The 113,424-nt window shown below is 46.6% G+C and overlaps 1 protein-coding gene across 1 annotated transcript; it reads right to left on the bottom strand.

The window, feature by feature from the left end:
- Nucleotides 1–19,028: 19,028 nt before the first annotated feature.
- On the bottom strand, nucleotides 19,029–90,025 carry ONECUT3 (one cut homeobox 3). Its single transcript, XM_067554252.1, has 2 exons — nucleotides 89,008–90,025; nucleotides 19,029–19,321 (listed from the first exon to the last, which is right to left on the bottom strand). Exons 1-2 carry the CDS (start codon nucleotides 90,023–90,025, stop codon nucleotides 19,029–19,031), a joined length of 1,311 nt encoding a protein of 436 aa, XP_067410353.1.
- Between the last annotated feature and the right edge of the window lie 23,399 nt (nucleotides 90,026–113,424).

The raw sequence follows: 113,424 nt of genomic DNA, 5'->3' as shown, positions 1-113,424 counted from the left end.
GCCTGTGGCTTTGCAGCAGGAGGGTACGGATCTCGTCTCTGCTACAGCTGTGAGTGTTCCAGCAGCCGGTGAGTGCAGCAGAATAAGGTGTGGGGGTGACCCCAGGCTTGTTATGGTACATTCAATGCCCCGAATTAATAAAATACCCCAGTAGAATGAGAACTTTGTGTCTGGCTATTTAATACCATCTGGGTCCTCTCAATGGGCTCTGTGGGGAAAGGGCCACTGCCATGCTGGGGTGTAGTAAAGCCCTGCTCAGTCAGGGAGAAGAAAATACCTAGAGAAGCCAGATGACGGAGCCCAAGACATGCCCGTGGTACACAAGAAGCCTGGCCTGCCTGCACACAGGGGTTGGAAGATGCAGAAAGAAATGGCGGAGGCAGAGGGTGAAGCCAGGTGCAGCTTCTTGCAGGTTTATGACTCCCCTCTCCCCTGTTTGCAGCCCACCCCCATATGCCCCTTGTCACTGAGCGTGGTACCAGGCTATAGCCGGGAGGGGTATTTTCTCCCGACCAATAGGAGGATCTGAACATTTCCTAGTTCTGCGCCTGGCTCAAGGCCCTGATCTGGCACAAGGCCTGTCCGGGTGACATAGAGACGTCACATGGGGTAGATCCTTTTGCAGAACCGGGGCTGGAGCTGACATGTCCCCCTGCTGACGCGTGAAGCAGCTGAGCCTCCGTCGTGCTCCTCTGCCGCTGCGTCAGCACCTCCGGGCTGATGGATGGGCAAAGTCCCCGAAACTGGGCTGCTCTTCAGCCTGGTTAACCTTCGGAACTCCCCACCGCTGGCTCTCAAGAGCCGATCAGGCCAGGGGAGAACAGGGATTAAGTACAAGAACCCTCCTACAGGGCACTAACTGCTGGGCGAGGACGAAACTTCCCACAATGGCTGGTTAGTCCATGATTTGTCCTCTAGGGTTGCTTTAGGCCGTCCTCTGGAGCCCTCTTGGTCTTGAATTATTCGGGCCTCTGATCATCTCCCACAGGCCTGATCCCGCACTACTGGCGGTCCGTGGGAGGGGGCGCTGAGTTGCGAGGCGCTAGGCCCCCGTTAGCACCATTGGCAGCGAAGGCGGCAGTTGTGCTCCTCATGGGGCCGGGCATGTTCCAGCAACACAGCTGCAGTCACTTCGCCTGACCTCCCAGAAAGAGGGAGTTGGCGCGTGGGTGGGAGATTCCCAGAACCTTCCATCGGGAGAGGGGGGACCTCCTCCGCCCCATCCCTCATGGGACGCAGCGAGTCATCGGTTTTAAGGCCAGAAGGGAGCATTCGCTCAATCTAGTCTTGCCCCCGGCACACCGGCCATGACGTTGCACCCCGCCCGGCATGCCGGCGGGAGCACGGTCACTGGGATGTGGCAGCCGGGCTGCATCTGAAGCCACTAAGAGCTGGCGAATTCACCACGTCCCTTGGGAGTTGGTTCCAAGGGTTGATCTAAACTGGGGCCATGTTTTCTGGTGGGACTGGCCTGTTTGAGCGCCCAGCCCTTAGCTCTCGTTCTGCCGTTCGGTTTAATGATCTGTGATGCTGCTGCTGCGCACAGAGGGCCCAGCCCAGGATCAGGGCCCGACGGTGGCGGGCGTTATATGACAGCATGGACTGAAAAGACTCCCCCTGCCCCAGGGAGCTGGTAACTGATGTCTGAGATGAGAGAAGCCCAAGGTGACAGCGAGAGAGTCCTGCTCAGCGTGATAAGCCGAGTCATCGCTTCCCAGCTGTCCGAGCCATCGCTGGCTGCCCGGCAGTGTTTGAGGGAGGGGCTGGAGGAGGACAGGGCAGTGGCCCAGTGGAGATCGACATGGATTCTTTCTGCGCACACGGGGCGGCATGGGAGAAAACTCGCTGGTAATCTGACAGCTCGGCGGAGGCGGCCTAGGCTCAGTTCTGATTTCTAGAGTGATCTTGGGCCACACTGGGCCTCAGACCCTCACTGGTGGCCTGGCAGTTGTGGGGATAAATATATTAGTGCTGGTGGTGGCAGCCAGGGCAGGATGGGGCCGTGGAGCCTAGGCTGGGAAGCGTTTCGCTGACTGCCTTGGCTCTTGTTTTCTGCTTCGATTGGAAGCTCTTTGGGGCAGGGCTTGTCTTCGCAGTCTGTGTTTGCTCAGCACCAGCCCACTGGGCTCCCGACTCACGGCGGGGCTGGCTCCTGGCCGTTGTGCTAATAACTGTTTGTGTTTGAGGTGGAGGGGGAAAGGAGGGGGCTGAGGCAGGCGCAGACTCAGAGAGGGAGGTGATCTTGGCCGCAGCGCCAGGTGTGGCTTTGCAGAGCTGATCTGGAAACCGTGTGAGAAAACCCTCCCATGGCAGCTGACTTGTACTCCAGATACCCTGTACTCACAGTCCCTATCCCGATAGGGCCGTTTCCGGGCTGGTGGGGGGCAGGGGGAAGGCTGACGAGGCAGTGGATGCTCCCCAAAATTAAAAACAGTTGAAGGGGATAAAATAAATCTGGTTTGGTTTGAGTGTTCGGAGCCAAACCAAAGTTCCTGGTTCAAATAACCCCACACGCTGAGTTCTTCTCAACTCAGAGCCTGTGCATAGTTGCTAGGCCAGTCCATGACTGAGGGGTCCAGGCTAGCGTTTAGGAGGATGCAGCACAGTTTGACCCTGGAAAGCCCAGATTATGGTACTGACACTGGGAGCTAAGAAGCACCACAGAGTCTGTCTGTGTCCAACAGCCACAAAGAAAATCCCCTTGAGCTGGAAGGGTCATGAGCAGGGATTGAACCCGCAACCGCTGACTCAGCCTCTAGCGCCTGAGCTAAAAGCCCTGTTGGAATATGCATGGTGGCAAATGCCTAAATCTCTTTACCTGCGCTAACCACTAGAGGGTGCAATGAGCCATCCTGGGTTAATCCAGATTACATCCCCATTGCAGCTGTGTCCTGGCTCTCTATTAATAAGAGGGTGGATAGGGGCAAAGGTTAAAACCTGCAGCTTCTAATTTGAGGGGAAGGGTGAACTGGGCCTGAGAGCTGGGCTGCAGTGGAGTTGTGTGTGTCTTGGTGGGACGGGGGGTAAAAAATCAAGGGAAATTTGGTCCCTTGTCATTAAAGAAAGCAAAACACGCCTGGGTTGGGGCTTAAACTGGGACTCTCATGGTTACTTTTACTGCTTCTGCCGAGCCAATCAGAAGGTCATGGGATCGCACAGGGTGCAGCGGAGGCTCAGACATTTCTGTGCCCAACGACAACTTCCGGAGCTGCAAGAGGAACCCGTAAAATATAAGACAGAGCTTTGGAAGGGAGATAAACCCAGATGCTTCAGGGCATCCGCCGCCCTCTAGCTATTGCAGGGCCAGGAGGAACTTTCTCTAGGGAGAAAGTTATCCCATTTCTGCCTCTGCAGGGTGTCTTCCTGCGAAGCAGCTGGCGTTGACTGCTCTTGGGGATAGGCTACTGGACTAGATGAGTTCTGCTGGCCCATAGTGATTTTTTTAATTGTGGGACAAAGTCTCCCAAACGGAAGGGACTGGAAATAAAGAACCTAGGATGGGACGAGGGAGGCTGAAAAGCTCAAGATTTGCCTTCTCTAAAGAGCTCTAAGGAATCCTGCAATGCCAGGCTTCACCATGACTAGCAAGACATCAATTGGTTTACGGGTGACAAAGGCAAATTTGGGTCCATAATAGTAGAGGAGCACTTACTAGAAGAGTGTGTGTGTGTGTGTATTTTAACTGCTGCAGCTTTAAGCATCCCCCCGGGCTACGCTTCTGTTAGATCTCCCAAACGAAGCTGTGTTGGTCCTGAATGGCGTTCGAATGGGAGATCTACCAGCGAGCCTGCTAGGTGGCACTGAGTCAGTAGTGCGCTGGAGCAGAGAGGAAGGTGCCATCTTTTTTGTGTCCTCACTTGTACTAAACACCCTCCTGCAGGATATGCAACCCAAACGGCATAGCTCATGGGTTCTGGGTTTGCAGTGGAAATATAGAGCCAGGACCACATTGGCAAGATATTTAAGACCCAGGTCCTCGTTGAAATCAATGAGAATTAGGTGCCTAACCTACTTAAGTACTTTTGAAAATCCCTCGAGGCACCTAAATATCTTTGAAAATCCAGCCCCAAATCAAGGCATAAATGGCCCCCTTTGCTCCTCTTGTGGTTCATGTGCATGGGCAACTGAAAAAGAAACTGACTAGAATGAAAAGTGAAACTGACTCACCACCCAAGAGAAATGAATAATCTTGATGTTTTTCACTGCAGGTGGAAGGCCATTTTGAGATATGGCCATACCTGTGCAGCAAAAAATACTTGGATTATTCATTCTCCTTGGGTCATGAAAGCAGCTGAGTCAGTTTCACTTTTCATTCTAGTCAGTTTCTCTTTCAGTTGCCCATTCCCACAAACCAAGACCTTCCCATTAGCACAGTACAGCCCCTCAGAAGGCCAGGACAGCAAGGACAAAACCAGATCATCCCCATCCCAACCATTTGAGGAAAAAAATGGGGGTCTCTGTTAGCACTCCAGAGCCTGGGATACACAGTTGAGTGGTTCTGACTCCATCCAGGGGAGAGGGTAGCGGTGACACATTCACACTAGGCAGCTCCTTGGAAACAAGGAAACCATCAAAAACTCTGGCATTTAACAAGGTTACAGCAGCTAAGGATCTGGCCCATGATTTTCGAGCCTCCTTTTTAAACAAGAGGAAAATGAAATCACACACAAGACCCCACGGCACCCTCCAAAGGGAGACCAAAACCGTGCCATTGTCTGACACACGTGCTCCAGGGTGAATGACTAGAAAATAATTTATTGAAGAAACAGAAAGCGGCAGAAACTTACAACACAGTCGTGAACAGTAGAAGATGAACAAATAAAGATTTTTTTTCCCCCTCTTTTAAAATCTGTCAACAGGATGGAGTTAAGAATACCCGGTAGCCTCCCCCTGCAGGCCTCACTGAAGGAGCCAGGCCTCCCCCCCCCCCCAACTCCAGATTACACAGCACAGTTTGGATAAAGTGCCTAACAAATACCAGGCTTTATTTTTTTAGCCTTTGTAAATAGCATAAACAAACATAACTGCAAGACGCAGAGGCGTACCAACTGCATTTCGCTGTAGTACAGACCGTATCCCAAGATTGCCAGTGACAAAGCAGCAAAATAAATTGATTCAATTAAATGAAAAAGCCATTTAAAAATTAAAGAGATGCAATTCCCCCCCCTAGCCCCGAAAAAGTTCATGCAGTACCAGGGGGAGCATTACCTATTGCTATAGAAAAAGGCATGATTGTTTTTCGAGATGTCTGAACTAGTTCCATTTTGGTTGTTCTCAGGAGGATTTCTGGCTGACTTGGTCTTTTTTTTTATTTTGAAATTTCAGGAAAAAAAGGAACTGGATTTTTAAATTTTTATTTTTATTTTTTTTAATAAAAAAAACCCCAAAGAAAGAAAGACAGCTGTAAGAGGAATTGGATTCCACACAGCGCCGTGTGTATCCAGAACTGACCCTGGCTCGCAGTACCTTCTTGGGTTGACTGTGTCCTCTGAGACAAGGGAACATTTCAAGGCCAGAAGGGATAAGTGATCATTTAATCTGACCTGCACAGGGCAGGCCAGAGACCCTCACCCAGTGATTTCTGTGTCAAGCCCAATGCAATGAAATGGGTGATTAGGCAGGTAAGAAAACAGGACCTGAGTTGCTTGTCGCTCACTTCTACAACTAGAATTTGCACTGGTGTAAAAAAAAAAAAACCAATTGGGTTAACCAGTGTAAACCCCTGCGTGGACAAACATTCTGGTTTGACTTCTGCTAGTTGGGGCTATAACTTCCCTGAAACAAATGAAACTGGTATAAGCCAGGTATCAGTCAGTTTAAGGGGGTTCACATAGTGGTTTGCACCCATTTCACTAAACCAATTTAAAATCACTGGTGCAGTTTTGCGTGCAGCTGAGACGTTACCTTAGTGTAAATCATGATTGGGGGGGGTGCGGATCCAAAGCCCGTTAAAGTCAATGGGAATGTGTCCATTGACGTCAATGAGCGTTACATCCGGCCTGCACTGAACTCCATGGAGTCACGAAGGTTTTAAACCTGGGGGAGGGAATCAGGCCTGTAACTACTAAACATTTTGCGTTGCTTTCCTGAGATGCAGTTGGGAGTTCGATCCTGCCAGCCTTCCCCAGGAAAAACTCCCTGTGGCTTTGCTGGGCGGACTGGCTGACTTAGGGGCACCAGGAACCTGGGCTTGATGACTGGAAGTTTCTTGCTAGCTGGAAACGGACAGAGAGGGAGCTATCACCCCACTAGACCCTGTACAGAAAAGACATTCAGGCCTCCTCTGCTATAGCCCCGCCCTATGGCTCTATAGGCCAGGGTGGTCACTCAAGGCACACATCTCTGGATGCGTATTGGCATTCAAGCCACATGGGTGGGGCAGCCTGGGGTGTTCTCCTGGGCTGCTAGGTTTTCTAAGCAGGTCTCAGCAAAAGAAGCACCATCTATAGGCTGGCTGGGAAATGACACTAGGAACTGCCTTCCTATAGCACCTTCCATAGGAGGCGCTCAAAGGCCCAGCTCCTTGACGTTATTCAGGCTCCTATTGTCCACTGATTTCAGTGGACGTTAGGAACCGAAATCCCTCTCTGGCTGTGAGCCAAAGTGCTTCAGAAACACTGATGAATTAAGCCTCACATCCTCACGGTAGGGCAGAGGAAATGATCACTATCCCTATTTTGTAGGTGGGGGAAACTGAGGCACAGCGTGGTGCAGTGATGTGCCTGAGAATGAATGTCCAAAAAAGAGCCCACCCTGCCCCTCACCCAGCAGGTTGCAGTTCTCCTTGCTTTTGCTGAGTCTGAAGTGACCATGACGCCTGGATTTCATTTCCTACCTGCGGTCCCTGCTCCACACCCTCTAGCGCTGTTTGAGACGTGCTGCTCTGGAAGTTGCCCAGAGTCTAGTTCTCAGGGTAGCTGCCTTTCCAATGGGGCGCCAGCCCAATGCCGGCACTAGTTGGTCCCCCCCAAGCCCTACCGAGAGCAAACAGCTACGTGGGACAGGGTGTCGGCCAAACCTCTCACAACAACCACCAACCAAAAGCAAGAGCCTCAGAGCTTTGGAGTTGTGTCCCCGTCAGCGACACGTGTGCCTGGCCCAGGAACAACAAACAAAGCAACAGACACACGGGATGGGGAACTTTTTCGTTTGGCTCGCAGGTAAGATTCAAACTTGTTCAGCAAGTGCCAGGACCCCAGCGCTGCTGGAGGCGAGAGTTTGACTCTCTGCTGGAACCAGGGATCTCCAGAAGTTTCTTGGCCTCCTTTCCCCATGCTCTGGAAAGGCTCGGCTCTGCTCTCTGTGGGCCGGATGCTCAGCTGACACCTCTCACCTGGGTCCCAGTTCAGCAATGTACTTAAGCATGTGCTTAACCTTCAGCATGTGCTTAAGCCCCAGTGACTGGACTGGGACACAAATGCTTTGCGGACTCAGGCTCTTGGGTGCCAGGTGTGGCCACGCTTTTTGGTCCCGAGGCAGCAAGATGCTTAAGCATGTGCTTAACTTTAAGCACATTAGTCATGTGCTTAAAGTTAGGCACGCACTCAAGTACCTTGCTGACTCTCCCCAGCGTTACAGCGGGGACAGAAGCAAAAAAAAAAACCTAAGAAAAATGGAATTTTTTTTTTCTTTACCATTTTTTAAATGAACAATTTTGAAAGTTTTTTTTAAAAAAATTGACCGTCTTTTCAAACTGCTTCAGTGCACATTTTTAATGGTGTAAAAAATGACATTTCTTCCTCGTCCCCCCCCACAAAGTTTTTAACAAAACCCCATTTTTCTACTAAAAACATTCTCACTGTGACTGGAAAAAGCTGGACCAAATCGAAGCAGGCTGGAAACGCTTGCATAGGCACCTAATCTTCGGCAGATTGGGACAAACGTGCAATTTTGGAAGCTGTCTGGAAGCAAAGGTGATAATGGATCAAAAGCAAGCGCCACTAAATTTCAGCTGTGGAAATAGTATAATAGACAGCAGAAACTGAATTAAAGAGTTGTTCAGAGCAGGTAAAATCCTGGACTCCCCCCTCCCCCCCATGGCAATCAGTGGTTTGAATTTCAGTGGGGCCAGGATTTCACCTGTTGAATCACTCATTCCACCTAGCCTCCAATGGTATGCCCACCGCGATTGGTCTAGCAAGTTACGCAAGCTGTTTGCTCTCCGAGGGTCTGGCTGGAGAGCACAGATCCAATGTTGCTAACACTTGGCTGTTCCCTCCCATTTTTCAGTCCCTAGATCACAAAGCACTTTACCCAGGTGGGTTGGTATCATTAGCCCCATTTTATAGTGCCTAGCTGGGCGGTGGAGCAGGGACATGACTTGCCCACAGGTCCATGAGGTGAGCTGGGAATAGAACCCAAGTCTCCTGGCTCCTAATCCAGTGCCAGGTTTAGAAATCATTAGCCCCCCTTGCTGCTCTGCACCCTCCGCGTGTCAGCCCAGATACAAAGAGTTTGGCAGGACAGCTAGAGTTTGATCAGCGAGAAGCCATGTGCTAGCCAGCAGCGAAATTCCACCTTGAGGAGTGATAAAATGCTAGTCACCGGCCACTGCACGGCCCAGGGTCCAGCGCTTGCCTGTGCGCCCTACAGTACGAAAATGTTCTTCAGGGACACCCCTGGTTGAGAGAATTGTCTTTAGGACACAGCTAGGATTGTCGTTACCTGTACGTAAAAATCTTTGGTATCATGACAGGTTGTTCCTCAAGCCATTTTGTTGACTGTTTGGGCAGCAGGCAACGCCACGGGGCACCCGGGGGGGGAGATCAGCAGGGCAATGGTGCCGGGTTCGGGATATCGTCTGTGACTCAGCCTGGGCAAATAGGCCAAGAGCCACGCTTGCTTCCCCCCCTCCCTCAGGCAAAGACATGAACACTTGCTGCCTTTCTCTGGGAGCGAGGTGGAGGCCAGCTTGGCGGCCGTGCTCAGTGTTAGCCCGCCCCTGTGCCCACCTGAGCCCATGGCATTGACTTGGATGGGAGCAGAAGTAAGGCACCGCTGCTGAGCACCTCTGACAAAAATCCCCCCTTTCATCCCTCGCGCGGGTTGTTGGGGGCCACTGGCTTGGTGCTGTGCTTGTGGAAACCAGCCGAGCTCTCGGATGCAGGACCCTTAGCCCCATGGAAGCAATGTGCGCTTGGACTAGAATGCCAATGGGCCCATTTGAGCCAATGCCAGGAAAACTTCCTTGCTCCGGGAAGGATGGATGGGCCACGAGCATCACAGCCACCCTGCACAGAAGATCCCTGCCCTACTTCAGCCCAACAGCTGGTATCCCAGGCTCAGAGACTTGTCTGTGCTGCAGGAAAGGGCTACCCGTGGGAGGAATCATGGACTGAAGGGGTAAGTGCGATCTTCTGGGGGAAAGTCCCGGGACGGGAGAAGGTGCTGGTTCAGGGGAGGAACCTGGCGGTTGCTGGGCGTGTTAGGGGCTGAAAGGCGAAAAGTGGGGGTGGGGGAAGGGAGGGCATGCTGGTGATTCCATTTATTTACAAGATGAAGGTGGTGGGGCTGCTGGAAGAAAAATATTTTGAGTGCCCTCCCCCTTAGAGGGCCCAGGACCTGGGTGGGCCAGGCCACGCTCGTGCTGCAATCCATTACTGAGCATTAGTGCGAGCTCTCTGGCTGGGGCTAGGCAAATCACCAGCCAGGCAAAGCCAGAAGGCTCAGACGCTGGATCCTCCCGGCTGCGTCAGCTTTGCTGGAGCTTTGCTTTACCGGCTGCAGTTGTTAAAAGAAGCCCCGGTGGAAGGAATTCAGCCACCCCAGTTAACCCCGGGTGGGCCTGTGAACTGCCTCCTGCTGCCATGTGCTAGAACGACACAGAGCGAGCTGTCTGGCCCAGCCATGGGGCCGGGGAGGGAGAAGTACTCTGGGGATAGCAAATCACTCGCCTGCTGGAAGTGCTGCTAACAAGCAAGGAAACAAGGGTCCCCTAAAGTGAGGCCAAGGTGCCAGGAAGAGGAGGAGCAGTGGTAGGAATCACGAGGGGCTGCAAAGAGAAGGCAAACCCTTTCCCCTTTTGCCCCGAGATTGGTTTGCCACTCGTCCTCCTGGTCCATAGGCCCAGACCATGTAGGTGCCGAGGGAAAGTTCTGATCTCATTTACACTGGCGTAAATCCGGACTGGAGCAACCCCCGCTGCAGCAAATGGAGAGTTACTCTAGCGAGTGGGGCTGCTGGGGGGAAAAATTATGGCACTGAAAAGAACAGAGCGCAAGGACGAGACTCCGCTGGCAGGCCCAGCGCTGCTCCACAGGTGTGGCTGGTCTGTGGGCTGCCCAGTCCTGGAGCAATGGCCAGAGGTTGTCGCTAGCAGTCGGGACTGCAGAGTCTGCGTGATCCACGGGCCCTTGCGCGGCACAGGAGGCGAGGCAAGGCAGCAGGGTGCAGGAGAGCGAGGGTGGTGCAGATGCTGTCTCATACTGCCTATAGGGGCACTGTTACGGGCTGTCTGCAAAGACGCCCCAGTCTGGGTGGAAACCGGACATTGCCGGCCTGGGTGGAATGTGGGGAAGCTGAGATCTTGCGCAGATGAGCGCAGAGAGCCCGTCTTCAGGGGCAGGACGGAGGTGAGGGTGAAGAGGGGCTGGCAGCGGGCATGGAATAGTCATTTAAGGCATCGGCTCTCGTAGCGTTCGAGACACAGAAAGAGGTAGTTTATGCTCTTCCCCTCCCCAGGTGTGGCTATTTCCTCATCTTTTAATGCTCCCCGGCTATTTCTACCCGTCTTTGGACACATGGGGATGGGCCGGCAGCAAGGCTGAGAACAGACCACGAGGGGGAGGACAGGCAAAGCGGGCTGCACTGCGCACTTTGGGGAGACTGAACTGGTTATATTTTGCCCCATGGACTAGGAAGTGAGCTCGCCCCAAGCCTTTTAAAACGTTCCCCTGGCCAGTGTGACTATGCAAGCTAACCATTGTCCACTGCAGTGGGGGGGGGCTCACTCCCCTGCCAAGTATTTTCAGACCCGATCCAGCAAGTATGTGTTCAGCTGTAACTTCGATGCAACCACCCACAGGCTTAAAGTCAAGCACATGCTCGAGCTGCTGTGCTGAGCAGGAAAAGAAATGTTTGAATGGGCTTAAAAAAAATCAGCTAAACCAGTTTAGAACATTTTCCGCCCCCTGCCTCCGGCCCCGGGTGTGATAACCCAAACTGAACAGCCCTGACTCACTAGTGCAAGGGAACACAACTGAAATGAACTAGAACCTGACCAGGGAGTTAAGTATTACCTGGTTCTTGTGCGGGCACAGGTGTGAATTTCATCCTGAGGGAAGGGCAAAAATGAGCAATCAGTTGAAATAGTGAAAATTGAATTAGATTTTAACAAAACAAAAAAACCCCTAACAACCCAGCTTTCACTTTTATAATCCCTGGTGTGTGTGAGTAATGAAGAGACGGATATTTAAAAATAGCTGTATGCATGCCCCAGTGTAACAGGCATGGTATAAGAACCTCAACAGACTGCAGCTGGGTAGAGAGGGAGAAGGGCCTATTGGTTAGGGTGTGAAACTACAGCCAAGCAGACCCCAGGTTCAGGTCTTTGCTGTGCCACTCTTCCTCTGTGACTCTGGGCAAGTCTCTGTGTCTTAGGTCCCCATCTGCCCTACCTCACAGGATAGTGTGAAGATAAATGCAGTAAAGACTGCGAGGCGCTCTGAGACTGTGGTAAGCGGGGCCACAGACATGCTGATTTTGTCTAAATAGAATAAAATTGACTCCTGAGTCCATCCCCGGAGCATGGAAGTGGAACTGTGCATTGCAGCCCATCAACATTCTTTCCAAGCCAGCTGAATCGGTGAGAGCTTCTTTTTCCAAAGCTGCCAAGGGGATTTGGAATTAATGGGATCTGAGCATCCAAATCACTTAGGTGGCTTTGAAACATCTCAGCCCAATTGGCTTCCTGGCCTGGTTAGACCCTAGCACCGGTGGCTAAAAGAAAGGGGATGCAGTTGCTGGTGTGCTCCTTGATTTGGTTCCCAGGCTGGGCTGTTTCTCTTGTCTCAGTGAGCGCAGGGCCCTTGCGACTCAAGCTCCAGGAGTCATTGTGACTGATTGTCTCTCTCTCTCTCTTCTGCACAAAGACACTTGTGATTTGGTACTAAGTGAACAAACAGATCTGGTTAAATCAAAACAAGGTGAATCAAGATTACAAGGAAACAACTTGGACAATGTGGGGTTTTTTCACATTTTTTTTTTTTTGTGGAGGGGCGGGAAGATCAGATGGTTGGACTGCTATGATGGTCACTCATGGCTGCTATCGTCCTTGTGCCCCAGACGCTCTTACCCTGTTTGCTGGACACTAGGATCTGCCATGTGATTCCATCCAAACCCCATCCTCCATCAGTATTTTTTTATCCTACCCCCTTACTGTGGGGGGAGGAGCTGCTTCTAAATTCCCGGTGTTGTTACAACACAATTATATACAAAGGAAAGGAAGAGAAGAAGCAAACTAAAGAAACAATTGTCTCCCATGAGTGCATGACTTTGAAAAACATGATCCATGCAGAGAAGTCCTAGTCAAATGAAACCTGGTGGACAAAACGCACATTGTACCCACCCTCCCTCCTCCCCCGAATAATTATTACATTACTTCAAGAAAGAGTATATTTTTCATGCATAAATCAAATTTTCATCTTGTGTTTTTTTTTTGTCTTTTTTTCTTCTTAAATTACATTTGAACACATAACACATATAATAAATACTCTCGTAAGACATGACTCAGAGAAAAGTAACACATCCCAATGCAAAGGTATCATCGTCATCATTATTATTTTTTCTTTTTTTTAAAAGGACTTGTTTAAATATGAAATCTGTAAACTCCACGGGTCCTTTTTTTTAAAATCTCTCTCTCGCTCTCTCTCGCTCTCTCTCGCTCTTTTTATCGTGAAACTAACCAGCTTTCATTTCCTTAACATTCAATATGTCTTCCATTGAACGCGTCAAAGAAATAAGAACATGCCGTCTTCTGCAAAATTATAATTTAACAGTATAAAGCTTCAAGTCACAAATTCCAAAAACTAGCTAAGTAATTTTTTTATCACATAAACTATACATTAAATATTTTGAGGTATTTCAGAGAACATTGTCAAAGGCTTGTAAGGTCTGTGTTGGGCCTAAAAAGGGCTTTCCCATGTATGGAAAATGTCTTTGGTATCAAAAGCCATGTGGGTATTGGGCAGAAGGCAGGTGGGAGCAGTAGCTGGGATGGGTACGGCCTGGGGGGGGATTTTGTGGGTGAGGGGGTTGGGCAAAGATGGGCCCAGCTGTACCGCACTGACCAAAGGGTGTTAGAAGGACCACATTTAAAAGTCATCTTCTAGATTCCTACTTAGGTTTTGATCCTAGTTTGGTCCCATGCAGATTGTAACCATTTCCTCCTGGTACCATGTCTGAACTCAGTTTAACACTCTGGTTCGGGGGGGGCAGCTGTTCAGGACAGCATTTAAGCACGTGATTGACTTTGACTTGCAGTCAGTGGGATTTGAGTGCCTGCTGAAGCACTCTCCTGAACAGAAGCCTAGGATTCCACTATATTGGGGTGGGAGTCTTGGAATCATAGACCCGTGACATCAAAACTATGTGTGCAACTGAGCCGAGCCGTTAAATGTGCGAGGGCACGGCCAGCTTCGTCGCAAGTGACCTGGGATATCATGAGAGTTTGTGCTGCAGATCTTTGATATCACTACTGGGCGAATAACACATTATTTTTCACTCACAGGTCAAAGCAGAGTGAGAGGTGGGAAATGGTCCTCAGAGGCCAGTGAAACTAATAGAAACAGGTCTCCAGTGGTATTTACACAATGCAAAGTGTAGGTGAAAGGGGATAATTTAATCATGTGACCACCCCAGACTGGCTTTCCAGGGAATATTGAACTGGTGCAAATGCTCATTGTTCGCCCTGGTGGATGCGCACTCTGAGGCCGATTCTATTCTCAGGCACACCAATGGCACCAGTGGCGTTACGCCTGATTTCCATTGGTGTGCATGGGAACAGTCACGCTCCACATGCCTTTATGCCCCATCCACATTGGTAAGGAATGCCTCATATGACATCTAAGAGCCAGCTTCTGATTTCTCTGACACTGGTGTAAACCCACTGAAGTGAGTGCAGTTACTCTGGAGTTATGCGGGTGTCATTAGCTGACTCCTAGATTTTTAGCCCACAAGGGACCGTTATCTAGTTGAACGTCTTGCATAACACATCAGGGTCTGGCCCTATCATCTCCCTCGAAAAGCATGAGCTACCCAAATGACTGAGACCTCTTTGAAAAGCTGGGCTGTGATTTTTTTTTTGGTCTGGGGCCCCTGTCACTTGCAGAGGCCCGTAGTAAGGCCAGCCTAGGGAATTACTGCTGTGGCTCTTTTATGAAGCTAAGAAATATCAGGATAAAAGTCTCCTCGCTCCAGGTCTTGCTTGTATATTGGGCTCACCCTTTTGTATGCATAGCGCTTCCACTGAGGTCACAAGTGGGCATGATCCACTCAGGGTGGTTCTCTGTCCCCCTCTAGTTGGGGGCAGAGCCTCAACTAGGGATTGATGAACTGCGTCTTTTTGCTCAGGCAGGAGAAGATCGTGTGTTTAGACCTGCAGATCTTAGGTTGGATCTCTGCTGATGCCAACCAGCCCAGGTGCCTGGCATTATATGAGGAACGAGGGCAGGATGGCGAGGGGTGGAAACCATTGCCCAACCACCTCGCAGCAGTGGGATCACTCTCAAACGCCCCCCTCTCTCCCCGCCTACTCCTCCCAGATTTGGTACTGTCTTGCTTCGATTGTAAACAGGTCCTATCAGAAAAGTAGCTACATGGAATGGAGGATACCCTGGCTGGGACCTCCTGACCCAAATGTCCACGAACTTGGGTTGTGTGTTCCACATAGCATCCGCTGGGGTGCTAAATGGAGACTCCCAGTGACAACACGGGCTGCATCTGAGCAGAGAATTTTGCCCCCCTTCCTTTCTTTCCACCTTTAGCCTTGGTATTTGGAAACCTCACCCTGCCAGATTCTGTAGAGGCTACTGTTCAGATTCTGACCATGCTACAAAAAGCAGGGAAGAGGCAAAATTTGGCCCGAGGAATGCCCCACCCTGTCTTCCGAAGAAGGAGGAGGAAGAGAATTTTTAACAGTGAAACACGCTTTCATCTCCTTGGCATCTGCATGGTCCCAGGAGCCAATTCAGGCTGCTACAGAACCTCCAACAAACCCAGCTTTCATTTCATCCCGTGCTATAAGGCCTGCGTGAGGGCTGGTGGTCATGGCTTGGGATAAATTAGGGGGAATTGATGGTGGAGGGGTAGGGAAATGGTATGGATTGGGCAAGCGGTCTCCATGATCCTTTTAACAGAGCTGGATTTTGGGGTTGGTAAGAGGAGGAGATTTCTGCACACGAAGAGCAGAAAGAGAAGGGGGGGGGGGTATTTTTCTGTCCCAACACCCAAAGGCTGCAAGAATTGCCAGAATCCATCTGCTTAGAGAGCTGAGGTAATAGTGAGTCTCTAGGACAAAAGCAAAGAAGCAAAAAAATGGCCACACACCTTTGGTACAAGAAAAAGGCACTCGTCTACCATGCTACCATACTGTTCTCTCTCACTTTCTCGCTAGGGTCTGGAAAGGGCTTCAAGGGAGGGGTCAGAAAAGGAGCAAGAGGCTGGGGTGGGGATGGAGGGAAAGGGGGGAAAGGTTTTACTTATATACCTGTCACAAAGGTAGCAGGGAAAGTGGCATTTCCAGCACAGACCAGACAAGGGGAACAAAATCTTTGGTATCAGACGTGATTTTCAAATCACAAAAATTGAAAACTCAAGTGAGGTAGCCTTTTTTCTTGGGTTCTCACTAGAAATGTCTTTGCATCCTTGGGGCCTGTGGAACTTTACTCTATTTTTTTTTTTCACTTCCCAAACCAAGGCCCCTTCTTGGCTTCTCAGCCCTTGAATACTACTAGATCGGGTTCAGGAATCCATCACCATCACCACTTCACGACAAGACAAGAAGAAACAACATTAGGGGAGTCTCAGTAGCAGGGGGGAGGGAACGTTGTTGGCTTTTCCATTAGTTTTTACTTTTTGTTGGCAAAACGCAATGTGGCGCCTGCCATTTTCCATCCGTCCCTCCCTCTCTTGCGCTTTCTCACTCTTTCTAGTATTAAATTGTTATGTGTTATTTTGTCATAACCATATTGATCCAATTCTCTCCCCCCCCCTTTTGATTTGTCCCAACCTCACCTTTCCCAATGATTGCTTTGGTGTGACTGTCACAAGGAGTCCCGATAACCTATGGGAATGATTTGTACGTCTATTTCTTTCTTTCTTTCTTTCCTTAAATTCTTTTTTTTTCTTTCTTTCTATATTTTTGGTGTATATTTCTATATCTGTATTGACAGCTAGATATTTTCCCCTTCTTTAGTTTTTTTCAACAAAGTGCCTCACTGTTGCACAACAGATCATTTGTCAAAGTAAAGTGAATAGAAGAAACCATAGCGCTAGATCAAAGATGGTACTATTTTACCCGCATCAATTCAATATTGTCCCTTTTAAAAAAAATTTTCCCAAGCGTGGCGAGCGGCCTCCCTTTTCTCCCCACCCCCCCTTTCTGGTCCCCTCCAACACCTCCTCTGCTCTCCAACCAGGCACTGGAGTTTTGTAAGGAGGTCTAGGGGAGGCTGGGTAGTTGGTTGATAGCTGATCTTAATCATCTTGCCTTGTGATTGGTTTGTATATGGCACGAGTCACCATGGAGAGCTCAGAGGAAACAATAATTTTGAAGATAGTACCATCTCTCTAGGATTTTGCTTTTAAGGCAGGTTGTTAATTGGCACAAAAAAAAAATCTGTCGTCTTTCATAAGTTGCCGGGTTTTTTTAGTTGCGCTTTTTTGTTTGTTTGTTTTAATTCCTGTTGTTTTTTTTTCCTTTTACAATTTCCCCCATATATATATATGTATATATATATATATATATATATATACACACAAACACATATGAAACATATATATATATATATATACACACACACACATATATATATTGCAAACGGATCCATATTTTTTTGGTTTTCCACCATGCACCAATGTCAATTTCCTTAAGATTTTGGTTTTCCTTCTTTGCTAACAGAGACAAGGAAAGGGGCGAGGGCGCAGGGGTGACAGTGTGTGTGTTGGGGGTGGGGCGGAGAGACACAAAGCAGTCAAAACAGGGCTTTGTTTGGGTTTGCTTTTAAACCAAAATTGAAACTGAAATAAAGTGAAGATCATTGCTGAGCCAGACTGGCCTCACCGATCCAGTTCCCAGGAAAGGTCAGATCCTTCAGTTGATGTCTTTCCTCTTGGGTTTTTCAAACAATTATTTTTATACCCGATTTATGTAGCTAAAATGTGCTTCTTGACCTGCTTGAACTCTAGGTGACACAGTGCAATTCAACTTAGCACCCTCCTGTGCTGGTGCCCATCTCCCAGAAGCAAGCTGAGCAGGGGAGGGACGTTAGCATCTCCATGGTTTTCCTTGGGCTTGGAATTTCTTTGGAAGGAATCCTAGAAGAAAAGGATCTTCTCTTGGGTTATTGGGTTTTTTTTTTTTTTTTTGGATCTCTTTTGTGCACTTGGCGTCAAGACTGGTGGCCACAACGGATGCTCTTGGACGCTCCTCAGAAGATCAAGTAAACCCTCCCCGTGTAGGGTCTATTGTCTGCGAAGTACAGGAGGAAGGGACGAATGGGGGCTGATCTCTTTCCCACAGCCTGCAGGTCTCATCCTGACGTACCCGGCCCCCCCAGAGGGAGCTACTGTTCGGGCTGCATGCAATAAGCGCCATCCTGTTATCACCACCCCAGGGCTTTGCTCTCCACTCACGCCTCCCGTCTCAGGGACTTGAAAGCACTTTACACAAGCATTCAGCCTTAAGCCTCTCGCCCCAAGGAAGCATTTGCAAACCAGGGGTTGGAGTCAAACAGAGGTATTAGTGACTCTCCCAAGAGCCATACAGCAAGGCAGTGGGAGAGTTGGGATTAGAACCCAGGAGTCCTACTGCCCGTTTGCCATGCTCTCACTGCTAGGTAACACTGCCTCTCTCCCCTTGTGAGCAATAACACTTTCAAGGGAGCAGAGCACCTACCCTCTCCCCAGCCTTGGGTGCTCTGTTGCCTCTGAAGTGTACATCTCAGCGCATCATCTCTCAGGTTGCCATGGCACCTGCCACCTGGTGTCTAAGGGCCAGATTTTTAAACCTATATAGGTGCCGAAAGCTGCAGGGAGGTGTCCAGTGGGATTTTTGGAAGTGCCTCGGTTCCTAACTCCCATTGATATCAGTCTCCGAGATCAATGGGAGTCAGGCACTTCAGCGCTCCAGGCCTTTGACAGACTGGGTCTAAATGCCTCCCATCCCCCCATGCTCAGATGCTGGAGATGTGGAGAGTTCAGGGCTGAAACTCATCCCTCGGGCCTCAAACCTTGTATCTTACAAGGGGAAAGGCCAGTACTGTGCAATTGAAAGACGAGCCCGGTGAACACGGCAGAGCGTGGGGGGGGGAGTGAGCATGGCGGGGGTGAGGGTGGTGGGTGGCACAGTCTCCTCCACTGCAAAAATCAGGAGTGGCTGGGGCGGCTCCGTCCTCAATGGCTGGAAACGAGGGAGGAATCTGAGGCCTGGAGTCCCGTGCGACGAGCACTGCAGATATAACGCTCCCTCACCCCCGTCCCCCACATGGCCTGGGAGTTGCCCACTCCACTGGGGGAGTTTCTTCAGAGCCCTGAAAGGAAGGAAACCGCCCTGTTCCAAATGGTTCCCCTTTGAAGCGAGTGTCGTCCGGGGCTTGTTTGTGGCAGCGAGACACGGGACTAAGCTGAGGTCCAGAGGACAAGTCGCAGCATCTCCGCACGATGAGTTTGGTGGGTTGGTTTCCCTGCAGCACCCACGAGCACTCAACTGGAAGGCCAGGGTTGGCGTGGCTCATCGTGGGATTCGGGGGGGGGGGGTGGCTTTGTCATGAGGAGGGAGTGGCTGTGGGGTGGGGAGGGACAGAAAAGGGGTATCATGCTTTGGAGAAAGTGCTTGTAGAAGACGAGGGAACCCCGGGGTTGGCACCCGCATCCTCCTGCCAGCGGTTCATGCACCGCCGGCGGGCGTTCATGAAGAAGTTGCTGACGGTGTTGAGCTCCAGGCCCAGCTGCTGCGAGATGGTCATCTGCATCTCCTTGGAGGGGCGCTTGTTCTCCTTGAAGATCGCGATCAGGGTGCGGCGCTGCAGGTCCGTGAAGACCAGCCGCTGCTTCTTGGGCTGGAGGTTCCTGTCTTTCTGCTGCTCCTGTTCTTTGCGTTTGCAGGCTAGACGTTCAAAAGAAAGAACATGGCCATTAATCGGTGCAGGCCCATGGCACCCAGCACTCCTCTCTCACAGCCTGGCCCTCTCTTACTCCTTCCTCCCTTCACTCCGTGAGCCCACTCACTCTCTGCCCATCCCTCTCGGCCACCTCTCCATCTCTCCTTCTCTTGAGAGGGGACCAAAGGTGCCACCTGCCTGAGACATGCCATGCAAGCGACCACTTGGAAGCCCTTGGAGACTTGCAAGTCATGGACCATCCCAATATCTCCTTGCGGTACCAGGGCTGGAGTAGGAGGAAACTCATGGCTTGATTTTGCCCCCCTCGCCCTCTGGCAATTTGGGACCTGCTAATTCCTAAATCGTGAGTGGTGCTAATACTGAGAAGTATCCATTTAACTCCTGCCTAGCTCACAGCCCTATAGGGCAGGTTCCCATACACTCTATTAGAAACCTTCTGTTGGTCTCCATTGGTTTCTGCTGGTCTTTGTTGACCAACAACCCTATAAGCTAACGGATCCACAGACCCACGGCTCTGTCCCTAAGCCCAGATGCCAACTTGAAATAGCAGGAAACAGCTGAAATTTTCCAAGCGGACTTTCCGTGATGGCTGCTCATGTTTCCTGGCTGGCACCAATGGTTCTCAGCAAAATGAGGCAACAATCCTTCAACTCTCAGCGTGGTTTGTGAAGGTGGTTTGCCTCATTTCACTTCTGTCTGTGAAACAGACTGTGCAACGGTCCAGGAAATCTAGGCTTCTCCAACTGCCTTTGCTGCTGTAGTCTCGCTCTCTCCTGCTGGATTCAATCCCATTCTGAGCACGCCATCGATACATTTCTGCCCAACAGAACCAAGTTCTGTAGTTAAAAGTCCTCCCCCTGTCTCAGCACTGAGCAATAGGTCACCACAGGATGTGCTTTCCCCTGTGGGGGACACACGGAAGTTGTGTGCAGGGGAGGAGTGATTGTGAGCTCTTTGGGACAGGGGTTTTTGTGTTTGTGCAGCACGTGGCACAGTGGGGTTCTGGTTCACGACTATAATAATTAAATAATCTCAATAATATGGGAAGCCCCATTAAACTTTCTGCACTCTGTGCGGGGGCTGAGGAAATAACTAACTATATGGATTTTATTTTGCACAAATGCCCAAATTTTGCTCTTTGGGGAAAGCTTTTGCTATGATTTCTTTTAAGGGGGAAAAAACAAAAACTTGTGGAGGCAAAATGTGTGGTTTTGGCTTGACATTTTTCTGCAATATATGTTAACATTGGTTGGGATTTTCATAAGTGCCTATGTCATTTAGGACCCTAACAGTATGTCAATGCTTACAATGCTACAGCGGCACAGCTAGGGTGCTTCTGTGTAGACACTCATTACAGCGACAGGAGGGGTTCTCCCACCTCCCTGAGAGGCAGTAGTGAGGTCAACAGAGGGCAGGTGGCATAACTTAAAACACTGCATCGCCCACAGGGATTAAGTCAGCAAAGCTACGACCCTCGGGGGGTGTGGCCTTTTCATGCCCGTCACAGACGTAGCCATGCTGATGTCCATTTACAGTGCAGACCGGCCCTAAATCCCAATTTCTAAAATAGCCCTTAGGATGGGACTCACAAGGGGGTGTGTCTAAAGTGTGTCTACACTACAAACAAACCCTGTGGCGGTGAGTTTCAGAGCCCGGGGCCACAGACTGAGGCTGGGGAAACTCGTGCTACGGGGCTAAAAATAGTAGTGAAGATGCTCCTACTTGGACTGGAGCTCAGGCGCTGAGATCCATCCTCTTCGCCAGGTTTCAGAGCTTGAGCGGGAACGTCTACACGGCTATTTTCTGTGCTGTAGCATGAGCCTCCCGAGACCGAGTCTGTAGACCCAGGCTCTGAGCCTCACTGCTGCGGGTCTTGTTTTGCAGTGTAGACGTACCGAGACTCAGCTGCGGTGTCCAACGTTTAGGGGCCCTGTTGCCGGGTGGAATCCACAGACCTGAGTCAGGCACCTGGGCTCCAAGGCAGGGGCAAAGTGAGGAGCCTAAAAAAGGCATTCACAGAAGCCTGGGCGCTGAGTGGGGAACCACCTAAGCCAGCTTGTGGGAAATGCCGAGGAGAGGGCTGGGGCTCAAAGGATTAGGAGCCTGAGCGGGAGGGCGGGCATCTGTCTCCAGGCGGGATCCACGACTTGTGTAAGATGCAAGTTAACGGAGCTATGACCAATTACTGGGGCTGCAGATCTGGCCCCAGGTGCCTATCACATAGCGAGCTTTTCCTCTGTAGCTGTGCTGGGCTCTTTGTGGATCAGCTCTGTGAGAGCAACATCACACACGCTCAAAGACAGTCCAATACCTTCTCATCTGGAAGATCTCCCTGGTGGGATATTTGTCCTCAGCTAATGGACGCTTTCTCTTAGGCAAGCAGACCACAGATACCATCAGCCCCTGAGGATTACATGTGGTTCCACTTGCAAGGGTCTGAGCTGGAGTGGCTGGGTGAGGTTCTGGGGCCTGCAATATGCCGGAGGTCAGGCTAGATGATCCTGATGGTCCCGTCTGACCTTAAAAATCTATGAGTCTATGAGCTCAAAAACTCTATAGGAGCCGGACTGTCTCAGAGGACAGCAGGGCCCCTGGGAATGCAATGCCTGTAGTGTCCTATTGCTCTTGAGAAATGGAAACCCCTTAAAAACCAAAAAAAATAAGGAGGAACAGGATACGAGTTAGACTGGTGCATTTCATTGGGTTTCACAGCTATGACATCCCATCCCCTACAGCCAATCACGAAGATCCATTTTGTGTCCAGGATTCCAAAGCTGTTTCAAACTCGTTCATCATGGGTCTTGCAAGTCTGGTACTTTCACCTCTTTGCTCTGCCCACCTGCCATTTAACACTCCTAAATAGTTTCCTCGACTTTCGCCAGTGATTCACAATGAGGGGCACAATTCATCTTCATTTCCACTGACACAAGGTAAAGGTGAAAGCATTCCTTGCCTGTTGTTTAATAGTTTTATAGGGTTAGTTCATGAGAGCTATAATGTCGGTAGAATAGCACTTTCTGAGGACACTGGGAATTTGTCCCAATATTTTGGCTAGGATCGTATGTCAGGGAACTCTATTAGAGTTCATCTACACCTGAATTTCTAGTCATATTTTCACATGTGCTAACTAACATGATTGTAAACTCTAGTGTGACCATGACACACATTGATTGTAATGCTGGCAGCGTATGCCAAGGCCCCTGGGCCTCACTGATCAATGCCTAGCTGGAAATCAGTCTGTCTCGCCTGTGTGTTAGCATTGTGTATTGGAGTTATCTAGTGTTTAGACTTTATGAAAGACTTGTAAGTTGCTGCATGCATTAATCTCGTGTATAACCTCTATAACCCATGCTATAAGGTAATACTTAATTGCTTGTTCTGTAACTGTAAAATATTTGTTCTGAAGTTATGTGACTCACCAAACAGGGAAAAAAACTTCACCCAATGCTGGATGTGTACATAAGGTGTTATCTCCTGCCGAACAGGAAGGTTTATTGGAGCCAAATGGGCCATTGTGGAACAGAAACTTTGTTGATTGCTTCCCACAGAGCCCTGAAGAGAGTACATGCCCAAGCCCTTGTCTCATTACAATGCTTGAACATGGGGGGGAAGGGAATAAAAATGCCTGTTAAGGAGAACTTATTATTCCTTTTCTGCTTGGACTCTGGGGGGCGGGGATTTCTAAGCACATGCATTTCTAAGCTGTTTCACCTGGATTGGCCCTAAAGGATATACAAAATCTGCATATTATAGACGTTGCTATTACCTTTTGAAACCTGACTGTAACACATTTGTGTGTGTTTGCTTACCGCCTTTAACTTTGTAAATAACTCATTTCTTTTTCCTTGTTAATAAATCCTTAGTTAGTTGACTATTGGATTGGATACAAGTGTTGTCTTTGGTGTAAGATCTAAGGTGAAAATGGACCTGGGGTAATGGAGTGGTCCTTTGGGACTGGGAACACCTGATTATTTTGAGATCTTTCGTGTAACGTGACCATCTATCACAGAGTTGAGCTTGCCTGGGTGGCAAGATAGATCAGAGTGCCCAAGGGCACTGTCTGTGACTCCATGTTAAGGAGTCTACGCTTGTTACTTGGTTGGTAAAATCGAAGTATAGAACTCACAGCCAGTTTGGGGTTTGTGCCCTGCTTCTCAACAATCTGCCCTGAGGCTGATAATCTCGCTCATGAGCCACTCCAGATAACCTGATGGGGATAATGATAAAGTGCTTTGAGATCTATGGGAGAAAAGATTTGAATAAGAGCTAAGTGCCATTCTTAGCTATGTCAAGGTTACAAACTACCTGTGCCTTGTCAACAATGCGATAGCTATCTCAATGTAAAACCCCTCCTTTTTTTTGCAGTGACTTAGGACCACATTTCAATGAAAGTCAATGGGATTTAGGTTCCTAAGTCACTTAGATGCTTTTGAAAATTTTACTGTGCATATCAGGCATACATCGTTAGAGCTCGCCAGCCTACAGTTTGGGCACGTAGCTCATTGTGAGAGCAAAACGAATAGATTTGAATGCCGGAAGGAACCACTGTGATCATCTAGTCTAATCTCTTGCATAGCACAGGCCAGCGAATGTCACCCAGTAATTCCTGCATTGAGGTCAATAGCTTGTGACTGAGCCAGAGACTATCTTAAAAAATATATCCAGTCTTGATTTAAAGACTGCGGATGATGGAGAATCCATCACAACCCTGGGTAATTTGTTCCGATGGTTAATTACCTTTCCTGTTAAAAACGTGCTTCTTGTTTCTAGTTTAAACGGAATTGCAGGCCCGTTCAAACCCTGGCCTTTAACATGAGGAATAGCGAGATTACATTTTAATTGCAAATCTGGTCCTCTAATTACTGGAAAAACACATTTCTTTTTCTGAATTGCTTTTTATGGTCACTTTCATGTAAGAATCCTCTTGAAATTATAGGCACCTTGAACTAACAGTATAAAACTAAGTTATGAGGTCCCCCGCTTCCACCCAGAGTTGGGTAGGTCTTGAGTTGAGTGAATCACTTGTTATAAATAATTTATCCAACGAATTTAGCCTCTTTGCCTGCTGCCTGGAAAAGACATAAGCAGGTTGTAACTTCCTTAAATTTATTCATTAATCAATTAATTTTAGGCAATCTTTTACCTCTATGGACTGATCCCAAACAGTTCCTGTATAAATTCAATACTTGTGTCAGAGAGATGTGATTGGTCATGTAAACCTTGTAGCAGTGATTCTGTCCCCTGATTGGCTGAGTGCACCATATTTGCTTAGCTCTAGTTAGGACAGATGGTTTACAGGAGACAACAGATTTGCCCATGCAAATATATTCAGTTCAACCCATTTTCTCTCTGGCAATAATGGTTAACCGAGATAATTTTCCTGGCCCTTGCAAATGGCCCTGAATCCAGATGCTCTTTCTTCGTTGGAAACAAACATCCTATACAACAAAAATACTTTTAACCCTTCGTGGTACCAGGTGGAGCCTGTGTCCCATAAGGGTACCTCAGTCAAACAGTCAGCAGATGAATGTTGTAGTGGAAAAACCTACCCTATGACCATCAGATGCTTGCAAAACAAACAAACAAAAGGAACCTTTTATAGAAAATTTGACTTTTTTTTACCAGACACCAATTTTAAAAAAAGAAACAAACCAAAACAGAGCAAGCAAACAAAAAAAAAAAAACCCCCGCAGACGTGCACAATCGGAACAGTGAGCGATGTGTTTTTTATGACAAAATTCCCTCCTCCACCTCCACTCCCCTACCACCTCCCCGTTTGCTCCAAGGCACTCATTTGTCCCATCCTCCACTCACTCTCAACGATGTTGCAGTCGAGAGCTAGAGGCAAAGGTGTGCATCAGGTCAAACCAGTGTATACAAAGGACTTGGTGCAGTGCAAGTGAATCGCTCCTGTTTCTTGCTGTACGTGGTACTGGAGTGTACAGGAAGTGTTAACATTGTGGAGAAAGCAAAGACATAACAGGTGTGTCGAGCCTGTTTATTGCCTCTTGCTATCTGTAATAGAATGGTCACCGGCTACCGACAGTTACTACTCTGCAACCTCTGGGCTAATGTAACATCTTCTCTGTGCTCAGAGAAAGAATTAACTCGCATGGCAAATGCTGACTTTCTGTTAGTGACCACTGTGTAGATGCAGCATCTTCTCCTTCTGTTGGTGTGTGGTATAGCTCTACCCTCTTGCTAGGGATGGCGTAATTGTCATATCTCCTGCTCGCCATTGTCTGGGCTATAGAGTCATAGATTTTAAGCTCAGAAGGGACCTGATCATGTTCTAGTCTGACCTCCTGAGTGCAATAAGTCTGCAGTATCTCTTTGCTCTTTGACCTCTATGTGAGAGCTGCAGAACCTCCCATATCTTTTGTCTTCAAATACTTTCTGCCACTGACTGTACATGGCAGGGCCTAGATTTTCAAAAGTGACCAGTGATTTTTCAGAGCCCGGTATGCAGCACCTTCTAGGGGTCTGGTTTTCAGAAGGCAGCTGCTCAGGTCTGCCTAAAGTGCATCAAGCTGGGCACCCAAAATGACCAGTAGCTTTTGAAAATCTGAGCTGCCTATTGGAGCTCTTGTCTCCTGCTGTGTGTGGTATGCGGCATACATCTCCAGCTTCTTGCAACATGTGATCAGTCTACATTAGCTCCGTGGTTTACGGAGCTCTGCATGGGAAGTCGTGTGTGGTGTGTATGAGGTCGGTGTGCTCTCCCAGAGGTAGATAATAGACCATATTAACCCTGGGTGTAATTCCAGTGAAGCTACTGGGATAACCCCCGTTGGTGAATTTGTCCTATTATGTTTCCCATGTATTGATTATCCTCTAGACAAGCTGTATTGGATAAGCATAGACAGTCTCTGTTATTCAGTGTTTCAAGTTTTTAAACTCGGCATTTGTTTCTAAAAAGTTTAAACACAATTATTGAGAGTAATTATTAATAAGCATAGCAATATGCAATGATGCATGACTTATTCTGCTGTTGGAACACGGAGACCTCAAATGCAGCATTCTATTGGTTGGCTAGCAAACAAGACTGCTATTGAAAACAAAACGTAGCATTAGTATTGCTTCTGAATATATTTGTTATCATACATGATAGAAGAAGTGATATGCTTAGGATGAGAGCGGGTTAGGCAGAAGCCTATGCAGCAAATAGAGTTGGGTTCTCATTCTGGTGCCAATACTTTTCTGACTGCATGGCCTTGGGCTAGTCATTTCTCCTCTCTGTAAGAACAAAAGAACGGCCATACTGGGGCAGAGCAGTGGTCCAGCTGGCCTAGTATCCTGTCTGTGACAGTGACCAATGCCAGATGCTTCAGAGGGAATGAACAGAACAGGGCAATTTACTGAGTGATCCATCTCCTGTTATCCAGTCCCAACATCTGGCAGTCAGAGGTTTAGGGACACCCAAAGCATGGGGTTGCATCCCTGACCATCTTGGCTAATAGCCAGCAGTGGACCTATTCTTCAGGAAGTTATCTCATTCTTTTTTGAACTCATTTATACTTGTAGCCTTCACAACATCCACTGGCAATGAATTCCACAGGTTGCGCGTTGTGTGAAGAAGTACTTACTTGTGTTAGCTTTAAACCCGCTGCCTATTAATTTCATTGGGTGACCCCTGGTTCTTGTGTAAATAACACTTCCTTATTCACTTTCTCCATATCAGTCATGATTTTATAGCCCTCTATCATATCCCGCCTCAGTCGTCTCTTTTCTAAGATGAACCATCCCATTTTTAATCTCTCCTCATACGGAAGCTGTTCCATAACCTCAATCATTTTTGTTGCCCTTCTTTATATCTTTTCCAATTCTAATATATCTTTTTCGAGATGGGGTGGCCAGAACTGCACATAGTATTGAAGGTGTGGGTGTATCATGGACTTATATACTGGCATTGTGACATTTTCTGTTTTATTATCTATCCCTTTCCTAATGGTTCCTAAGATTCAGTTGGCTTTTTTGACTGCTGTTGCACATTGAGGGGATGTCGTCAGAGAACTATCCATGATGACTCCAAGACCTTTCTTCACTGGTAACAGCTAATTTTAGACCCGATCATTTTGTAGGTACAGCTGGGATTATGTTTTCCAATGTGCATTAGTTTGCCCTTATCAACATTGAATTTCATCTGAATTGAATTAATTGAATTTCATCCATCCAGTGACTCCTTTGTAACTCTTCGCAGTCAGCTTTGGACTTAACTATATTGAGTACATTTGTATTGTCTGCAAATTTTGCCACCTCCCTATTCACCCATCTTTCGAGATCATTTATGAATACATTGAACAGCACTGGTCCCAATTCAGATCCTTGGGGGAACGCCACTATTTGCCTCTCTGCATTCTGAAAACTCACCATTTATTCCTACCCTTTGTTTCCTATCTTTTAACGAGTTACTGATCCATGAGAGGACCTTCCCTCTTATCCCATGACTACTTATGAGGCTTTGATGAGGGACCTCATCAAAGACTTTCTGAAAGTGCAAGTACATTATATCCACTGGATCACCCTTGTCCACATGCTTGTTGACACCCTCAAAAGAATTCTCATAGATTGGTGAGGCATGATTTCCCTGTGCCAAAGACATATCGTATTTGTGTGTCTGATCATTCTGTTCTTTACTACAGTTTCAACTAATTTGCCTGGTACTGAAGTTAGGTTTACCAGCCTGTAGTTGCCGGGATCACCTCTGGAGACTTTTTTGAAAATGGGCCCTGGGGGAGGACCCATCACTGGGGAAGCAGCACGGGCATCTCGCCTCCTCTTCATCTTAACTGAACTTGAGCCATGGAGGGAGTCTCATGGAGAGACAGACCTGGCCTAGAGTGGCAAGAATGAAGGACAGACAGTTGAATAAAGATGGCTGACCTGCTATGGTTGTATGAGGCCAGTTCACGAACCCACAGGCTCAAAACAGCCTCGAAGAATCCTTAATCCTGGAGACTCTCAGGATAAGGCTCTACTATGAGGACAGCAGTGCTTCCCAGGTGTGGTATTTCCAACCCCCAAACATTCAAAAATCCTGAGGCAGGCCTCAAATAATCATGAGATCAGCTTAAATACCATGAGATTCAGAAAAAATGGGGTTCATTTTATTTATATTCGGGCGGTGGAGCCCTTAGGTTATGCTTGGGTTATGTTTTCAGGCAACTGTTAGGGCCAGAAACGTCCTTTTAAAAAGAATGAAAGCTGCGATTCTCACCTAAACCGAGACCTGGAATTTTACCAAAAAAAAAAAAAAAAAGAAAAAGAGACCAAATATTGTGACACGCGGGATAAGATCATGAGCATTAGCCACACGGTAGCTGGCCCTTTCAACAACCCAGGGGATTAACAGTACCGTAGAGATACTAAATATTAAATCATTCATCTTTGCATTGTGATGGCAGCTATAGATCCTAGCTGAGATCGGGGCCCCACTGTGCTGGGCGCTGCGCACACATATCAGGAGAGTCCCTGCCCCTAGGGGTGTGTCTACATTGCAGCTGGAAGCAAGCCCCCAGCACGGATGACTAGTGTTAGCAGGGCTCGAGCTAGCACGCTAACAATAGCAGGGTGGACTTTGTGGTTCGGGTTGGAGCTTGGGCTTGCAAGGGCCTGAGAACCTGAGCGGTAACGTCCGCACAGCCATTTTTAGTGCACTACCTCGGGCCCTGCTAACACCAGTCTGTCTATTCGGGCTGGGAGATGCATGTCCCGCTACAGTATAGCCAGACCCTACAGCTCACAGTCTAAATAGGCAAAGGAGGGGTTGTTATCCCCATTTTACAGCTGGGCAATTGAGGCAGCAGGAGATGAAAAGACTTCCTGAAAGACACGGCAGGCCTGTGACCCAGCTGAGATTTGAGCAGAGATTTGCAGGGGCTTTTTAGTCCATTGTTTTAACCGGGCGGCCTTCTTTCTCTCATTGAAGATCCCTGGTTCAAATCCTGCTTCCAACCCATACAGAACTGAGAGGCCATAATAGTGACAACCTGAATTAGGCCAAATCCTGGCTAATGGTGTGTCAGAAAATGTCCAGACTCTAGTCTCTAAGGCTGGGCTTTAATTCTTAGCTCTGATCTAGCACTTTTCACCCATAGAGCTCAAAACACTTTACAAGGGAGGGCGGTATCATTATCCCCATTTTACAGCTGGGGAAACTGAGGCACAGGGTGGCACAGTGATTTACCTAAGGTCACCCTGTGAGCGCGTAGCAGAGCCAGGGATAGACTCGTGCTCCCCTGCCTGCATCGCCTGGGCCTAGTGGGATAGCACGACGCTGCCTTCTTGGGATTTGAACAGTGTAGGCACTTTCCAACCTTATTGTGCAGAAAGGCATGGACCCAGGCAGTAGAGATGCTGCCGTGAAGCGGATCAGTAAAGAACCTCCCTGGTTCCTTATTTTATTTGTTTATTTTCTGCTGATGCAGCTTAACTTGCCTTTTCCCTATTCAATCTAATTACAGCTCCATGCAGGAAAAATCAATAGTGACGCTAGTCAGATCTATTTACAGCGGCTACCTAAACCCCACGCTGATGGAGCTTTTTCATATTTCTCATCCCTCGCAGCTGCTTTCCCAGGCAGGCTTTGTCTGCCAGGGGCTGTCTGGGCGTCCTCTGTCTGGAAGGAGCTGAGTGAACCACTCGCCTGGTATCTCACCGCATGGTGGAAATGGGAGTGGGAGAGATTTGTCACATTTGCACAACCTCCGCTGGAACAAAGCCTAGCTCTCACAAACGTGGGGCTTCTTGGTCGGCCAACTGGCACCTTCTGAGGCTGCTGAATTCCCCAAAACGCTGCATTCTGGAAACGGTGGGGACCGGAGAGAGGTCATTGGGCAAGGATCTTAAAGGTTGTCTACAGGGGGAAATGGACTGAAATAGCTACTGCAGAACAAGCTGTTCCAGAGTAGCTTCCTGTGTGGATGCCCTATTCCAGAACAAAAGCCCCTTTATTCTGGAATAATTTGTGCTGACTAATTGGGTTAATTTTTTGGAATAAAATCACTTTTATTCTGGAACACACTGTCCCCATGGGAAGCTATTCTACAATAGCTATTGCTGAATATCTTATTCTACAGTAGCTGTTCCGGTCAATTTCCCTGGGTAGACAAATCTTAAGTGAATGTTTGGAAGAAGGTGGCTGGGAGCCCAGGAAGAGTGGGGTGCAGAACTGCCTTGCCTGTTGGGATGGGTAATGTTAACTCCAGCCTTACAAATAGGGGACAGTCTAAGTATGTGGAGAGAGGATGGTCTTGTGGACTGAGATGTCAGTGCTTTGGGTTCAATTTCCAGCTTTACCACAGGATGCTTATAACACGCCACTATCCCTTCACATCTATATAAAACAGGGATATTATTACTTCTCTTGTCTCTTTAGAATGTAAGTTCTTTGGGATGGGGACTGTATGGTTCTATGTGTATATGTAACCGCCTGGCATATGCACTACAGGTCTTTCTCTGAGCCACTCCACATAGGATATGAATCGTTACACCCCATTGTTTTAGCTGCTTGGCTCTTTTAGGTCTGGAGGTCCCTGGCTGAGTCCCTGCTGTGCTGACCAAGGGAGTGGCCCTCATGCAGTATTACCACCCCAAGCATTCAAATATCATGCGATTGGCTTAAAATCATGAGATTTTAAAAATAATAGATTTGGGCCCCTTCTGTTTTGTTTGTTTTTTAACCTTTATGGGGTCATGGTTTCAAGTCCAACAATCTGGAGGGCTAGAAACTTACTTTTTAAAAACTAAATGCTAGGATTCTCACTTAACCACAGGACTCCAGAAACTGGGGCTTTAAGTAAAAGGCCAAATAGCATGAGATTGCGATAAAATCATGATAGGTGGCAGCATTGTCCAGTATGTTCTTACAGGTAAGTTCACGGAAGATATTGCTATTATGGCTATTAGCCAAGTTGGTCAGGAACAGACTCTGGGTGTCCCTAAACTTTTGAGTGCTAGAAGCTGGGCCTGGATAAAGACAATGGATCACTCAATAACTGTCCTGTTCTGTTCACTCCCTCTGAAGCATCTGGCACCGGCCACTATCAGAAGGAACACAGGATACTGGACTAGATGATCTGTCCCACTATGTCCACATTAGAGCCGGGTGGGAATTTGCCCTGGTCTACACTTACCTAGCAATTCGGCGGCAGTCGACGGGAGTTACGCAAGCTACGCAGAGTAGCTTGCATAACTTCCGTCGACTGCTGTGCTTCCCTTCTGTGCGGCGTCTTCACTGCACTGTGCCGATGGGAACCATGTTCCCATCGACGCAGTGCTATGCAACTTGACGGGGTGGTTTTACAGCATCGACTTCTGGATCGATTGAGCGGGTCTTCACCGACCGCTCAATCGATCCAGAAAGGTCGATCTGATGACAGTGACTTTGCCGCTGTCATCGTAGACATGCCCCTTGATTTTCCATTTTGCAGGAAATTCTACAATGTCTCCATTTTTTCCGCTCAACCTTCTCAAAATGAAATTTCCCCAAATTTCCCCAAAATGAAATGTCATCAAAATTGACACATTTCCGTGAAACATTTGGCTTTCAAAAAGTCAGCCTTTACCAACAGAAGAAGGTCCATTGGAAAATTTCCAACTAGCTCTAAAACACAGTGCATCTCACATGGGGGTCAGGACCTTCGCTGGAGCCGCTGCGCGCTACTGCAGTTCCAGCAATAGTGGAGCTGTTTGGATTTTGGGTCCCTTGCTGCTGACATGGGAGGTGCGGGGCAAGAGCGTAGCCAGCACTTCACTGTACCCTGCTGATCCTGTGTTACCATATCAGGCACTTGGTATCACTCACTAAATAGCTTGCAATGATGAGTTCATTTGAGAAAACTGCAGACTGGTCGCCTAACTGCGCAAAATTCACTGAACACATTATTTGCTGAGAATTAGTCACTTGACTCGTATCACGGATGCAAACTGTGGGGAACAGGATCATTATCATAAGTACTATAGACTAGTGGCTCTTAACTTTTCCAGATGACTGTACCCCTTTCAGGAGGCTGATTTGTCTTGCTTACGCCAAGTTTCATCTCACTTAAAAACGGCTTGCTTACAAAATCAGACATAAAAATACCAAAGCGTCACCGTGCACTATTGCTGAACAGTTGCTGACTGTCTCATTTTTACCATAGCATTATAAATCAACTGGACTATAAATACCGTACTTACATTTCAGTGTATAGTATATAAGGCGGTATAAACAAGTCATTGTCTGCATGAAATTTTAGTTTGTGCTGACTTCGCTAGTGCTTTTTGGGTAGCCTGTTGTAAAACTAGCCAAATACCTAGCTGAGATGATGCACCCTCTGGGAGACCTCTGTGTGCTCCCAGGGGAACGCGTGCCCCTGGTTGGGAAACACTGCGAGTGGCAGAACTGGATGGGGAGCTCCAGCTGTGGAATAGCAGGGGGGGCTGTAGTCAGAATTGAGGGGGAGTGGGGCAGAGCTCTGTGTATACAGCATTTGCCGGCACCACACCTGGCTCAGCGCTGCCTCTGCGTCATTAGCACTGACATTTACCAAACAGCCGCCAACCTGCTCTCCAAAAGAAGAGCAACTGCTAGTCCCAGAACAGACGCTTTCTAGCTAATTTCCGCTTCAAAGGGCAAAACTAGTATTTCACCCTGCAGCGGCACAGCCACTAATTACTCTGCCTGCCAGTCCTCACAGTTCTTGCCTTTGATTGATTAAGTGTGTGTTGGGGTGATTGCCCTGAGAGTTCAGTGTTCAAGCCCCACAGAGGCCACAGCAGCTCCAGGGAAGAGGGGAAAGGTTTGGACACAGGCTGTCGCGAGGCCGTTTTCTGTCCTTACAAGCAGCTCCTGGCCCCTTGTCAATGGTGCTGTTGCACGTGGGCAGATGTGGCGAGCGCCCAGTGCATAGGGGCAGGCTGATGGATCCACCCCTCCTTGGAGCTGCTCTGCGCCCACCCCATGGGCTGGCTGGAGAGGATTCCCTGCTCCCTGGCCCCCCACCTGCCTGCGGCAGGCTCAGCTGCTCAGGTTTAGGGTCACCCCCTCCTGGTATTAAACCACATGCTCCTGCTGGCACGGTTGGTGCAGCTCCACTGGGGTGACATGATATGCAAATTATTTAATGAGCTAAATTTGCATCTCTGCCAATAATTTGTGTACAGCCATAAACATCAGCTTTAAAAAACAGTGTGGATTTAGTGGCGGTGAAAGGCAACGGCTTGGGATCCCTGCTGAAGGAAGGTCTCCCGCAGTCACCACCCTGTCGACACGCCTCATGCACGATATAGGGGGGACGGGACCTCCTTTAGGGGACCAGTGGGGGCAGTTCACTCTCCATCCCCCTTGCACTTCTCTGACTCTCTTCTGAGCCTGCCCATTAGCGCACAGCCTAGCAGTGAGCTTGGAACTGAGACCCACCAAACTCATCTCATAAATGCCACCACACATCTATTAGAGGGGAACAATGTTCAGTCTGGGCTGATTCAAACCGATGATCCATAGAAACATGCAGTCCCCTAATAAGTGCTCGTTGAGGAGAGAGGCACACAAAAATATCTGCACAAAAGATTTCCCATTGCATTTTTCTATTTGCCATACGGGAAGTATCACAACAGGTGGTGTACCACAGCCAATGCACTAACTGCCCCAATAACAACTATGTGGGTGAAATGAGACCATTGCTAGGCTATTGAATGAACTCACACAGAAAAATGAAAAAAGACAAAACTACCAGATCATTCCTGGAGGAATGCGTTTCACAAAGCGAACACTCTACATATCCCACCTCTCAGTCCTCGTCCTCAAAGGGAACCTGCACAACACCTCCAAAAAATGAGCCTGGGAGCTTAAATTCATAACTCCGCTAGACACTAAAAATCATGGACTGAACAGAGAGACTGGATTTATGGCTAATTACAACAATCTGTAACCACTAACCCTCTAAACAGAGAGAGACAATACCTTATGTTTACAGTAGCACCTAGAAACTCCATTCAAGATCAGGGCCCCATCATACCGGGCGCTGAATAGACCCGTAGTAAGTCCCTTCTACAAAGAGTTTACAATCAAAACAGACGAGACGGAAAACGGGTGGGAGGGGAAATAAATAGCGGGAGGAAGTGATTTGTCTAAGGTCAAAGAGTAGGTCCATGGCTGAGCCATGGTTATGACCCGCCAACCTGAGTCCTAGACCCAGCTTTAACCAGGGCTGTTAAATCCCAGATAATCTAGTCCCACTCATCTGGAGCAGAATTACAATTTACAGTATGTCCGCTATTGCGTTTGGTCTTGTTTTAAAAGTCCAAGGTGGCCGGACTTCCGCCACTTTCTCCAGGAAACCATAGATGAATAATCTCACCACCATGGCATTTATTCTTTGACTTGCCCTGCTCTGTTTATCAATGGGCTACTCGTTGTGACGGATAAGACAGTTGCATTTGTATCAAATTAATTCAGTTTAACAATGGTTGTGCAGAATAAGGAGACAGTGTTTCCTAGTAGCTAGATCACTGATTGAATCTCAGGAGACTTAGGTTCTCTTTTCAGCTCCACCACTGACCTGCTGGGTGATCATGGCCAGCTCACATCATCAATCTGTGCCTCAGTTTCCCCCTCGGGATATGGACCTCTTTGTGAAGTGCTTAAAATCTACAGATGATAAGAGCTAGGGATATTACTAGTAACTGCCCTTGACACAGATACAACCCTCCTTGGCAATGCAGCTCAGTATGGAAATATGAGCCGTGGGGTCTGATTTTCATCTCACTTACAAATGTGGAAATCAGAAGTGAGCTACAGCTGCACAAGTGAGAGGAGAATCAGGCACTTCAAATGTGGTTTTCCTCCAGAAAAATAACTCTCTAAAAATGGCTTTGTGAAGTCCCATGTTTAGGATCTCTCAGTGACACCAGATCACACATGCTCAGTTTACAAGTCAGAATATATTTTGTCCAAATGCCACCACTGCAAACTCCCCCTGGGTTCCACGAGCTGAGCTAAGCTATCTTCTTCTGCATCATTACCTGTAAATAAGGGTCGGCTGGGCAAATCAGCCCCTCCACGACCCCTCTGCAGCCCCACCACGTTTGCAGAGGTGCCACTGATTGGAACTTAACAAGCCATTCTGCGGATGATGCACAAGCAGGAGTAGAAGCCAGCTTTCTCTCCCGGAGCTGAGCTGTCTCTGCTGGGCTAACAGAATCAACCACCTCCCCCCAAAGTAGAAACTGACTTCTCTTATTAAGATCTGCAGATCGGACTGTGAATAACACACTGGGAGCAAACTGGCTAAGAAGGGGCCATCTCTATAGTCGACTTCTAGAGTAGGACTAGAGATGAAGGATAAACGGCAAAGAAAAGACAGTCTCCAGTTTACTCCAGAGGGGCTTCTGCTCTTGGGCGAGTGTCACAGAGACAAGGGGAGAGAGACTTTTCCTTGACTTAACCTTGACAGCTCAAAGCAAAATATCCACCAAATCATTTCTAAAGGGACATAATAGAGACAATCAAGTGGCTGCTGTTCAGAAGCACCGATTATGCCTCCCACCATGAGCTCCGATAAGCATTTAACTAATCTAGGTCTCTGCAGGCTGTCAGACAGCGGTTTCTCTATTATACCCACAAACCCTGTTTTCTCAACCCCGGTGTTCTCTCCCTCTCCATTCATCTGCAATACAACCTGTAATTTTCTGCCCACTTTGCTTAAGTGCTGGTGATTTGTTGAAGTCACAAAAGACAGCCAGAGCCTCTCGGGGCCCCCATGCTGCTTGTAAGTGAGGTTAGAAAAACACCGGGCTCTCTTTTCTCTTCTCTGTCAAATAGGCCAGAGCTAGCACAGGGGGGGAAATCTCCACGGAGGTTCGGTTTGGATGAGTGTTCGGAAGGCCAGGGGGGTAATCCGAATATCTTTGTTGGGAAAGGAGGCTGGGAATAGTTTTCCTTGTAAGATTTCTGGCACAGCTGGCTTGGAAATACAGTGGAATCCTGATTAGTTGAACCCCCAGTTACGTGACTGGCCTTTCTAAGGAACTGCCAGAACATCCCACTGTCCTATGAGCTGAGCACCCAGTAACTCATGTCAAAGTGATTTGGATGATCAGATTTCTTCTAGACTACTACTTCCTGGATCCTCCCAGGCCCTGATGTGATCCCTGAGCTTTGGGGAAAATTTAGCTCTTGAGCGGCATTTTCTACAAAAAATGTAGAGTCCAAGGTTGGTTTGAGTCTCTAATGAAGAGAGAAGCTGCAAAGGTAACATGCCTTGTGCCCTTTTTTTCTTGATGATGTAGCAAGAAGGCCTGAAAAGATTTGTTAAATATGCTTTTTTACATTTAAAATTCAGGTCCTGATCCCCACCGGAAGACTCTCTAGTGAGTGGCGAGCTAGTGAAATGGTGACATCACAAGAGGTCAGGAACTGAAAGCAATTGAGGGAGGAAGAGGTTTTTAGTCAGATGGGTTGAAACACTTTTGGTTTTTATTAAAACCTATTTAACTCCAATAACTAATACACAGTTTTGAGACAAGAAGTCCACGTTGAAGATGCAACGCCTCCTTCCTGCTCTCCTGGAAGACAGCACGAGCATTCACAATTCGCATACTCTGGTACCTCCAAGAAGTCCTCCAGCAAAACCCAGGAAGACCAGACTTCCCATCCTTAAGATTTTAAATTAAAATACAAACCTGAATAAATAAACCCACTGGATTTTCCCCCCTGGTTTTCTAAAAAAAAAAGAAAAGAAACCATCCCCGCTCCCCCCCAAAAAAAACAAAAAACAACCCACCAACCCAAAAAACAAAACAAAACAAAAAATGCAATTTGAAACTATGTCTTTTACCCCAATTATTTTGGCAAAACAATCCAAATTTTGTTGAAACTGGCCTGGTTTTGCAAAGCTGTTCAGTTCAGAACTATATTTTTTTTGATGGAAAAGGATTTCAGTCAAAAAAAATTGACCAATCCCTGAATCCACAATAGCCACCACTAATAATAAATTTCCCTCTGGAGAAGAACATAGACACTCATTCTTCACGACTGTCTAGAGACACAGTAATTACTCCATATCTGGGAGCAGCTAGTACAGATGGATAAACTGCTCTTGCGCAGGCTAACTAACTTGGCTCTTCCAGCTTACTTCACAGGAAAGAGACAGCGCTGGGTTGTAAGGAGTCATGAAGAAGATTCCTTATTGAGGCTGTTGGACACAGGCACAAGTTGTAGGTCTCTCAGGCAGCCAGCTTGCTTTGACTGTCACCTTCAGTCCTGGCCCCTGGGACTCAGTTATGCACTAGACTAGTGACTAGGCTGCAATCCCACACCATAAAACAAGTATTTCACGGCAATATTTTCACTGTCTATCCACCATAACCTGAGGCTAGGTGTGAATATTTCTGTGCCAATACAAACTACCAACATCATGGCACCTAGAGGTGAAAAGACCAAGAAAGGTCCACCTTACAGGTGAGTGGCAGAATCAGGAGTAGACCCATGGTGTCTTGAAACCCAGTCTACTGCCTTGTAACTGTCTTGCTCAATAGCTTCAGTCGGAAAGCTCTAGGGAGTGCAAGGACTGTTGATGGTTCAGCTACCTGGCCCTGTCTCATGACACTGGAAACAAAGATCATTGCATATTTCCAAAGGAAGGACGGGTCCCAAACGTGAAGGCAGTAAAGGGGTCGCTGTTGCAGTTCAAATGCATCACCCCACAAGTCCTCAAGGTGGCAGTACCGCTCAGCTTTGCAGTTTCCGAGCCCTATAGACGCACCTTTCATTTGTTCAGTGTATTTCACCCTTCAGCCCTTTGCTGGCTAGGTAGGCGCAAAGCAAACACTCAACTCATCACTGGGAGGCGGCCCCATCAGGATGGCTCGAGGCAGCTGTTCAACAGGACGCAGCAAGGTTGCACGAGACCTTACGTCAGGATGGCTGGAAGAATCCTGCATCCAGTTAAAGAGACGGCTGAGTTTTTGGGGAGGCAGAAGGGAGTTGTACGCACCGTTCCAGAGAACAGGCACTCTTGCAAAAAGCCCTTTTTATGGCCTTGGGCCACATCATCAATTGCACTGTCGCAGCACAAAGCAGATGAGGATCAGGGTGGAAGGATCTGGTCTCATGAGTCTCCCCAGTTGTGGGGATGGTGTTGGACCTGAAGATCTTTGATATGAGACGCCTGCCCAAGCGCTGATCCACACACAGCGTCTTTGGAAGCTGGGCAAGAGAGAGAAATCTAAAGTAGGAAGCCAGACGTTTAAGAGGCCTGAACCTGTGTCTCTTTAACTGTGTGGCCTGCATGTGGTGGGTTGGGATTTTCCTGTTGGTTCCTGGGAATGGCAGACGGCTGGGCTCACAGGAGGACTAGAGCGCGTCGGTCAGTGGTATGCAGCCTGCATGCTCAGGCGATCTGGTCTCCCAAGAAAACCATTTAAATCTTCCTGTGAACTCAGCCAATTAGGATGTAAGGCGCTGCACACAGGAGCTTTGGGTGTCGCCAGGAGTATTTTCTCTTCCTTTAGATGAACTTAGCCTTTGGTGAAAGGTACCAGATTGAAGATGCTGGAGAGGGAAAGCCTCTGTTTGTCCATGCAGCCTAGACAGGGCAAGATTCCCTCACATCATGCTGCCCTGCCAAGGTGCCTCAGCTAGGGTTGCGCTGTAGGGTTGGAGGGGACTTTGTTCTACATGGCCCATTTCATCCTTAGCCTCTCGCTGAGATGGCCACGAAGCGTGCCAGTCAGTGCCAGCTGCCCTGTGTTTTTAGGATGTGGAGGAGCAGCATGGAGACCCACAAGCTCGTTAAATTAGCTGGCCAAAGAGCTGGAGATGGTAACACCTTTTGATCGCTGCTGATGTGGAGTTTCATGGTTTTACAGAGTGTTAGGCCAGGTGGGACTATTAGATCATCTAGTCCGGCCTTCTGTAACAGACTGGAAGGCATCATATCAAACAAGTGCTCTTCCAATCTAGTCATGTCAGAGATGCTTTGTTTCCCCAGGGCATGCTGGGAATAACGTCACTGCTTTGAATGCATGCTTCTGCTGGTAGCGTTTCATGAAAGATGCTCTTCTTAGGGTCTAAGGAATAGCTGGACCAGGTTACTTTGAAAGATCAGGGCATTAAATGCCCAGATAGAAACGAGATCTCAAAACACAATGGGTCAGATCGTGGCATCCAGGCTCCAGCACCCTATAGGAACATCGGGATGGATCGTGCATCGGGATGGAGGTACAGTTCTCTCCCCTGACCCCTTTGAGTGCAGGGAGAAGTCTGATACCTGCCCACCCCTGCGGGAGGTACAGCTTGCTCTCCAGGCCGTTGCAGAGGGGAAAGGGAGGGCCAGGGACCTTCCTCCTCTGCAGCCTCTTTGGGGTGGTTTGTGCCTCCCAGGGGCACTGGGAGTGAGCAGTTCCTAGGTTTGCAATGGTCTCTGGCCATTGGATGGGAAGTGTGATGGGGTGGGGTGATAGCATAGGGATGGGGATGGAGACGAAGGCTATGGAAGGGGCCTCATTGCTCATCTGTACCCACAGAAGGGCCAGTCAGGCCTCAGTTAGCTCCCCACATTACCAAAATGACGCTGTGCCAATCAGGTGGTCTGGTTTTTAACCATTTCTGCAGCTTGATTACTTTGCTGGACATCATTCAACTTGGCAGAGGGATGAGGCCAATGCTTTCCCGTTCTCTTTATTCATAGTCGCTTTCACCAAGCGGTTCAGCAGCAGCGCGGTTGTTTTTGGGTCTCCAGTGCCACAGGGGAATGTTTAAACTATGGCAAAAGAAAATGTTTGCAGCCAAAATAGCAAGTCCCCTATGATTTGCATGGAAAGTGAGCAACCTTGACTCCCAAGATCAGAGGCAGAGTCTGGACTGAGACTAGAGTTGTCTTGCAGGAACTTCCATGGAACAGTATTCTGGTGGAATCTGTAGTTCTGTCAAAATCAGAGAGGGTCAGTTTCACTAAAATTTCATTCAAGAAGGAAACTGGGGAAATAAGTTCCTCTCCCGTTTCCACACTTTTGGAATGAACAGTTTCAATTTTTCCTTTCAAAATGACTTTTCATCTAGACTTGAAAAAAAAAATGTTGGTACTATGTTATAATTGTACTCTAAGACCAAATGTTTAAAGAGTCAAAATTGAAACAAAACATTTTGACAGACCTGAAATAAAAATGTTCCTTCAGGGAGAATTTTGAAATTTTTTATTTTTGTTTCAATTCAGAATGAAGCCAAATTAAAAAAAAACAAACAAACAAAAAAACACAACAAAACAAAACACAAAGTCCTTTGTGAAATGGAATTTCCATCCTCTGTACAGCTCTAACCAGGACTCCGGAAACTGGGATTCCTGTTCCTGCCTATGTCACTGCCTTTCTCTGTGATTTTCGGCCAGTCCCTGTGCTGTGCCTCTGTTTCCTGTCCCGCCCTTCGTCTGTCTTGTCTAGACAAACTGAGCTCTTCAGGGCAGCGACTGTCTCTCATCCTGTGGGTGTGCAGCTCCCAGCACAATGGTGCCATGAACTCAGTTGGCGATGCTATTGTAATCATTAATTGGCTAATCATCATCATGGCCCCAGGACAGGAGTGATCCCTGGCACTGGGGAAGGGAATCTACACCGAGGTTCCCTCTCTGTCCTTTGCTGGCTCAGCTCTCTCTCTTTCTCTTCTTCCTAGTCAGTGCTAGTTAATGTCACAAGAGCAAATTGGTGCTAATAAAGTGCTGGATTAAGTCGACGTGGCAGGCTGAGTCAGTCGGTGCCAGAGGGTATCTGCCAGGACCTGCGATGGCTAAATGCATTCTGGATTCGACAGGGAGAACAAAAACTCAGCCCCTGTTGTGAACCAAGGTAAGTCCTGGGAAATGGTGTATTGCTGCAACAACATGGCTCTGAGTGGAAGCCAGTTACCCTTTGCTTTCTCACACTTACGGAAACTGAAAAATGACATGCACAGATTGAAAAGGACATGCGAGAACTTTTACAGATTTCTGTGTGGACTGGATTCATTTATCCTAATAACAGATCATAAACTGCTTGTAACCTTCATCAGGGAGAAAAGATCTGGATCAAGCACCGCTGAGATGCTAACGTTTATTACTAAGGTTAATGCGATTTAACCCAATTGTTATATATGTTCCTGGAAAAAAATCTGGTAGTAGCAGACACTTTGCCAGCATCCCACTCAACTACCCGTGAGCTCAAAGATGATGTAAAGCAATGTTTCTCAACCTTTTAGGTAGCAAGTACCCCCTAGCTTCTGAAAATTGTAATAAGTACCCCAACACTCCATTTTCCACTCTGAGAAATACAATCTTTTTCCCCTTTACCGCTGGACGACTGTATTTCTCGTAAAGCAGGAGAGTTCTGAGTTCTGCAGTACTGTGTGGCTGTGGCAGATCACAAAACCCCCTGCTGTTTCTCCCCTCCTTCCTCCTCCTCTTCCTCCACATAGGAGCAAAGGTCAACGCCAGCCAATCACTATGGCCTGATGGCGGGGTCACGGGGTGTTCTCCTCACACAGGCAGGAACTTGTGAGGTATGAGCAGGCACTAGCGGGCTACCAGAGTAGATAGCAGCGCTCCCCATGACTGTCCCTGGAGGGGGTGTGGGCCTGGGGCAAATCACACTGTGTGGGCTGCCTGCCTCCCAGCTGGGAGCTGGGACCGGGCAGGAAGCAGGCGGCTGCCACCTGGCTTCCCCAGAAGTCGGCGGCTGCCGCTCACCTCCCTTCACTGGGTTTTTCGCCGCGTACCCCCTGCCTGTGTCTTGCGTACCCCGAAGGGTGCGTGTACCACAGGCTGAGAAACTATGATATAAAGGAGTATGTGGATGCTGTGGAAACATACAAGCCAGTGCCAGAAAAGAGACTATTCCAGCTACAAAAAGCAACTTTGACAGACACACAACTTCAGGAAGTTCTACGCTACATTAAGGGCAACTGGCCCAAGTATCTAATGGACACCGAGGAAGTGACAAGAGCCTACTTTGCGGTGGATGGACAATTAAGCAAGTCAAATGGACTCATGATAAATTGCATCATAATTCCAAATGAAGTGAGAGGAGAAATCCTAAATCTCATCCATGAAGGACATCAGGGATTAACTAAATGCTTGTGAATGGGTCAACCAGTCAGTGTGGTAGCCAGGCATCAGCAAGGACATAAAGAATAAAGTATGTGCCTGTGAACATGGACCAACACAACACAAGGAATTTTTAAGAACACCCCTACCAGACAGACCTTGGAAGAGACAAGCTGCAGGTTGATGCAAATTCAAAGGACACCATTACCTAGCCATTGCAGACTATTTTTCCAGATATATAGAAATAATGTACTGGAAAGACATAACATGTTACAGTGTTATCGAGAAACCGAAGAGCACTTTTGCTCCCTTCAGTGTTCCAGAACAACTAGTGACAGACGACGGACCACAATTCACTGCCATAGAATTTAACTCATTCTGAATGAAATACGATTTTGATTATATTACTAGCAGCCCACATTACCCACAAGCGACTGGAGAGGCTGAGAGAGCTGTAAAGAAAGCAAAGATAGACTTACGGCAGGAAGATCCAGCCCTTGCTTTTCTGATCAACACCAAGCTACTGCATATAACCCAGCACAACTCCTGATGGGAAGACAACTCAGAACTGCCGTTCCAAAACGGGAACAGAAGCTATCTCCAACGTGGCCATACACGACGAGAATAGCCAATGTGGGATAAAAAGGCTAAGAGAGCTTATGAACACTTTTAGAACAGATGTCACTCAGTTAGAGAGCTGCTGGGTCTAGAACCTGGTGACCGTGTTCATGTCAAATTGGATGGAGAAACAGGACTGAGAACTCCAATTCTCATAACGAAAAAGAATTCAGCGCCCAGAGCATACGTGATTGAGGCCGACAGTGGGGAGCTCAACCGAAACCATCAACATCTACAGTTGTTCCTCAGAGAGAACAATCAGCAGAGCAAACTCTACAGATGGCGAACAAGACGACGATGACTCAAGACTTCCAAATTGACCACAGCCAGACATTACAACTAATGGACAGACAGATGACCAAGTTGTCATGAGTTTGGGTCAGGTAAAACCAGGAAGCTAGGAGGCCTGTTTTTTAGCGCTGTATGAATCTGGGGTCCACAAACTGATTTCAAACACATAACATCTGACCCACATCTTTGCCCAGGACTCCGCTCCCCCTGCATGGTGTATCATATTTCCCTGCCTTGCTACATTGTGCTCCCTGTCTTTTTGTCACATCCACCATGAGTCTTTCCTCTGATATATACATTGTAAGCTCTTTGGGGCAGGGACCATCCTTTCATTAAGTGCATGTACAGCAGTGGGGCCCCAATCTCTGATTTGCATCCCTACTTAGATAGCAAGATCCTCGGGGCAGGGACTGTTTGTTTTGTGTTTGCACCGTGCCGGATTAGGGCGCCTTAGGTCTATGGTAATAACAGCATTAAATATACCGCTCCCATTGAAGCCAGTTGCAAAAGTCCTGCTGACTTGAATGGCACCAAGATTTGCTTCCTAATGATTCTATAGGAGCTGAGAGCCATAACAACCTGAGAAATAAAATAATCGTATTTCATACTAATATCGCTAGGTCGTATTTATTCCGTATGAACTGATCTCCGGGGAGAACTGGAAGCCAGGGATGGCGCCTTTCAATTATCAATCAAGGAAATGTTTGTCTTTTAGGGTAGGATGATGGTGGGAGAAACTGACAATAGCCCTCATTTGCTGGTTAATATCTAATCTTTCCAGGCCTACTTCTCAGGCGTGAATCTGAGAAGGCGTCAGCTGAGCTACCCTGTAGGTTTTGTCTGATTTATTCCTCTGATGGATACCTGTATCCTTGTCATTGGGTTTCACCATATAATGATCTAATTCTGCTCTCACTCAGGTCAGTGGCTGAATTCCCCTGCAGCGGAATCAAACCCTTAGCCAGTTTCCAGGCTTCTGAAAAAGATGTGCTGGGTGCAGTAGCTCTCTGTGAACACAGGAGGTCACACACAACATCCCTACGTTCAGAAGGGGGCCAAGGCTCACCACTGGCTTTCTGCTTCGGCCTCATGCTTTTTTCAAATACTTCTGTTGGTGATGCAGGCTTAAAGGCAGCGAGGCGACTGCAGTAGGGATATTGACATGCCACAGCAGAACTCCCAGATGCCTCATCCTCTATGCTGCCTTATTGCCCCAATAGGGACGAGGAGCTGTGGGTTGGGATTCAGTAGGTGCATTTGCAAAAGCAGCTTCCTAAAGCTGTGCGGAACTAAGAGCCTGATTCAAAGCCCATAGGAGTCAAAAGGGAGATGTCCCTTGAGTGCAATGGACTTCGGATCAGGCCCTGCAAGCATGCATGTGATAAACTGACAGCGATTACAAAATGTCCTTCCTCTTTCTCAGGCTTCTGCCTTCAGACTGCATCCTTCTTCTCTTCACCTGCAAGGATCTATATAAATCTCAACCCACTTGTAGTTCTGTCTCCATTTGATCTATCCCTTTCCTTCTCCCTTTGTGTCTTTACCCCACATTTCAAGAGTGGACGCTTTCCTTTTTCCCTCCTCCCCACCACTTCCCCTTTTGCTCAAGATTTCACCAGTGCAGCCTTGTGCATGAAAGAGGCTTTTCACATGTGTACTGTTCATTCTCCCCAAAGAAAATGAAAAGTTCAGGGGAACAGAAATCACGCAAAATGGAAGGGAGACTTTTTGTATGTGTAAAATTGTCATTTTATTTTATTATCATACCACCTAGGAAATATTTGCAGGGGGAAAAACATCCTTACTTTCTTAGTTCTGTTGGTGGTTGCACATGGGAGAATATTGCAAAAACGCAATGCTCTGTGAAGATGGCTTTAATTTTTTTTTAAAATAAATTCCTTTTGCCTTTGGGATTTGCTTCCCACAAAGTTTCAAATGAACAAATTTGCTGGGAGGGGATTTTTTTTGGCGAATGGTGACTTTAAAAAAGCATATACATGGGTTCAGAATCAGTTGTGTTCTCACTGGACACCACATTCTAAGTTACACTCAACAACCAGGGAGCAAAGATGTTCCATGTAATCTATTTGTCCAATCAAAGGACTTAGGTCCAATGACTCCAGGAGAGATGTGCATACAACTCCCATTGACTTCAGTGGGAGATGTGTGTGTGACACACTGGCTGGCTAGGTCATTGGACATAACAGTCTACTACTGCTACCAATTAATGGAGGTACTCCCTTAGCTCATATTGTAGAGGTCTATGATGCAGACCTGAAGGCCGCAGATTCAAACCCTTCTCATGACCCACCATTGCAAAGGGAGACATGAGATGCATTTTGTCAGTATGTTACATGTGCAGGCAATGGATGGTGTCATTGGATTTCAAACACTCATGACAAAATGCTCCCAAGTGAGCTATAGACAAAGTATTATTCTCAGAAATGGGCTGGCACCACTCCAGGTCCAAATGGAAATGCCGTGCCATCAAATTCCATTGCAAGGCAAAGCACCCTACACCCATTCTGCTGGGGAGCAGCAAATAGGCCAGGAGAAAGCAGATACAGGAGGGGTCCATGGAGGAGGTTGCCTGCAAAGCCAGGAACTCTCCTGCGCCAGGAACAATCCCCATTTTATGAATGGTTCCCAGCTGCCCAGTCACGTGGTATAGCACAGTCATTCCTAGTCTGATTGCCTTCCTCCTCCTTCCAGCTCTGTGGCTTCAGCCCGTTGCCAGATCATTGATCTATAGAATGCATAAGGAATGTAACTCATATTCCATTTATAACCCATTGTCTCACAGTAGGGCCTGATTCTGATCCCACTGGCCTGGTGTAATTCAGCTGACATCGGTGCAGTTACCCCTGGTTTTAGAGCTGGTCAGGAAAATATAGTTTTCACAAAAGGAAATTTTCTACAGGAAATCATTGATTTTGCCACAATTTTTATATATTGTTTCACAGACATTGAACTGGGTCCGCCTGTGTTTCTCCTATGCTTTGTGGGAGTTGCAGTTCAGGTGCCTCATGCTCCCATTGTCCTCTGTGGGCTGGGCTCCCATGTTTGACTACAACTCCCATGATGTACACTGGTCTCCCCTCTGGATGTACCACAGCAGAGAATCATGGGAGGTGTAGTCTGACCAACGAGGCCCCCCAGGGGGGAAAATGGAGGCATGAGGCACTTGAACTACAACTCCCACGGAGGTACTGCAGCAGCTCAGACAGAAGCAGAGATGAGGCTGAACTGACTTGAGCAAAACATTCTGACATTTCTGAATTGAAATTTTTTTGGGGGAAATGTTCATTCTGTGAAAACCTTTGAAATTTTAATTTTTCATTCCAATTTCAGACAAACACAAATATTGACAAGCAGCATGTCCCTCAGGTTGGAAATTCTGATCTACTTCCATTTGCTTTACACCCATGAAGGCAAGATCAGGATCACCTCATGTTCCATTCATTGCTGATAAGATCACCCGCAAGTTTGTCCCTAAGATTTTCATGGGATCCAGACCTGCTTAGAGTTGGCGTGACTTTGGCACAAGGGGCTTATAATCAGGTTTTCATTCCACTGGGAGCCAAGACCTCAAAGTTTAATCAGCCCAGAGAAGCTCATAATGAAATTCCACTTTGATATTTATATATGACAAACAGCAATGTCATATTGTGAGGAAACAGCTGTCAGCACAGGAGAAATGTACCCCAGTGGGTCATCACAAGAAACTGCTGTAGTGGCAGAGGGTTTTCTAATTGTATTCTTTACCTTTTCAAAGGACGGCATGGCCAGATGACCTGACACTTTTGAGGTTGTCTGCAGTTTTGTTAACATTTGCCCTCCTCCCCCACAAAGATTCCCTTTGCAGATTTGGATGGTCATAGCCAAATACATGCACCTGGGGACCAGGTGTTTATCAGTGGGATGACTGGGAGCTGGGAGAGCTAGCTACAAGAATTAACATATCACCTTAACAGGCAGCTATACAAAGAGAGCAGAAGCCTGGGTGGGTGTGGTGGGGGTGAGCAGGGCAGCAGAGCTGGTCGGAAAATAGAGAAGGCTGGCATGGATTAATCCCTTGCCCTGGAGCAAAGGGGGAACTGAGGTTCAGATTATGCATGTCTGTGCATCTCCATCTAGGGCAGTGCAGCTGTGCACTTCTCTGTCCTTAAGCTTGTGGCAAAGCTGCTATTCAGTCCTGAAAGAGTAAAACCAATGAGACAAACCAAATGTATGAACCTGAAATAACCATGACACTGACCTAAATATTGTACCCTCCAACCTGAAGGATCTCAGAACATTTCATTCACTGTAGAGTAAAACCTCACTCATCCTTACTCAGTTCTTATCTTGGTCAAATGTCGATTGATTCCAATATGATAAGATGGAGTGTTAACGTCAGGGTTTGGATCTACAAATAGAAGGATCACTTGCCTTTCCCAGTAAAGTGCAGCCACCTCTGGGGCTGTTTAACAACTGCAAAGACACCCAGGCATTTAAGAAGGAAGTGAAGATGAATCCTCATTTCAAACTGATACCACAGAAAGTAGTTGATGGTAAACTCTTACCACTTCATTTGTAAATGTATTTCCCCAGGAGGCCATTGACATGAATCATTGAGGTTCCCTGATCTCATCCATTAAGTGTTAAGAGCAGGAAGGCATTTTGCATTTCATAACAACTTTCCTGAACCTACTAACTTGTGAACAATTTATCTAGCACTCTTGTAACAATAGATGGGTGACCAGTTTCATGCAGCACTAGATGCTCCCCTCCCTTATAGTATATCTTATAACACTCCCAACTCCTGCAAATCCCATTCAAATCCATCTCATTGTTAGCTGGTGAAGAGAACAGATGGCACTCCTACTGGGCCAAACTACCAGGCTTGTGTGCATTAAATTAATATTTTTTAATTATTAAAATATTAAATACATTAAATATTAAATTAATCACTACACTTTGCTTTTTTTTTCTCTACATTTTCTTTTGGTAAAGTGAACACCCGTGTACAATGCAAAGGCATGGAACATTCCAGTTGACACCCCTATACAATACAAGAGAATGGAGCATTCCAATAGATAGCCTGTAATGGGAGCGGCTCTCGCCTCTCACGGGTGCCCCCTCTCTGGCCTATACGTGCATGCAATTAGTCGGTTTTGAACAGGGTGGAACCCACCTCTCACAGGTGCCCCCTTTCTGGTCAGGTGTGAGCCTGCTTTTCTTTCCATTCTTACAACAGAGTGGCACCCGCCTCTCGTGTGCACCCACCTGGTCAGTGGTTGTTCGGGGGTCTTAGCAACTCAGCCCTCCATCTGAGTCACACACACTGTCCCCCCTTCTGGGGTATACAGTCTCTAGCTCTTTCTCATGGCCCTGGTATGGGGCCGTAGCACCAAGGCTTCCTTCCTGGAGGCACTGCCTTCTTCAACAGCCCATCAGGGGCCCATCTTGGTACCCCCAGTTGGCATCCTTTCGGCAGCCCTCCCTGGGTTCAACCTTCAGACAGACCAGCAAGGCCCATTGCGGTACCCTCGCCTGGTTTGGCTAGGTTCTGGGCTCAGTCCCCTGGGGCTCAGCCTACCCACACTGACCTGTCTATGGTCCTGCTGCTTCTTCCAGCCAGCCAGGCACCCCGTCTTTGGCCGCCTTCCCTGGGCTCCATCCTGCCTGCAATGAGCTGTCCGCAGTCCTGCTGTTCTTCCAGCCCACCAGGCACCTGGGCCTCCCTCTTCAAGCTCCAGGAAGCAATAAACTGCTCTGGAGAGCTTCCTTTTTATATGGCTCTTGTGGCCCCTGGTTGGTTGCTCCAGCAGCCCCTCTGATTCGCTGCTCCCCTACAGCCACTCTAGGCTGCCTGGAGGACTTCTCCTCTGCTCGTTTCTGGGGCAGGATGAGGCAGGGCTACAAGGCCTTCAGCAGGGGTCTCTGGACCTAGTCCACCCCATCACATACCCCTATACAACTCAAAGGAATGGAGCATTCCAATTGATACCCTTACACAACACAAAGGCATGGAACATTCCAGCCGACACCCCTATACTACACAAAGGAATGGAGCATTCTAGTTGATACCCCAACACAACTCAAAGGCATGGAATGTTCCGGTTGATTCCCCTATGCAACATAAGGGAATGGAGCATTACAGCTGACACCCGGATATGATGCATGGTAATGGGAAGTTCTATGAACTGTGTTATACAGGAGGTCAGACTAGATGATCAGAATGGTCCCTTCTGGCCTTGGATTCTATTAAATCTATGGAACATTCCAGCCAACACACAATGCATGGGGATGTAACATTCCAACTGACAGCCCTGGATGATGCCAGGAGATGGAGCATTCCAGCCAACACCCCTACATGATGAAAGAAGATGGAACATTCTAATTAACACCCCTACATGATGAAAGAAGACGGAACATTCTAGTTAACACCCCTACATGAAGCAAGGGCTGCAGCATTTCAGCTGACAACCCTACACTTCACAGGTGAATGGAATATTCCAGCTGACACGGCCTACACAATGCAATAGAATGGAACATTCCTGCTGACCGCCTCCCCCCCACGCGATGCAAGGGAATGGAGCATTCCAACCGACACCCCTATACGACATGCAAGAATGGAATAGTCCATTTTTCACATTTACTGCTCCTTTTTGGGAGGCTTGGGGGATGAAGTGTGGGTTTGGCCCCCAGCCTTAACCAATCAGCAGCCTCTATTCTGGTGGATGTTAATGTCCCATGCAAGACATCCCCTGTTGCAACACAGATGATAGAATCTTGGGACAACGCAGTGGAATGGAGAGCACTGATTGGCTGTTAGCCCAGCTGGCATTCATGATGCAACATGAAAACAAGTGCTAATGTAGCTGGCAGCCCTGGGCCACTCTGAATGCCAGAAATAATAAACTGGCCTTTGATGTGTGTCACTAAAATAAATGTGGGTCATTTACACCCGTAACCGTAAAAGGATTAGCAGCTGGCTATGTGGGTATCTGGCTGGGACACTGCTAACAAGATTAATGTGAATATTTACTCCTGGCATAAGGGAAACCATCTACTCGAACACTTGGGCTTTCCAATAAATCTGCATATGGGATGGATATCAAATTGGAAATACTCAGAGACGAAGCAATTCATCTACATGGGAAATCAATGCTTTTTTATTATTTACCAACAGAGATCGTCCCAAGGCCAAACAATGCAGGCAAATCAGAGCAATTATAGTTGCTAAGCTTCGTCTGCATGGGAAGGAGCTAATTGAAATGGAGGCTGACGACCCTCGCGATGCAAAATTTGATTTGATATATAAATACGTACATGTGAAATAATTACTTGTAATTAATGGAACATAATAGAAAATGAACCTTCCCTGTTCTGAGCAGCTTCTCTGTGGAATATGGTCGTGGATGAAACGGTGGTATGTAAGCTATTGCTTACATCAGCTTCTTTAGCAGATGACTGGAGGATAGCTAATGTAATGCCATTTTTTAAAAAAAGGCTCCAAAGGCAATCCTGGCAATTACAGGCTACTAAGCCTACCTTCAGTACTAGGCAAATTGGTTGAAACTCAAGTAAAGAACAGAATTATGAGACACCTAGATGGACACAATATGTTGGAGAAGAGTCAACATGGTTTTTGTAAAGGGATATCATGCCTCACCAATCTATTACAATTCCCTGAGGGTGTCAACAAGCATGTAGACAAGCAGCAGTCAAAAAGGCTAAACAGAATGTTAGGAAAGGGATAGATAATAAGACATAAAATATCATGCCAGTATATAAATCCCTGGAATGTCCACACCTTGAATCCTGCGTGCAGTTCTGGTCACCCCATCTCAAAAAAGATATATTGGAATTGGAAAAGGTACAGAGAAGGGCAACAAAAACAATTAGGGATATGGAACAACTTCCATATGAGGAAAGAATAATAGATGGGGACTATTAAGCTTGAAAAAGAGAAAACTAAGGGGTATATGGTAGAGGTCTATAAAATCATAAATGGTGTGGAGAAAGTGACTAGGGAAATGTTATTTATCCCTTCACATAACATAAGAGCCAAGGGTTACCCAATGAAATTAATAGGCAGCAGGTTTCCAAATAACATAAGGTAGTACTTCTTCACATAACGCACAGTCAACCTGTGGAACTCGTTGCCAGGGGAAGTTGTGAAGGCCAAAAGTATAACTGGGTTCAAAAAAGAATTAGATAAATTGATGGAGGAAATTTGGTGGGGGGGAGGAATCATTTTTTTCATTTTGGCATTTTTTTGGTTTTTCAATAAAACAATAAAATGGGAAACATTGTTTTTAGAAAACTGCTTTTGGTAAAAATGTTCCATTTTCATTCCAAATGTGTGGTTTTCATTTCTGATTTTTCATCCAAAAACTGGCAAATGTTGACATTTTCAAATTTTTCCTGTGAACATTTTTGGTTTTGGCAAAAAGATAGTTTTTGGTCAAAATCGCTTGTTAATTACATTTTTTTTGACCTGCACTAATGGATATGCATTTATCTACACGATTTCCTAGAAGCCAGCAAATGTGAACATTATCTGATAAAACTGTTGAAGACCTGAAAGCTGAACTCTGAAGAAAAAAATTATTCTTGGTGTGAGGTGTGGGATTTGCATGCTGGCAAGCCGGGTCAGGTGAGTCAAGAGCTAAGCTAGGGACTTTTAATACACCATTTTGACATTATTAGTTCTGCTCCCAAGGTATTTCAAAGAGTAATTGCACAGATCTGTGAAAGATTTACATGATCCTGAAGTTATCATGGATGATGTTTTAATTTGGGCTGTGTACTTAAAGAACACAGTGGAAGCCACAGGCGATTTTTTACAGCGAGTAAGACACCTTTAAAAACTTTAAACTTTAAAAAGTCCTCAGTTGATTTAACAGCAGTTACCCCTATAAATTATAACATACTCATAGCTGGCGAAAGGCTGGCCCCATGGAAGTCAATTGTAAAACTGCTGTTGACTAAAATGGAGTCAGGATTTCACCCTGATGGTTTGATTGCTGATTCAGAGAAAATAAAAACAATATTTTAACTGCCCATTTTACAATTAATAGATTCCTAAGACAGAAGGGACCATCGTGATCTCTAATCTGACTTCCTGTATAACACAGGCCAGAGAACTGCCCCAAAATCATTCCTAGTGCAGATCTACTACAAAAACATCCAATCTTGATTTTAAAATGTCAGAGATGAAGAATACACCACAGCCTTTGGTAAATTGTTCCAGTGGTTAATTACCCTCACTGTTAAAAATGTACACATTTTTTACAGCCTGAATTTGTCTGGCTTTAACTTCCAGCCACTGGATTGTGTTATATTTCTCTCAGCTAGACTGAAGAGCATATTATTAAATATTTGTTCCACATGTAGATACAGATGCCAATCAAGTCCCCCTTAACCTTTTCTTTGTTAAACTAAATAGATTGAGCTCCTTGAGTCTATAACAGTAAGGCATGCTTTCTAATCCTAACCCATTTTTGTGGCTTTTCTCTGAAGCCTCTCCAAATTATCAACATCCTTCTTGAATTGTGGACACCAGCAGTGGACACAGCATTCCAGCAGTGGTTGCACCAGTGTCAAATACAGAGGTAAAGTAACTTCTCTACTCTTCCTTGATATACTCCTGTTTATGCATCCAAGGATTGCCTTTAGCCCTTTTGGCTGACTCCTTGTAATGTGGTTCTTCAGAGATTTATGCTGATGATAAACTATTTGACAAAATTAACTCCAAATCCATCTGTGGTCAATAAGCCCATAAGGGGACTGGAAATTGACATTGCCTGGCATTGAGAATTCAAGCGTTGGAGCAGTTAGATACAATTGATCACCATCCACCAGTTGAAAGTATTATGATCTGACTAAGCCAGTTGCATTATCTGTAGGTGCATTTTCTGGAGATCTAAGTACATGCCTCATGTAGGAAGGACAGACAGCTGTATTGGCAGTAAGGTCCCTACACAAGGCAGAAAGGAACTTCATCCAGAATGAATAGAAGGTGTAAGTAATTAGGTTTGGTTGCCTATGAGAAATGCTAGACGTAAAAACTTATAGAAAGCCTCCTGAAAATGTCTTTAAACACTAAGCCAAATTATGTTCTGGCTTACACTCCATGCAATTCCCTTGGGATGTAAGTAAGGACAGAAATGATCATCTCTTTGTCTTTAGCATCAACTACAATGCAATTTACGATTGCAAAACTGTAGATTAGAACTGGAAGAACTGTTTTGCCTACACATTTTTTACCCCCACCCCCAAAAGGTTTTTCTTAAGGGGATGACTTTTTTTTGCAAATGTTTTCATTTCTTTCAAAATGTTTGAATAATTTTGAGGAAATGGAACTTTCATTTCTTTTAGGTTTGAATTGAATTTTTTTGTTTCATCTCAATTCAAACAGAAAAATGTTGGTTCATTTCTATTTTTGATACCTCTACTCCCCCGCCCCCTCCGCCCTTTTTTTTTTCCTGGTGGGAAAAAATAAAAGTGGGAAAATGAGAAGGGGGCTGGGGGAAGACACAGGAATCCAAAATGCAGTGACAACTTTCAATGTGAACTAAAACAAAAAAATTTATTTTGATTCATTTTATTGAAAAATTCCATGAACATATTGCTGGAATTCTTTATGTGCCTGAAATACTTGGCCAATTTTCAACCAGACTGCTGGAGAGATGAACTGAGATTTTCAAAGATGTCTAAGAGATTTGCATTTCCACTTTCCATTACACAAATGGCAACTGGATACCCAAACTGCCTCAGCTGCTTTGAAAATCTGAGCCATTATCTGTGTGTGGAATATAAATTGGACAAGCACTGAGGGCAGGAGCACATTAATTCTATCTGTGGTCCTTATCTGGCCACCATTATCAGTGTATCGTTGCACTTCACAACCTTTTGAATGTCTTTATCTTCACAACAGCCCTGTGAGATGGTGACAGATGCCCACAGAGACAAAGGGTGTGTCTACACTGCATTGTAAACCTGGATCTGCGGGATCTGAGCTTGTGGATTTGGTGTTTCCAATCCCATGTGTGAACATGCACACCGGATTGCAAACCTAGGTTTACAATTGCTGGACCTGCATCTGGCAGATGTGCTAATACGTCCATACTGCACTGCACAGACCGTCTGACTTGGATCTCTGGATCGACCTGCGTCCACACAGTAAAATGACTGGGCTTGGACCCAAGTCTTGGCAGGATTCGGGCTCTGACCCACTCCCAGAAGGGTCCAAGTACACTAAACAATTTGAGGGCGTTCTAGCTGAATTTTGCTACTTAGGTCCATCTCTAGTTCAACCCTTTCTGAATTTCAGGGTTTGTCTCCGTAACCCACACAAACGGACCCTAGCTACCGTCGAATGGGAAATGGTTTTTCTGTCCTGTGGACATTTTCAAGCTTTCAAGAATTTTTCCCATTCTGCAGTGGGAAGAAGCCAAGACCTCTCAGCGTTTCTTGTGAAACATAAAGGAGCAGGAAGCCCACCCTAGAAGAGCCAATAGCCAGGTGGCTAGAGCACTCATTTAGAACGTGAAAGACTCAGGTTCAAGTCCCTACTCTGAAGCAGGCCAGGTCTACCCTAAAGTTAGGTCGACCCAGCTACATCACTTAGGGGTGTGAAAAATCCACACTTCTCAGCAGTGTAGTTAAGCTGACCTAACCCCCGGTTTAAACAGCGTGACAGACAGAAGAACTTTTCTGTTGCCCTAGCTGCTGCCTCTTGGGAAGGTGGATTGCCTACGGCAACGAGAGAACCCCTCCAGTCGGCATGAGTAGTCTACACTGAAGCGCGGTAGCATTTCAATTGTAAACAAGCCCTCGGGCCTGCAAGTTCTTCAGGCCAGCGACTGTCTTTCCCTGCATGTTTGTATAGCACCTAACACAAGGGGGCCCTGATCTTGGATAAAGCCTCAAGGAGTCCCTGTAATAACGAACAGCTTCACAGACCTCGTTCTAACATGACCTTGTCCTGGTCACATCCTGGAACACAACAGCAGGAAATTATCAATAAGGTGAGAGAGACTCTTTCAACCAGTTCAGGGCTCTGATGACCTGACCAATCCCTTGAATTTTGGTCTCATGAGTGCCGTCTTTGCCTTGGAACCCCTTGACGTGCGCACAGAAATGTATAGCTTACTAGGCTTGGGCTGCACTTGAAAGTGTTACTGCTCTAGCTGTGTGGGCTAGGGAGATGACTTTTTGTGCTGACATCGCTCTGCCGATCAAAGCCCCAGTGTGAATACAATTGTATCCGTATAAAAGGTTTATAGTGGCATAGTTTATTCCACCATTTCCTGAACTGAAATAAGCTATACTGGTATAAGGTACTTTTATGACCGTATAACTGTGTCTACCCTAGCAGGGTTTTGGTGGGTTAACTATGCCGGTGTAGTTAAATCAGCAAAACTCTCCGGAGTGGACCTGCCGTTAGAGTTACCTAAGTATTACGCAGTTGCGCTCCTTCTCTGAGTTTATTTATACCGGCATAAATCCAGAATAATTCCATGGATTACAATGGAATCACTCCAGATCGCCACTGGGGATCAGAATCGCTCTCTTTCTCTTTGTTTTTTCATTCTGCCTCTAATTTTTTCTCCTTCTCTGTTCAGTTGATTCTCTCTCTGTCTCTCCTGCAGGTGATATATGCTTTATTGAATAGAGTCGTAAATGCAGCTTGGAAAAAAACTTCCAGCCTGGTGCTACCTTTAAAAAATGACCCCCATACAGACTGTTCCTTCTAGTGAAGAAGCAATTAATCATGGGAAGTATGTGATAGATTTGTAATCAGATCTCTAACCTGCCTCCCCTCCCATGGCAAGCATTTTGCAGGCCTGGCTATATTTTCCCCCCTCCTCTCTGCTCCAGGCTGTATGTATATTGGGGGCAGGGAGAAGCTGGGGTGGATCATTGATCCCTGAGCTGGCTGAGTTTATTGAAATCCCCATGAGTAGCTTTAACTATGTGTTGAATATTGCTGGCACACCAGTTTGATAGTTATGTGACTGGCTATACAGCTGGCTGCAAGATTTGTAATGAGGGGGGCAAAAAAAAGTGGCTGCTGGGGATGGCGTGCATGTGTGTGGGGGTGCAGCATTTGAAGGAAGAGCTTCCATTATGAGTGCATATAAAGATCCTGTTGGAGCTGCCCTGGGGGATCCCCACTCTCCTCCCAGCTCCCCCAAAGCCTTACAGTGGGAGAAAGGAGGGCACCAGAACCTACAACTGGTTGGGATTTTTTCTCTTAAAACATTCTTTGACCAGAAAAAAAAAATAAAGAGGAGTTTCAACCAAAATGAAATTTTCAGGGCTTTTTTTTTTTTTTTTAAACTAAAAAATGAAAGAAAAGTTAGCTCTTGATTTTCAGTGTTTTGGGGTTATTTCCCTCCTCTTTAGCTCCTTATTTCCCCCATCTCTTTTTTGCCCATCCATTTTTTTACAGGAAAAGGGAAAAAGAAAGGAGAAGAGGAGGGAAAAATCCCCAAACAAAAATCAATTTTCCCCAGGGAAAGTGAGGCACAGAGAAGTGAAATGATTCCAAGGCCACACAGAAGGTTAGCAGCAGAGCCAGAAATGGAACCCAGGTGTCCTGACTCTCAGACCCCTCCCTCACCAAACAAGTAACACTACTGCTCGCTGGTGTATATTCCCTATTATCTCTAAATCCTGCTATTCCTCTGCACTGAGGTGATGGGAGAAAATCCCAACAGGATATAGCCTGCCTGCAGATCGAGCACCGCCCAGATTGATCTCAAAGATCATATAAAAGGGCAAATAAAGTGCCATCAAAAAGATCCCCAAACAGAACATTCCAAGAGGAAAATTTTAGGCACCAGACTGGGAAAACGTTCCTCCAGACATCACTTTTCAAGAGAAATGACACTGCTTGGAATGCAGACCACATGATTAAAGATCAATTCCATGACTCTATCGATTAGCAGCAGCTTCTAGTGTGAAGAAGAGGAAAGATACGTCTCCTTCCTGCAGTTTCAGAATTATAGGCTCATGGCACTGACACACCATGGGCCAGAACCAGCCATGGCGTCACTACGTTGGAGTCATCTGTTACTCCAGGCAATATTGTGACCCACAGCATATGTAAATATTTTCTTTCTTTCTTTCGTTCGTTTTTTCTTTCAAATATTTTATTGAGAATTTTTAGAAAAATAACAAAGTGGCAGTGTTCTGTGATGCTATAAATGGCCCCAGCTGAGCCACCTCTTAGCTGAGCAGCTTCATTCCCTCTTGCTTAAGAAACCTGACCCCAACTCCCCCGCATGCATGCAGACACCCAACACATGCCAAAAAACATATGCTAATGCACACATGCAAACCCAATTCCCACCCTCTTAATACACATGCATGCACACATGATCATGCACATGCGTGCACACACAGACAAGCATGCAGAAACCCATGTGGAGAAAGACATAGACACACATATGCTGACACTCATGCAAATACTACTCCCACCCTTCCCATACAAAGACATATGCAGATACACTCGCGCGTGACCCACAAACCAACATGCTGATGCACTCAGTCACACATGTAGATACTCTTTCAAACATGATGCCCACTCTGCCAACACGCACACATACAGAAGAAACAATACAAGCCCTAAGTCAAAGAAAATTCCGACTTCCATAACATACTACGGGCTTAGTCCCATCCAGCATTATCCCCCCTTCCAATAGAGATCACACCACTTTTCCTATCTTGTTAATGGACATGGATGGAGAAAGCGGCATTTGGAGTTGGAACAGGCCAGTACTGGGATTCGGATCTGAGGCTGCACTAGGGCTGGGGAGCGGGACATAATTCAGTATGCCTGAGCTCTACAGACTGTGTGCAGGTAACAGATTGGTGGAGAATGCGGGCAACAATTATTTTCTAAAATACTGCCAGCAACAGTGAGGGGGAATATATAGATATAATGAAAGAAATATATGGATATAATACAAGAAAATGTATCCTTATTACTAGCCTGTACACAGGCCCAGAAAATAAGTCAACAATTGGTCATTCAAATAATCCAGGAAAGCATGCAAGAAAATTTGCCTTTGGAAATAAAAAAGTTGTTGTGGGAAAATATTACAGAGGGGGGAAAACAATTAATAACGTGGTGGAAATTGGTAAACTTTACACTGCATTAAGACCAAATGGTTCTACGAGCATATGTAGCAACTGTACACCTCAGTCTCAGTATTGATATATATCCAGTGGTACCTGTGGGAAGCCAGCTAACAAAAAATTTGGTTATGTATTCTGCTGATCATCATTCCTGGGCATATAAAGAACATCAACAATAAAAAACTATTGACATCTTTCAGTGTGTGGTCCATGAAAATTTGGTATATGTGTGTGAGGATCAAAATTTACAAGAGAGATAAATGTTTTTATGCTAAAGACAAAGGGACCCAAAGATGTATGTTTAATTATATACAGGAAGGGGATGTGTTTGTGTTAGGAGTTCTTGTACAATGGTAGCACTAAACAATAATGAATTGCATTTTATGACTTATTTAGTTAATAGATGGTTTTGCAATATTACAAGGATTAAAAGTTGTTATTTTGAATACTGTATACCTGTGTGAACTGAAAACTACCTGAAGTTTAAACCACAGTTGTATTACAATGTAATATCTATAACCTTAGGCATAATAAGAAAATTGTTGGTCCATCTTATGTAATATTCACATTTATAATATATTACACAGATAGGAGAGCAAACACTTATTGAAGTACAACATGACAGCACAAAAATCAGCCAGCTGCTGAAAACTATTGCAGATGCAGGACATCTTTCTTGGTGGGAAACACTATTAGAATGGCCGCCTTTTGCAACTGGTGTGCTAAATATAATTGTTCACCTCATTGTGGTGATCATTGGAATCCAATTGGCTTTATTAGTAAACATAATAGCTCTGGCTTGCTGGATGAAGGAAACTGTTCAGAAAATACAGGAATCTGGCATACAAAGTCAAATAAGGCCCTTGTTAATTATACCCAGGAGGCAGGTCCAAGCTCAGCAGGCCTGAGTATTGGACTCCTATAATAGTAATGATGGCTTTGGTAAAAGCTCCATTAAGGCGGGGGCTGTAAGCTAAGGTCTTGTTCTTTGCGTAAGCAGCTGCAGCCACATTAGAAGAGAAGCAGCCATGAGCTCAGTAGCAGGTAGTCATATCCTTCGTTCCTGAAATTACATCAAACAATGTAACATCAGGCTGTTAAGAAGGTGCTACCGTCCTAATAATACCTACCACCACCAGAGAAAGAAACAGATCTTAAGATGTTTAAAGAAAACTTTGACAGACTTTTCTGTCTGGCAAGAAATCACTTATCAACAGGAGTGGTTGTAAAATCTACACTTCTCTATTGCTTGTCTGAATGATTTCTGTCTGGTTCTTTTATCATCTTTGTCTGTTGCATAACTGTGCAATATTTAAATCAGCTGATGTGGTGGGATATGATTGGTTAAAGAACAGTTTCGTAATGGGCTCGGATTGGTGTCCTGTAGTACTTAAGTTTAAAATGATTAGTTAAGGTATAGCTAAGCAGGACCCAAGTTTTAACTATATAAATTGGGGTCCAAAAGGAAGTTCTTTGGAACCTAACTCCAGGACACAGCCCATCAGAGCTGCCAGACCTCAACATCCTGCCAACTGTATTTAAAGAAGCTGGAGTCCCCAGATGATCTAAATCTGATTGGCCACCAGGAGAAGTTTGTCTGCCTTATTGGAAGTGGTGAGCATTGTATGCTAAGCATGCATATTCTATTTTGGTAATTGTGAATAAATAGAGAATAAGGATATTACTATGTAAGACTCCTTCACTGGTAAAAGGCCCTGCAATCCTGCAGAAAAATATGCCCAGAGCCCTATTAATTGAGAAAGGGTGGGTACCTAAAGTAACCAGGTTATGCCTGGAGCTCTAGAAACTGGGAATAGGTGACCCTGAGTCCTAGAGTATGAATTGGGTAAGGATAGGTGGTGGAATCTCCATCCTTAGTCAACTAGATGACTCCTGAGGTCCCTTCCAACCCAAATCTTCTATGATTCTATTCTATGCTTCTATGAATCCCCCAAGCCCTATGGATTGGGAAAGGGTAGGGAAGCCTTAACCAGGTTATGCCTTGAGCCCTATGGATTGGGGTAAAAGTGGGGTATATAGTGTGTATGATTAATATCAGCTGAAACTTCATGAGCCGCTCTCATGAGATTTCCAGCATCCTGGACAGCTCAGATACCATTGTGATGGGTGAAAGGATAGACAGATACGTATGGGGACAGATAGATGTGTATGGAGAAAAAGAGAATGATAGCGGATGAACCAGCTCTGTTCAAACAGATCCTTTCTGGGTTTGTGGCTGTCTGACACAGACTTGCACTAGTCAGTGTGGGCTAGGAGCCTTTTTTTTTTTTTTTGGCTCTCTTCCCTCCCTGTGCCTCAGTTTCCTCAACTGCAAGATGTGGGTGATGTCACTTCCCTGCCTCACACGGGATAGATTACAGTAGTCCCTTCAAGACCGGGGCCCACTGTGCAAGGCGCTGCAGACACTTGCTGAGAGATCGCCTCTGCCCTGAAGCGCTCACAGACTAAGCTAGACGAGTCATACAGGAGGGAAATCAGAGGCACAGAGAGAAGTGATTGGCCAAAGTCAGTGTCAAGACGAGTTCTCTGGTCTCTTGAATCCCAGCCCAGGGCCTTTCCAATGGGCCACGCTGCCTCCTTAGCACCCATGAAACTCTTAGATACTGTAGGGACGGGAGCCCTATAGACAGGGTGGCAGCAGATCTCCCTGTATGCGCTGCCGATCGCTCAGTGGCTGTGCTGGGAGAGCCCTCCATGTGGCTGAATGGAAATCCATGTAGCTGAAGCCATAGATTTCCACAGATCCCTTCCCGGGGTGGGCAAATCTGGGTCTGCTTCTCCCGCTGCAGGCTCCACCCAGCTCCCAGTGAAGCCCACAGGAGTTGCCTGTACGCTGCAATGGGAGAATGGCTCCCTGCTACACCATCCTTGCCTCTCTCCTGTTGCTTTTTACATGAGATGGGACGGTCGGCGCTCCGACGCACCGGAATCTGCTGTTCTCTCTGTGCTACAGAAGCTCCTGCTAGCAACTGGTATCCTGAAGTGGGATAACAACAGGGAGCAGATTCTCTCCCCAGGTCTCTCTCTCCCTGGCACATGCAAGAGAAAGAAAATGGGGGGCAGAGTTGCCCATCCATGCCAAGAATGCAACACAGAATGATTCAGGAACTGAGCAGGCCTGGGAGGAAGCTGGTGATACCTCCAGGATTCTGTTTGTTTCTCTCCAGCCAACACCCACCCACCCCCATCCCCGGTGAGCTCTTCGGGCCAGGGACTGTCTCTTTGTCCTGTGTTCGTAGGGCGCCTACTGCCATGAGGTCCTGGTCCATGATTGCGGCTCCTGGATGCGACCGCAATCCAAACAAATAAATAAACCATCAGCATCTTCCCCTTCAATTTTCTGTCTCTTTAAATCAGGGGTGTCAAACATACGGCCCGCAGGGTAAGTTTTCATGGCCTGCGCACTCTAAGCACCACCGGGAGCGTTTCCAGGCCACGCGGCGCCCCAGACTGGCAAGTCTGCCCCAGCTCCCAGAGCGCTGCCAGCTTGCCCCAGCGCAAGAGAAGAAGTGTCAGGTTTCCAGGCAGAAGTCATAAGAGGTAAATTTAATTAGCATTTTCACCCAGTAAAACTTAATTTTAGCTGAAATGTGGTAATGCATTATGTACTCTGAAATCTGTTTTATATTAGTAGATATTTCAACTGAAAGGAAAATACTTAATTTTTTTCATTTTATTACCGATAATAAAATACAGTATTAAGTGGGTATGGAACGTGAGAAAGTGAAAGCTGGGTCATTGTGCTGCCCCTTTAATTTTTTTTTTTTTTTTTGCAGTGTGGCCTGCCAAATGAACAATTTTGTGTTAAATGGCCCTTGTGGCCAGAGAACTTTGACACCTCTGCTTTAAAAGTTAGCATGAAATCAGAATATTCCCCCCACCCCGCCCTTGCGGCTGCCTGAATACAAGAGAACAGCAACATCTGTACAGTGGGCACAGTGAATGCACATCTGGACTTTGTGCCATTCCAGACACCCTGGGACACATCCATGCCTAGGAAGCTGACCGCTGCCATGTGTCGGCTCATTCAGTTTAGCACCCTTTACAGCCCTGGAGTTCAATGAAAGGTGCCCGTGGCAGCGGAGAGATCTGCAATAGCAAAGCATTCCAGGGCTGAGGGTTCCCCTGAACCTATTGTAACAGTCTGACGAACATGTAGGAGCTTCACACTAGATACCATCTTATGCACAACAGCCGCTCAGAACATCACATCCCGAAGGACAAGCCTAGACTCTCTACTATAGGAGCACAGGCCCCTGCCACTTGAGCTAAAGGGACGGCATCCTTTGGCAGCGAAGGGCTTATGACACACAGTTGAGTAGCAGGGATTCCATCCAGTAGAGGGCAGCAGTGATGCATACACCCTAAACCAGTTCCTTACGTCTCATTGGAGAGCAACAAACTATAAAATCTTTGGAATTATCCGGAATTAGTTCATGGAAGAAACAGGCACGATTGGCCTTGCGGTGAGAGAAGACGCTTATGCCATCCAGCACCAGCATCCTGAATGCAAAAACCAAGATGGGGAGAGAAGCAGGGAACATCAGGCCCTTGAACTGGAGCACTGCTTCCTACCAGAGCAGGAGGAGGAAACCGCTGGGGTGGTGGGTCTTGGCCTTGTACATGGCATGGAAGGGGAAGTCAGGAATCAGAAACAAGATCTGAAATACAGGGTGGAGCAATGCATGGTCTTGAAGGTGAGGATGAGAAGCTTAAAGTCAAAGCTAGAAGCAGCATGGTTTAGTGGAGAAGCCAGTGGCATAGTACTTGGGAAAGCTGGGATCTCTTCCCAACTCTACCACTGGTGATCTTGAGCAACTTGCTTCCTCTCCCCTCCTTTGTCTGTCTTGTCCATTTAGATTGTAAGGTACTTGAGGCAGGGACTGTCTCTTATGTGTCTGTACAGCACCTAGCACAATAGGGGTCTCAATCTCTGCTGGAGCCTCTAGGTGCTACTGTAATAAAAAATGATACTGTGGGACAGGGGGAGGCAATGGAAAGATCTGAAGCGGGGAAAGGTGTCCTCTGACAGGTACGTGAGGAAGAAACTGTCAGAGGTGGGCGGGTCTCATCTCTCAGAACAGTCCTTGAAGTTGGTTTTGATTGGTGCTGGTCACCAATCTAAGGAAACCCAGGGTCAGAATATAACGGAGAGTTGCAAGGTAGCTCTCATGCACCTCCTCAGCTACCTGGGGCTCCCAGGACTATCAGGAAGGAGCCCTGCAGCCCAGGACTGAGGGCCATCAGCAGAGCTGTGGGAGTGGGAGCCCAGGGCTGGGATAGTAGGGGGCTGTGTGCTGGAATGTGAGGAGCATTGGCAGAGCGTGCGTGTGTGTGTGTGTGTGTGTGTGTGTGTGGTTGCTCATGACTGAGCAGAGCTATACTGAGACAGCTGGCACACCACCCACCTTCAGTACATTTGGGTGTGGAGGGGGTGCTGTTTTATCACCCCCCCCCAAAAAAAATTGTAAAGCCAAAAGCTTTTGAGTCTGCACTTGCACAAGTTCAAAGCGCCTCTGCAGCAGTTTGAAGAAGCAGGTCCATGGCATGGATGCCCTCACCTCCAGCATCAGCCCCAGTGACTTCACTGGAGTTACTGGGACCAGCACCAGGAATCCATAGCACTCCTCCAGCCAGGAGAGGGGGCCCGACTGAAAATAGGCCTCACGCTGCCGGGGGCTGCTTACGTCGTGCCAGGGTCCGTATTGCTACTGCGCTACCGTGTTGTCACTCTAGCAACGCATTTAAAATGAAATGCTCCAGTTTCTGCCATTCCTGAGTTATCCTTGGGCCAGCCCATTGCAAGCGGTGGGATTTGCGGGTGCTCAGCACCTTTTTAACATGAGCCACTTCTTCGGAAGTTTCAATACGGATTTAGGGGACTCGCTTTTGGCACCCCAGTTTGAAAATTTCAACTCACGTATTGTGTATCTCTAAGGAGCTGAGACAGCCCCCGTCCCTGAAGTATCTGAGCACCTCACAACATCCCTGAGGGGAAGGAAGGCCCCCATTTTACAGATGGGCACCTGAGATACAGAGAGATGAAGTGACTTGCTCAAGGACATGCAGGAAGTGTGCGGAGAGCAGGGAATTGAATCCAGGCTCCCCAACTGTTATGTTCAGGACACAAAGATGTTAGATGAAAAGCATCCAATACTCTTGCTGGCAGGTTGCACAGCTTCATTTCTTAGCATGCAGAGCAGTAGCACACAAGAACCCCAAACCAGAGACAGACAAAGCAGACTGCTCCCTCCAACAGAGAGGCACAACTCACCCCACCTTACTCTGGGCTGCCTGTCTGCAAAACTGACTGCGGCTACTGATAGGTTCATACTGCGTACCTCTCCACAGAGCCCCTTGCCTGCTCACAGGCCCCGGAAAACCCTGAGAATTTAAAGTGATAGATCACTATTTTTTTCAATTCACTACACCAAGCCACAGGCTAGCATCCTAACTGCCGGGCCATTCTTCCTCTCGAATACAGTGTGAACTACAAAGCAGCCTGTCGTCTCCAACCATCCTTTCATCCGTGGATCAAAACAACAAATTTCATTGACAGTGGTAACTGTCAGCTGAATGGCGACATTTGTTAAGTGGTGCTAACAAACCCGCCTGGGGAATTCTTCTTAGTCAAACCCCACATGCTACCACTTCACCGTGGGGCTAATATTACTTTATATATGGTAAAATCTCTTTTAAGGGGCCAGCCACCACATGAGCAAATATCAATCACCCAACAAAGGTGATTTTCAGCCAACAGGCAAAGCAGATTGTGTTGAAAACCACAGGAGCCCTTGTAAAATTGCCATGAACTGGTCCGCATAAAAAAAAACCCAGTCCTCTTGTGTACCCTTTACCGAGATGGCAATGATGAATATGAATGTTATCTTACCCATTCAAAACATTTACTCTCCTGGCAAGTTGGGTGAGCAGAATTTTGACCCACTGGCAAAGTGTGTGTTACGTCCCCCACTAGTGGCTGGTCCACTAGAGAGGATAACAGAGAGGCTGCTGGAACTGTGACAACGGTCCATTGCTGCAGAGGTAATAGCGCCCTTAATCTCCATACACGCTTGTGCCACTAGAGGGGGACAAAGAGCCACAGTGGGTTGGCGTGGGGGACTGTCTGTTAGTAGGGTTCAGCCCTTCTTTGCGGAAGGAAACCTCACTGCAGCCAGCTCCTGTGCTGGCTGGATGCACTAGGGATATACGCCTTGCCCGGGACTGCCCTGGAAGGCCACTCAGCATCCGCCTCTGGAGCAGAAGATGGGGCAGTGCATGTCACACAAATGCTCCATGAAACCCAGCGGCAGCCCATCTACTTCCAGGCGCAGGTCAAGGTTTTCCAAAGAATTTACCCACCCCATGTGGCTATGAAGAGACAACCTCTCCCCCTGCCCCCGTTCCACTGAGACTCTTCGCTCTCCAACACAGGGACTTGTCTCTGGTTATGTGTTGGTGCCACGCCCGGCACAAGGAGACCCGTACCTGACGGAGACTTCCAGGAGCTGCTGCTATCATACAAGTAATAACTAACTAACTAACAGTGAACAGTAATTCCTTCTCTTTGAGGACTGTTATTCATTGATGTTTATGTGTGACACATCCTGATGCCACAGTGGGTGCGCTATAAATTATTACATTAAAAGAATCGAGTAGTGTAGACAGGTCTCTAAGGATTCACACACACACACGTGTATAGTGTGCATGCTGTCAGTGTGCATGCATTGGAGATCATTGCCATCCACTTCCATGCTTTCAGGACCTGAAACCGACAATTGAATTCCCCTGTCTCTGTTGCTCTTTACTCTCTAATCAGTACACCCTAAAGTCAGATGCGTTGATATCCCTGTCAGACCCTGATACGATCGCCCATCAGCAGCTCAGAATAAATTTGCAATCGTATCCCTAGGGGAGCCAGCCTGCCCATTACACGCCATTTATCTGAGGGAGGTTGGGCTGCTTCACACAAAGGTGAATTGACCAAGGAGAGAATTCAGGACTGAGCACTTTGAGCCTGACCCAAAGTCCCCTGAAGGCAATTGACTTCTTTTTGTCAGTGATTTTATCAATACACTTTGCAAAGGAGGTTAGTATCTTTATCCCCATTTTACACATGGGGAAACTGAGGCATGGAGCAGGAAAGTGACATGCCCAGGGTTACCCAGCAGGCCAGTGGCAGAACTGGGATCAGCATGCAGATCTCCAGGGCTTTCTCCACTAGGCAATATTGTTCTATGGTCTTTGATCAGACCCTTTATGCAGTTCTTGGGGGGGGGGGGGGAAGAGGTAGAGGGACGGGGTGAAGATTAGGGATGGGGGAGCCTTGCCCTTCAAATTTTCTCTTGGAATCAATTATTGTGCTTGCCACTGATGAGCTGAGCAACCAGAAGCCACAGTCTCCTGGGAACAGAAGTCCCATGGTATGTTGTAAAGAGAGACACCCCTTCCTGCCTCTCTTTCCCCACATTTAACACTGGCCAGCTGAAAAATGAAGAATCCTTCATGGAAAACACCTAAAACCAGGGAGAAAAGCAGAGCCATCCAACTCGTGCTGCTGCCAAAATAGCTATTAGCAGCCGGAGAGACTGGGGGAGAGAATGTAGCTAGTGTTTCTACATGGGAAGCAGATATTGGATACCTCCCTGGAGACAGATGTACTGGAGACTGCCCCAGTGGCTGACTGTGATGTCCCCCTCTTTATCCCTTCTACTAATCAATTTATAAATGGTACCTGAGTCTCATATACAGACTGGCCAGGCTCAGTCCCATTGTTGTGAGATGATCTTTGGCTAAAGCACTGAACTGCAAGCTAAGAGATCTAGCTTTAGTTTGTGGCTCTGTCACAGACTCTACGTGTCATCCCAGGCAAGTCACTTAATCATGCTGTGCCTCAGTTTCCCTACATGGGTATAGTACTTTCCTCCCTCACAGGATGGTTGTGAGGATAAATTCATTTACGTTGGTGAGGTGCTTGAATACTTCACAAAAATTACAGCTTGTTGGGAATTTTTGACAACCTTTTTTTTGGGGGGGCGAAATATGCTGATTCATCAAAATCAAAACTTTCCATGAGGAAAGGATCTGTTTTGTCAAATCTCTCAACTTGAAAACATTTTGAAATTGAAAAACGGTTAGAAATTGTTGACATGTCCCATTTTGATCAGTTTGAAACAAAAAAATTGCAGTTTTCTGATTCAAAACAACTTTGTTTTTCTAAAGGTAAGCTAATCATAGCACAATTTAAAAAAATGTTATAGTGGTTGAAATCAAACCAAAAGGTATAAAAATTATTGACCTGAGCCAGAAAATGTCCAGTTTTCTCCAATTTTCAAAATTTCTAATTTCTTTAACAATTTGGGACAGGAAGAATTTCTGAAGGCTCAAAAATATTCTCAGGGTGGAAAAAATCTATGATGTCTTCATAAATGAATCCTTTGTAGCAATATTGTACATGTCCCTTTGGTCAATTGGCATCTTCCCCTTTTCTTGCATGATCTGTTTCTTCTTCTGTTATGTCTCATTTATAACCCCTGTTTTATGAAGCTATTCTAAGGTGATCCGATTAGATTAGTAGATAGGGCAGTCAGGATACAATTCCCATCTCTGCCACTGTCTTGCTGCAAGTCACTCCTCTGCTGTTCCAGTTCTTTGTGCTTTTTGTTTATTGAGGCTGTAAGCTCTTTAGTATTGTGAACGTACAGGACCTGGCACAATGGGGCTTTGATCTTGCCTGGGGTTTCTATAAGCACAAATGCCGCTTGAATAACAGACCCTGCTTGAAAAATTCACCCTGTTTTATTTTTGATGAAGCGTCAATTAAATTTCTCTTCAATACTTTGAAATTCAGAAATAATCAACCCACTCTAGTAAATAACACTAGTTTAATATATCTATCCTTTAACAGTGAGAGAAATTAACCATGGGAATAATTTACCAGGGTCATAGTGGATTCTCCACCAGTGACAATTTTAAAATCAAGCTTTAATGTTTTTCTAAAAGATCTACTCTAGGAATTAGTTCAGGGCGGTTCTCTGGCCTGCGTTGTACAGGGGGTCAGACTAAATGATCACAATGGTCCCTCTATGAATTTATGACAATCTCCAGAATTTTTCCCGTGGTTGCAGGCAAACTCACTGGATTATAATTGTCTGGCTCACCTCTTTCCCCCTGTTTAAAATGGGAAGTAACATGAACCACTACCCAAACCTCTGGTGCTCTCCCTGCTGCCAGGGTAAGATATCTGATGACGTGGTTAATTTCTCCTTAAAGAGTATCCTAGGATGCAAGCTATTTGGGCCTAGTGATTTAGGTGTGTTTTCAAGTTTGAGTTAATTTTGTGAGCACAAAGCAATTAGGAGCCCTCGTCATGGACCCAGTCTCCACAGTGCTAGGTGCTGTACAAAAACAGAACAAAAAGACAGTCTGCCTCAAAGAGCTCACAATGTAAGTAAAAGCCCCAGCTAAAATCAGAAACCTCTTGTGGAAGGTGCTGCACCGATAGATAGTGAGTGGGAGTCCCTGCCCTGCAGCGTTTACAGTCTAAACAGTCAACACGGACAAAGGATGGGAGAAAGCAGGGATAATCGACCAAGGTTTCCAAAAGCAACTATGGATTTCGGGTGCCCATTCTGAGACCCTTGATGAGGACCTGATTTTCAGAAAGTGCTGAGCACCCTCCCTCTTCAAGCTGAGGGCCCCGACCACTAGCCATTTTTGAAGCCGTTGGCTGTTCCCTCCATTTATTGGACAGGAAATTGTAACACAGAGCAATTGAAGTGACTTGGCAAATTTCACACCACCAGCCTGCAGAAGAGCTGAAAACTGAGCCCAGCTCTGCTCTGTGCCAGCCAGCACTTTACCTACATGACCATCCTTTCACCCGTGCTAATGATTTTTACATCGTCATCCATTGTAGCTTGCTGGGGATAAGGACCGTTTTCCCCAGTACCTTGTTCTTACTAAGTTGGGTTTACAGCTGCTTTGCCTCACTGGAGCTGTGTAGGACCCCAGTGAAGCTGTCTCTCTTTTAAGAAGTGACGTGTCACACGAAGATACCAGCTAGCCTCCAGGCCGTGTAACTTTGTGTATTCTTCTTCTCCTCAGAAACACCCAGGCATAAGCTTTCTGGACGATCAACAAACCTAAGACCGCTCTGCACTTCGGATCAATTTGGTAGCTCTCCCATGGACCTTCTCCCAAATTTGTCCACCCTCACAGATGTGCTATGCCTCATACTGGACACGGTCCTGTAGGCAGGAATATTGCACAGCATTGGGCAACAGCAGAACAATATCCCTTGGCATGTTCTTCAGATGCCCTCAAAACCCCTCCCCTGTTGCAGCTGACCATGAATTCCCTTCTGCATCTTTCCTTCTATTGTCAGTGCATTCCAGCTCTTCCATCTCGTAATGCACATCTGTAGGGTCTAGGAATTGGGGAATATCCCTTTAAATAGTGTGGGGAGCCCTTTAGCAGCCCCCAGAATCTATCAGAGTAGTGGTGTCTACATGTGGCTGTGGGGTTTCTTCAGATGTTTAATGTTGTTTCTTTCTCGAGGGGTCTCCTGTCTATATAAAGGGGCACTGCCCAATTCCTATACAATATATCATCCTATTTTACCTTCTTCTCTTTTTAAAGATCCCCAATGTGTTAAAAATCCATCATCCATTGTGCAGGCCACTCCCTGGCTGGGTTTAAATCTTTCCGGAGATGATCTATATCACTGGAGGTATTAACAAGATTTCCAATTTCCATTTCATCAGCAAATCTTGCCACTCTATTGGGATGTCCCTGCATGAAGTCATTAATAAATGCGCTGAAAAGCAGGGGCCATTGAAATATTCTCCGAGTGACCCCTTCTCACTGCCATTTACAGGTTGTTTTTTTTTTTTTTTTTGCTTTCACCTACGTAACCAGTCTGCTAACAAACACACAGACCTCTGTCCCAAGCGGGACAGCATCGGAACCTAATGCTTACGTGGTACTTTGCTGGAATCTTTACTGACGTCCAGCTGCAAAATATCCCAGGAACTGCCTTTGGGATTAATCCTGCTTCTGGAAAGGAGCTGAAAACCCAGGATTTTCAAGGTAATCAGCACCAGGTTGTCAAGAGCCTCTGGCATGATCTATTTCTCAAGAATCCCAACTGGTTCTCCGTCACTACTCCTGTGCACGCCTTCACACCGTTCAGGAGACCTATCCATGATGATGGCCTCCAGAATTTTATCTGCAACTACAGACAGACAGGCTTGACCATTATTTCCTTTCTCGCACCTTCCCCCACTCCCCACGGTTTAAAGACAGAGGTTAACATGAGCTACTCTTCAGCCTTCTGGTGTTGTGACAGCAAAACAAAGAATACACAGAGATATGGATGCTACTGAATATAGCTATCGCATTGATCTGAAGTACAGAGGGAACTTAGCATTGATGACAGGCCAAAGAGCCAAACACATCTATATGTTTTCCAGAAGAAGAGGCTGTTTTTTGATGTTCTTGAGGTGTGCCAGGTCATAAAAGGAAGCCTATATACAGGTGCTGTGTGTGTAAACAGAGCTATCAGAGCATCTTCATGAGAGCGCCCTTGATAATCCGGGGTGTCTAAACCAACGAAGCCTATCGAAATTAGACACCAAACGCTCATTGAATTTCAGTGCGATTCAGGCAACTCAATCCCCAGTGCTTCTTTGAAAATCCCAGCCTTTGTGATGTGGATTTGCCGAGTGGCTGGTTTGGGTTTGGGTTTTTTTTTTTCCATTGTGTGAGCTAGTTCTTACTGGCTTGCTCCAAAACCCACTGAAGTCAATGGCAGGAATCAGAGGCGCCAGACAGTCACACACGATGCGTACCATTGGCGGGGATGGCAAGTTGAGGAGGAGCAGGGCTGGCTGCCCCACTGCCCACTCAGACTGGGCCCCGCGTCATGACGGACGGGCTGCAGGGCCGGATGTGAGAGGTGCTGGGACTCCAGTGCAGCTGAGTGCGAGGCCGCTCACTCAATCATGGCCCCGCCCCTTCCATCACGAGGGAGGAGCTGCAGGGCCAAACCTGAGTGGCCAGTGTGGGGGTGAGCACTGCTTCTTCTTGCTGTTGCTATGGGGCCAGCTCCTGTAGCAGGCCTCCCCTGGCCCTGAGGGCCTGCCTGGCCATGCCCCACTTCCACCAGCGCAGATCTCCTCTGCTGTGCTGGCCGGACTTGCTCACATAGTGGACGGGGAGCTGCGGTGAGTGCCCACGTGGGGGAACCGGCCAGGAGGGAGGTGCCAGGCACGAGGGGGTTTTGTGTGTACCGTGTGAAAAATGTCTGGGGGCGACCATGAAAAAACTCCGGCTGACATCAGCAGGCGTAGGATCCGGCCTTATCTCATTGTCCTTAGTCTTATTATTTATTATTTGCATTAATGTACCACCCACGAGCTTGGGTCATGGGCCAGACACCACTGCGCTAGGTGCTGTACGCACACAGACAAGAAGATGGGCCCTGTCTCTATGCAACCTACAGTGTGTCCATCTGGACCTATTCACCGGCCCCTGGATCCTGTGAGTAAACTGTGCTCAGCTCAACAAACAATCCCTCTCCCCGCCCCCCACATCATTCTATTCTATTCTAGGTCGGTTCTCATACCACCGCAGTATCTGAGGACCTTCCAGGAGTAACCATCAGTAATGTGACTAATATTGGTCACGTGCTTGTTCTGTCCTCCTATCCGCAGGGGGACAAGTGTTTGCAGGGGCATGTTTTGGTTTGGATTTGTGTGTGTGTGTGTGTGTGTGTGTCAGTGGGTGGGTGGATGGGTGTGTACACACATGTTGCTATATAGAGACGGCAAGGTCAAACAAATGTCTGGCACTTGACGTGGAAGGTGTTGAGGTTTGTGATCATCCTTTGTTCCTGGGGGAGTTCATTGCACAATCTTGGGCCTGCCCTCGAGAAAGCTCCCTCTCCTGGTCCTCTCCTGTAGTCTCACGTCATTATCTCCTTCCCAACCCCCCAACTTTACTGGGTATTTTGAAATCGACAAGGACCAAAACCCCTTCTTGCAGCCACATCAATAGCACTGCACCTCCATAGCAATTCTCTGGAGAGCCAGGGTTTCCCAGTGGCAATGCCAGGCGAAAACTACGAGGGTATTGACCAGCAAACCTCCCCCAGGCCAGGATCAAAGAGCTGGTCTTGGCGAAGCCCTGCATTTTACCCTTGCGGAAGACGGACTCCATCCGGCAACCTTTATTGCTATGACTGATTTGGATTGCAGTAGATCGCAGTCAGGATCAGGGCCCCATTATGCCAAGTGCTGTGTGGACACACAGCATGAGACAGTCAATCCTGCTAAGAACTAACAGCCGAACTGAATTTGACCATCGCTGTAAAAGTCCAGGAAGCTACTCGCATAAGCAAAACCTGTTTGCACCATCAGGGCTGCAGGATTTGACACCAGGCAGGAGATTTAGCACCCTGTTTTGTCAGTTGCCCCATGCTGTGTCTGGTAGCCACATTTTCCAACTGAACCTGGATACTGCAAGATAAATCCATATGTAAATAACTAAAAGCCTCAACCTTTTCTTAAGGCCACTGCTCTCCATACTGAGAACCTCAGACTCTCCTGCCCTGCAGTTTGAATCTAGCAAAATGATAAAATATTGGATTTGTTTTCAAGAGGAAAATCCAATATTCTGTCTGCGATTCCAGCCTCTGTCGCTTTTGGTTCTAAGGTTATCCTGCGGAAATGCTCTTCGCCCTGCAAATCTACCTCCCTTTTCTACCATAGCATGGGCGGCAGGAACTGTTCTTTTTAAGCCTCATAATTTTTCATGCAATGAAGCAATTTCTTTGTTGACCATTGCTTAAAGCTGTGCTCACAGATATCCACAGACCCCATGAAGTCTGCCTTGCAACTCCTCCTCAGCAGTACTTAGGCACCAGCAATGGGGTTTTAATAGATGTATTTTCAAATTAGTTCTGGGGCTTTCAAGACTTATCAGTTAAATGAGCTTTTTCAAATTGATTCAAAGGTCACTCAGAGAGTTTTCTCTTCTCTGTTATCTCTCCCTTAAGGTTTCAGTGGCAATTGGCAAAACGAAAATAAAATAAAATAAAATAAAATAAACCTCACAACCACACACACAGCCAAACAACCTGTAAAAATCTGCACCAGAAAATGAGACAATAAAAAAAAAAATCTACATCGACTTTAATACAATGTGAAGAATTCCTGATCCACTTTTCTGACACATTTTGTGAACGTGTTTCCTTTTTAAGACACTGTTCAATCAGTAAATGAAAGGACTGCTTCAAACAAATGTGGCCAAGGAGATGAATGGTTTGGGTGGAATATTTGGGTTTTCAGATTAATAGCAAAGCAGGCGGGAAAACAAGATTATTCTCAGAAAACAATGCAATTAAAAAAAAAAAAAAGAACGTGAATTCTAATTGAAACCAACATGCAACAGGGTTAGGGGAAGAAAAAGCTTGAGATCAGATTATTTTTAGGGGGATTGAGATAATTTCCTTGTAGAGAGAGAAAAAAAAGATTTAATAATTAACCCACAGTAGCTTTTATTGGACTCTTTCTGGCCACTGTGATTATTAGCAAACAGAAAACACTTTGGGACTGGAACATGGGAGTTTGAAACTAGCGAGATAAAAAGTTCAGAAAAAAATATGGGGGCAGATTCTCCGCTGCGGATCTGACCTACGGTGTGAATACTTGTAGGGAAAATAAGGCAAATCCTCTCCCGAAATTGACCAAACCTGGGGAGTGTAAATAAAGAGATTTCTCTGTTAGTTATTTCTAATGCCTCATGTATTAAAGGTCTTATTTTAGGTCTGATATTTATATGTCCACATTAGTGGGAAGGAAAATGAGCTGATTTCTGCACTTTATTCTTCCGAGACCAGCACCGCTGCTAAATATATTCATGGAGGTCTGAGAATCATTTCTTTAAAAAAACAAACCAACCAAAAAAACCACCAAAAAGCAACCCCGAACATTGCTCGGTATTATTTCCCTGGATAAATCAACCGCAAAATCTTGTAAAGCAGATGCTTTAAAGGGGAAAAAAAAGTTAAAGCAAAGTCCGATTGTGTGTGGGTTTTTTTTTTTAAATTAATGATTGAATTGGTTTATTTATCGGGCTCGGCGACTCTCGGGTTTTGACCCCGCGGATTGGAAAATCTCGGGGTTTGTCCCGGCGTTAGATTTTTGCAGAGGACACGCGCGATGAAAGACGGGCTCCCCCTTTCCCCGCTGTGGGTGCCGGTGAGGTGCTGCACCCGCACTCCGGGTTTCGCAGCGCGAGGTTCGCTTCCATTTCACGGGTTCAAATCTTGGCTTCCACCTTTTTTTTTTTAAGACGTGCAAATATTTCCCGCCCTCCCCAAACCCGCTCGTTTTCCTCCGCCGCGACCCAAGCAAAACGCTTGAAAAACCAGGGAAAAATCCCGCCGCCAGTCCCGGGCTCCTTTTTCTGTGTGTAAGGGATGAATACAATCGTGGCCTAGCTCTCTTTGCATCATCTAATTAAGGGAAAGTCGAAGGACTCGATTCGCTAAAATATCCCGGCTCCGGTTTTGTTGATCAAACGTTCAACCGCGGGGCAGAGCTACACAGAGGGATGGATCCCAGCCGCACTGTGGTTCTGGGGCAAGAGGTGTAAATCAGGGTATGAATATTCGCGTGGGTGTGATGTGTATAGAATGAGCCGGGGGGTATTCATGACATCACATAGGTGACGTGTAATTATAATGAGGTGATATTCTACCATAACACACACACTAGCCTGTTCTACAGACCTGAGCTACACACACCGTATTTTAATACCGTGTATTTCTAATAGTGATAGCCACCAAAGACCAGTCATGTATTGCTGGGGTTATGGACATATTGCCATACAGCTGGCATGTGCGCAGGTAGGAGTGTATTTGTAGGTGTGCGTTTTATATACAGCTATTTTAAAATGTTGTGCAAACCGAAAGGTAATTTCCTGTTGTGTGTGTGTGTGTGCACGCACAAATATATGGCATATCTATAGATACACACGCCAAATCAAATGAAAATGTATAATATAATTTGTAATATTTTGTATATGTATAATTTGTATTATAATAATGTATAATAATATTTTAAAACACCAATATTTATATATCAATTTATATATATAAATCTTGGTGTTTTAAAATATTTTATAAAGCAAAACTTAATTTTATATCACGTGTTTGTGTGTGCCTGTACACATATATGGTGTATCCATATAGACACACACCATATCGAGTGAAAATGTATAATATATAAAATATATAAAATATTGGTATTTTAAAATATTTTATAAAGCAAAACTGAATTCTATATCACGTGTGTGTATGTACACATATATGGTATATGTATATATACACACACTATATCAAATTAAAATGTATAATGTATAATATATAAATATAGGTATTGTAAAATATTTTGCAAACCAGAATTTAATTGTATACTTTGTGTGTGTGTATATACACACATATATGGCGTATCTATACACACACACACACCCCATCTCAAATTAAAACGTGTAATATATATACAGATATCAAATATTGCTATTTTAAAATATTTTGCAAACCAAAACTGTAGCTTTTGTTTTCGCTAGACGGAAGCAAGCTGAGACTTCCTAAAAACGCATCGTGTAACTGCACGCCATCGCGATTATGACAAGGCTCATTTAACATAGGCAGTAAATCCCAAAAAAGTATTCTCTCAATTTTCTCTGCGTCAACTTTAAAAAAACAACCCCTCCCCTTCCCGGCTGATCTGTGAGTGAAACGTGTTGACTGCGCCTTACCGCCCAGCGAAGTGGGAAAGGAATCAAAGGGGTGCTCGCTGGGAATAGGGTGGGGAAATTCCTTCCAACCCCGAAATGGACTAGATTAGAGAAAATAGGAGTGCACATTAACCTAGTGGGAAGGCAGGAGGTGGTGTATGGGGGGCTCTTTACGGTCAGGAGTCGTTGGGTTTACACGGTAATTGGTTCTAGTATCTCAGTAGTTGCTGATTCATTTCTTAATATTTGTGTTTGGTTTTTTGAAGTCAGATGGCAAAAGCCAACAACAGAATTGTCCGGGATTTTTTCAACCCCAGGCTCAGTCTGCTTGGCCGGTCCTGCCGGTGGGAAAGTGCAGGCAACCCCCTGGTCTATCCAGCTGGGCACAGCCCCCAGTAACTCCAGCCTCGCTCTCCCAGCTGCTAGAGCCTGTAAAGTACAGCACAGATATTGACACCCTTTAGGAAATATTGATCGGAGGCCATCGTTAATTAAAAGCGAGATTCAAAATATGTATCGGTCTGAGTGCATTAGCTCTTTCCCTGCCACACACACAAACACACACCCCCACACACATCCATCATCGTTTGGGCGCAATAACTGGTCATGTGGGATATTTTATCTATCACACACACACAGATCACACACACACACATCTATCTTGTCGATTCCCGTGTAAATGCCCCCCCCCCCCCACGCGACCAGTTCTGACACACTTTTGTGTTAAATCCCTCGCTCCAGAGTTTTCTAGCCTTCTGTTATCCAGCCTTTACACAACTTTCAACTTCGGCCAAATCTAATCCAAGCGGAGTTCATCGAAGTGACTCCGCTGGGAATTCGGCGTGAGTCCAGAGTCTCTCTTATTTTTGATGGAGGAGCCCGATTGAGTGCTGTGTCTAGTGTGTGGCGGTCTGTCTGTGCACACACGCAGACGCACATGGCGCGCGCGCGTGTGTATGTGTGAGCGCGCGTGCAAAAGGCCCATGTTAACTGCACTCAGATTCCCCAGCCATAGCCTTTGTCCGGCTGTGAGATATTTTCACCCTCGGTGTGTGCTGCTTTTTGGTGCTGAAAATCGCGAAGGGGCAGGAAATCCAATGCATATTCTACTGGAATCTTTCTTTCTTTCTTTCTTTCTTTCTTTCTTTCTTTCTGTGGTTGCCAACTCTATGTTTTCCACCTTCTTTCTTTGAAATATGCTATGTAAAATATTTCCTTTAATACAAGCAGGCTTCTTTCAGTCGACAGATCAAATGCTGTCTCTAGCTACCTATATTTAATGGAAACGCGCATGTACTGGAGAAAGATATACACGTCAACAAAATCAATGTAGTCCCCACCAGGGCATAACACACACATATACAGACCGAATATCTATGTGCATGTGTGTATATACACTTTGATTACATATATATCATGATATATCGTTCACAATACAATTAGATAGTTTAATAAATATGTAGTTATATATAATCAAAGCGTTTGTGTACACACATAATATTCCAGAGGCATCTGAGGAGGTGGGATGCAGCCCACGAAAGCTTATGCCCACAGAAATTAAATTTGTTTTAGTCTTTAAAGTGCTACAGGACTCACACATGGTATTGAATATTTACATTATATTTAGCTGTCATATATGCACGCACCATATAATATAATGCAATTCACGTGCATATGTAAAAATGAAATATGCCGCATGTAAATATGAGCTCTAAGTATTGCATGAGCACCCACGTATAAAATCTATGTTTCTATACATCGCACTATATATAATCCACACTCGCATGTCGTTTATCTTGGTCCCTAATGATTTGCGAATATAATTTTGCAGGATATCGAATGTAATGGTTTTCAAGTATCATTCGATCTCATGAACTTCAAAAGCACCCTATTCAAAAGAAACAGTGAAAATAAAGAAACCCCAATGAAAAGTCCATCACATCTCTTCTCAGCGTCGGCTTTTTAACAAAAAGAATTCTATTGACTTGCTCATAAATCAGATCAAATACTTTCTAAAGCCTTTTTTTGATGTCTCGCATGCCAGTGCATCTCATAGGAGCAGGGGGGAACACCAAATGATTTGTTAGATGGGTGCTAATTCACGTTAAGGGCAAATAAATATGGAGATGGTGGACTGACTGTGTAGCTCGACGGAAACAACTATGTCATTTACCCCGCCCCGCCCCCCCCCCCCCCCCGCAAAAATAATTGCAAGTGAATTTTCTGTTTCTGGCTCTATTAATAAATCTTTAGACAGAATGGATTTTGCTGCTTTTCTGCTACCCCCTCCCCCCCCATCGCATAGGAGCAAAGGGACGCCATGACATTAACGATATCTGCCCTTTAACAACCCAGAAAAGCAAAACAAACAAACAAAAGAGAAATTGACATGACAGAAAATGTGACTGAATCGGAAATGCCTTGTATTTATGTCTTTTATTTCAAAATTGTCCTTTCTCATAACATTGCCGAGCTAGTAGGCAGGTACACAGGTATGTATATTTCTGCACAGGCAAACAGATATATGCATACACACATAGCTGTGTGCATATCTAGTACATGTGTGTGAATACACACCTATATTACTATTGCTACCATGTTATGAGGAAGCACAAATGTAAAATGTAATACATAAATAAAATACATTTCCAATTCTCTCTCCTTAGGGTTTCTTTTTTCCCTCTTTTCAGTTAAGGATTTACTTGCCCTGTTTAAACAACATTTTCTTTCATCCACTTCCAGATGCGTTTGGGTCAAAGGGATGCTTGTCAATACCTGTTCCTGCTGTTTTGTGACCAGCTCTGAGTACTGCCAGTTTTCAGTGTCCTTTACTATTCAGTTCATTTTGCATGATTTCCAAACAAGCCCAACCCAGCAAGCCTTTTGATCTTTGCTAGAGAGTATTGGTGGGAAAATATCTCTACCTGGAAAGAGAAATCAGCTTCGGGAATTAAATGTATGACACTCGGTGGTTTCTGAGCAAGAGGGGGAGGAGAGAGAGGGGAGATCAGAGACCTGTTGTTTGATATTTAAACAATTCTCCACATATACCTAGCTCTTTCATTATACAATGTTTACCAAAGTTCGGCACCTTAGCATATATAATCCATGTCTATAGGTAACTATACATACAAATGTTAATCTACCTATCAACCATCACCAATACATATTATCTAGCTAGCTCGCTACATTTAAAAAGGCCTACAAATGTAAATCTGTGTGTGTGTGTTACTGACCTCTGTTATTCTTCCCCTCCTAAAGCACAGGAATACCACACGTCTTAATGAGTTCACTGGATGGGTCTATACATTTTCCTTGCCTGTCTGTATTTTGATGTATTGCACATCCCTTGCTAGCTGTGAAATAAAATTTCAGGAGAGGTGGTTTGGGACTTCAGGCTTTTTGATCACAGTTGAGGCTGTGGCTGAGGTGGTTTGGGGCAGGGAGGGGAGAGGGGAAGGGAGACGCTGCTTTACCGACTGAGAGGCAAAGCTGGGCTGGAGATCAATACAGATTCAGTTCAAACCAGCTATAGATCAGCTCCCTCAGAAGGCACATTGCAGCCAGGGCTGTGTCGGCCAATGGCCTGTATCAACTCCCAGCGCCATGCCTCCAGCCCCAGAGCTGGGGGAACACAAGATCAAGTTTGCCTTTCTCTGCTGCTCTTATGGCCTGCTACATTAGCACTTCTGTGGACACACATTGAGGTAGATAACAGAGGAGGGGGGATTAGATTTGGGGTTTGCAACAGGGCCCAGATAAAGCTAGTGAGGCTTTGATCTAGATAACTCAATTAGTAACTAACTGATCAATATAGGTGATAGATAGATGTGTATGGGGATAGAGAGGTAGATGTGTGTGGGGATAGACAGATAGATGGATAGATGTGTATGTGGGTAGACAGATGAATACATACAGTGTGTATGGAGAGAAACAGAATGTTCTGAAATGTTAAATAAACTGTACGGAAAACACTCCAGTGGCTATTAGCCAACCCACCCATACTGCTTATGGCTAGTTACAAACTTGGCCACTAACTGGACCCCTATTGGGCACTGAAAAAGACACGTGGGAAAGCATCCACAGCGGAGATCAGACACGCTTCCTTGCTCTTTAAGGAACCACTGGTGGTCCTTGTGGGCCAGGTGATGCTTCTAGGCTCGCCCCTGAGCTCCCTGCCACCACACCACCCCCATGCCCCAGTGGGAATGCAGTGGGGCCATGTGTGGCTGGGGAACGCTGCTGTATTAAAGAGCTATAGGACAAAAGATGAGCAACTAGGGGCTTACCTCTCTATGTGTGTGAAGGGGGCAGGGGAGCAGAGGCCCCATGTTACTCCAGAAATACTGCCAGATGTACATAGTCATCTATGGACACAGATGCTCATGGGGATTAACACTAGCTCCTGCACTCTGTATTGATGTCCTGACAGATCCCTAGTTACTTCCATGGGCTTTGGCTTCGAGCCTAAGTGTGCTTTTCAACTGCAAGATCTTTTCCACCTCCACCCACTCTCATGCTATTGAGCAACACGGAGGGCAGCCTGCCGGCCAGTGCTAATCTCCAGCGCACAGGTGTTCCAGTTGTCCGGTTCACCTCAGGAGGCCTTGTTACAGTAGCTAGGGCCCTGCCTTCTGCTGTGGTTCCCATGCAAGCTGCATCCCAGAGGGTGGCGATAAGAAGGGATTCATCTCGTGAGCACCTGTGAACATCTCAGATTCTGTTCCATTCTGGTTTTTATATCCTTCCGCATAGGGTGAGACCTCCTACCCTCTGCTCACTGAGCATTGCCCCTGGGATTTGTCTCCACTTCCAACCCCCTGAGCAACTTCCAACCAAACGAATCCATCTGCCAGGTTTTCTTCCCTTCCATCCCAATATGGAAAGGCCCCATCCCCCAGGAGTCTGTTGGGAAGTGCATGCTGAGTAATATTCACTCCGGGTTTAAGATCAGAGATCTCACAACTCTTCAGATCTCAAAGGGGGATCTTTATACAACCACCAGGGGGATATTCCCAATTTTCCTCCACAACATACAATGCTCCCTTTTAGTCGTGGGAAGGCCCAGAATGCTGGACATTCTGATGTACAGAAAAAAGGGTTGGAGTCATTTTTAGAGGAGACTTAGATTTACTGTCAGAGTCTCAGGTGGTGTAAACCAGAATAAGTCTCGAAGGGGTAGCCGAGGTTAGTCCATTTTCAGCAAAACAACGAGAGTTCTGTGGCACCTTAAAAATAAAGTAAAAAAAATTTTTTTGGGGGGGGGCATAAGCTTTTGTGGGCAGAAACTGACTTCGTCAGATGCATGAAATGGAAACTTCTGTCTGCCTAACTGAAGTTCCCACTTCATACATCTGACGAAGTGGGTTTCTGCCCAGGAAAGCTTATGCCCAAATAAATTTCTTAGTCTTTAAGGTGCCGCAGAACTCTTGTTGTTTTGCAGACTAGGTCTGTTGACTTCAATGATACTATTTCAACTCACACCAAGTGGGGATCTAGCCCAATAACTATTTTTACTTGTTTATCTCCTCTCAAGCGTATATAGTCCAACTGATGATATCTAAAACAACTGGCTGCGGGGCCAGAGGGATACAAAAAGTGATCTCAATCAAAAATAATCGCTGCTCTAAAACGTATTTTTCTGTAACGTGTGGCGCAGAGCATACATGACAGTACACAGCATTTGAGGAGTGGGTGGAATGAGGAAGGTTGTTAGTTTGATAATTGTGGTGTAATGAAGGATGGGGTGGAAGTGAATTATGATCACATGGGTAGCAAGCTCTGGATTTTAGTGGTTCAGTGTGGCTTGATTTTTGGGTTGTTTTAAATATTAGAAGGGGCACACAGAGCACACACACACATGTATATACACATACCTATGTGCACACCCACATATAGATACACGCATATAGAGAACTTCCACCTTGCTCTGCCTCTCTCTCTCTCTCTGTGTTAGAGAGACAAGGTGGGTGAGGTGATATCTTTGTATTGGACCAACTTTTGTTGGTGAAAGACACGCCTCAGGGCCTGAAGAGGAGTTTGTCTTCTTCACCAACAGAAGTTGGTCCAATAAAAGACAATTACTTCATCTTTATGAATCTTTGTGTGTTTCTTGCAATTGAATCTGCTTCTGGAGGAGGGTGTGTACTTGTGTCTCTGCCTGACTGCACTATACATGTGTGAGTCTCCTAGAGTTGTGTCTGTGAGCCTTTGTGTGTGTGCATGTGTGTGTCCTGACGTAGGGGAGTGTCTGGATGGCTTTGTGGAGGTACACACAGGGCATCCATGCCCAGAGCACGTGCACCTACACAGGACAACCCAGGGTCCCAGTCCCACTTTATCCCACCCCTCTCTGAATCTGATCAAGGCAAGGAAATGCAGAGAGGCAGAGTAGGGCCTGATGGGGCTAAAAGAAACCCACCAGCTGCTTCCCAGACCCTCTCAATGGGACACCCCCAGGGCGGGATGGAACAACCACAGCTGGACAGAGAGGCCCCCTCGCCTCCAATCGCTAGTACCAGGGTCTGAAAAGGAACCAAACCTGCTTTGGCAAGGGAGATTAAACTGGCAGGCCGGCTTCCTCCCCAAGCCAAACAAACCCGCCTGCTGCCTCTCTGGCCTGCTGCTGCTGCTGCTCTGACCAGGAATGTGTTAGAGCCCCAGCTGAATAATTAATGGTTCATCTGCACGTTGGCCGGGCGCTTGAACGAGAAGGGGGAATTGGAGTGGAAAGAAAAGAAAGGCAGCAATTGCCATTTTATAAGGGGCCCAGCTTGTTTATCGATCTTCTATTTACTGACTCTAACTATACATCAGGATGGACTTCTGAACCCGGCAAATGGTCTGCGCTGGGGGGAGTGCGCGGGGGGAGGGGGTGACTCGAGGGGCCAGCCCCATTGGAAAGATTTTCCCCCTTTCCCAAATGTCAGAGCGCTGGGCCCTGGCACGGCCGGCGCGGGGCACATTTTGGGGCAAAAACATGCTAGATAGAAACACCCACCGCGGCTCATTTCTAGGGGAGGGGGGGCGGCAAAAAGGGGGCGGGTTTCACTCAGCGGCCGGCCTGGGTTCCAGACTCCCAGGGTCCGCCCTTTCTCGTTGTTCCATATTTATATGAGATGAATGATCTCCTCCCCTCCATCTACCCCCATACCCCCATCTAATCTATCTCTGGATCTCTACCTACCCAGCTCTATCACCCCCATGCACACCCCATCACGCCTCTCTCTGCGACACCCCAGACACACCCCACTAACTTCTCTTTCGCTTTCCTTCTGCCTCCTGTTCTCCGCCCCCCTCTGACTCTGACTCTGGGTTTGCTTCGGTCCGCCGAGTCTCTCTTCCCCTTTAGCTACAAGTGGCAGGAGACAGATCGGGGTATCCTGCCCAGAACAGTCCCTTGCTGGCTTCCCTCCCTTCCCCGATTCCTGCTCCAGCCCCAAGACCCGGCTCGCCTCCGACAGGAGGCCCAGCGAGACTCGCCACCCTGCCCTGGGTGGGTTGGAGCGACTGGTCGCCGTTTGTCTCCCGTGGCACGGAGCCCTGGCCGGGACCTCGGGTCAAAGGGCCTGGAGCGGAACCGGGGGGCGCCGGCTCCGTCCTCCCGGCCTTGCCCCTTCACGCCTTTGGAGAAGCTGGGTGGTGGTGGGGTGGGGGGGATTCTTCATTCTTGCGGCGGGCTCACGGGGGGCGTCCGGGAAGGGGGGTGGGGCAGAGAGACAATAGAGATCCCAAAGCGCAGGGACCAGACCCAGTTAAATAGACCAAACCCGCTGGAATCGGTGAGATTCAGAGATGTTCCTTCTTCCGCAGACAGACCCCCTCCTGCCCCCAGCCGCGCCCTGCATGGGTACAGCTCATCCTTGCTCCTGAACTCTCAGGCCGAGATTTCAGTGGCTCGCTCAAAGGTACCACTTTAAACCATCCCTTTCTCTCTCCACGTCAATTTCTCGCCCGGCACCGAGCTCCAGAGGCATCCCCTTTCCCACGGACCAGTCAGCCTCTCTGGGGGGTCTTCGCTGCTCCCCCCTTGGCTTTGGACTATTTCGATCCCCTGTTTGCAATTTCCCCAGCCCGGTGCAATGGCCGCTCTTCTGTACTTTGGCTCTGCTATTGATTTTCTATACAGGGTAGCTCGCCGTTCTCCGACATGTATGATGCAATGTCACAGCCCCCCCGCCCCCCCAAATATAGTTGTTGTACTGTGGAGCGGCAATTTAAACAATATTTGAAGACGGTTAAAAAACATGCAATCGATTGCGGTGTGACTGTGATGAATTAGGGATAGTAATTCGAAGGTATCGATTTGAGGGGGTTGAACGAGTCCGCCCCATGCCCCGGACCAATTCCGCTGGCCGGATAATTACGCTTTTTAAAGGCAATCGGGGTAACGTAGGCCAGGTGTATGCAGAAGAGATGCGGCTCGGCGCCGGAGGAAGCAAAGCCAGGAGTAGCAAAAGTCACTACAGCTGAACACAGCAGAAAACAAAAGGCAGGGAAAATACAGAGAAACGGAAACAATCCCGGGTGTTCCCTGCTTCGCCAAAGAACGCACGTCTCCTTCTCAGCTGGCGTGCTTCCTGCTCCCGCCTTTGCACACCTATGTGCACGTAAGTGCATGCACACGGACTAGTCGTGCTACGGGACTAAAAGGCCCATTGGCCTCAGTGGGAACTTTGGAAGTGCTAGGAATGCAGAATTAAACACTATCTGGGCGTATAGTTGTATAACGCCACACACACAACATACCCGATTCACGGTTGTCTGTTTAATCCACCTCTCTCTCGTTAGACATATGGGAACTTGGGTTTTACCTAACGTTAGCTCCATGTACTCATTCTCTTCCCCCCCCCCCCCCCTTCCGTACAAATAGCAAAGCAGGAACTTTCTTTTATTCCTTATTTTCTTCGGCCCTCCAATTATTCCAAGGTAGGTTTGAAATCTGGCGCAGCGCCTAAGGTGTCCTTTGAATTTACACCCTTGCCCTCTAAGCACACACTGCCTCTTCCTGTACACAAACTGCCATTTTCAGCTACTCCTTGGGGTTTTTAAAAATACTGCCGGATGGTATTTTTCTCACCCTCTTTAGATCTGGTTCAGAAGCAATCTCCAAATGCCTTGCACCTCCCTGAATTCATTGGCAGAGTGTTACCTGTAACCAGTCAATCCCTCCCCCAGCTGCTTGGCAAATGACATTTGCCATAATGCCCTTTAGTTTCGTATTTGGATTGCTATCTTCAGGTTCTATTTTCCAGAAACGCCTAGAGAATTACGATCAGATTTACTTTTTGTTTTTTTAATTTAAAGAGCATGGCATTTTCCTGCTGATTTGGAAACAAAACGAAAAGAAACAAACCCTTCCAGATGTGTGTGTGTATACACACACACACTTACCTTTCATAGAACTGTAGTGTATATTTACGATGCAGTGCATTTAATATGATGCAGTATTTTTATTTTAATCCACCTTCTTTTATATGTATTATTTTAGATATGTAACATAACTGATATTTACATGTTTGATATATTCTGTGTCGTGTAATATAGACTTTTTAATGTAATAGAACTGTATTTTTATAGTAACATTACTGATATGTTAAAATGCAATGCAACATATGGCATATTATGCACTATCATGCTTTTATTTTTAACAGAACTATATTTTAATATATGCGACAGAGCCGGTAGTTAAATGTGTATCCCACAGATTTCGATTTAAATCAGTGAAAATCACCCGTGGCAAATTATCTCCCAGTTCACCCAAAAAAAAAAAGTTTGTAGCGGAATCCTTGATCTCATTTCAACTGGATGAAAAAACGTTGAATTCAAAAATGGATTTTAAAAAATAATAATAAAGAGTGGACATGTTCAAACAATATTGTGAGTTCTTTTGCTGTTGGGTTTTGTTGAATCTTTTGGGTAAAATAGACATCCAAATATATCCATCCGGAATCCCCCTTGAATCTTCAAGCTTAGGGGGTTTGTTTCCTATTTTGGTGAATCAGAAATAAAACACCAACTGCTCGATTAGATTGAACAACGGGGGTACTTAAAAAGCCAATTGTGGCAGTGTTTAAATCTTTATTTACCAGAACCTTGTAAAGGCAGGAACAATTTGCATTCTATTAACTGTTTTTCAATAGGGCATCGACTGGAACTAAAGGATGCCACTATCTTGCCCTAATTAAAGAGCAACTGAATTACACTAAATATATATGAATACTACTATTCACCCATAAATAACCCCAGACATCTTGCTATATGTGAGACGTGCTTCATCAGACTGGCCCAGGCTCTGTTCAGATTTGCTTGGAGCTCAGACACACTGACACTAGATGGCCCACAGGTCATGTGGAATTTTTTTTAAAATAGCCCACTCCACCCCATTTGAGCCCACCGGACAAAAAATACCCATCAGAACGGCCATACTGGGTCAGACCAATGGTCCATTTAGCCCAGTATCCTCTCTCTGACAGTGGCCAGTTCCAGATGCTTCAGAGGGAATGAACAGAACCGGGCAATTTCCAATGATCTATCACTCCTGTCCTCCAGTCCCAGCTTCTGGCGGTTCTGGAGGTCCAATCCAGAGGACTTCCTTGTCATCTAGTCTATGAAGCAATCCTGTTCCCTTAACAGCAAGGCAGGCGGGTTACAGGGCATGGGGAAATAAAATGGTCAGAAGGAATTCTGAGGACACAGGAGAAAAGGAGCGGGCAGGAGAAAGCAGGGGGGAAATGAGTGCAGGTGTGTTTTAACATCCCTTGCAACACCCAAGAGCGTCTTATTTCAGCATGTGTAGACATAGTCCTGAGGCGGTAGACAACCCCGAGCCCACGTGAAAAATGTTCTTTCCACAAAATGAGTAGAGAGAAAGCGAAAGCAGGTGATACACAGAGAGGTATTCAGTGATGGGAGGCTGTGTGTGTGTTGTGTATACGAACACTGAGTGTATGAATCTTACATGACTATATGTTATGTGTTTCTATATGTAGAAAATCGATCTGGGTAAACACATACCACCTTCTATTCTATGTGTAAACGGGCAAATTGCATCTCTGCTTCCACTGCACGAATGATCCCACAGCATAAAAGCTACGCTTCTCTCTGCCATGCACACCCACCTGCAGAATCGATCTCTGCATGTCTCGACATACACATCGAGACGTGTGTGTGTGTGCAGAACAGAGAGAAATACTTACCCACACTTTCCCTTCAGACTGTATCAATTATAAACCCATACAGACAACGAGAGCGTATTTACACACACGCACGTTGTGTATAATGTACATCACACATGACGCACACAACTGATCATACAGTTACACTAATACACGGGTCATGGAACTCTACGTTTAGTTGTATGAAGCACGTTTGATATGCAGAATGGATGGATGTGTTTTTCTAGACCACCTTATTTATAACCATGAAATTCACACCAGGCTTTAGACCGGGTACATTCATTCCGCACTAGCGGGGGAGGGACTGAGTAGAAATTCTAGCAGTGTAAATTTTAACCTCAATCTCAACACGGACAGACAGACAACCAGAGAGCACCTCTCCCAAACCACACAGAAATTCGTCACAGTTTAAAATCCGGCCTTTGGGGTCTCTCTGATCAGTGCTATCCTGCCTGAGAGTGCAAGAGGCAATGTGTACGGCCCCCCTACCCCCACCAGTCCTAAAATCAAGCCTTTTCTCCCCAGTAAGTGCGTGTGTTTCTTTTTCTGTGACTGTCCAGCCATTTAAAATAAAGTCCGGACTGCATTTAGCAGCTGAGCAGTGCTTGTTTGGGCATCCCAGGTTTCAGAGCCAGACAGAAGCATTTCCCTGCTAGCAGACACCCCTCTGCTTGCAAAAGAAAGCCAGGCGGGGAGAGTTGCAAGGCAAGTACATCCCAAATGCAGATCATGGCCCGGGCTACAGAGAATTGATCGGAGGTGCCATTTGTAAAATGAAGGAGCTCTAGTGTTGAGCCATTGGGAAGGAGAAGGGGGGGGAGGGGAACAGCTGAGTTTTGACTCATTCAGCAGCATGAAGAAGCAGGCCTGGGGGTTTGCTCTGTACACAAACTGTTTAGACCTTACTGGGAGAAGTGATTTGCCGCTACGTGTTTAGGGAGGCGAGTCCAGCTCAGTCTGAAAACCTCCCACTGGACCAAAAAGCTGAGAAGAGCAGGTAGCTAAATAGCTGGGTAGATTTAGAGAGAGAGAGAGTAAAACTGGAACAAATCTCCGATAGCATTTGCATCCCTGATTCCTTTGCCCTACAATCCTTATCGTTCAGCCTGTCAGCAGCAAGCCCTCGGGAGGGTGGGATTCGGGGCGAAGGGTGAGATCTACGCTACATATGATTTCCTGTTCCATGCGATCGGTTAAAGACTTGAAACAACCGGTAACGCGCGCACACACACACAGAGAGGAAGAAAGAATAACACCGCTATCCAAGACAGAGCACGTCCAGAAGAGCACACCGTGTGTGTGTGTGTGTGTGTGTGTGTGTGTCTGTGTGTGTGTCCCTTCCCAGAGAAGCAGTGTGTCCAAAAGACAACTCGATTGGACTGTCGCGGTGTGCATCTACGTGTTACACCAATGCTGCGCGTGCAAAGGGTGTCTTTGCTGAGCGTGTCATTCAGGCGGACGGGGCACAGCCTCCCCAGCCCTGGTTTTTAATGCAATCAGCAGTTCTCCCTGCCCAGCCTCGCACGCACCCGGGTCCCCCCAGCCTCCCCCCCTTCCCCCTACCTGCGAGCCTCAGCGCCGACATCCTCTGAAATTCCGGTTCCTGCAGCCACTTCCACATCCTCCGAAAGGTCTCCCGCCCCGACTTGAGCTTACTCCAGGGCTTGGGGTTCCGCAGGAGGTCGGAGAGGGTGCCCTGAGAGCGGCACAAGATCCTCTGGGCGAAGATGGCCTGGGGGATGCTGTACCTCTTCAGCTCCGCCGTGATGCGCTGCGCCACCTCTTTGGTGTTGATCTCCTCCACCTGCCCGGAGCTGCCGGCCTGGGCGCCCGAGGTGGAAGCCTGCCTCTCCCGCTCGCCCAGGAGGGAGCCGTTGGGCTGCCCGTGGTGGTGCCCGTGGGGGTGCATGCCGTTGAGAGCCGGCATCATGGCCGGGCCCGGCCCGCTCAGCCCCCGGGCCAGGTGCTCCTCGCTCCGGGACAGCATGGCCGCGTGGGAGTCGAAGCCGCTGGGCGAGAGCATCTTCTCGTTGGCCAGGTGGCCCCCCGGGCCGTAGGGGGCCAGCGGCTGCTGCCCGTTGTGCAAGGGGCCCAGCCCGTTGGGCAGCGGGGAGAGGGGCTGCCCCATGGCCGGCATGTCCTTGGGGTAGTGGCCGTAGAAGTTGCCCATGGAGGAGAGGCCCCGCTCGTCCCGCATCAGGGTGAAGCTGCCGCTGACGTTGCCCGGCAGGCGCTGGTGGGGGTGCGGGTGGGGGTGCGGGTGGAACTTGTCCGAGACGGTGGCGATGGGGGGCAGGTGCTGCAGCGGGGTGAGGGTGGTGTAGGTGCTGCTCAGGCTCATGCCGGAGGGCGACTCGCAGGGCAGGCTCATGGCCGGGTGCAAGGGGCCCGCCAAGCCGTGCTCGGGCCGGTAGTCCCCGCCGTCCAGGATCGAGGCCATGCTGGAGACCATGGCCGGCCGGGCGTGGGAGACCAGGTTCCGGTGGGAAGCCGGCCGGCCGTGGGGCGGGCTCATCAGCTCCCCGGCCTGGGAGTGGGGCACTCCGTGCAGGCTGCCGAGGCTGTCCATTGTAAGCTCCATGGTGGCCGCCGGCCTCGCTCGGGCCCCCCTCCCCCGCCCCACCCCCCCTGCCCCCCTCCCCACGCCGGTCCGCGCCGCCCGGCTTAATTCGGAGTCAGGGCTGGAGCCATCGATCTCCCCCGCTCGCCGTCAGCCCAGCACGGGCGGCTGAGGGCTGCCTGGCCCCCTCCCTGCCGCTCGCCCCCGCCCCCTCGCCATACAGCGCCCGGCCTCGCGGAGTGGGTGGGGGGGGGGGGGGCGCGGCTCTCCCAGGCTCTCCCCTGGCTGCGCGGCGGGAGCCCGGCGTGTCTCCGCGCGGCTCGGTGGCTGGCGCAGGGGAGGCTGCGGAGCGCATTGAATCGCAGACCTGCAGCCAGCCTCAATCTCACAGCCAGCAGGGCCTGACGTCAGCAGCGCCCGGCTCGCCACACAGCCTCCTCCCCCCCCCGCTTCCCTCCCCCCCCCCAGTCAATCTGGTGAAACTATAACTCGATGGCAACGTGCGATTGGAAAATAAATGAACTTCTGCCTTCATGGACACGGAGCGCTCCAGCCTGCCTCCCCCCTCCGTGCACACACTTCAATGCAACCTGCCCTCCCCCCCCCCCACTTAAATGCAACCTGCCTCCCCCCCCCACCCCCATGTGCCGTGTGTGCAACAAAGCACAGGCGTCTCTGATTGCAAACGAAGAGCCGTGTGCCAAGGAGAAGGATTGATTGGAGTGTGCGTGTGTGAGTGTGTGTGATTAATCGATTATTAATGCCCTGAAACAGGGGGGGGGAGGGAAAAATTAACCCGGCAGGGACGTGCACAGGGAAAAAAAGTTGACAGTCTTGGACACAGTTTTGTTAGCTCCTCTCTCTGTGTGTGTTTATTGTATGTCAGATCTGCCAAGCTGCATACAACGTGGATAGCTTTAGCTAATTTCTATCTATCGACCGACGCACACGCACGCTGTGACACAGCTATGTGTGTGTGTGTGTACCGCACATACACCTCCCCAGAGGTGCATGACCTCCTTCCGGCTGTGTGTTTTGGGGGAAGCGGGCTGGGCTGGGCTGCGGAAGAGAACGCCTTGGAAGACAGGCACCGTGTGCCTTTCGACAATGCAAGGCGAAGGGGGCGTCCTGCTGGGCTTTCCTACAGAGAGAATCACCCCCTTAAAGCTCGTCCTATGGGGATTGCAGGTTCGCAGGAAATCCAGGCTCTGTCTCCATAATAGAGCGGATCCCCAAAGGTATCGATCGCTGCAGATGATGAGAAGAGGGAGAAATACCTCCTGGCTCTCTGAGTCCTTTGCTCGAAGGGCTTTCTGTGGAGGAAATGAGCGTGTCAGTTCCGGCTTTCTGGGCACCTGTGGGCATGCATGGGCCATCGTCCTCCACTTCGGGCTGGCCTCTCAGTTAGCGCCACTCTGCTTTGCTCGGAGACAGAAAGGGCCGGTCACACACCCAGGACGCTGGCTCGGGAACATAGGAACCGCACTGGGATATCGCTGTCAATAAATCCCTGGTGGTTGCTATGGCATTGGCACACCTGGAAGCGCTCAGCGGCTCAGGGACAGCTATTGCACACGCTCGGGCCCGCGTGTGTGCGTGTGATTACAATGCACGCACATGTATAGACAAACGTACGCGCACATTAATATGCACACAATATGATATACACACACCATCTGCCCCCCTGCCAAAAGCAGTAACTTTACTCAGGCGGGTATTCTTATCGACCTCAATAATACTACTTATAAACAGATTTACTTACGTTTTTGCTCCATAAGATCCTATGTGTAATTGGGCTTTTGGCCTTGGGTAGATTAGATAGATGGATAGATAGATAGATGATAGATAGGTAGATAGGTAGATAGATAGGAAATTGATCGTCTTTTGAAACTTACTTGCATAATATTACACACTCTTGCATAACCTTATGTGTGACCCTGCTAAGAGCAGAATAGCTGGCAAAATGTAAAAGACAATATTTCCATAGCAGAAATAGATTGCTGTCTGGAAATCAAAGAAAGGAAGGAACCAATAGCCTGTATAGATATTGCAATAGCATTCACACCCTTCTCCCTTTAAAAACTGCTTTTTAAATTCAGATCAGACACATACATTAACTACACTCTTAGAGGGAGAGACTGCAGGTGAGACAATAAAACACAGACATTTAGCTATAGACAGACAGGCAGACAACAAAATATCATCTCTCGCCTTCTAGGGAAAAAGCAATGTTGAAATCTGAGAACATTCTTTGGCTAAAAAGAGAGAGAGAGAGAAAGAGCAGACAAAAAAGGACAAAGAATTTAGCTTCCATGGAGACTCTGGAGCTAATATTTAAATTGATATTGAAACAGTTCCAATATTTTCAGTCTGTTCTGAGTCCTTTCAGGTCAATATATGCTGGTTTCCAAAGCTTTATTGGACTATGTAAAAAAAAATCTATAGCTTACCATTTTTAAAGCATTACTAACTATTCTGAAGCTTTGGATTTAATAAGAGCCATCAATAAAGCACAGGTCTATTCCTTTGGAAATCATCTTCCAACCCTCTAAATCTATTACAGTAGCCTGCATGAGACCAAATCATTGTAATGAGTTTGGGGGAAAAAATAGAAGTCTCCATTTAGCTGCTATTGACCCAGATGCATTGCACCAACTAGCCTCCCAAACCAACACCACAAATGCAATTTATGGAGAAGAAAAGTCATTCTGACGTGCAGTATTTTATTTTAATCATTGCCAGTTTTTCTCGTTTGAAACACTCCTTTTCCTTGGAATCCCTGGTCAATTTCTGTCTGGAAGGCAAACCTCTGAGAAGTGAAAAGAAAAGAAAGAAAGAAAGAATAGATTACGAGTTATTTTGTGTGGATTGCATATTTTATGTGCTTTTGAATCCTTCAAACATTTCCACTGAAAGCACCTATGTCACTCACTGTACGCCCCAGGGATTCCCTTGCTTTCATCTAGATATATGTTCCTGCAGCAGTTCGGGTAATATGATGGCCATGTTGCAGTGCTGCTGCTACAATATCTTGACAGAAAGCTCCCAAATACACATCTGCTGCGTGCACCTGCTGAATGTCTCGATTTCCTTTTGACTTCGGGATTCCACAGATCTCAAGGAACATCTGAGCTGCAGAGCTATTTCATCCGCACCAGAGATGACTGAATTCATGTTTCCCACCCGATAGAGGACAGGCTCTTACTGATCAGAAATGGCAAAGGGAGTTTTGATCTTAACAGCAGCAAAGATAATAAGTTAAACTCTGCTTCAACACAGCCACTCAACCGGGGGCATGAATATTCAGATTACAACTTTCTACCAAGCTTTTTGTGCACAATATTTAAACCTGTACCAATAGACTCTGTCTCTCCCCCCCAACCCCTGTACAGAGAAAAGGAAAAAGCCTGCCATCTTCTTGCTAAAAGTTTTCATCTGCAACGATCTGGGCTTTCCCTGTAGAGCTGATGAGATTGAACACAGCTCTTTCTTTTCTTTTCCTTTGCTAGCAATATGAAATCAACCGCAGGAGCAGCCATTTCCCTAGTCCTGGGTAGGCCACTTCAGTGTAAAACAACAGCAGCAACCACCTGGAGGGAAGTGGAAGGCGTTTGATTGTTTTCGAGCTCCCATTGAGAAGGAAGGAACCGGAGATGGATTGTACCATCAAGTTCTACTTCGGAGCTGGGCAGGAGGTGCCCTCAAAGAGCAAAGGAGATACGGGTTCCATGCACTCCCCTACTCCCATGACTGCAGTGGTAACTTCTCGTCCTGGAGAATGTCCCCGTTGTGGGTGTCCCTGCAGCATTTGAATGTCCCTGAGCCCAGGCATCAAGGAAAGATGGTTGCTCACCAGGCCCACCGTGCCCTAGGACCGGTTGTGGGCAAGAAAAGGCTGCGAGAACTGCACCCCCACCACCACATCTTGCGTTCTTTCCCCATCCAGTGACCAGAGCAAGGACATCGGTGGTGGCCCAGAGAGAGCTCATGGCCCAGAGAGCTGGAGCTCATGGACTCGAGGATTTGGACCGTCTTCACATTCCCCTCCAGGAAGTGGGCGCGCTGGAGTTTTGGAGACCAGGTCAGGGCCATGACACTCTGGAGAACCAGGTGTGAGTGCCAGGAGGACGTTTGAAAAGTCCCCATGAGCTGGTAACGAGGTCTACAGACACCCCCACCCCCCATTTCTCCGGCGTGGAAGAACTGTGCAAGCACCTAGCACCACAGGGCTGCCCTTGTCCTGGGGATCACGAACAGCTGGTCACCGGGGCCTGGGCTCGCTCTCCCCCACGTTATAACTCGGGGGGAGGAACAGAAAATGCACTACCGCCCCCCCCCCCTCCCCAGGGAGCAGCCTACCGCTTGAAGGCGCCTGTGTGGGAAAGTCCAAGGGCCCCTTAATGTCCCCGAGACCCAGTAGCATTCCCCACACCCTGCACCACGGGGATGAACCCCCCCCCCCCTTAGTGCCACTGCCAGCTGCTGGGGAATACATGGAAAATCATTCCACCCTAGATTTGTATTCAAGCTTTCACCTGGTCTCAGTCTAAGGCAACCTTTAAGGAAAAGCATAAACCAAAAGCCCCTTTTCCTCGAGCAGGTCCGGGCGTCTCTTCACCAGGAATGGAAGCGAGAAATGTTAGCGGTGGGAGACTTGATGAGGGACTACTTTAGAATGGATGGATATCACCGAAGGAGCGCTCAGCGCACAGCTGTGTGGGGCTGATCAGTTACACCGCTCTAAATCCGGATTGACGCCAGTGTACCGAAGATCAGAATAGCGCGCTCTCTCTCTCTCTGTTGTTCTTTAAGCTCTTTTCTCGTGGAGCACAGCCAACCAGCAATGGCTATGAGGTCAAACCAACTCCGCCTTTTCTTAATGCGGACACATGGCTCATTGTACACTTGCTTTGATGTTTCCTCCACTGGTCAATAAAGCGTCGTTTAAAAAGAAGAGGAAAGAAATGAAACACTTGCAAAGATCGCCTTATGCTGGAAACTCTAGGGTTAGCTGGAGGCCGTGCAGAAAGCAAGATGGTAACGCTCGTGCATGAGATAATAATACATAATAATAAATAACTCACATTGCATAGCATCGCCATGGTGCAGTATAGCACCACTGAGCTCTTTCCCTTTTCATGCCCTCTGCAAGCTTTACATCTGATATCACGAATCTTTTCCCCCGCCTTGTTTCAACTACCAAGCGTCTGTAATTCTTTCCTTCTTAACTTGGACGGACATGCGGCTAGTCAATTTCCATTTGTTTGTAGTCAGTTTCATTTTCTGACTCTCATACGTCACTTGTTATTATTATTATTATGTATTTATTTATTAACCCTGCCAGGAGAGGCCTGTGGGAATCCTTGTTAGGAAGGGGCTAGGCGTTGCATACAGAACACTCTGACTCTTGCAGGAATTGAAGCATCTCAGATGCGTTTGAAGGTTCAGAGATATAGAAGAGGTGTATTTGTATTATTATTATTAAAGGGAGTCTCCAGGTCCTCGGGGAAATGTCACTTGTATCCCGTGGTTCAGGCATGAAATGGTGTTTGCTTTAAGGAAGCTACATGGAGGATTTGTAGCACAAAGGAATACAAAATCCCCCACTGAGATCACTTTTTGATCTTGAAATGGATTTCAGGCAGAAAGATTTTCCGAACAGCCAGCTCGTGACTCAGAGACAGGAAAGGAGCCGGGTAGAGTTGAGGGTGCCCTAGCCCCCAAAGAGAAGGAAGGGGCTGGAATATGGCCCATAACCTAGTACTGAGTCTGGCCGTTGTGTGTATATAGGGGGTGGGGGGAATGAGAGTGGGCCGCGAGAGAGGTTCTCTATATGTCATGCAAACGTTTCTTTGAAAGCCATCCCCCATTTGCCTTTTCATTCTGGTCTAGTTGAAGAGATTTTCCTTGAAGGAAAAACCTTGCCCAAGCAGCCTAATTACACCCCGTAGCCGGGGAGTTGGTAAACTTTGCTCGGAAGCCTGACGAATGCAGAGCAAGCCTGCAAAAGAGAAAGAATTCAAATACAGAGACATGAGTGGGAAATCTGATGTGCGTGCATGGGTGTGTGTGTGGGTGTGTGGGTGTGTGTGTGTGTGTGTGTGTGGAGGGGGTGGAATCGAAATACATTCAAGACGAATAAAAATTAAAAAAAAACTAATTCAAGAGCAACTCAGGAGGGAGGATTTTATTAAACTTTACAAAAATAAAACGTAACAGTGCTTTGAAAACATTGTATGGAGTGTGATATAACAGCAATAGCTAGCTAGCTAGCTGTCTAACATGGCTTCAGTCCTGCAGCCTTAACCTCCTGCAAAATTTCCATGGACTTCAATGTGAGTTTTCTTTGGGTAACCGTGATCTTCTGCTAAACCTTTCGCCTCTTCCTTTGACTCCGGCACTGAGAGTCACCGAGCCCTCCCCTATCGGAGCTCCACAAGAGGACTTTGTGTAATTAGTAAAATATAATTGAGCAATGCTAGCGTGTCTTTCCACTCTGCAAGACACCCCATTGCTCCTTCGCAATCAATACAATATCATTAGGCAAAAGGCTGGCAAATGTGCTGAGACATATGGAGAGAGAGAGAGAGGAACTTTAGGAATAAAAGGGTTTCTGCAACAACGTGAAATCTCTTCCCAGAAATGCAGCACAGGGGAGAAGCCAGAGGGGGGTCAGAGTTTGGGGGAGTTATACTTTGGTAACAAGGCGGTACTGGGAGTCACTAAAATGATCATCAGAAGTTGTCAAGAGCACGAGACATTCTGGGGTGATCAGCGGGTGGGTTTTTGTTCAAGTAGCATTTTCCCTAACAGAAAGCAGCCCAACGGTCCCGGTTTCCCTCCTCTCTATAAACATGTCCATTCATCTGCTGTTTACATGCTAGCTCCGAAGCAGGGCGAGGGGAAAGCCCTCCCAACTTCCTGCTTGCTGGGAAGAGCTAATTCCTCCATCGTTGCTGATGTTGTTTATTCTTATCTTTGCAGTGGTTGAATTTGCATCAGAAATCCTCTGGCAGGGGCTTGTCAATTTCTGAAGCACTTCCAATCTCTCACACACACACAGAACCCAGAGACACCTTACTGGAGTCAAATCAGTTGAAAGAAACGGATGCTGTGGGGCTTGTGGGGCAGAGAGCAGGCGGCAGCGTTGAACGGGGCAGAGATTCCATGATCCAGAAATCCCTGGGCTGAGATTAGCTTTCAAGGGCTGGGGTGGGAGATGCTGGCCTCGTCCTTTAACTCTCCAGCAGATTGGGCTGATGTTTATCCCTTCCCTGCGACTCAGGGCCCAGGGGAACCACGCTGGGTTGGGGGCCGGTTGGTTCGAACCTCATTTTCTGCTCCGTCCCCCCCTCTGGATTCTGGCTGCCCCCTCGTTTTCTCCTGTACCCGAGCTCTCCCTCTCATGAACAGTCAGCACTGGAACATTTTGCAAGGCGGGCCAGGCTCTGGCTGCTATTTGAAATCAGGCTCCCCCAGGATAAGGCCCCGTGGAAGGACATACCCTGTATAATCTGTTACAGACATCTCACCCGGCCCTTCTAACCCTCCGACCCGCCCGCCTCACGTGCAGTTCAGCTAATTCGATTTCCCTGCCGCAGACAGGTTTTATTGGAAGCCCTTTCCAGTCTGCAATGCCCATACAGTTGTACTGTGCGTGGGAGCGGAGAACTTTTCCATGGCCAGATATCAAAAGCCCAATTCACACAGAACCAAACCCTCAGAGAAGGCACGGAACAGCGCCGTGTGGCGATTTCCCAGCAAATGGGAAAGGAAATGCTGGAGGAGTGTGGTGTTTGGAGCTTTCCCCCGCCATAGATAGACAGGCAGGCATCTGACACACAATATTCGCCTGTTTCTGGCGTGCATTCAAATGTCCCCTCTGGAAACGCACTCGACGGGCTCTGGTGTCCAGCCGGCTGAGAACACGGCCCGAGCTCGCTAATGGTCGCTCGGAGTCTTTGCACAATTAGTTGAGCGGCAGTTGTGGCAGGCGGTTTTGATTTCCTTTTCTCCCTCTCCCCATTCGACAGCTGGATCCTATTGATCCCCTTCCCTCGCTCTGTCCTTTTTTCCTGAGCGCCCCTCTCTCTATTGAATCCTCATCTCTCTGCTCTTCCGGAGCCATCCGGTCAGCATCACAAAGACAGGGCGCGCAGGAGCCAGGGGCTAGGGGGGGTTTCACGATGCCAATGCTAAAAACCTGCGGAGGAGAGAGAGAGGTTGAAGCAGAGGCAGAGAGAGGGACAGGAAGCTGGTGAGTAGGGAGTTTAGGGTCAGAGAGGATGCGATGAACGGGATCAGGGTCTCTCGGACCGTCCTTGGGGTAGGAACCTGTAGACTCCCTGTGACTCCTTACTACAATATCTAAAGTTCGTCCCCTGGATTCCAACTTGCCCTACTGTGTGTGGCCGGGTAAAGGGGGAGCTGGTCCAACTTTGTGGTAGGGACACCGGATCCCAGCATTATTCCCATCCGCCCCGCATTTAAACGTGGTTTTAAACTTCCCCCTCTGGCTTCGAAGTTGATCCGGCGTGAAGAAGATGTATGGGGATGGCACAGTGGAAGCCAGCGAACGAAGCATTCGTTTCGAGGTGACTCCTGGGGTGGCTAGCTACGTGTGTGTTCTCTTGACTCGTGCTCACCCAGCCCCAGCCCACACCGAAATCATTCTGTGATCCACACAGAGCTCGCAGATCTGTCTGTACGTGCGTCTATATCAGAGAGATGGTCTGCGTCTGCAAAACTGAGCTCGAATGACTATGATCCCCTTTGAAAGTCTGCGGGATGCTGAGTTGCTTAGATATACTCCTAGGCAGATTAGGTTTGCTTTAGAGCGTTTTCTATCTAATTTTATTCTTCTATTTCTTAGAATTTGGGCATTGAGAAAATATTTTAATTTTTTAAAAAACAAAAAAAAAACGACGAATGACACTTATGAATGCAATTCCCCGCTGTTCGCACTTCAATGCTGCTGCTTTCTTGCGATTTTCTTCTGCCTTTTTCTATGTTTCTTTCCACGTAGGAGTAGCTTCAAAGCAAAAGTTAAATGTCTAGAAATGTATCTCAGAGACTTATTGACCAGCTTTGTAGAGGATATGTCAAACACAGCCACCTAATCTTACCAGCACAAATATCAACTCTCTGTTGCCAGGCTTATGGGGTCGGAAGAAAGAGAGATATACAGGGAATATTTCCTTTATGCAGATGCAAAGGCATAGATTACATGGCATGTCTCCTACAGAAAATCAAGTTACTTAAAGTTCGTTAAGGTTTCAAAACAACAGCAGAATCGCCTGGCAGGTGAATTATTTAGTGCCTATTGAAAAGCTCCCTTTGCAGACCCTTTCATTTCTGTTCCAAATATTTTATCGCCCAGCTTTTGCCTACAGATGTCTCGATTTTACAACAATTAACTGTAAGGCAAACACCGTGGCAATTTCTGCTAATCGATTTTCCATACAATGGGCCCCAGATGATGTTTTAAAATGTGAGAAACTAAAATGTGTTGGTTTAAATAAGACTTTTGCAATCAATAGCTTTAAAAAAAGGAGACTTTGATAGTGGTTTTTGAAGGGAATTCAAAAGCTTTCACCTCCAAAACAAAACAAAACAAAAAATCTAAGCTGAGAAAGTTACTTTAGAACTTGGGTCCATTTATCTCGAATCTTTGAAATTCTTCTTAGGGTCACAAACTTACTTGGTAAATAAATATACCCATCTCTCTCTATATATTGCATGTATATACACACATATGTATGATTAATATGTATACATACATGCACATACATATATAGAGAAAGATATACACCCATACACACACACACACACACATCCATTTATAGATGGACATATACAAACAAAACCAGATATCTATGTATAGATAAATATATAGATTATAGAGATATACGTGTATAAATATCTATTTATATCTATCGTCTTTCTATATGTACTTATACATGTGATTATATATTAATTATATTACATTATATATTTTGATTTGTCCCAAGAGTTTTCAAATAATGAATTTAGAAAATTACACACAGAGATATAGCCCATGTCACACATCTTTCTCTCTGTGCAAATACGTTCTGACCCACAACACACTGCCACACAAACATAACTTTCCATTAACCTTTTGCAACTTCTGGGTTTTTCTTTTCAACATTTCTGTTCCTAGTCTCTCATTCCTCTTTTCAGATGCCAATGGTAAATTAACTACTTTGTGATTCAGCATTATTATTAAGCTATTCAGCAATTAGTGGTGGGAAATATTTTTCTCTCAGCGGAATTTCCTGGTGAAAGGGGATTTAAAAAAAATGAATAAGTAGCAGGATTTAAGCTGAATTTATACCTCTTTCTATTTTCTGGTTTATATGCCCCGTTTCGTTCTTATCGTCAAACCTAATCCACAGAGACAAAAAAAATTTCTTGCATGGTCATCCGCTGAAAATCCAAACAGGGGTTTTCAAATCAATTCAAATAAATCTATTTACTTTTAAATTTAAAAAATCCCAAATAATTTAGTAGGCTGAAGCTCTGCGAAAGCTCACTTCTGAATCCATTGTAATCTGGCTCGATAAAGGAAATATTTTAAAACATGAAAGGGCTTATGTTTAAGAAAAATAAAGGAATTACACAAATAAACATTCTGCAATATGCATGATATTTTATAAACTGATCAATCCGCTTTCATATCTGGGTTCGTCTCCACGACTGAGCTTCAAAAGCACTAATATTTAAAAGCGATGTGTAGGGGAGGTTTCTCATTTTATACCAACGGGCTCGCAGTTTTCTGTTGTCACAACATTTTATCACGGAATAAGAACAGAGCTATCAGAGGAAAGTCTTCTAAAAAAGCTGTTTAACCAGGTGTCTAAGTCTGCCTTATTCTGAAAGAAGGACAGGAAGAAAGATTAACACATAGAAGAAAAAGAATTTAGTCAGATTTGGGGAAAATTATATGATTTTTTTCCATATCGACATATGATGTTTTCTTGAAAAAATAATGTCTAAATATATGATTTATTCCCTCCATGTGCTACACACGACTCTTCTGATTATCCTGTGTAGTTATCACTTATATCGAGTCTCTCTATACACACACATATAGTGTATGTCTAACCTAAATACAGTTTCGCAGCCTTCCGAGCTGCAAACCTTTCTTAAATTTCCAGGGGGTGAAATCCAGCCCGAATATTGTTACCTCAATATCTTCTGCGGCTTGCAAACCCAGCGAAACCAACTTTTGTACTCGTGTAAGATTGGAAATATCATAGCCGAGGTCTTACCCCATTCCGCCAGTTGAAAAAAGAGACATGCACCCATGAAGCCGGAGAGGGGGAAAAAAATCAATGGCAGACTTCGAGAGCCTTTTTAATTTGCTATTTATTTTGAAAAGTTAAATGGGGCCCAACCCCTGAACTTTAAACTTTTCCGTGCGCAAACTACAGATTTCGAAGATCACAGGCTTTTGGTTTTGAAAGCAAGAAAACATTTGCTTGGGGACACACACAACATTTTTATTTTAATCTTAAGAAGGGGGAAATGTTTTCTTTCTAAAGGTCTCCCAACTGTCCCTTTCCTCTGGTATTTTTTCTTCCTGTCCCGTTTCCTTCTTTTTTTTCCTGGTCTTTCTCTTCTCACAGTCAAAGCATATTCCCCGCCAGAGGTATATACATGGCTTCCCTGCAGACGATTTTAATGGGTTAACCGTGGAAATGTCTTATATGGGAAACTGTGGTATTGAACCTAACGGCTTCTAGCAACGGTTTAACATTTAAACTCAGAGGAGAGGATTTCATTTGATGGAAACCTGGGCTATTTATACTCTGTATCTCACGGTTAAAAGCAGGAATGAATCTGGACTGTGTGGGAGATATTTCGAGGTGTGTGTGTGTGTGTGTGTGTGTGTGATAAGTATTAAAAACCCAGTAACAACAGGAATGGCTTATAAAAACAATTGTTGAGGTTTATTTCTTTATTTCTTATTTCTTCCCTTCCCCCTCCTCTGGTTTGACCTTCCAACGTTTGTAAGATCTGGGGGTACTGTCATAAATTGTGGGCGCCTGTTTTAGGTCTCTGAAGTCGTGTGCTTCCTTTGACTCTTTGTGTAGTTTGGAAATTGTATGAGTTGTGCGTGTGCTTGTGTGAAATCTGAAGAAGAAAAGTTGGCTCAGTGGTGCAAAACACCATGGGAATCGGGGCCCCTTCTGCTGCGATCACAGAGCTGATATTCACAAAGGGAGGCCTCCTGCCTTGGCTATTAAAGTTACAGATGCACTGGGAAATGGTCCCACCTCATTATAACGTGTTTAGTAACTAAACCACCAGCCCTTCTGGAGCAAGGTGCTTGGATGAGGCTGGGGGGAGCGAGAGAGATTTATGTGCAGCCGCTAGGAGTATTTACATAGGTATCACACATCCGCGAATATGTTAAAGTCCATCGATCGGCCGTTGCTCCAAACCCTTCCCAACCACATTAAGGATCTTCCTGTTGTCTTGTTTTCATATTTTTTAACCAATCAGGTCGCAAAGACGACAGGCGAGTCCATCCTTGCAAGATTTTAAAAGGATCGTTCCCAGATCATTTCATCCTTTGCTATTAAAGGGCTAAGGGGGGGGGGGGGCGGGGGGAAAGTTGTGCATAAAAGCAAAACAAGCGAGTCTGCTCTCAACCCTACAACTAGTTTTCACCTGTTAGCCACCCTCCCCTCCCCAGACAGCGAGCCTTCGGCGGAGGGCCCGATCCTGCTACCCTGGATTTATTTGCATTAGGACTTTGCTCGCACGGACTCCAAAGAGCTGCACGTTGCCCACATTCCTGGAGGGATTCACGGGCAGGATCAGTGCAGGGCCCGATCCTGCAGCCTTTGAGGGACAGGGTTACCCCTGCTTCAGTCTGTTCACTGCCAGGTATTTCATGTCTTCTTCGTGGCAGGCTATGGGTTTAAAAAAAATCGAACAGCGACTTTAGCCAAAAATATATTTCCGAAAGCTCTAATATGAATAGAGTCGAGGAGCTCGTAACTAGCATTTAAAATACTGTTATAAATTATATATACATAGTAAATGTGTACACACACACACACACACACACACACTTACTATTGCCCAAGGAATCATGATTTTAGATTGCCCAAGGAAAAAATAATCTATATTATAATCTCAATAGATTATATAGTATATATTATGCTCTCATATCTAGTTAGATATGTGTATAGATGTATCTATAGTGTACATGTTATATGTGCATAGTGTATATGTTAGATAATATATAATATATTATTTTTCCCTTGGGCAATCTAGGCGTATGAACAGACACACACTGAAGGGGTGTGGACACATCTAGCTAGATTTGGAAATATCAATCTGGTTTTTATGCCATTTGCTTCTGCTCGACCAGGCAAAGTGCTTTTTAGCCATTGAGTCCCTCTGCATAAACCTCTTTATCCAAACCACGCAGTGAGACCCTCTTTAAAAGAGACACCGCAGAGGAGGGCTCCGAAGGCAATTTATATTTCGGGAGGGTGTGGAAACGCCTCCGGGAAACGCAGCGTAGGAAGAAAAGGGACCTGCGGGAAGGACGCGCTTCCGCTACAGCAAGAGCAACTTCGGGCAGCCTTTTCCTCGCACTAATTGCGCCTTCACCGCAGCCGTTTGAACCCATTTTGCTGCGCTCAAAATACCGGAGCTTTTAAAACCACGGGTTTAGAACGGCTCCTGGCTCTGAGAAAACGTCGGGGACTTTCCTAGGTCCCCTGCACAAAGGTGCTGTAATGATGTTGAAAATGGGGCGCAAGTTCGATGGCATGCAAAATGGCGCGCAAGTTCATAATGACAAGGGGGGGGGGGTGTCTTAAAGCAACACACAAACAGCCAGCTCAAAACCAGTGTTTAATGACATTAAACTGCTTTCCTCTCTGGAGGCAAGGCCAGCTTCTGCAGGGTCGATCGACTAATTTGGGGTGGGCGGGGGGAAGGGACCAGATAAAGGGAAATAATGTATTTCCTCTATTCAGACAGTCTTTTCAAACAGAACAGACATACTGCCGGCCCGAGACAGGAGGGTGCCTGTGTCACAGCTAAATATTGTCCTGTTTGCTCTGTGAGGTTCTTGCTATTAGTTCTGATTAATGCTTTTACTATGGTACTAACACTCCACCAGTCAACTGCCCCTATATTTGCTTGTTTACACACACACACATAACCACAGCTAGCCAGCAGAGAGAAAAAAATGGGTGAGGCAATAGCTATCACACCTGTGCATAAGCACACAAAAATCATGCCATCTACGTATAGAACGAGAGAAAGATGATTGTGTTTGTTTAAACACACACACACACACACACACACACACACACACACACAAGAGGAACTCTGGGACCTATGAAAGAGGGGTCTGGATTATTATTTCACCCGTGCGCCAGAAAACAAACCTCAGTTCTATTTTCTTGCTGTCAATTGTCCTTTCTGGATTTAAACTCTGTGATTCTGTTATTCTATGTATCCAAACTATGAGGTGTCGGTCTGTGTGTGAGGCTGGGTGTGTGTGTGTGTGTGGGGGGGGGGGGGGTTGTCAGATAAAGACTTCGAAGAGTAATTTTCCGGGAATTCTCTCGATGTAATTGTCTTGATAATAAATCCAGACGCTTAGCCTGTGTATGAATTGCTTTTTACCATTTTCATTTATTATTGAACACAATGGGGAGAAAGAAGGGGGGGGGGGGAATTAGCAGGGGTCGTTTCTGGCTTGTGAAAGGATAGCAGATAGGTTTCTTTCTGTGAATGTCTCTGCAGATCCGGAAATCTGCATCTTGTTGATCACTTTTTTTTTCTTAATAAATCACTCCGGTCTTTTTAAAGTATTGAAAACTAATTAGGTAATCCGTTAGCTAACACGTTAAATTAAGATCCACCCTTGGATTTAATGATGTCGACTGAAGAATTGACAGAAATGTGAAGACAGCCTGTCAATAGATTCCTTTCCCCTGGTTACCCTGTATACATGTGATTAAAACAGATCTCCCAGAAAGGGTGTCCCAACATAGGGAGTGTCTGCGGGCTGGAGGAACCAGAGAAGTTTGGGCTCCGTGGGACACGTCTCCTGAAATTTGGTGTCAAATACATTCAGAGTCCAGGGGGTGAAAAGCTGCTGATTTCCTGGCTGTGTAACATAGGGTCGGTCCCTGAGCTGTTATGAAAGAAGAGGACAAGGTGGCAGATGTTGCTGAGTGCAGTAGTGGTGAGGCATTAATTTGTGACGCACAGACAGACATCTAGATAGACAGCCCAGATTGATTGTGACCAAATTTGCTGTCTCCTGTGGAGTTAACTTTCTCTCTCCTTGTGCCAGGGTGCGAACGCACGCCCATGTGTGTGTGTTCAGGCAAGAAGAGGACTGGTGCATCAATGGGATCTGAAGTAACCGGGCGTGGGAGGGCTGAATAACCAAAGGAAGGAGAAAACAAACAAATCGTTTATCACTCCTCCCTTTGTGCGTCTGTCATTTTGCAGGCTTCTTCCTCTCTTCCCTCCAGGAACCTCCGGTTTTACAGACTCTTATGTCTGTCTGTGTATGTGAGAGAGAGAAAGAGCTTCTCACCAGGAGATGTAAAGCTCATCTGGACCCCTCTGATATTTAAATGGTAACCTGGGCTTCATGCCACATGGAATAGGACACTCAGGAAAGGGAGAGTGCCTTTGCTGGGAAATGTTCTCAGGCAGAAGTCTCACTTCAGCATATTGTAGTTATCTTGGACATACCGCCACACTGTAGCATCAGGCAACTCTAGCCTAGACTAGTTCCCCCAGTGGTGGCCCTTAAAAAGGGTCAAGCCAGGACACCTTTCTCCTATGTGGATAAATGCAATGACTACCCTTTTTTTTGTCCTCCCTCCACAGTGCAAACAAGGGGAGGTAGGGTGAGCACACGCACCTATCACTTTCTGCCTAAGCTCTCAGGTAAAGGTTACTTTAGCATCCGGGCTGAAAAATCAATGGCTGATACAGCATGAGATTCAGAAAGACAACATACATCTATCACTTAGGGCTTTGATGGGATTAGAATAGTCTTGTCAACAAACGGTTGTTTAAACAGAATATCGCAGCTGTTTATGGCACCCTTAATCCATACATCCAGTCACCACTATGTCATGCCACAGCCACCATATTCCTCTATAGAAACCTACACTGTGAGGTCCCAATACTGCAAAATACTTAAGCATTGTCTTAAGTCCTATTGACTTAAAGATAAAGATGTGTTTAAGTGCTTTGCTGAACTGGGGCCTCAAATCAGGAGCTGGGCATGCATGTCCTTCTTTCCTTCTGTTCCTGAATGCAGTGATATTTTCATGACCTGCATTTGTGTATCCTATATCTCATTCTGCCACCTCCACTCTCACTGAATAACACCTTACTCAACCAGTAACCCGGCTGATGTCTCTCACTGGTGCAGAAGGGGGCCTGTGTCTTTGGAAGGAGAAAGTTATTTAGTGTTTCTCCTTTCCCCCTCCTCTCCAGACTCTGGTTCCAGGCCTGCAGCACTGGAGTGGGTGGGCCTTGCTAGGTTCTCCTCCCCGAACCCCAAGTGTCTGTGTCCACAGAAATCTCCACCAAGCGAAATAATGCAGTGTAAAAGAGTAAACAGCAGCAGGAGAGAGGGGTGGAAAGGGCAAGGCAAAGAAGACGAGACTGCAGAGCAGAGACATAAACCTATGTCGATCTGGAGTAACACCAACATGGATCCACCAAAAGCTGAATAGAAGAGAGTGCGTGTGTGTTGGGGGGCAGTGGCTCTTGGAACGTGTCTCAGCTCCTAGCTGCCAAGGCCCCTGCTAGAGAGGGGCATCTCTTGCATCAAGCTAGGTTTTGAAAGGTCAGGTCTTATCTGATGAAGGGTGCCAGAGAGCATTCGGAAGGTACAATTAATGCCTGAGACCCAAACATTTCCCAATGCTTTGCAGTGCCAGGGCTTGTGCCAGTGCTGGCCTGCCTTAAAGAAGGTGTCACTTCAAGGTTGTAAGTCAGCACCACTCATTGGAGCATGTGGATTGACACCAGGGGAGGATCTGGCCCCGGAAGCGACACATGCTCCTGGCGAGTTAGTATAATGACCATAGGCTGTGTGTCCCAGTGCCACTGGTAACACATTCTTCCTCCCGGGAGCTTAGTAGCACATCAGGGGCTGGTCCAGAAGTCCTTGTTGAGGTAAAAGTCTTATTACAGCCAATGGGAGCTTGTCCGCATAAACACTGCAGAACTGGGTTTGAAGCAAGTGCTCAGTCAGTCATCAGAGTGAGACATGACTACACCGGGGAGGCAGTATGGCCTAGTGGATAGCGCACTGAGCTTCAGGAAACCTGGGTTCTATTCCTGTCTCTGTCGTTGGCCAGCTGAGTGACCTCGGGCAAGTCACTTCCCGTCTCAGTGCCTCAGTTTCCTCATCTGTAAAATGGGGATAATGACACTCTCTCCCTTTATAAGCCACTTTGAGCTCTACAGGTGAAGTGCATGTAATACTTCTGGTAAAACAAGTATTCCTGTTGGATTACGTGCAGCTTCTTTTCCTCTGCGTCCTTTCTAAGAGACACTGGGTAAGTCTACACTGCAATTAGACACCCGTGGCTGGCCCTTACCAGCTAACTAGGGCTAAGGGGCTGTTTAATTGCAGTGTCAAACCTTCCATCTCTCAGGGTCCTAGAGGCCAGGCTCCAGCCCAAGCCTGAATCTCTACACTGCAAATAAACAGCCCCTTAGCCAAACCTCGGGAGGCCGTGTCAATTGGCCTGGCCCAGCTGCGGGTGTCTAATTGCAATGTAGACGTGTCCACTGTCAAGTATATTAGGACCTGGAATGAAGTTTCATAAATCACAGTTGAATGCATGGGCCAGGTCTTCCATTTTCTTAGGTAGGCAAAACTCCCATTGAAGTCCACTGAACACACCCATTTCCTTCCGTAAAGAACACGAGGTCAGAAGCACGGCTAGAAACAGACCCCTAGTCTCCTGATTCCCAGCCAAGTGTCTTTCCAATTGGACCATGCTGACTCTTTGCGTGTATTAGAGCTTGCAGGATGTTTTCCTGATCTCTACAAAACTCTCACTGGAAACAAGTGCTATTTTTTCAATGTTAACTTGCTATGTGGCACTGCTAACACAAACACTGCTGCTCTCTCTTGTCTGCATGATGTCCTGCACATTCATGGCAACAATAACTTAAGTGGACTAGTACATGGGCCTCAGAAAAGTGAAATTGACTATAAATGAAGGGAAACCGACCCATGGGAATGTTCAAGTTAAGTGGAATGAAATAATGCTGATGATCATGAAGGAAAGGGAAAGTTTTAAAAAATTATTTCCATTTTAAAGGGACACAATCAACTTGAAATCAAATCCATACTTTTTAAATGGTTTCAAAAGAGTTTCAAGTGCCTCTGAGCATTCTCTGTCAAGTTTTGTGGGTTTTATGGTATAATTTGTCTATCTGAAAGTTTGTCTTTGTGGTGTGAAGTTAAAAAACGCCCCCCACACATGGAAAAAAAAGTTATTTTTTCCCCCTTCCTCTGATATCTTTCAGCTAAAATCATCTAGTGGTTAATTGTAATGACAGGAGACAATTTTTTCTAGACTGGTCTGATTTGTAAGGTGAGGCTGTCCCTTTAATAATACAAGGTGTTGTGAATAGCACAGATAAGGGGTTATTTTTAACATATTTTGTTTGCCTTGAGAAGGGACCTTTGAAACTGAAAATGCACTGAGGAAGACAGCCCTGCCACGATAGAGCTGATGCATCCCCACTGAAAGCAGGGACACGCTTCCAGTGATTTCAGCAAGAGATGGACCAGGCCCTAAGTTAAAAGCTGCACATACATTCCTTGAGAGAACCGCCGCTTCCCTTTCACTTGTCAATACCTTTATCCCTATGCAGAAGCTTGGAGTCTGCCAGGAGTCGCACGTGGGCCGACCCCAGTTCTTGAGAGGATCTCCCCCTTGAAAGCAGTAAGAATCCACATGGGTCCTTCCACCCACACAGAGCCCCTTGGAAGGTTGGGGTCTAAACCCTCAGTGTTGGACGTCAGCAGTGCAGAGACCTTTTGCCGATCCTCTTCACGGAAGTGAACTGCTGGGAGGCAGTGTTGCCTAGCAGATAGTGCAATGGAGTGGGTCTCAGGTGAGCTCCGCCCTGACCTTTGCACGTCTATGATGTTGAACGCACGAGGAACTGAATGGGGGACCTCAGGAGCCAAAAGCATGAGCTGTCACAACTTGAACTAAGGAGCCAACCCGCTGTAGTTTACATTCTAACACCTCATACATTCTGTGGATCAGCAAAAAAAGGGGACCTGCAACGCACATTCACCAGTGGGTTATATTTCTACTTTCCCCTCGGTCCCTGTATCTGTCTTGTCTATTTAGGCTGTCAGATCTTTAGAGCAGGCACTTTCCTTCTTGATGTACATGTACAGCACCAGCCACATAGGTGCACTGATCTTGACTGGGACCTGTAGGTTCCCTTGTTACATGAATAACAATAATAGCCCTGAATGCATGGAGGGGTCGGGAGGGGTGGGATGTCACATGTTTTTACCTCAAAGGAAAAAGAATAACTCTAAAAGAAATCTGAGAATTAGCTTTCACATGTTGAGGTGTTTTGCTTCCATGATCATTCACCCCAGAAACACCTACGGGTGCTGGAAGAAATAACATTGAAATGTAGCAACACAGAAGCTGCCAGATTTTGGAACTATGGTTATTTCCCACCCTTCCCCACTTTCCTGCCTGGATAGGTAAAATCATTTAGCATGTATGCCGTGAGGTGCTAAGCAAGTGTTACATGCAACATGCCTGTGAAATCATCCTATGGCATTGACTGGTAACTGCCTTTTTTAATAAAGAAAGAAAGAAGAAAAAAATAAAAACCCTGCAGTTTGGCTGAAAATGTGTTTGCTTAATGCACAAGATATGAAAATCAAAGCTGGAAGCTCATTAAAATGTAATGGTTTGGAGGACAAAAATAAAATGGCCAAGAAAGAAAGCATTAAACCTCTTATCAATATTTCTCCTGAAAATATATAATGCATTTTCTTTTCTGAAAAATTAATAACCTCGCTTTGTCAATTGACTTTCTCCTCTCTCTCTCTCTTTCTGTCTCTCCCTCTCTCCTGCCCGCAGTGGACGTCCAGTGGAAATCAAGCAGAGAGTGAAAAACCGGATAATCCTTGGCAGTTCAAGACTTGAGCTTTTTAGTGGCCGCTGAGGGTTCAGTTTCCAGACACCACGTCTCTATGGGATCCATAAAGATGAAACTGGGAAACCCACGTGGCTGCTTTGCACACAGGTAGTTTTTTTGCTCGTGGTCCCAGTTCAGCAAACCCAGCCTTATTCAGCAAAGCACAGAAGCATGTGCTTAACTTTAAGTGGGTGCTTATGTCCCATGGACGTCAATGGCCTTTAGTTTTCATAGCACTATGGCTCTGTCGTGTAAAGGAGGCTTTTACACCTGAATCGGCGAGGTATAACAAGACTTTAGGGAGACTGAGAATTTGGATCATTGCCTTCAATGGGACTTGAGCATGTGCTTAAAGTTAGGCATGTGCTTAAGTATATAGGGCCCTGAATTCCAAGAGGCACTTAAGCGCAGACTTAAATTGGAGCATGCTCTTGACCCCGATGGAACTACTCACGTGCTTAAAGATAAGTATCTGCTTAAATGCTCAGCTGAATTGGGGTCTTGCTGCACAGCCATGTCCTTTAGCATGGGCTGAACCAGGTCCATGGGAACAGGCTCCGTTCGCTTTTCCAAGATGATCGGTCTCTCCCATTGCACTGGATTTTCCTGTTGTTTAATCAGCACATATCGGCTCTAAGCAGCAAGCAGCCCTTCCTTGCCTGCATCAAAGAAATTCATAGCAGCCTGACTGCATCAGTGGAGTTACTCCATGGTAACCCATCGGCTGAAATCCTGGCTTTGCTGAACTCAGTGCCTAAATTCCCAGTGACTTCAATGGGGCCTGGGTTTCACTCTTAATTTAGACACACGAGGCTGAAGCCTGTCACGTCCCAAGATCAGCCCCGCTTTGTGCCGACTCAGCCCGTGTGTGCACAAGCCGGGGGTTTGTAGTTCGGTCATGACACCAGTGTCATTACATCAATGCAAATGTCTTTCAGGTGGGGAAGGGCCAAAGGCTGCCCGCCATAACAGTAATCATGGAGGGGTGAAAAAGGACTCTCGGGAATCTGGTTGATCCAAGACAGTTTCATAGATAGATGAGCTGAGATTTCCGAAAAATGACTAGTGGTTTTGGGTGCCCATCCTGAGGCTCCTTACAGGGGTCTGGTGGTCAGAGGGTGGAATCTCAGCATGTTGTATAAATCAGGATCCTTTCAGAGGACTCAAGCTGGGCACCCAAAAACGAAGACATCCAAAATTGTTGGTAACCTTTGAAAACCAGGGCTGTGATTTCTAGCCTTTAGCTGCTTCCTCAGATATGTTTGGGCCCTTTCTTTGTAGCCATCAAGGGATCCTTAAAAACCACCAACAAATATTGCCTGGCCTGGGACTACTGACCTTAATAAAATGTGACACTCCATCAGCACCCGTTTCTTGGATCTAAAAGCATTTTACACACAATTACCCAACCAGGTTCACTAACAGGATTATTATCTTCGTTGGACAGACGGGGAAACTGAGGCACAGAGAGATTGAGGCCAACATTGCCAAACCTGGGGGCCTCAGTCTAGTTCTGGGTTCAAGGCAGTCGGTTATCTGGCCTGTGCTGTGCTGAAGGTCAGACTAAATGATCATAAAAGTCCCTTCTGTCTGTAACATCTAGGAATCCACCAATCCACAAAAGTTAGGCACTTAAATCCATAGTTAATCCTGTGAAGCACATGCATCCTGAAATCAGCAGGAGTGTGGGTAATCGGCACATCTGAGAATCTGGCCACTTATACATCACTGTGCTCAATGTGAGTAAATCCTTTAATTTCACATCAGGAAAGTTCCTCACGAGCTTAAGTGCTTTGCAGGATTGGGGCCTTGGGGACCAAAATAAGTGGACTGATTTTCAGACATGCTGATTACTCACAGCTCCTGCTGATTTCAGGATAGCCCACTTTGAAAACGCTGAGCTAAAAGACAACCCCGGAACCACACAACAACTCCATGCGGAGCTAGAAATAGAACCTAGGAGAGCTGGCTCTTCTGACAAATACATCATAATCCCTCTCTCATTTCCCGGGACAAAACATTTGATTTTCCTCTGTTAACAAACAAGGGCCTTGACTGTGCTCGCATTGAAGAGAATGCTGGTTTTGCTTATGATTTGTCTGTGTATGCCCTTTTTAAACATTATATTTGGGGCTATTAGCATCCCGAAACCATTTGACAAAAAACGGGACCTTCCATACTTGACTCATGCCTTATCACAGGGAACCCCTGGAATGGTATATGTCATGGGGTCCTTTTAGTGCCGTTAGCTTCCTAAACTTTCTGCTTGACCAGCCATACGTGTCACCAGGGAAAGATACTGGATGTCCTAACAGCTTGCATGATAGGAGAACACAATTGTTACAAGGTAATTGTTCTCGGGAGTAGGGGAAGGTGACTAGCTGGGAAGATTTAATGAGCATCATCAGTGAATGCACTGAAACCATTACAGCAAGGGATGAGATAGTCCCTTTGGGTGAAATTCACCTGTCAGATTAAGCCCCATTTAAACTAATGGGTTTACATGGGACATAGTGGCACACAGGTTATAGGTGAGCCCCCTGAACAAAGGTGAATTAGGCCCCATTTGAATATATTTGCCAATTTGTTTTCCAGTTTGTTTTCTCTATGAATTGATTACAAACGCCAGAAATTTGAGCTGGGTTTCTTACTGATGACTGGTCAGAGAAATCATGTGCGTTAGTCCCTGTTCCCTGATTGGATGAGAATATGTGAATTCATCCGCGTGTGAGTTTTAGATCTGTTTGTTGCCCACACTTTGCAATTCTGCCAGCAAAAGACTGACATGTTCCTGGAAAGTGACCACAAAAGGGGGCACAAGGGTATGGCTGAAGGCCAATTCCTTGAAAAAACTGGGACTGAGTAACCCTGGCAAAGTTTTGCTTTGCTGACCCAGTTCTAACAGGAGCTGGTCCCGCTCTCCCCAAAGTCAGCAGAGATCTTGCCTTTGATTTCAACAGGAGCTGGCTCAGGCTCAGACAAATATCCCCATTCAGGGAAGCACCTAGGCACATGCTTAAATTTCATCAAAATCAACAAAACCTGAATTTGGAAAATTTCCACCAGCTTTCTGGATGGCGGAAAAAGGAGGAACAGCTCTTGTCAGCCAGCTCCAGTGATTATCCTTGACACTTTTAGAAAGTACTCTAGGGCTTTCCCCTTCCCTGAGATAAGACCTTGATTTATGGGGT

Source organism: Emydura macquarii, unplaced genomic scaffold, assembly GCF_026122565.2.
Source record: "Emydura macquarii macquarii isolate MOO-44397 ecotype Brisbane River unplaced genomic scaffold, CSIRO-AGI_Emac_v2 contig_306, whole genome shotgun sequence".
NCBI lineage: Eukaryota > Metazoa > Chordata > Testudines > Chelidae > Emydura > Emydura macquarii.
The sequence above is the reverse complement of the archived record's forward strand: the minus strand, read 5'-3'. Positions and strand labels throughout refer to the sequence as shown.

Bases quoted from the DNA above. Each gene is read 5' to 3' on its own strand.
- ONECUT3 (XM_067554252.1), bottom strand. From the start codon at position 90,025: ATGGAGCTTACAATGGACAGCCTCGGCAGCCTGCACGGAGTGCCCCAC. The intron at 19,322-89,007 runs GTAGGGGGAAGG...TTGAACGTCTAG, and splicing joins GTCGGCGCTGAGGCTCGCAG to CCTGCAAACGCAAAGAACAG.